The sequence below is a fragment of the Solanum verrucosum genome, unplaced genomic scaffold (genome assembly GCF_900185275.1).
Source record: "Solanum verrucosum unplaced genomic scaffold, falcon-dt-bn FXZP01000276.1, whole genome shotgun sequence".
Classification (NCBI taxonomy): Eukaryota; Viridiplantae; Streptophyta; class Magnoliopsida; order Solanales; family Solanaceae; genus Solanum; species Solanum verrucosum.
This window is the reverse complement of record NW_026019946.1, coordinates 1,015,125-1,159,303: the sequence shown is the minus strand read 5'-3', so window position 1 is coordinate 1,159,303 and position 144,179 is coordinate 1,015,125. Positions and strand designations below refer to the sequence as shown.

At 33.1% G+C, this 144,179-nt stretch overlaps 7 protein-coding genes and 2 long non-coding RNA genes across 10 annotated transcripts; 4 read left to right on the top strand and 5 right to left on the bottom strand.

Annotated features, from left to right (window-relative positions):
* Positions 1-31,020: 31,020 nt before the first annotated feature.
* LOC125809997 (GDSL esterase/lipase At5g03980-like) lies at positions 31,021-32,400 on the top strand. The gene has a single exon (XM_049489517.1). It carries the CDS (start codon positions 31,035-31,037, stop codon positions 32,142-32,144), a length of 1,110 nt encoding a protein of 369 aa, XP_049345474.1. The 5' UTR covers positions 31,021-31,034; the 3' UTR covers positions 32,145-32,400.
* Positions 32,401-45,492: 13,092 nt separating this feature from the next.
* LOC125809611 (uncharacterized membrane protein At1g16860-like) lies at positions 45,493-50,354 on the bottom strand. 2 transcript variants are annotated; one of them, XM_049489210.1, is made up of 5 exons: positions 50,180-50,354; positions 48,537-49,525; positions 47,597-47,752; positions 46,102-46,313; positions 45,493-45,938 (listed from the first exon to the last, which is right to left on the bottom strand). In XM_049489210.1, exons 2-5 carry the CDS (start codon positions 49,392-49,394, stop codon positions 45,746-45,748), a joined length of 1,419 nt encoding a protein of 472 aa, XP_049345167.1. In that variant the 5' UTR covers positions 49,395-49,525; positions 50,180-50,354; the 3' UTR covers positions 45,493-45,745. The 2 variants fall into 2 exon arrangements, with proteins under 2 accessions (XP_049345167.1, XP_049345174.1); XM_049489217.1 differs by having other exon boundaries at positions 45,657-45,938; positions 50,073-50,184.
* Positions 50,355-51,108: 754 nt separating this feature from the next.
* On the bottom strand, positions 51,109-56,021 carry LOC125809626 (uncharacterized membrane protein At1g16860-like). Its single transcript, XM_049489225.1, has 5 exons — positions 55,900-56,021; positions 54,541-55,484; positions 53,398-53,553; positions 51,860-52,071; positions 51,109-51,636 (listed from the first exon to the last, which is right to left on the bottom strand). Exons 2-5 carry the CDS (start codon positions 55,396-55,398, stop codon positions 51,444-51,446), a joined length of 1,419 nt encoding a protein of 472 aa, XP_049345182.1. The 5' UTR covers positions 55,399-55,484; positions 55,900-56,021; the 3' UTR covers positions 51,109-51,443.
* Positions 56,022-72,547: 16,526 nt separating this feature from the next.
* On the top strand, positions 72,548-76,274 carry LOC125810362 (putative clathrin assembly protein At5g57200). The gene is made up of 15 exons (XM_049489865.1): positions 72,548-72,745; positions 72,864-72,933; positions 73,198-73,295; positions 73,457-73,595; positions 74,000-74,127; positions 74,218-74,310; positions 74,389-74,439; positions 74,540-74,605; positions 74,692-74,757; positions 74,853-74,933; positions 75,008-75,088; positions 75,178-75,360; positions 75,461-75,536; positions 75,621-75,742; positions 75,822-76,274. The coding sequence occupies exons 1-15, from the start codon at positions 72,665-72,667 to the stop codon at positions 76,206-76,208; spliced, it is 1,722 nt and encodes a 573-aa protein (XP_049345822.1). The 5' UTR covers positions 72,548-72,664; the 3' UTR covers positions 76,209-76,274.
* LOC125810379 (uncharacterized) lies at positions 74,061-74,422 on the bottom strand. Its single transcript, XR_007441860.1, has 2 exons — positions 74,202-74,422; positions 74,061-74,107 (listed from the first exon to the last, which is right to left on the bottom strand). It is a non-coding gene; the product is annotated as an uncharacterized LOC125810379 (long non-coding RNA).
* On the bottom strand, positions 74,974-75,415 carry LOC125810373 (uncharacterized). The gene is made up of 3 exons (XR_007441859.1): positions 75,305-75,415; positions 75,136-75,211; positions 74,974-75,100 (listed from the first exon to the last, which is right to left on the bottom strand). It is a non-coding gene; the product is annotated as an uncharacterized LOC125810373 (long non-coding RNA).
* A 197-nt stretch (positions 76,275-76,471) lies between the features above and the next one.
* LOC125809636 (ABC transporter D family member 2, chloroplastic) lies at positions 76,472-86,324 on the bottom strand. Its single transcript, XM_049489233.1, has 10 exons — positions 86,097-86,324; positions 85,820-86,015; positions 85,662-85,729; positions 85,016-85,342; positions 84,732-84,896; positions 83,631-83,859; positions 79,521-79,759; positions 78,474-78,792; positions 77,900-78,171; positions 76,472-76,950 (listed from the first exon to the last, which is right to left on the bottom strand). The coding sequence occupies exons 1-10, from the start codon at positions 86,301-86,303 to the stop codon at positions 76,765-76,767; spliced, it is 2,208 nt and encodes a 735-aa protein (XP_049345190.1). The 5' UTR covers positions 86,304-86,324; the 3' UTR covers positions 76,472-76,764.
* A 9,277-nt stretch (positions 86,325-95,601) lies between these two features.
* On the top strand, positions 95,602-109,070 carry LOC125810262 (zinc finger CCCH domain-containing protein 37-like). The gene is made up of 12 exons (XM_049489776.1): positions 95,602-95,982; positions 97,506-97,753; positions 104,966-105,019; positions 105,092-105,169; positions 105,247-105,315; positions 105,423-105,632; positions 106,379-106,416; positions 106,548-106,594; positions 107,013-107,128; positions 107,211-107,264; positions 108,018-108,155; positions 108,724-109,070. The coding sequence occupies exons 1-12, from the start codon at positions 95,700-95,702 to the stop codon at positions 108,877-108,879; spliced, it is 1,491 nt and encodes a 496-aa protein (XP_049345733.1). The 5' UTR covers positions 95,602-95,699; the 3' UTR covers positions 108,880-109,070.
* A 7,154-nt stretch (positions 109,071-116,224) lies between these two features.
* Positions 116,225-118,843, top strand: LOC125810304 (NAC domain-containing protein 76). The gene is made up of 3 exons (XM_049489814.1): positions 116,225-116,399; positions 117,266-117,537; positions 118,319-118,843. Exons 1-3 carry the CDS (start codon positions 116,225-116,227, stop codon positions 118,841-118,843), a joined length of 972 nt encoding a protein of 323 aa, XP_049345771.1.
* The last annotated feature ends 25,336 nt before the right edge of the window (positions 118,844-144,179 follow it).

Below are 144,179 nucleotides of genomic sequence, written 5' to 3'. Positions count from 1 at the left end.
CCAAGAAGAGGTCACCAATGCTGAAATCTGGGAAGCTATCCGGATGTTGAGTTAAGTTGTGACCAATCAAGTTGGTCAGAGAGACAAACAAAAGGAAGTGATTGATACTTCAAGGATCCGTGAATTCTTAAGGATGAATCTTTCAAGCTTCACTGGTTCAAGTGTCACTGAGGATCCAAAAAACTTTGTTGATGAGCTTCAAAAGGTTTTTGAGATCATGCATGTTGTTGATGCTGAGAGGGTGGAACTACCTGCTTATCAATTGAAGGGTGTCGTTAGAATTTGGTTTGATTAATGGAAAATAAATAAAGTTGAAGGTGCACCACTTGTGAGTTGGGATTTGTTTAAGGAGGCCTTCTTGGGGATTTTCTTTCCACGTGAACTGAGAGAAGCACATGTATGAGAATTCCTTACTCTTAAGCAGGAATCTATGAGTGTTCATGAGTATAGTCTGAAGTTCACCCAACTTTCCTGTTATGCTCCAGAGATGGTTGTTGATATGAGGAGTAGGATGAGTCTGTTTGTTGCTGGGTTGTCTCGTCTGTTAAGTAAGGAAGGTAAGGCCATGTGCAACAAGTTGAGGAGGATAAGCTGAGGGATAGAAAAGAGTTTAGAAACAAGAAGGCTAAGACATCAGGGAATGAGTCTGGACAACAGAAGAGTAATGCCAACCGATCATCTTTCTAGCATAAGCCAAAGGGACCTGTTCCATCATCTGTTAGTGCACATGCACCAAGGAACAAAAGTGAGTTCAATAATCAGAGTTCACAAAATTTCAAAGCTAAACCTACACAGTCTCAAGGTAGTGTGGCACAAGGAGGTAATTGGGCTCCTAGATGTGCTAAGTGTGGTAAGAACTACCCAAGAACGTGTCATGATAGCTCCACTGGTTGTTTCAAGTGTGGTCAAGAGGGCCACTTCATGAAAAAGTATCCTAAGAACAAGCAGGGCAATGGAAATAAGGAAAAAAAGCCCAATCTTCTTCCGTTGCTCCACCAGACAAAGCTGCACCTAGAGGAGCTACTTCAGGGATTGGCGGAGGAGCAAATTGTCTTTATGCTATCACTAATTGCCAAGAATAAGAGAATTCTTCAGATGTTATCACTAGTATGATCAAAGTCTTTACTTTTGATGTTTATGCTTTGCTAGATCCAGGAGCGAGTCTATCTTTTATGAATCCATATGTTGCGATGAATTTTGATGTTCTTCCTGGGAACTTCTTGATCCCTTCAATGTTTATACACTTATTGGGGAGTCTGTTCTAGTTGAGAGAGTCTATCGTGATTGTACCATTTTCGTTAATCACAAGAGTACCATGGTTGATTTAGTTGAGTTACACATGGTAGATTTTGATGTCATTTTAGGTATGGACTGGCTTCATGGCTGTTATGCCTCAGTCGATTGTAGAACACGAGTTGTTAAGTTTTAGTTTCCTAATAAAATAGTTATAGAGTAGAGGAGTAGTTCAGCAGTGCCTAAGGGTTGTTTAATTTCGTACCTTAAGGTGAGAAAGTTAGTTTCCAAGGGTTGTGTCTATCCCTTAGTCCGAGTTAATGACTCCAGTGTAGAGACAACTTCTATTTAGTCGGTTCCAGTAGTAAAAAAGTTTCCATAAGTCTTTCCAGAGTCCCTCCTGAGAGAGAAATAGACTTCGGTATAGATATCCTTCCCAATACTCATTCTATATCTATTTTTCCATATATGATGGCACCAACAGAGTTGAAAGAATTAAAAGAGCAGTTGAAAGATCTCCTTGAGAAAAGTTTTATTCGACCAAGTGTCTCACCTTGGGGCGCTCCGATCTTATTTGTGAGAAAAAATGATGGTTCTCTTAGAATGTGTATAGATTATCGTCAGATGAACGAGGTTACTATCAAGAATAAGTATCCTCTTTCGAGAATTGATGATCTATTCGATCAACTTCAGGGTGCCACTTGTTTTTCTAAGATCGAAATCAGATCTGGCTATCATTAGTTGAGAGAAGAGAAAGTGATATCCCTAAGACAGCTTTCAGGACCCGCTACGGTCATTATGAGTTCATAGTTATGTCATTTGGTTTGACCAATGCTCCTGCAACATTCATGGACCTTATGAATAAAGTATTCAAGTCTTATTTAGATATGTTTGTTATTATATTCATTGATGACATGCTAATTTATTCGAGGAATGAGGAAGATCATGCTAGTCAACTTAGAGTAGTGCTCCAAACTCTAAGGGATAGAGAGTTGTATGCCAAATTCTCTAAATGTGAGTTTTGGCTTGAGTCTGTGGCTTTCTTGGGGCATATTGTTTCTGGTGATGGAATTAGAGTTGATACTCAGAAAATATAGGCAGTGCAGAATTGACCTAGACCCACATCTCCATTTGATATTAGGAGTTTCTTAAGGTTCGTTGGATATTATAGAAGGTTCATCGAGGGGTTCTCATCTATTTCATCTCCTTTGACTAAGTTGACTTTGAAAATAGTGAAGTTTGAAAGGTCTGGAGCTTGTGATAAAAGCTTTTAGAAATTGAAAACTAAGTTGACTACTGCCCCAGTATTGACCTTACTAGAAGGTACGGAAGGTTTTGTTGTGTATTGTGATGCGTCCAGAGTTGGATTGGGTTGTGTGTTAATGCAAAATGGTAAAGTTATAGCTTATGCCTCCAGACAGCTGAAAGTTCACGAGAAGAATTACCCAACCCATGATCTAGAGTTGGCGGCCGTAGTATTTTCTTTGAAATATGATGTAATTATCTTTATGGTGTTCATGTAGATGTGTTCACTAATCATAAGAGTCTTCAATATGTATTAATTCAGAAAAAACTTAATCACAGATAGATGAGGTGGTTAGAGTTACTCAAGGATTATGACATGAGTATTCTATATCACCCATGTAAGGCTAATGTGGTAGTTGATGCTTTAAGCAGGTTGTCTATGGGAAGTACCGCCCATGTTGAAGCAGGAATGAGAGAATTAGCAACAGATGTGCACAAACTTGCACGATTAGGAGTCCGACTAATGGATTCAACCGAAGGAGGAGTAGTGGTGATAAATGGGGTTGAATGATCATTAGTGTTTGAAGTGAAAAAGAAGCAAGACCAAGATCATATTTTGCCTTGAATTGAAGACAAATGTTCATAAGCAAAAAGTGATGGTTTTTGAACAAGGGGAAGATGGTATATTGAGGTATCAAAATAGGTTGTGTGTGCCAAGGGTGGATGAACTCCAAGAGAGGATCGTGGAGGAACCTCATAGCTCCTAATATTCTATCCATCCGGGTTCCACAAATATGTATCGTGACTTGAGAGAAGTATATTGGTGGAATAGTATGAAGAAATGTATTGATGAGTTTGTTGTTAAGTGCTCAAATTGTCAACAAATTAAAGTAGAGCACCAAAGGCCCGGTGGTATGGCTCAGAATATAGAGATTCCAAAATGGAAATGAGAGAAGATCAATATGGATGTTACACCTGGAAAACTAGTAGGTGAAACTAGAGCCTTACGTGAAAGTTTTAGAGTTTGATGTGTGGTTTAGAATGGTAAAATGGCTTCCCGAACTTATAGTGAGGGTTATAGGGGTTAAACGTCAAGGTACGACTCCCCAAGGACCAACCAAGGGTCCTTGAGGAGGACCCTAAAGCCTAACCCCAAAACTGCCCAAAAAGGGCCACCTACGGATGACACCTATGGCCAGTAGGTGGACCCATGCCCCGTGGATGGGTGTCGTGGGTCAAGAGCCAACTTTAGGACCTGCAGGTCATGACCTACGGACCTGCAGTAGGTCCATTCACGGACCGTAGGTCCCAGGCATAGGTCATGCTTTCAATACTGCCAAGTCTCGACCAAGGTAAGGGTAGTTTAGGTAATTTCTAATTAAGTTAGTTAAATATGAAGTCGTTTTATATTGATTTATTAGACCTATACAAGACTTTATAAGCCTTTAACCACCTCATATGCTTCATAAAATCCCAACTACCCCAAATCAAAATCAAACCCTCTCTAAAAACTCCATAGATGAAGAAGAAGAAGAAGATCAAGTTAGGGCTTGAAGAAGGGGGATTTCTTATACGAATTTGTTGGATTTCTAGACCTAAGGTATGGTAGTCTTTGATTCATGGAGTTCTCAAACTCTCAATTTCAAAGTACAAAGTTTCCAAAACCTAGGGTATTCACTCCAAGTCATGGCTCCTTTCTAAAAACGTTTTCAATGATTTAATTATCTTGTATTATGATTGAATTGCTGTTTTATGGTGGTTTTAATATAAAATCTCCCATGAATCCATGAATCCCCCATAACCCTAATTTATGAATTGTGAATTGGGTGAATTGTAGTAAGGTGAATACTATGAAATTGTTCTTGTAGTAGTTTAGCTATTTGAATTATGTTATTATCCATGCCTAATTGTAGTAATTCTAGGTGTGTTGGTGAATTATGATTCATGATCCTTGAATGGCCAATTATGAGATTTTTTATAATCATGATGTTTGTATACATGCTTTATGAATACTTTGAAAGTAATATGATCACGACTATAATGCAATTGTGGTGTTGTTGAAAGATTATTCTCAATTATACACTTGTGAATGATGATGACATGTTGTGAAAGGTTTTCTCAATGTATATTATACCTTGAATTGGTAGGCTTAGGGCATCCTCTTCATGTGTAATTAAAAGTGATATTTATTGATATACCTTGAATTAGTAGGCTTAGGAAATCCTTTTCATGTGTAATTAAAGGTTATCTTGATTTAATGAACCTTGAATCGATAGTCCAATGGCATTCCTTTCATAAATGACTAATGAAGTATTCTAAGGCTTTGTATTGAATCAATAGACTAATGGCATTCCTTTCATGATGAGTCAATGAACTATTGTAATGATGAATCTTTAATTGATAGGCTAATGACATTCCTTTCATGATGAGTCAATAAACTATTGTAATGATGAATCTTGAATCGATAGGCTAATAACATTCCTTTCATGATGAGTCAATGAATTATCGTAATGATAAATTTTTAATCGATAGGCTAATGGCATTCGTTTCAAGATGAGTCAATGAACTATTGTAATGATGAATCTTGAATCGATAGGCTAATGGCATTCTTTTCATGATGGGTCAATGAACTATTGTAATGATGAACCTTGAATCAGAAGGCTTAAGACATTCCTTTCATGAGTGACTAATAATGAACCTTGAATCGATAGGCCAATGGTACCCCTTTCATGAGAATTCAATGAGCTATCCTAATAATGCACCTTGAATCGACAGGCCAATGGCATTCCTTTCATGTGTATTAATATTAAAAGAAAATTAACTACTCCATGGGAATTTAATGCTTAGCACCGAGTGGATATTGTGAGGTGGAAACTCTTCCCATGTTAGGCCAGGCTTCTAGTAACAAACTCCATATCCCATAACTATGTGCCCACATAGGTTATTAGCTAGTGGATCCACCTAAGCTAAATTACCGGTTTGACCTTAGGCAAGTAGACCAACTCTTTTCGGTGCGGGACATGACACCGGATTCCATGATTTGCTCACATGGTCAATGTCGGTTAGGGCTTATTCCCATCATGTGAGTTATGTACTATGGTTACTCAAGAAGTTCTATGAAGTGTGGGTGGGGGTATGAGACTTCATCCATGCATTACACGAGTAGGCATTGAGAGTGGTTATGGTGTGTTCCTCAAATGTTATAATGTCTAATGAAATGAATATGCTCATAATGATGTTATTGAGAATATTGACTTAAAGGCTAATTGTAATGATGAATGCTTAACTTGGATTGTTACTATGAGTTGCTTTCCTTGACATGACTTATTAAATGTGAATGTTCCTTATCTATGAGTATTAACTAAATATAGGATCAAAGAATGGTAAACATGACTATGGTGGCCTAAAAGGGATACTTAGTATGAGTGGTATTATGGGATGTCATTCATGCATCACACAAGTATAACTTAGGGTTACCTAAGAGATGGTTCTATTATGTTATAATTATTTATATGGTGAACATGTTTGTGACTTGTGTTTTACACTAAAAGTGCATAATGATTCTCAAACTTGGTAAATGCATGCTTTTCAACCAAAATGTCCCTTTTAGCATGTTTTAAAGGATTTTATGCATGGCTATCATACTTAGTGCATTTTTGTACTAACCCATATTTCTTTTACATTTTTCACAAAGTGTAGGGTTCGGCGATATTGACTTCCATCCTCGTGGATAGGTTCATAATAAATCAAGAAGAGAATTTATAGTGAGTCCTTATAGTATTTGAGGGATTGATGACCATATCCTTTACATTTCATCTTTATGTTTAGAGCTTTTGTGTGGGGTGTGTCACAAAGTTTTATTCTTAATGGCTATAGATGGTTTGAGACAAAGTATAGACTTCCGCTTATGTTTTTATAAAAGACTTCAATTGTAAAAGAAAAGTTTTGAATTCCGCACCATTTTCTATTATCTTATGTTATGATATGCTTTGAGGCTTGTATGAGGCTTTTCAGAGTCTTGTACATCGTGTCACATCTAGGGGGTACTCCTGGGTCGTGATAATGGATTTCATTACTGGCTTGCCACAGTTTCGATGTCAACATGATTCCATTTGGGTGATCGTAGATCGAATGACTAAATCAACCCACTTTTTACCGGTAAAGACTACCCATTCAGCAGAGGATTATGCCAAATTGTATCTTCAAGAGGTAGTAAGACTTCATGGAGTTCTAGTTTTGATTATATCAGATAGAGGTGCACAATTTACTGCACAGTTCTGGAAGTCTTTCAAGAAAGGTTTGGGTTCGAAGGTGAACTTAAGTACTGCTTTTCATCCTCAGACTGATGGTCAAGCAGAGCGCACAATTCAGACTTTAAAAGATATGTTGAGGGCTTGTGTTATTCATTTTAAGGGTAATTGAGATGATCACCTACCTCTCATAGAGTTTGCTTATAACAATAATTATCATTCCAAAATCTAGATAACTCTTTGTGAGGCTGTTATGGGAGAAGATATAGATCTCATATTGGATGGTTTGAGGTTGGTGAAATGGGTTAATAGGACCAGACTTAGTTCATCAAGCTATGAAGAAAGTGAGAGTTATTCAAGAAAGGTTGAAAATAACGCAGAGTCGTCAGAAATCCTACACTGATATTAGGAGAAGGGACTTAGAGTTTGAAGTAGATGATTGGGTATACTTGAAGGTTTCACCCATGAAGGGTGTTATGAGATTTGGTAAGAAGGGAAAACTTAGTCCCCGGTATATTGGTCCCTACAAAATATCCAAAAGGATTGACAATGTAGCTTATGAGTTAGAGCTACCCCAAGAGTTAGTAGCGGTTCATTCGGTATTTCACATTTCCATGTTGAAGAAATGTACGGGAGATCCTTCACTTATCATACCTACTACTTATCATACTATCACACCCCGAGCCTACACACTGGGCGGGACTGGCACTCGAGAACCATTGTTGGCCCAAAGCGAACCCTTGGTCTAGCTTACTTACTCAGCGGAAGACTTAAACACAAGAAACATAGCTCATGCAATAACTTAAGAGATAATAACTTAGCCAAACTGGCAACTCAAGTATTAAACGTATACTACTAAAATGAATAAGACTAAACAATTATATTATCCGTCTATGAAGCCTCTAAAACAAAGAGGAATGTCGGGAAAAGACCCCCAATCATCCTAACAACTGAAAACTGGAAAACAATGTAAAAAGAAGCCCTCTGGAAAGCAAGGAGGTACACCAACTGACTCTGAGTGCTCAACTAGATCAATGAGGCGCTGGATGTTGATCCTGGTTACCTGTGTCTGCATTATGAAATGATGCAGGCCAACTGGTATCAGTACATTGAATGTATGAGTATGCGAGTGGAATGCTAAACATAACATAAGCTTGAAAAAAGTCTGAAAGAAACACTTACCTTGGCTTTACTCAACTCATGAATAACCCAACTCAAAATAAATCAATAAAACACATGCAATATACAAAAAGCTTTTAAAACAGTAGAAAACAACTTAGTTCGTTAAAGAAATGCAATAACAAACTCAATTGTGCTTGTATAATAAAGTAATATAGTTTCTGTGAGAGTTTCTCTAATCGACAACCACCACTATGAGCTTAAGTGATGATACATCGTCTTGCCTATGCTGCCAGAACTGTCATATACTTTGACGTCAGATAGAACGCCTTAACTAATTGGATCCACTAGTCTATGCTTAAAAGCACTTAAGGAATCATCTAAAAAGTATGATCATTTACTACCCATTATGGCTACATGGTTTATGGAGACTTGAGTTATTATGAACTAGCATCCCCATATCGGTGCTCAATACTACTCCCAAAATGTACTTAGCTCATATGTTTTTATAATAACTTGATGAGTCCATAATTTGGACTCATTTAGGGCTATATTTTTATAGAATTAGTGTACAAATGCATATTTTGTCTCAATATCTGATGAAAATCCTTAAGTTTTAGGTATTTGGAGTTTGAGGCAAAACATGGATACTACTTGGCAAGAAGGAAAAAAGCGGCTAAAAAGAACGAAGAAATGAAGGCCTGAAGATTGTCGAGCCCAGTTGGCGAGTCGCCGATCGGTCGGGAGATCACCTTTTGTTCTAGTGTGCTGAGCCTTGAAGGAAAAGGTCAAGTTGGTGGTGAAATGGAACAGTCGACGCATCACCGAGCAGTTCCGTGAAGCAGTACCATATCGCCCAATGACTCAAAACGTGGAGAGGCTGAAGGGTAAAACAGGAAGGCGATGAAATCGACCATACGACGAATCGTTGAGTGTATCGGTGATCCCGACTAACTTCGCCGAAGGGTCCTCTGCAGAACAAATTTTCAAACACTATAAATACTTGTTTAAGTTTCTAGCTTAGTATCATATCACTATTATTATTTGAACTTTTTATAGTTTTTAGAGAGTTTAAGTTTTAGAGGGTTTTGGAGACTTTGTTCTAAGACCTTCAAGAGGTTTCAACTCCAAGAAATTGGATGTGGGTCTAGAAGATTCTTCACTCTTGACATGTTTTAAGACTTAATCCTTCATACCCAGTTGATGGAAACTGATATTGGTATAAGTTCTTATCTCTTTTACATGTCTAGCTAAAACCCTAATTCTTGGAGTGTGATTTTGTGAATATGGGTTAGATTATCTGTTGGATCTTGCTTGTTGATGGTTTATTAGTTGTTTAGATGTGATTTTGTTTAGTAGTTGTGTATAAACTTAATGGAATTGTAGTTGCAAATACGATTTCATCTTAGTATTTTTTGCTTGCTCGAAAGAGAGGTCGTAAAACTAAGACTACTAAATTGATAGCCGGTGGTATTGGGTCGACATGGGTTCAGCTCGAGAGAGTGAATCCTAGTCCTTCTCCTACACATTCAGCTGGAGAAAGTGAATAAGCTCGAGAGAGAATTTACCCCCACTATAGTCTAGCCTAGTCACAAATACTCGACAATTTACTATCAAAAGCATGTACTTGATAATTTAGTCTATCCCGTATTCCTATCACATCCCAAGAATCCCGTCTTTTTATCTCGTTTTCATATATCTTGCGTCACCCCTTTAGATTTAGTATGTTTATATTCGATAATGTTTATAGCTATGACTAATTAGAACTTAATTTTATTTTTCTATTAATTCTCAAAACCACTCCATTGGGACTCGATCCCAACCCTTGGTTGGGTTACTTTACTATTGTACGCTCATATACACTTGAATTGGAAGTTGTGTCTTGATTACGCAAACATCAAAATGGTGCCGCTGTCGGAGAGTGGTGTTATTTGAAGAATTTTTGGTTTACTAAAATTCTTGTTCTTCTTAGTTGTACTTTACTAACTTTAATTTTAGTTTTGTTTTACTTGTTGGTACTTTAAAGCAGTGGAGGTGAGTATATCGAACAGTACTTGTGAGCTAATGGAGTTTCCTCCATTATAAGTAATGATGTTCCGGGATTGCATCCTAACCTTCAAGCAATTGGAAGGTGAACGGATCCATAAATCATGGGCAAGGTTTAAAGAACTGATAACCCAATGCCCAACTCATGACATTACCGACATAGCCCTTCTTGATTGTTTCTATAGAAGTCTTGGTCCTGAAAACAAGGTATTGGTCGACCAACTCATTCCGAGAGGAATTGCAAAACAACCATATGTGATAGCAGCCAAACAGCTTGATCAAATGGATGAAACGAACCAAGAAGTAGAAAAAGACTTCATGTTGGCTGCACTAATGACTCAAATCGATAAGTTGGCCAAAAAAATGGTGGAGATCGAAGTCCAATGCAAAAGGAAGGATAAATACATCTCTCCTCATGAGCGAAGAAGGCCAAAGGACAATGCGGTTAAACGCAATAGGGAATTGCTCTCAATCATTCTCCACAAGGTGACTAAGCAGGATAGAGAGCTGGAAGAAATGAAAGAAAGCATCAAAGTGATGAAGCAAATGATTGGTTCGCATTCCAGATCTGTCCAGCTGCTTGAGAACCTTATGGGTCATGCGTTGACCCATCTCAACTCGCAACAAAATAGGGGGTTGCCTAGTGATACTTTGGCTAACCCCAAAAATGTGGTTTGAGTGTTGACTTACATTGTGTCACGACGTTAACTAAGGCACTGTTTAGGAGGCAACCCAAAACCCTTAAATGCTTTAATTTTGTTTTTGTAAATAATGGTGTGTTGGTTGTGCATGTTTAAATGCGGAAAGTGTTTAGAGAATGTAGATTGTCGAGCAAATGGTCCAGTCGGCGCATCACCGAAGAGGTCGGCGTGCCCGACTTGATCCGCCGTTTGGCTCAACATAATTTCAACTCAGAGCCTGTAAAACTCGACGAGCTCAAGAGCAGTTTGGCGAGTCGGCGACCACGATTAAGACCACCATCTTAACCCCCAAGAAAATGCAGGTCCGACAGAAATCAACGAGGGTAAGTGACCATTTGGTGCTTTACCGAGTGTATCGGCGAACACCACTAACATCGTCGAATGGATGGATGCGAGGACCCCTATTGAGAAGAGGGACTTGAGCATCGCTTCTAGGTTCTGGTTTGGCTTTATCAGCAGCACCATAATTCCATCCCAGAACGAGTCCATTTAACGCCATTTGAAAGCAACTTGCCTTGGTTCTATCATGTCTAGGAGACACATTGACTTGGGACTGCTGATTTCATAGGATATGGCCATGAGAGCCAAACAGAAACAAACTTCTCTGCCATTCCCAGTCCTGATCACTGAGCTGTGCCTGTGTGCTGGAGTACCCCGGGACACTGCGAGAGATATTGAGGTCACCCATTCATCCTCCATTAACGTCCAGCGTATTGAGGTCGAGTACATACAAGAGGAGGCTGACAGAAGGAGAGCAGTTCCGACAGACATTTCTCCTGCTGTTGACGTTGACTTGTTACCTACAGAGGCATCTTCGCATACTCTAGCCTCTGAGCCTTCAGGTACATCCGTTTTTCTCTCTTCTTCGCATCCCCCAGGTGCTTCCTCTTCCTCCCAGCCTGGCAGGATTACTCAGGCCATGATCCTGAAGATGAGAAATTTGGCCCAATCAACTAATATGCGGGAAACCCAACTCGAGAGATCCATCTCTGGGACGATTGTGAGAGCCATAATTTCTGAACTCACCCCCCTCCAAACTTCTATTGATAAGTTGACCGTGAGAGTCACAACTTGTGAGAGCAGACAGAGGGAGGCCTTTGTGGTGACGGCTTTGAAAGCCAAGGTAGCAAAATTGAGAAAGGAAGCGGACTATCTAAAGTTTACTGATTTCAATTCATTAATAGAGGTTGTTGATGATGAAGATGCCCTAGAGACATCAAAGATTCCTCCGGCCACCACCGGAGAGGTACATAAGGATGGCGCATCAAAAAAGGAGTCGGATGCTGAGACTGATGATGAGATGATTGAGCACCGAGAGAAGAGCATATTTAGAGATTTTCCAGATCTTGTAGAGACGGTTATGTATTCGGTGATCCAGACATCGCTGACTGAGACGTCCACATCAGCCCCTATTGGATCTGGCACTGTTATTCCTTCTGAGGTTACTCCGGACACTGATGCCCAAGTACAGACTACTGCACCGGGAACTGAGGCCCAAATAGATGGAGAAACTACCTAGACAGGATCCTTTCTTTACCTCCATCTATGTCTTACTTTTGCTCACTTTTTGGATACTTTAATTCATTTGCATTTGAGGACAAATGATCTTTGTTTGTGATAGGGGTGAGGCCCACCTTTGTGCATATTTGTTTTGTTTATATATTTGGGTTGGAATTTATAATTGGGTTAATACTGCATTTTTGTGGATGTTTGAGGTTGTGGCTTCATACTTTAAATTGCAAAATGATTTTGACCCTTCCAAAAAAAATTTGCCACCTCTTGTATGTGTTGAATGTGGTTGTTCTCTTGAAAATTTGAGTATCAATTTTGATCAATATCGATGACTCAAATAGTGCTCATAATCGAACAAACATGAATGTGCGGCTACGATGAGACCAAGTGTAGTTGCATAGACAATATGTGAACTCTTTGCATCTCGTTGTGACTAGCCAATTATTAAATCGAGTCTCTTGTGATGATCGTTGCACACTAGCGAAAATGTGAAGTCTTGTTTAACTTTAGTGTCGATGCCTTGTGTGATGAACTTACTGTGAACCATGCATGATAACACCTAGAATTTGCCCGCCGTTGGTCCGGTCGACTAAGTAAGGCTATCTCTTGATATGATCTTAGGCAACTTCGAAGAGTGTGAACCAATTTGGCATATACCTCTTTTGTGGCTACCTTGTGGGTGTGTGAACATCTTTTGAACACCACTTAAGTCTTACCTTTCTTTGGATGAAACTTGATGAAAACAATACCTTTCTTAATCCACTACCTATAATCCTCTTGATTTGTGGTTGATTGAATAGCCAACTTAGGCCAAAAGCCTAAGTTACGGTTGTGTGGTGAAAAGATAAGGGCAAGTCAAGAAGTGCGGTGTTGAGAAAAATAAAATCCCACCATACAAAAAAAAAAGAATAAAGGAATGAAAAAGATAAAAAAAAAAGTTATGGAATAAAGTTATGAATATGCAAAAAGGAATTCAGAAATTTGGGAAAAAGGTGGTGGAGCGGTATGGTTGGGAATGGTTTGAGTGTCAGCGCGAACCGAAGTATATGGGCGACAAGTTCGTCCAAGAGGTAAGGTTGCAGTCTCAATTTCCTGTTATTTATCAGATTGTGCTTGAGTTGGGGCTGAGATTTATTTTTGATCATCCGGGAGATTGTAATTTGTCTTTAGTTCGTGTGTTTATGCAAATTGGCTCACCGAAACTAAGTATAAAATTGTTCCTATTAGAGGTAAGGATGTGAAATTCAATGCTACGATACTAAATGAATTTTTGGGGACCCCGAATTGTGATTCTGCTGACTTTAATAAATTGAAGGATAAACCTCCTTATAGGAATATCTGACATACTTTATGTGGGGTAGAGTCCATGGCTAGGTGGGAGCGTAGCAAAGATACTAGGAGGCATAATACCCTCTATTTTGCTAATTTCAATTAGAATGCTAGGGTGTGGATGAAAATTGTGTGTAGTGTATTGCTTCCCGCAAAGCATCTGACAGAGGTAACAAGGGATAGGGTGGTGTTGGTTTATATACTGATGAAGGGGATGCCCATTAATGTAGGAGTTATTCTTAGATAGAACATGATGAAATTTTGGAATAATATGAGGTGGCATTTTTGCTATGGGGGTTTCATCACCCGATTTCATAGGGCCCGAGGTATTGAGGAAGAGGCTATGGACATGACTATTGCTTTTCACCCAGATCTGATGGGTAAGTTAGTTGATGTGACTCGAACAAAGCACTAGACACGTCGCATGGACCTGTCTTCTCTGCCCAAGAAAGGTAAGTCCGTGATGACAGTGTCATGGCAAGAATGTTCGGTATGGCAGAACTACAGCTACGGATAAGAGGACGCCCGGTTACAGATGAGGATATGGAAAACCTGGTGGATCGCTACCCTTTGACCGAGAGTGTAGCGTCCTTATGCAGGATTGATCCCGCATTTCTGGAGCCTCTGGATGATGATAAGGCTACTGCTGATGAGGAAGATGATGATGATGATGAGGAGGAGGCGAATGCCTTGATGGTGTTCGATGGCGGTGACGATGAGGCCTAGAGGCCCGAGGAAGTATTCCTAACTCTATACTTTGCTTTAACTGTGCACTGAGGACATTGCTTATTTTTAAAGTATGGGGTGCGGTAATATGTCTCTGTTGTATATAGTTGTCTACTGCTTTATCGAGTCTAGTGTTAGTTTTAGTTAAATTTTTAAAAAAATTCTTATTTTCGGTTCCTCAACGTTTGTTTTCGGTACTTTTACTGAGGATTGTCCCTTTGAACCGATTAGGACTAGTTTACTGCTTTATTGAGTCTTAGAGTCATCATAGGAGTGGCAGTTCCCAATGATGGATGGATGACGACCGTCTTAAAGAAAAATTAGTCACAAAGAAGAGTAGGATTGAGAAACCAACCTTGGCCTTTTGAAACTATGTCCGAAAAAGCTAGCCAAACGTCATGGGTAGTCACAAGTGGAAAAGTGCAATAGAATGTTAACCTTGTAACAAACATGTGTTCTTAGTTTTGACTCAAAATAAAAACAAAAAGGCTTAATTACGTAATGATACCGTAATGCAAGTTGTAGGAGCATGTTAGTTGATATATCCTTATATGTGTCATGGTGTCATGATGCCATGTGTGGTGAGTGTTGATTGGTTCTTGCTTAACTTGATATCTAGAACTTGCCTTGTGTGTGTTAAATTAATAGTTTGTATGACTTAGGGAACGTGATGGAGGCGTTTCTTTGTAATAGCCAATTCTTGACTCTACTTGTATGCCTACCATTGAATTTATCCCTAGTGAAGCCCCATTAAGCCTTTAGCATTGTTTATTGATAAACCACATGATAAGACGAAATCCGTTGTTTGATACCAAGTCTTTTGATCCTATGAAAATCCTTAATGCACTATGTTAAGATGAAGGGTTGGAAAATGTTGGTTGATATAGCTAAGGGTGAATCGCTACATTGTGTGGAAAAGAAAATTCTATGTTGGCCCTGTTCCTTAGTGACAATGTGCACATCGACTAAAATTGAGAGTGACTAATTTAGAACTATGCTTGAAACATTGGACCTGATCCTATCAAGGATAATGTGCTCCTTACTCGGATGCTAAAATCTAGAGTTTGGATGGCTAGTGCAAAAGCATTTAAAAAAAACAAGGGATGGAAAATAAATAAAGGGTAAATATGGAGCAATAAAAAGGGGTAAATAGTCATGAAGTGTGTACTAGGAGGAAAGAAAAACTATAAAGGAGATTGTTGGCAAAATAATGACATGTGCATTACGGAGGTGTAGTCACTAAAATGATTCCTAAATATTCCCTCCCTTACCTTAAACCAACATTACAACCAAATGAAAGTCCTCTTGATTCCTTGAGAAATATAATGCGAAAGTAATAATGCACTATTGGCAAGCTTATGGTATGTTGATAAAAGTAAGAACTTCTTTTGTGAGGGTGAGTTGATTGTTTGAAAAATAGGCCTTGTTGATATTGCAAATTGCTTGAGTGAAAGGCTTTACTAAACAAGAAAAAAGTGAGGGCATTCATGGCATGTGTAAGATTATCTATTGATGTGTTTGTATAAGTTTGCATTAGCCCGGAATAATATTAAAAGAGTCATTCTTTGAGCATGTGTTGTAACTTGGTGTAAAGGTTGTGAAATGTTGCATCCATTGTGAACTACAAGATCATGATTAAAAATGTTTGGTTGATTTTAAGGTGGGTTGATAAGTCCAAGGGTTGTGAAAAAGAGTTGATAAGCTAAAGATTGTTTGAGGACAAACAAAGTCTAAGTGTGGGGTGGTGATCTAGGCGTATTTATATGCCTAAGTTGTCAATATTTGCCCATGAATTGATTGAAGTAACGAATGATCTTGAGTCTATTAGCTTGATTTCGTTATACTTGCGATATTATGCACTAAAATATGTGATTAGGGGTTTCAGGAACTCTCAAGAAGATTGGAGTCAAATTGAAAGAAAAGATGCAATGATATGCTGAAAAGAAGCTAAGGCTGAAGGCCCCAAGGCCAAGCGCACTGCTAGGCGCGAGGCGCCAAGGGCCAACATTCAGAGAGGCCTCTCAGGCGCTCTGAGAGGCGTGATGCGCCAAGGCCCAACATTCTGGGGCCTTTCTCAGGCGCTCTGAGAAGCGTGACGCGCCAGGGTGGAAACCTCAGAGGTGAAGTTTGGGCGCGATGCTAGGCGCAACATGCTAGTGGGATCCCGACTTTTCCAGTTTAAAAGTGTTAAAAAGGGATTCCTAATTGTAATAGACTTTGGCTCTATTATAAATACAGCTTTAGGGCTCCATAATTGGGGGTCGACATTATTTTGATGTGCAAGAGCAAGATTCGTCTTTTGTAATAGGTTTTGATCTTCTAAACTCTTCTATCTTTTGGAAATCGCATGAACAATTGTATTTTGTGGTTTTCTAATAGCATGAGTGGCTAAACGCCCTAGTTCTGGGGTTGTAGCTATGAATGGATTGTTAATTATTAAAGGCTTTATGAATTAATTCTTGGTTGTCATTATAAGTTACCTCTATATTCTTATTTTAGTATTTTATGCTTGATCACCATAAGATAAATACATTGTCTAATCTTAAAATCGAGCAAGGAGGGGTTAGATAGACCAAAGAATATAGAGAGCTCGATCGACCCATTTGATTGAGGTCATTTGTGTTTAGGAGTGACGCCCGGACGAACAACTTGCTCGGTTACGAAATAGGATGAAATATAAATGCTCGCCAATTAGTCTATTTATCCCCGCTCAACGATGTAGTTAGGTAGTTAACTGGGGTAGGCGACTAGAGGTGTATAACCCGACTTATACAATTAACCTTGTAAATCAGTAACTTGACAAATGAAATTAGTTCTTAGCCAATAATATTGTAACGACCCTAAAAATGAACTAGTCAAACTAGAGCCTCACATATGAGTTTGGAGTTGAGAACTTGATGAAATGATGAGAAATGACTGTGACGTCCGGAAACTAGTCATTTGAACTAGTGAGTTGTAGGGGTCAACTTTAAATGGTCATATCTTTTAGCTCAAAATGAATTAGGTGGACCTTTACAAATCTAATTAAAGGTATTTGAGTCCTCTTTCCAACGACATCGAGTTTGCCCAATTTCGACCTTGGAGTAAAAAGTTATGCCTGAAATATTGAAGCACTGTCAGGCTGAAGAAAAGGGCGAACTAAGACGGGAAGGGGCAGAATTTTTAAGTTAAGACTTTATGGGTCCTTAGTCCTTTTCCAAAATTGACCCTATGTTATTTTATTCTTTTCCTAGCAACTATAAGACCTTTTTATGACTTAATTCCTTTCATTTAAGCCACTCCTCTTAGGATTAAAAAGAAACCCATCTCCTTTCATATATTTCTCTCTAACTCAAGGAAGAAGAGAAGTTGGAGCTAGGATTGAAGATTTCGAGTGCTTCTTCTTCAATTTTCGTGGGTTTTCAACTTAGAGGTATGGGGATCCTTATCCTTGATTATTCTTTCTTTCAAGGAACCCAATCAAAAGGTTTTCAAGGTTTTTCAAATACACACAAAAACCTATTTCGATTCTAGCATGGGTTCTTGCATAAAAAGGTTTTAAATGATGATTTATATGGTTATTAATGATTATTAATGCTTTTTAGAAAGAAATTCCCATGAACCCATGTCTTTTCAAATTCTCTAAATTTGGCCTAAAGTGGGTGTATTGATTTTGTGTAATTGATGGACGATTATTGTGTATATTGTTGTGGACTGTTCATATATGTATTTATCTATGTGGAATTGTTAAGAATTGTTAGTGAATTGAAGGATGTGGGATGTTAGCCTTGAATGGACAAAATTGTGAATTGGTCTTCATGTTGATTATTGGCTTATGCTTAGCTTAGCTTGTATAGTTGAATGTTGTTATTATCATTGTTATTGTATTGTTAATTGTTGGAATATGAGGATGATGAAGATAGCCATGGAAAGAGGGTAAGTTGATCAAACTTGATAAATATTGTATAATTGGCATGGAATTGAGTATTGTGGCTTATGGCCTTTGAAAAGGGTGGTAAGATGGCTTGATCTCTTAGTATTAATATAATTGTTATTGGTTGGTTTGATCCACCTTTGGTGGAGGTGGTTATTTGTTGTATTATTGTGAATTGAGGCCATGAAGGGCATTATGTGAATGTTATTATATTGTTGTATTATTATACACATATGAGGCTATATGTAAAGTCCTATATAAAGCTATATGTAAAGTTTTATGTGAAGCTATATGTGAAGGTATAATGTGAATGAGTTTTATGTGAAGCTATATGTGAAGGTATGATGTGAATGAGTTTTATGTGGAGCTATATGTGAAGGTATGGTGTGAATGAGTTTTTATGTGATCTTGTGATGATCCTATGTAAAGTGGATAGCATTGTGAGTTAAAGTATGATTTCTCATGATGTATATATGAAATGATGTTGGATTATAAAGTATCCTTAAATGAAAATGTTGTGACTTGGTTGGTAGACTAAAGTGTCCCTCCTTGTTACTTAAAGTCTTGAATGCATGAATGTGTGAAATGGGCAGAACTAAGAAATGGTTCCCTTTCTATAAATGCTAAAAGAGGAATTCTAGGCCAAGACTTGAATCGGCAAAGCTAAGAAATGGTGCCCTTTCATAAGTCTAGCTTTCCTAAGTAAATGTAAAACCATGAAATCGGTAGACCTAATGGTGGTAGCCCTTCTCATGTGTGAAATGATGAACCTTGGACCGGTAGGCTTAAGGCACCATTAATGAAAAATCGGTAGGCCTAAGGCACCCTTCCAGGGGGATTTAATGAGCTATCCTTAATGAACCTTGATCGGTAGATCCTTGTGGTGCCCTTCTTGGTATATGTGCTATGGGTCGGTAGACCTAATGATGGTGCCCTCTCTAGCACATACATGTGAATGAAATTACTTCATGGGAACTAAGGCTAAGCACCGAGTGGATATGGTTAAGATGGTAGCTCTCCCGAGTATGAGGCAAGAGTACAATGAACATCTTTGGATATCCCCTAAACCATGTGCCTACATGGGATGTGTCCTAGTTCTACCCTTGGCAAGTAGAACACCTTCCACGGTGTAGGGTTTTATGACACCGGATTCCATGTCTAGCTCGCATGGTCTATGTCGGTTAATGCCTATTCCCATTATATGGGATGTGCACTCTAGTTATTGGATAGGTTCTACAACGGGTAGGTAGTAGTATGGGATGTTATCTACACATGCCACGAGTAGGCTTTGAAGATACTAAAGTGAGTTCCCTAAGTCTAACGACTATTATGTGAAAGTCCCCTTATGTGCTTGAATGTCTCCAAAATGGTTTCTTAAAGAATGTTGGTCTATTGATGTTATGTTGTAAAGGAAATGTTCTTATCTAAGGTAATTTTGGGGAACACTTAAGTGTGCTTGAAGAGGTTGTATGGGCGATCACTTCTTGTCTCACTCAAGTGTGTCTTAAGATTATATTAGGTAGAGGTCCTATGGTAATGAAATGACATGTCTTTTTTAAAGTTAAGCATGGGTTGTATATGGACATATGTTGAGTATATGTATGGTTGGCTATGGTCTTATATGTTAATGTTGACTTGTATTATGTCTCTTATACTTATAAAGGAAAGGTTTTATCAAATGATATGAAAGCATTTACTTCCTTGAAAATGTCCTTTTTGGCATGTTTTTGCATGGTCTCCATACTTAGTACTTAATTGTGCTAACCCCTTTCTTTCCCTTTTTGGACTAAAGTGTAGGGATTTGGAAATGATGACATGTCATGGCTATTTGATAGGTTTCTAAGTGTTGAAGATGAGGACTTGGTGAGTCCTCATATATTCGAGGACAATACCCCATATGTCTTTTTTTTTATGTCTTTCTAGTATTTGCTTAAGTTTTGTATGGGCTAAATCTCAATGTTGTATTCAAAGTATTAGATGGTTTGAGACATAAGTGTGTAAAGTCTAGAAGTCTTCCGCTTACTATTTTAATGAAATGTCTTCCTTGTAAAGAAAGTTTTTAATTCATTATGGTTTTTTTTGTTTTATGCGATGAATGAATGCTAAGAGGCTTGTATTAGACCTCCGAGAGGTCGAGTACGCCGGTTACGACTAGGGGGTGCTCTCGGGTCGTGACAAATATGATACATAATATTCAATATATATTGCAGCCCTGGAATTGTCTTTTACTTGCTTGAAACATCATCTTAAAGTCGTTCACATATAGTTACGTTTATTTAGTCATAATTAGTAGTAGTTAACAATCAATCATCAACTCTTGAAAAGGTTACTTTTACTTTTATTTGTAGAATTAAGTGTTAAATATAAATTGATCATAAGTCCCTTGGAACGATAACTAGTTTCTTAAAGAATCTATATTACTTGCGCGACCACGTACACTTGTGTGTATACTGGCGAGCAACAATATCCTTCCTATTACAAATCATAACCTTGAATTCATAATTCCAATTCAAGGTAGAGTTAAGAGTCAAGTCTTGAGGGTTCTTAGTCATTTTAAGAAGTCTTTTACAAATCTTTTAAACTTGTTTTAAGACTTAAGCATTGAGATTGAGAAAGAGTAGAGTCGGGTTCATTTCTTTAAAATGTTATATGGGGACTATGTATTCCCAAAGAGTAAATGTTTCACATTTAAGATGAGAGGAAACACCGATTTCCAAATGAGTTTTCAGGAGTAGTTTTATGTTCAATCTCTTTTAAGAGATAGATTTTGAGTAATAACCTTAAACTACAGAGAAAGAGTTATGTTTTTAAATATATGAGCTGAGTATATTTTGGGAGTAGTATTGAGCACCAATATAGGGACGAGTTCATAATAACTCAAGTATCCATAAATCATGTAGCCAACGTAGGTAGAAAGGGTCATACTTTTTAGATGATTCATTAATGTTTTTTAACATAGACTAGTGGATCCACGTAGTTGAGGCGTTCGATAACCCGACAAGTTATCGGACAGTTCTGGCAGCGTGGGCGAGACATTGTATCATCACATAGCTCATAGTGATGGTTGTCGGTTAGAGAATCTCCCAAACAAAGTTTATTTTGTATTCTTACATACAACTGAGATATTATTATATTTTCCTATACTTTGAGATGTTATCTACTGTTTTAAATGCTTTATATAAACTGCATCTTTATTGTTGTTTATTTATGCATTGTGTTGAATAAGGCTAAGGTAAGTGTTACTTTCAGATTTTAGTTCTAGCTTATATCATGTTTAGTTTTCCCTCGCATGCTCGTACATTCCATGTATTGACGTTATTTGGCTTGCATCTTTTATGATGAAGATACATGTTACCAGGATCAACATTCAGCACTTCGTTGATTCAGTTGAGCATTTCAGAGTCATTTGGTGAGCCTCCTTGCTTTCCGGATGATCTTTTTTCATAATGTTTTAGTATTTCAGTTGTTAGGATGATCGAGGGTCTTGTACCGACATCCCTCATAGTATTAGAGGTTTCATAGATAGATAGCTATAGTCCTTTAGTCTTTGCATTTCAGTTGTTTTGTATTAAGATTTGAATTGCCACTTTGGCTAGTTGGAAGTTTAATTCTAAAACATTCTAAGTTATTTTGTGAAATTTGAGTAAAGGTGCATTTTGTTTTCTTTTATTAATGCTTAAAGTCTTCCGCTGAGAGTCTAGCCAGGCTAAGGGTTCGCTTGGGGCTAGAAATGGTTCTCGAGTGACAGTCCCACCAAGGGTGTAGGCTCGGAGTGTGACACCAATAGCAATAACCAGATTCTAAGGCTTAATAATCAATGCATAAGGTTGGGGATTTGAATTCTTACCTTTATCAATGATTTTTGTGGAAAAACATGTGCTAATTGTCCAAAATCGCCTCTCCCAAGTCCAAGAACTCAAAATGCAGGAAACATAGATTTCGGGGTTGTTTCTACACTAAAACCCAATTTGGCTCGCTATAGCGGGATCGATTAAAGTTTAGAAACTTAAACTCTAGAAAAAGGTAATTTTTACAAAACAAATATTTCCTTGATGTCCCGATATATACCTTTCACGCCAAGTTCAATTTCGAGAGTTCTACTAACCTAAATTCAATTTTGAAAGGCATTATCGATTCCATAATGTCTTGGATACAAGAATATATCAACCAAACCCCCAAATCACACCCCACCCATTCCTGGATGACCCTAGACCTCACATAGTCCAGATTTTGTGTGAGGCTGACCTAGCTGGAAAAAAATTAAGTCACTACCCAAAAAGTTTTCTGGTCCAAATTCATTCACTATTAGCTTACTCATAACGATCGGATCAGGTTATAACAGTAAAACAATGCAAAAATAAAGTAGGAGTGAAATAAAGGTATTTAAAGGTCAGGCTTCATAAACATAAAACAAAGAACATTAAATAAGTCACATTTTTGTTCATCCAAGCAAAGTACAAAATTATATAATCTTCTAACCAAATGTACAAATAATAATGCATAAATAGACATATTAATTGACTAATTTATCCTCTTAACAGACAGACAAACATGTTTCACCTTATTAATTCTTATATACTCCCTTTGTTTTATATTATATGGGCACTTTTTATTTTACATGGTTAATAAGAAATCATTTACAGATTGATCAATTTTACTATTTTTCCCTTTGTTCATATTAAATGGCCTCTTGAAAAAAAATGGATCTTCAAAAAAAAAAAATTAACTTCCAAAGACATTAATTATAGAGGTATTGTAACTCCCCTAAAATTTCTAAACTAAGACTCAAACCATTCTTCATATGCGTATAACGTCCTACCAGGTGATTGTTAAATTGTGCTTAGGTGTTAAGGTCAATTCCTTAGGGTCTGTTTGGAAAGCCATCGGGTAATTGGAATTGGTGTGATTACTAGGGTAGTAATTACCAGCCTAGTAATTACACAGTCTAGTAATTTGGTTGCCACAGTGTAATTACACTGTAATTACACATGTCCTGTTTGGATGCCACAGTGTAATTACACATGTTCTGTTTGGATGCACAATTGCAAACATAAAATTATAATAAATTTTAAAAATACAAATTAATCATTTTAAATTTATACTAGACAAATAAGAAATTTTATAAATGACATTAAATTAAATATTTAAGATATATATTCTTTTTTGAAAATATATTAATTAATAAACATATTTACTGTAACTAATATTATGAAAAAATAATTGATTTATATTTTTTCAAATTAATATATTTCAATTGAATTGATCGTAACAACTAATAGTATGAAGTTCCTACGAACATTGTGAAATGCATGTTTGATAAAAAGAATAGTAATATATAAATAAAATATCATAAATTATTAAATGTTTGATAAAAATATAATCTATCAAGTCTAATTAAAAAATGACGTGCAATGTAAATTCAATATTACTAAAACAAATGAAACTAAAAATATAACATAAGTAATAAATTCAAAACAAAAAAGTTAACATAATACTCTTATAACAAATTTCAACATAGCAATAAATATGATTTATTTTTATTTCTTCATAATAAAGAAAACGTAAGTCTATAACCTTACTTAACAATAAATTCTATTTTAATTTAAAAATTAGAATACTAATAAAATTATGCTAATGAAAAAATAAACATGGCATACAGAAATAGATAATACGAGAAAATTACATAGAATCACGTAAAGTAAGGTTGAGAACAAGAATAAAATGAAATATAATAATATAAAATAAAAAATAGACTTTTACAATTTTTTAGAATAATAAAAATAAAAATAAAAAGAAATTAAAATAATAGAAGTAAAAAAAATTAAAACAAAAAAAAATAAAAATAGAATTGTGGAGTGTAATTACCCCCTGCCAATTACACCAATTACCTGTCCTTCCAAACAGGACAAGACAGTGTAATTACACCAATTACACCAAATCCAATTACCAGGGTGTCCTTCCAAACAGGCCCTTAGTGTGAGAATAGATTTAGAGATTGATTAAGGTTATAAGAATCCTCTAACACAAAGTTGAGTTGAAAGCTTCCTTACCAATTGAGTGTCAATGTAATATTTTACTTGGATCAACTTCAAATAATCATATCTCTTAGAATATGAAGAGTTACGTGGGCACTAACCCATCAAATTAAAGGTATACGAGTCTTCTTTCTAACGCCACCAAGTTTACATTAATTAGAGTTTGGAGTAAACTTTATACTCATTTAAGTGAAGCCCTGTCATACATTCACTATTTCACAGCATATACTACGGACGGTGGAATGTTCCACGGACCGTGGAGCCTTCTATGAAGGCTTGCTGCGATTTTTTTCTAAAAACTTAATGCATGTTTCAGGGTTACCTTGGTCCTGTCCCAAGATTTTTATCCCTATGAGTCATTTTGGGTGTTTTAAAGGAGTATATCATTCAACTAACTAGTTATCCTCTCATAATCATCAATCTAAACATTCAAGTTTCCAAAAAAATTCTCAGAATTCACTCATGGTTCCTCTTTTCCATCAAGAACCCTAAAACTTCTATGTCAAAAATTTAAAATACAAAGAGAAGTCTTCAATCCAAGGTTTTCTTAAGTTTTTCCACTCTAAGAACTAGATAAAATATTTATTTTTTCTCAAGATCAAGCACCAAGATTTCAAGATCAAAGTTTCCAAGAAAGCTAGTGTTCTTCCTCAGGATCAAGAAAAATGAAGTCTCCACCAAATTTTTCTATCCAATAGCTTCATAATCAGGTATGTAAAACTATTCATAGTGTTGGACTAAGTTCTTCATCACGCCCTATATCTAAATTCAGTTAGTAAAGAGATAAATTTAGGTTTCTACCCTAAGTTTCATGAATTTTGAGTTTGATTTGTTTTCTGTATTTGGAGTTCCCATTTCCGAACTATTGAGATGAGATTTGATACTCTATGCATTTTAATTCTTGAGTTGTTGTTCATGCTTATATTTACCACATGAACCCTAGTAATTGAGATTTTGTTGAAAGTTTTTGTGTAATTATTTTCAAGCATTGATTTATGAATTTAAAGTGAGTCCAAGTATATTTTAAGCATCATTTGAAAAGAGTTTTAAAGGAACACTAATGGTTCCAAATGTACTATTTTGCATTGAGAAGAGAACTACTATTTAAAGAAGAGTATAAACAGTTTTCAAGTAAAGTAAAGATCAGTCTATCATTTAAAGAGTGCCTTTTGAGTATTAATTCAACTCAATGAGTATTATTATTATAAGCCCATTAATACATATATTTTGGGAGTAGGATTGATCACCGATTTAGGTAAGATTTAAGACAGCTCGAATCTCATAACCTGCACTTTCAGCGTAGATAGGATCTTACCGAAATTCGGGCGACTCCTCACCTGCCTCAAGAAGGCTCTTTAGTGGATCCATAATTGAGTTACGTTTCATACTCTGGCAACGTGGGCGAGACGTTGTATCATCACGAGCCTCATAGTGATGGTTGTTGGTTACAGAACTCCCCAAGAAAAGTAAAATATATTATTATTATTATTATAGTATTTCCTATTATTGCATATCTTACTGTAAAATTTTAATGATGTCATTTCATGTTCATGCTTTACTTTCAGTTCATGTATTATGTTCAGTTATCTATTTCAATTCAATCTTATTACATATAGTACGTTCCATGTACTAATGCTATTTGGTGTTGCATCGTTTTATAATGCAGTTCAATTACTCCTGATAGCAGGCGTTCAACAAGATCTCTTTCCATCAGTCGTCGATGAGACCTCCTGACTTTCGAAGGGCTCCAATTTAGTTAGTTCAATTTATTTGATTTTTAGTCAGTTAGTTAAATATTCAGATAGTCGTAGGTCTTGTCCTGACACCTATCTTTAGTTAGTAGAGGCTTCATATAAAGACAAAGTTAACGCGCCAATTCAGTCTTGAGCATTCAGAAGTTTTAACATTATTCTTCTTAACATTATTTATATTCAGATTTATTTCTGACTTTTGTATGAGATATCTTTAATTGATTTTAAATGTCTATTTTAATTTATAGGACTTCTTTATGTATGTATAGTGTTTCGCTCAGTAGTCTGTCAGACCAAAGGTTCACTTGGGAACCACCAATGGTTTTGAGTGTCGGCCACCTTCAAGGTGTAGGCTCCGGTGTGACAGGTAAAATGAAAAATATTTAATTAATTCAATCCTAATTTAATAAGTGATCAAGTAATATGGGACAAATACTTTTAGTAAGCTACTCATCTAATATGAAACAGAGGTAGTAGTATCGTATATAAAGATGCTTTCCAGACCCTATTTTTTTCCAAAAGAAATCATTTTATGATCCAATAAAAATATACTACTCCCTCCGTTCTTTTTTAGTTGTCATGTGGCGCATTTCGAAAGTCAATTTGACTAATTTTCAAAGTTAAATTAGATTACATTAATTCAATATTTTGAATTAAAAAATTTAGATATTCAAAATACGAAAAATACTATAAATTACAATTTTCTGCATTCTATATGATGAAAAATACATCATAAAATGTTGGTCAAAGTTGTTATTGTTATAATAAAGGAAACTATGACAACTAAAATATTAGTTGATCATCTTTCTAAAAATAATTGTCCTATATTAGTTGTTTACCTTATTAAGTCAAAAAAATATTAATTCTTCCTATATTACTCTTTCAATTAATTCGTTTTAAAAGTGTTCACATTTATTTGTAAAATTCCAAAACAAAATTTTAAGGAATGAAACAGTTAGAAAAATTACCTTCTTATTTATAATTTTTTAATACATATATAAAAATAAAAATAATCAACTAATATAAGACGGATGCAAATAAGCATTATTTTGCAAATATTGAATTCAAATTCAAAACTTTTCCACCTACCTATCTTGACTCCAACCAAAAGGTGGTAGGTAAGAAAGGCTCTCTTTCTCAAGCAACGTGCTTATGCTGAAATGTGTGCATTTTATCATTAAAGCACAATCTTTGTTGGCAAACAGTTCCTTTTTACTAAAAAATAATAATAATATACTTCTTCCGTTCTAGTAATTTATATGACATATTTTTTTATTTTGAGATTCAAATAAACTTATTTTTTATTATAATTTTTTTATATATCTTTTAAATATATTGGATTGTCAATTATTGTGAGTCATATTACTTTTTACGTAATTTACAAATATATATATTTTATTTTTTAAAAAATGAAAATTTCATGTGCAAATTATCAGTCAAACTCAAACGGTTTTACTTTCGAAAAAGGAAATATGTTCACCGACACCTGCATTTTTTTAAGTAAAAAATAAAGTGGATTCCTGGAATGGTTATCCAACTTGTAAATATATATTTCTAAAATAATTTTTAAATAATATAATTATCATATTATGCACATTATTTCCAATAAGGTGTAAAGTGATGATAAAAACAAAAAAATTTAACCGAAATTTATACATTTTTCTTTTTCAGAACCATTTTTATCTAATATTAACCCATTATAAAAAATTAATTTGACTCACTTCAAATTCAATTCTTTTTCATGAAAAATCACTATCATCTTCTCCTATTATGTTGCATAAACATTAATCTCAAGTTTGCAATTAGAAAGATTTGCTATTTAAGAAATTCCTCTTAAATGAAAATAAAGATCAGCTTAAAGAAAACATCGGAAATGCATTATTGCCTATTATTAGATTGAATTTTAAACAAAAAGGCAAATTAAAAAGATAACTATTTAAGGCTCTGTTAAAAATAAGTGATACATTTATAAGCATTTTAACGAAAGATTGCATCTTCATTTTGCTCTAATTATATGAATATAATTTATTTTATTAAAAATCTATTTGAAATATTGGATCTAAAAATGGATTCTAAAAATATACATGTATAAGCCTCCGATAAAATTTAATTTTTTTCGTTACTTCTCATCACCTTATTGAAAAAATGTGCATAGTTTGATAATTATATTATCTAAAGAAAATCAAAATAACTCTAATGAGATATTTTTACAAATTTAATACTCCCTATGTCTCTAATTAGTTGTCCATTTTTAAATTGTCACACCTATTAAGAAAACAATTAATGACATAATGAGTTTACCATTTTACCCTTATTAATTATGAAGTGGATGAAAAGTTTTACATTTTTCAAAGTAATTAGTCATTTAATTGAGGGTATAATAGTTAAAAAAAATTATTTTTTCTTGATTTGTCAAAATGAATAAGTAATTAGGGACAACTATAAAAAGAAAAGTGGATAGGTAATTAGTAATAAAAAAAAGTAAACATTTAAGACGTATTAGCCTTGAAATATACGTAATTTATTTCTTTTTTAGTTGTTCACTTTCTATTTTAGGCGTTTTAATAATAGAGTTGATGAAGGTTGTGTTGGGCTTCATTTTAGCAATTTGCCCAGATGGGACAAAATGACACCCGTTAGGAAACAAAAGTCTCCTAGAGACAAGTGCAAGTGGTTTTTTCTTGGTCACATAAAATTATTTACTTTTACTTAGAAGAAAATGATTTAGTTTAATTTGATACAAATTTTTAAAAAGTAAAGATTTTTTTTAAATTTTATGATTTTAAATTAAAGTTGTGTCACATGTATCAAAATGTCTTTCAAAGTGTTGCAAGAAAATATCTTTTTTTAAACAGATTAAAAAATGATAACGACATGAATAGCATAAATCATATGAAAATTTTAGAGGAATTTGTTGGATATCAAATAAAGACATATAATGTGTTGAAGATCCATCAAAGTGAAGAAAGTGACCATGTATGCAAATGACGCTCTCATAAATTCAAGAATTTACAAAAAGAAGACAACCAAATAAGGTCCTTATCTCATTAAGAATAAAATTGTCAAAGAAGTATTCTTAATTTTCTTAATATAAATAATAATTTTTATTATTTTGAAAAACTTAGATTACGAAGATTATGATGAATTGAATATTAGAAAGCTTTGAAACTTGTAGTTTCTAGATCAAGCCTAGCATTAGTGTAGTTCATAGTTGGTAATTGTAGTTGTATGGTTAGGGTGGATTCCCAGTACTGTTTGTGTTAACTTCTTCTAGCTTAATCAACCATCGAGCTATCCTTTGGGTAGATTCAATTAGGTTTTTTCGTTTTTTATTGAGTTCGAATTATTATTATTTGATTGGATTCAATTGAAAGGTAAAGTTATAAAGTCCTTTGTTGCGAATAAATTTGATTAGATTTTAATAATTTCACATATATTTTCTTATTTCTTCCGGTTGACCCTTTGATTCTTATAAAAAAAAAATAGATCATTCTTTTAAAATCAAAGGAAATATAACTTCTAATTTTATTTTTAATAAGTATGTTTAGTAGTTTTTCATGTAGGAGTAGTTTCTAAAACGACAGCGTACAAATTCAGTTAATTCTTTTATAAAACAATACTATTTTCTCCTTTTTTTAAAAATGGTCTAATTTGACTTAACATAAAGTTTAAAAAATTAAAAAAGATTTTTCAATTTTATATTCCTAAGCTAAAGTTATGCTAAATATACTAAAAATATATTTTTAATCTTATAATTTTAAATATATTACGTGGAAAACTAAAATTAAAATATCACCAAAAAAATAAATAAATCATTCTTTTTAAAATAGACTAAAAATCCCCATATATCAAATTTGAGACAGAAAATAAAGTGTGATTTGACCCACATGTACTCCTTCACGTAAAAATAATACTACTAGATTCTATTTTTGAAGCCACTTGATGAATGAATTACCAGTCAAAAAGCCAAAAGGTTTAATCATTTTTGTCATTAAATAAAACTAAAACCATAAATGAAGAAAAAAAAACAAATTAAAGTGACAACCAGCCACTCAACAGCTGACACACTACGAAATTATTGACATTGTTTTTATAGTTCAAAATAATTGACTTATTTAAAAAATTAAAAAAGTTGTTGAATTTTGTTTTTACATATTTGCCTTTGATTCAAAGGGGCGATGAAAAATTCACAGAATATGAATACGATGATATAATTACTAATGATATTAATTAAGGCTGTTAAAATCGAATTGATATTGATAACCTAAATCGAAAAATAGTTATTGGTTTATCTTTAATGAGTTATTGGTTTAGGGGTTTTTATAATGGTTTTAGTTATTTTTGTTATCGAGTTATTCATTCTTAACGGTTTATGTTTTTTTCTTAACGGTTTAACCGATAACTCGATAATAAATTAAATAATTATATATATATATATCATTTTGTATATAAAATCCTTCACTTAGAGTTAGTTTTATACTTTATTTTTGGTAATTTTAAACTTTTGGTTATTCTACAATATAAAAGTGTTTGCTTTTGAGAAAAGATGCAATATGTGAACTTATTTGCGTGGTTCATTTGTTTTATCACCTTGTTTCTAAGTGTTTTTCATTATTTTTTTGGTGTCAAATCTTAACTGTAAACCCAATAACAATTAATAACCGATAAATCAATAGTCGATAAGTCAATATTTTAATGATTTAGCATGTCTACAAATCGATAATCAATAAGTAAAACTTATAAAATTCAAACCGAAACGACCAACACATATCCCTAAATTATTGACCATGTTCAATTTTATTAAAGAGTAGCATACTACAACTCATTTTCAAATTACTTTTTTATTGAGCTAAAATTCGATCAATAAATATCATATATTTATTTTAATTTTTTTTTACTATAGTGTATTATATTGTATGAACTTTTGCTTATTCGATAAGACTACATAAAGAAAATTAAGATAATTATGATAATTTTTATAATTTATGAAAAATTTATATTTATAAGTATAAAAATACAACTTACAAATCAATATCGCATATCCAAACAAAAATTTGATATTTAGATATAATTTTATATCATAGTTTCATATCACATTATCAAACAGATTGGGGTCTATCATTCTATAAGTAGCACGTGAATGGATTCCATTTTGCAGCAAAAAACATTCTTCAATGGCGACTCTCTCTCTTACCCAATTTTCCTTATCCCTTTTACTCATCACATTATTCTTCTTTTCTCCTTCATCTGCCCAAACTAAATGCAACGTTAACTCCGTCTACCAACTCGGCGACTCCCTCGCCGACGCCGGAAATGTCATCCGTACTCCCGGCGCTTCCATCATCTTCCGCGCCGACCGTTCCCCTTACGGCGAAACTTTCTTCAGAAGACCCACCGGCCGCTTCTCCAACGGCCGCGTTATCACCGATTTCATTTCTCAGTCATTCAAACTTTCATTCCTCAATGCTTATTTAGACAGAGGCGCATCTTTCACTCAAGGAGTAAATTTCGCCGTCGCCGGAGCTACCGCCCTCGATACATCCTTCTGGACTGCTCGTAACATCCGGTTACCCACATGGAACACTCCGCTTTCGAATCAATTAAATTGGTTCAAAACGCATCTCCAATCGACTTGTGGTTCGAGATGTGCAGAGAATTTGAAAAACTCGATAGTAATAATGGGGGAATGGGGAGGAAACGATTACTACAATTGTTTCTTCCAGAGAAAGCAAATCACAGAAGTTAGAACTTACGTTCCGTTTGTTGTTGCAGGGATTATGAGAGGCATCAAAGAGGTGATTCAGCTCGGAGCAACACGAGTGTTGGTTCCGAGCATTTACCCTCTCGGATGCCTCCCATTATACCTCACATCCTTCCCTGATAACAATACGAGTGGTTACGATCAATTAGGATGCTTGAGGAACTTCAATGATTTCGCTTCGTATCATAATAGATACATGGTTAGGGCTATAGCGAATCTACAACGTGAATTCCCAAATGTTAATATTGTTTATGGTGATTTTTATGGTGCAATTTTGTCACTTATTCGTAACCCGTCTTCGTTTGGGTTTAATCAAAATACATTGCTGAGTGCGTGTTGTGGAACTGGAGGGAGCCATAATTTTAACTTCAGGACTGTGTGTGGAGCAGCTGGGATTAATGCTTGTGCGAATCCGGCACAGTATGTTCATTGGGATGGAATTCATTTAACAGATGAAGCTCATCGTCGTATTACTGAAGTTCTTGTTAGAGATATGTTGGCCAAATTCAACTGTGTCGTTTAATTGGATTATTTTCTTGCCGTGATCTAAGACAGTGATAAAATCTGCGTATTTTATCCTCCTCCAGACTCATTTATTAGGACTTCATTAAGTATGTTGATGTTGTATCTTCCTCGTTGTGATGAAGAGAGAATTATTAAGTTAAATAAGAGGATGATTTGGTGTTTGGACTATATTTAATTAGGTTTGTATTGATAAAAACAGTGTTTTTTTTTTTTTTTTAAAGTTTAAAATAATGTATTTGAAGTTTTTTTTGTTTTGTTTGGGTATAAATTTCATTTTGAAAATAATTGATATTTGGTGGATGACTATACCATTTAAAATCCTCTTTAAATTAATAGAGCCAAATGAGACTACATTTAATTTCATAGAGTTTTTTTTTTTCCACTTAGGTATCCAATATTCACATTGGAGCCCGACTAAATCTGGACTCGCTCCGAGAAGTTCCACATTAAGGGATAAAGCGCTCCCTAACAAAGGCAATTCCGTATTCAAGGGGACTCAAACCCGAGACCTCTTAATTAAGAATGAAGGAGTACTTATCACTCCATTACAATCCTTGTCGGTCATTTCATAGAGTTGGATAGTCAGGAGATGCAAATTTCTTTTTCAAATGGTAATAAAAACAAAATGTTGCGTCTCACTCTCCAACTTCTTAGCCTACACTTTTTTTTATAAATAATACTCCATCCATTTCTGTCTAGTTGTCAATTATTTTAAATTTCACATTTCTTAAGAAATTAAGTAAATTTATTACTCTCTCTATTTTTTTTATATGTCATTCTTACTATAAATAGTTGGTTCATAATACTTCCTCTGTCTCATTTTATATGTCATCCATTTCTATAAATAGTTGGTTCATAATACTTGTCATTTCATAAAATCAATGATAAATTACCATATTGTTCCTTTTTTACCTTTGTGAGTTATTAGCCTTGAAAATATATACATTTGACCAACATAGAAAAACTAAGTGAATAATTATGTTCATTGATCAAATTAATTAATCAAAATAAATTAATTCATATTCATTAATTGAAAATTGACTATAAAAATAAATAAATAAATAAGGGTAGTATAGTAAACTTGCTTAATTTCTTAATACACTTGAAATAAAAAATGGTGTCATATAAATAGGAACGAATGGAGTACTGTATTCTTATTTAGTGTTATCTTAAAGTTAAATTTTCACTAAATAAACATATTGATTAATTAAATTGACTAATGAATATGAATTAATTATGTAGTTTGTTTTTTTATATTGGTCAAATTCATACTTTCAAGACTAATAAGTAACTCTTAGGAGTAAATTAGGAGAAATAATGTCATTTATGTATTGATTTTGTGAAATGACAAGTAGAGTATTAGAAAACATCTATTTTTAATAAGGACGACATATAAGTAAAAACGGAGAGAGTATTTATGTATATAACAAGTTAAGTATTCGTTCGTTTTAATTTGTTTGACTTTGTTTCTTTTTTAATCTTTTTAAAAAAGAATAACTCTTTTTCTCTTTTAGCAATTTTTAAATTTCAACTTTCACAATGACATGTTTAAGATTACAAAATTAAAAGTATTTTGATAAATCTTAGTATTGTTATTTGATAATTTACCTTAAAACTCAATCAAATTAAATTTGTTTTAAAAGAATAATATCTCAAATTAGAACAAAGAGAGTACATATTTAGAGGGTGTTTGGATTGGCCTAAAAGTTGGTCAAACCTATTTTTAAGTCAGTTTTTAACTTCTGAAAGTATTTGACAAATATATAAAAAATTACTTAAAATAAGTTAGGAAGTGTTTGGCAAGATCAAACATGACTTAAAATAAGTCAAAAATCAAAAGTAGATTTCCCCCTATTTTTTATTTTTTGACTTAAAAATCATTTCAATTTGACTTTTTATTTTTGACTTAAAAACTACTTTTTTAAGTCAATCCAAACGGACTCTTAATACTGCTATTTGATAATATACTTGAAACAATCCATCAATCAAATCTATTTTAAAAGAGTAATATTTCAAATTAAAATGGAGAAAGTAATATTTTATACTCTTTCTTTCCATCTTTGCTCATTCATATTTGACTTGACACACACTTAAGAAAAAAAAAATGAATAATTTCACTATATATCACCCTTATTAATTATAAGTCATCTAAATATTGAAAAATAAATAGTATCAAATATAAAGAATAAAATAGACACAAAATAATAAATTATCTCTAAAAAAAATAAACTAAATAAATAAAATAAATAATTATTTTAATATATTAAACAAGTAAAAATAGATGGAGGAAATATCGATGAGAAAATTTCAGAAATAACAAACATAATAGACATAATATAGTTTTATATTATAATTATAGTTTCGATAATTGCGCTTCATAATTGTAGTTTCATTTACTAAGGAAGCTATAGTTTGTATATTTCGCTTGCGAATATACAAATTCTGTATTTATACATTTAGGAATTTTTCAGAACTTCGTTTGTATATTTCGCTTGCCTATATATAAACATTGAAATTTATTGTGATTTTTTTCATAAATCGTATACAAATAGTTAGGGTAAGCATATACAAATTTTAAATTTATATAATTAGGAACCAAATTATACATATTAAACTAATAGCAAGATTTGGAAGAAAACTATAATTGCGAATTACAATTTTTCTAAATAATAGCTATAATACTTAATATCATTTAAATATTTGCTATTTTATACAATTTTCCCGATTTCGAATGTGTGTCGAAAAAACATGAAGCCAAACAAGATGTCTTGGGGCAAAGTGTTGGTTGACATGTTTTCTTATCATAGAGGGATAATGTGTAGGTGTTAATTCCCTATTTATTAATATATGTATAATTGAGCAGCGTTTTCACAACAAATACTTGGCTGGCCATGTGACTCCCACCTTCATCTCTCATTGAAATTACAACCGACACTTTTGACTATTTTCTAATGCTAAGATTCTACCCTCTTCTTTTTTCTTCTTCTTTTTTTTTAAAAAACAATTATTAAATTTTAATTTTGCGACATATTTCCACCGTCCTATATTATATGGATATTTTACTAAATTTTTTTGTCTTATATTACTTAGTCACTTATTAATTTAGGATAAAATTAACTATTATTTTCCTATTTACCGCTACAATTAATATGGTCTTTGGAAGTCTAGGATAAAATTAACTATTATTTTCCTATTTACCGCTACAATTAATATGGTCTTTGGAAGTCTAAATAATTTTGAAGATGTAGAGTTTTTTCAAGAGGTTAACTAATACGTCATCTGCCCCTAATTACTTGTTTACTTTTAAATTGATACACATATTAAAAAAAAAAAAATTGAGATAATGAGTTTACCATTTTACCCCTATTAATTATGAAATAGATAAATTAAAAGCTTAAGAATTCCAAGTAATCTAACTCTCAAGATCTACGAATTAGTATAATCATTTGTGTGTTAATCCACGATAAAATCAATGTTTAAATCGAAATATTAGAATAGGAACTCACCTTAGGTGTTTGAGAGAGGACTTTTGGTGCTTCCTTTCTAAGAAGTAGGCTAAAAAATGTAGTGAAATAAAAATTTTGAGCAAGTTTTTTACTTTTGCACGTTAATTTCACAAAACACTCATAACTTTTTACACAGAACTCCGATTAACAAACGATTGATGCGGTGAACCTCAAATTTGATTTCTCATCATTTTGAGATAGATTTCTAATCTCAAAACTCGATTAAACATAATTTGGATCAAAATCATATGCATTTGATTAGTTCAACATAATTCAAACATTCGAAGTGTTATGTTAAGGCAAATCATAGGTTGAGGTCACAGTGGGGTTCATATCGAGAGTTGGGGTCGGGTTATGGGTTCGATTTGGGGTCCCAGGTCGAGGTTTGATTTAGAGGTTGGGGTTAGATCTTGGATCGAGGTCGGGTATCGAGTCCAGATCGGGAGCTGAAACTCAAGACGAGGTCAGGTCTTTGGTCGGGGTTAGATCCTGATGTCGAGTCTTGGGTTGGCATCAAGGTCGATGTTGGGATCGGATCCCAGATCAGAGTCTAGCTGGAGTAAGTGGTGGTATAAGGGGTGGTAGAGTTGAAAGAGAGCTTTTGAAAATCTTTTTTCTTACTTCATATAGATAAGCCATTTTCCTTAAATTAGAATAAAATAAGTCCATTTGAAAATTATTTTTCAAAATATTTAAGGCAACTAAACGTGAAAAAAATGGATAATATTTTTTTTATTGTTAAAGTTGATTTCAATGAACTCATTTGAAGGTTCTAAATTTTTTGGTTTTAAGGAATTAAAGTGGGTTAGAATCATTTATCTTCGGAAAAAGGTCAAATATATCCTTGTACTATCTGAAATAGTTTAAAGGGAAAAACGACAAATATACCTTCCGAACTTTTAAAAATAATATGTTTATACCCTTCATTATACTTTACGGTTGTATATACCCTTATCGTCATACTTTTTGGCCATATATGCCACTACACCAAACGGAACTACACTTGGCATCATCTCAAACATTTATCCTATTTTATTTTATTTTTACCCTAAAATAAATTTTTTTAATCCCAATTATCCATCCCTTCAAAATTAAGCTTTCCGGCGTTTATGCCATGAAGAAGATGAACAACCCGACAGTATGCCATAAAGAAGATGAAATATGCCTTTACGTGAGCAAATTCGCAATCGATTACATCTTTTGGTAGATTTATTTTGTGTTAATCCCAAGCTCCTCCAGCAACGATAGCTCGCCTTCAAAATTCGGTGAGCCACCGCCACCGATGGTGGTGGACGTGAATTGCAGAGTGAAAGCAACAACAGATCCTACATCGAAGGACATGAAAGGTATCTTAGGATTCTACGACTTCGGTGGTTGAAACGACGCCGTTGGAAGCAGATGTTGCCGTGGATCTGGAGTTTCGCCGGACAGAAAAATTCATTGATGGGACGTTAAATTCCTTCACCATTGACCGGAGATCTAGAAATTATTTATTGTGATGAAATTCGAATCAAATTAAGTGAATATTTTGAACTATTTTTGTTGGTTGCAGATCTAGATACGTAAAATTTAGGGGTTTCTTCGAGAGAACTTGAAATCGGATGGAGCGAACTCGAAGGATATACAAAGGAGCTTGATTTGTTGATCAATGGATATAATTGGAAGCTTTGAGGTCAACAATGGAGAGAATTGGATGTTGAAGCGAACGTCTCTTTGAAGCTAAGGCAGCAAGGGCAGTGAATGGATTAAAATAAATTGATTAAAAATAATTAATTTTGGATAAAATAAATTAAATAGGGCAAATATTTGAGATCATGCCACGTGTCTTTCCGTTTGATCTAAGGATATATATGACCTAAAAGTATGACGGTAAGGATATATACAATCTTAAAGTATAACGGAGGGTATATACACATCATTTTTGAAAATTCGAGGGTATATTTGACCTTTTTCCCTAGTTTAAATATACCATTTTTATACTTTTAATCCAAATATACCTCTCTTGTTATACTTTCGGTCCAAATATATCCCTCTCAGGCTCCCACTTCACTTTGGTACAAATTTATTCTTAATTTTAACAGAGAAGCATGTGTCAAACTTAGAATTAAATAACTCACTCCCAATTTTAAATTTCTGATTTTTTCTTTAGAAAGTTTGTTTATTCCGGAAGAATTTCATACCTTTTATAGAAGAAGATGAATCCAAGGGTTTTTTTTAAATCAAATTTCATTCCTTTTAATTAGGAGTGTATTTGATAGGGTTGGTTCGGATTTTTCAAATATCAAACCAAATCATTTGTGTCAAATTTTTAAAATTATAAATCAAACCAAACCAATAAAACTCGGGTTTATTCATTTTTTTCAACCTCAAAGTTTTTCGGGTTGGTTCGAATTTTCAAATACCAAACCAAACCATTTGTGTCGAATTTTAAAATTTTAAAATCAAACCAAACTATAAACCTTGGATTTTTCCGAGTTCTTGGATTTTCCGATAAAGTATTCATACAAACATATAATTAACTTGTACTCTAAATATTTCTTTCGTCCAACCAAACAACAACTATCTAAGGTGTTTCTTAAAAAAATAACACAAAATATGAGATGAGCGATGACACTAAAATATTCAATAAAAAATAATAATGAAATCGTATAAAATAAATATTGCAAATTGATAAGTCATAATGAAAATGATTATAATATAAAAGTACTAAAGCATGCTAAAATAAGTCTAATAAGTATTATTTACATGATTAAACATTAAAGAAAAATTAAAATTAGGTTATATATTTTAAAGGGAAAAGGGTTAAAAATGCCCTTAACGTATCTCAAATGGTTCAAAAATGCCCTTTTTCCACCTTTTGGTTTAAAAATGCCCTCAACGTTTTTTTAAGTTTCAAAATTGCCCTTTATTAACAGCCCACTAACATAATAAATGATGACTCATTTAATTAGCCAAGTGACTTTATCTTATTGGTCCACCTAATTTTTAAAATCCAGCCCAACGACCCGACCCATCTGTGCTACAAAAACTTAAACCCACCCAAAAACCCATTTTCATATTAACCTATCTTATCTTTGAGCTCCATTTTAGGACGACTCTCAACCTCTTTTGTAGCATCCGACGATGGCGATTGAGGGTTGCAAATCACAACACCTCTAGTTATGTTCTTCAGATAATACTTTTTTGCTTCTTCAATCTTTTACACAGTTGATTCCATTACTCTGCAACTTAGGTAATGTTTTGCTTTTTTAGGAGTTTGATTAGGAGTTTGTAGAGGTGGGTTTACAGCAGAATCTTGATATTGATCAGTTTCAGATTTCTGTTGGAATTATGAGATGTTTTTGCTTGAGAATTGTTGAAATTCAGGTCAATTATTGACTTTTCATGAGCTTTTCTGCTCTGGGTCGGTTTGTTCCTAAGCTTTCAAGGCATTTTCTGAAGATATGTAGGAGGATTCTATTAAAGATGTCTGTAAATTGCAAATTGTTGGGCATGAATTAGAGCTTCTCTTCAAGTTTTCGGCTGAAGAAGGCCAGAGAGTCTTTGCTAGGACCAAATTGTGGGTGGAGATGGGAAATGAAGCTTTTGTTTTTATGGCTCATTTTCTTTGGAATTGGATTTTTTGGTTGGTCATTAGCTTGAATGGTGGTGTTTATAGTTGGAAGCAGGAGGCTTCAGAACCAAATGAAGATAAATCTTATTTTCTTCTTGAACGTTTCAATGTCAGCAATGAACAAATTCAAGATTTAGCTAACCTTATTCTTTGTAGTTTTTCCTTCCTTTTCTTCTTGAAATTAACTGAAGGAGGTAGGAAGAAAGAAGAGAGTTAGAACAAATGGAAACAAAAGATCCAAAATTAATCGGTCATATCGGGTCAGATTTGAAATGGATTTCTAGATTAAGTGGGTCATATATTTTGAAATAGGTAAAGGAAATCCATGTCACAATTGCCATGTCATTGTTCTGTTAATAAAGGGCAATTTTGAACTTTAAAAAAACGTTGAGGGCATTTTTAAACCAAAAGGTGGAAGGAGGACATTTTTGAACCATTTGAGATACGTTAAGGGCATTTTAAACCTTTTTCCCTATTTTAAATGTCTAAACCAATGTAAAACTAAAGAACAAATATTCATTGGTTGGTTTTGGATACCTCGATACTGCCCGAATCAATGGGCAACACAGCTGCTCCAAGGGCACACAACCTAGCGACTACATCACAAGTACCTCCTATGAACCCACTGCCAATACGTCCCACGATTATCAACACCCGAAAATAGAAGAAACACTAGAGCTAATGAGAGACACTCGAACAGAGATTTTAGTACTAAAAGAAATAAGAATAATGATATACAAAGAGAGATTCAACAAAAAATACATCTGTATTTGTCCGCAAAATCTCTTTAAAAGTTTGATAGATATCAAAACCTCCTTCAACCCAGAAGTAGGGAAATATGTGCTAATCATGAACCCTACAATGATAAACAATCTGAATGCCCAGCCACATGCATTAAGGACGACTCCCCTGATAAACCATCGAACTTGAACAGATCAATGAACCTAATAATATGGAATTGTAGAGGTGTCAACGATCCCAAATTCAGAAGAAACTTTAGGGCTCTCCTTGATTGGCACAAACTCCCCTTAGTTGCACTCCTTGAAACCAAAATGCAAAACCATCAAGTCTTGCTTGATAACTTCCCTTCGAAGTTCCTGTAATGGGAAACTCAGGTGACATTGTTGTCCTATGGGATGATAATCTACTCGAACTTGATGAAATCGCCATCACTGGTCAAGAAATACATGACATGATCAAGGTAAGTACATATGATGATTATTGGTTACTTAGTTGTATTTATGCTAGTTGCTACAGGAATTTGAGAAAAGTCTTTTGGGAGAACCTATGATCCATCATGGATAATTTCTCCGGAAAATGGCTAATAGGAGGAGACTTTAACGACCTTCTAAATAGCAAGGATAAATTTGGTGGTAACATGCTAAATCATTCACGCACTAAAGATTTCTGGTCCATAGTCAACAACTGTGAATTTATAGATTTGGGGTTTAAGGGCAATTAATATACTTGGGTAATTAAAAGATTCACTAATAAAGACAACCTAATTTTTGAAAGACTTGACCATTTTTTCGCTAATAATGATTGTCATTTATCCTTTCCTGAGGCCCTAGTACGTCATCTTCCAAAAACACACTTCGACCACTATTCTATTATAGTATCTCTCTTCCGAAAAAGATCCCCCCACTACAAAAATCTTTAGGTTTGAAACAATTTGGTGTTCTCACCCCGACCTCCCTCTTCTAATCGAGAATGCCTGGAATACCTAGAAGCTACTTCTTAGCTTAAAGATGACATTTCCATCTGGAATAGAGAAACTTTCCGCAATATTTTCAAAAGGAAAAAAATCATCCTTAAAAGGATAGAGGGTATCCATAACTCCCCAAACTATCCGAGTAGCTCCTTCCTACTGGATCTAGAGCAAGACCTCGTCAAGGATTACAACAGTATTCTCAAACAAAAAGAGGACTTGTGGAAACTTAAGTCTAGGATTGACTAGCTCAACGAAGGGGATGCTAACACCAAATTCTTCCACTCCACCACCCTTATTAGGAGAAGAAGAAATATGATCCACAACCTTCAAACAGAAAACAATACATGGATCGAAGACCCAACACAAATCCTAAACCATATAGAATCCTACTACTTTTCACTCTTTAAATCGGATCACTCGAAATTCAAGCAATACCAATATTTTCTAGGACTTGTAACCCTCTCCGACTCCGAGAAGGATTTATTAAGTCCACTACCCTCCGAGAAAGAGGTAAGAAGAACAATCCACTCTTTTAAGCCCTCCCGGGCCAGACGAATTTCACCCCTATTCTATCAAAAATGTCGGCATATTGTAGGTCCATCCGTTATCTCTTTCTGCAAGAATGCTTTCGCTAACGAATGCATTCCTGAATATAGCAAAAAAACATATGTTTGCTTAATACCCAAATGCAAGAATGTTATTTCCCTTAAGAACTTTCGCCCTATCAGCCTTTGTAATCTTAGCTATAAAATTGTTACTAAAATAATTTCCTATAGATTGCGAGCTTTAATGACTAAATTCATAGGGCCATGCCAAACTATCTTTCTCCAAAATAGATAGGCCCTGACGATGCCATCATCATACATGAGATAATCAACCACTACAAGCGAATGAAAGGGAAAACTAGAAATATGATAGCCAAAATCGATCTAGAGAAAGCCTTCGACAATATCTAATGGTCCTTCATTAGATACACCATTCAATATGTTATCTTCCCCACCAACATCAGTAACCTCATCATATCGTGTATAATAACAAACCAAAAAACCATTATTTGCAATGAATCTCGTACAATTTCTTTTAATACCTCATGGGGGCTACGCCAAGGTGATCCCCTATCGCCTTATCTATTCATCCTATGTATGGAAGTCCTTTCTCACCAAATTAATAAGGTTGTAATGCAAACAAAATGTACCCCCATAAAAATCTCTCTACATGGCCCTCACCTATCCCATCTCTTTTTTGTTAACGACCTTGTCCTAATAGCTCAAGCAACTAAGGAAAATAGTCGCACCATTTTAAGGATCCTGATATGTTTTTGCTCCTGGTCTGAACAAAGTATTAATAACTCCAAATGAAAAATCCTTTTCTCAAATAATTGCAATGACTTTATTCGTTCCAGGATTTCCAACTCCTTGAAAATCAAAGCCACTCACTCCTTTGGAAAATACTTTGGCTTCCCGATTTTCCATAAAAAAAACCCCTACGCGAACGATTTCCAATTCATCATGGATAATATGCAAAATCAACTAGCTGGATAGAAGACGAAATTTCTTAATATGTCAGGCCTCTCTCCCCTATTAAGTCCACCCTTAGTATTATGGACAATCACGTCATGCAAACTACTAAGCTACATGTAGTTGTTACTAAACGCATTGACCAAATACAACATAATTTTCTTTGGGGTACCACAATGGCCAAAAGAAAGCTCCACCTAGTTAATTGGGACACTACTACTAGAGATAAGAGCATGATGCGACAAAGTGTTCGGATCATTGTGCAATGTCTTAATCAAATGCCTAGTGGCATGATCAAAGCTGATGATCGTAAGCTATGTCCGAGAACTGGGACTCCAACAGTGTGCAACTAAGAACAATGCCCTACTTATCAAATCAGCTTGGCATATGTACAGTCAGAACAGTTCCCTATGGACATCTCTCTCACCAGGAAATTTACTAAAAACTATGGCCTCTAGACTCCTCACAAACATTTAAAGTGCTCCACTCCTATCTGGAAAACCATCATGTACGGGTGGGGCATATGTTTGAAAAATAGTAGATAGGACCTTGGTAAGGGAGACAAAATATCCTTTTGGTTTGACAAATAAATCCCAAATACTGAAGCCCTCCATACCCTAGTAGGAGGCCCTCTAAGTTTTAAAGACCAAAACCTCAATATCAGCGACCTAATCAAAGATAACAAATGGTCTTTCAACGAATTATCTTTTGAACTCCCTACTGATATCCAGAATCTTATTAAGGATGTCCATATCCCCCAAAACTCCTCCCCTCAAGACAGAATAATCTGGGAATATTGTGATAATGGAACCTTCTCCACAAGTTCCACCTATAGAGTCCTTAAGAGTCATAAAAGTGATTTTGATAGGAATATTAAGTACAACTGGCTCTGGAAACTTAGATTCCCCAACAAAATTAAGTTCTTCCTTTGGCTAACCTCCTATAATAGACTCCTACCGGACAATACCTTAACTCCATATGAATTATTCTTAACTCGAAATGCACTATTTGTGGAGAGATTGAAACGGGTAAACATATCTTCTTGGATTGTGACACAGACAATAAGAACTGGACAAGTCTTAATATCTACGACTCAATATCCATGATCATAGCTAATGATAGCCCCAACTGGCTCTATGAGTAAGCCTACATCAACGCTAGTGTCATGAGTATTGAATGGGCTACAACCTTCCCCTTGTTCATCTGGAATATATGGCTAAACAGAAATAATAACCTCTACCAAAATACGTCCAGCGAAATCCCCTTGGTCCCCAAAGTCAGAACCCTAGAGTTTCTCCATCTAGCCCAAGGGTACTCAACCACAAAAACCCCAAGGGATAGAAGACCCCTCGAGGCCTATTGGAACCCCCGCGCGCGCGACAATTTAAGTTTAATATAGATGGCTCTTTTAATACCAATACTGGAGAAGGGGGCATAGGATGCATAATTAGAGATAAGCAAGGAAATTGGGTAGCGGGATACATCTAAAAAATAAACACTAACTCTTCTAGTGGCACCGAAATTACAACACTCTTTCACGGTCTGCATCTAGCCAAGAGAAACAATATCACAGATTTGGAGATATCTACAGACTCAATGGATGTAATTAATATATTAAACTACAGCTCTAATGCTTACTCCAACATTATTTCTGAATGCAGGGAGCTACTCCTACAAAACAGGACAACCGACTTGTTAACAAAGAAGGGCAAGATGATGAACGGGTTTCGTTTTGAAGAATGGTCAGTTCCCCAATGTTTGTTCTTGATAGCCTAGAAGCAGACAATGGTGAAACTCCTTTTGCTAGTAATTCAAATATCTTTTGTAATGCTAATGGATGTATAAATCCAATACTCAACTTAGTATGTAATGCTACAAGTAATGTGGTTGAACCTGTTGTATCGATGCATATTATATAATTAATATTAAATCGTCTTGATTACCAAAAAACAAACAAATATTCAACATTATTGTCATTCTTAGAGTTGAATTAATTTATTTTGTTACTATTAGTATTGATTTGATTTTGAATTGAGCTTTATTAGAGTTACTAATATCTATGGACTATAACTTTTAGTGGACCATTCAAAATTCTAAGTCTCAAAAAACTTGAAAAAATATGGTAAAAGATAAAAATTATGAAAACGTACAAGTAATATTTAGAAATTATATCAAAGTAAATACTTTTATGTATAAAATAAATTTTAAAAATTATATATATAATGTCGGGTTGGTTTGGTCTCGGGTTGACTTTCTTTAGTTAAAACTGAACCAACCTAAGTATAGTCGGATTTTTTTCAATACCAAACCATTTGTCGGGTTTTTTTTTCTGGTTTGATTTAGTTTTTGGTTTGATTTTGTACACCCCTACTTTTAATTATTGAATATACAATTTTAGCTTATCTTCTACTGGTAGCTAGATGAATCCAAGGGGTTTTATCAAATTTCATTCCAAGAGGGGGAAGATTTGGACCAAAAATATAACGAGAGATATATTTAAACTATTTCAAATAGTACATGTATTTGATCTTTTTCCTTTATTTTTTTTTATACATATTTTCATATGAATAAATTGCAACTCGATCAATTTTCAATCCGTCCAAATTCAATCCAATCTGTTCATTTGCTACCGGTTGTAGTATAGAGGGTCACCGAAAGTTTATTGAGGCTTACATCCAAGTTTGTTCAGGAATGGGCAAAACAGAAAGAGAACCTTTTGGTTTAACAATATTACATCAACATCACTTTTAGAAAATTTAGCAAAGCATATTTTTATATAACACATGTATAGAGAAAATTGTTTTTATCTTTTCTTATTGTTCACTTAACACATGTTGATCAATATAATTCAAGATTCCAAACAAGCAAAGAAAGGAGGTTAATTTGCAAGAAGAGACTTGAGAGTGGCTAAGTGGCCACAAAAGAATAACTAATACCAAATAAACATATCTTGTATCCATTGGGGTATCATACTTTTGTAAAAGTCCCCAACCTCAACACAAATATCTGACTTTCTAACCATAACAACTCTCTCAAAAATCATCTGTATCTACACATTTGATGACACCAACACCATTACAACAAGAATAGAAACAAAATATAAAAAAAAAACAAATCAAATCAAATCAAATCGACAAACTATACATATCTGGTTAACTGAGTGAAGATGTCATTCTTGTTGCCACTGACAGAAGAGGGTTTTCCAACATATTTAAAACAAAAACAGCAGAGCCTTCTATAATCATAAAAGTGCTACACAGGAATGACATCAATCTTTGAACTATCCTCACATCTCAAAACGATACCCTCCAGACTGGCTGGAAGAATACATTTAGACCACTGACATCCTGTTGAAAGTGGCTCTGGAGGAGGAACAATCATCAGAACGTTATCGTTCCGTCGGACAACTCCCATTACACTCACAGTGCTACCCTCTTTTATATACCTGAACAAAGATTTGGGAGAGGAAAAACCAAACTGAGGCAACTAGATATATACATTAATCAAAGCAGGCATCTAGATATGATTGAGCATGTTGTCTGTTATTTAATCAAAGAACTCAAGCAGAAGAAATATTCAAGATTCATTGAAGTTGAGTTAAACCATACCCTTCTTTCAATCGCATTATTCGGTCATCACTGGATAGATTTCTCTCTGCCAGCCATCTGACAAATTCAGGTGACATGTTCCTATTTGATTGATCAATATCCACAACAATAGACTCTTCGACATAAGGGGTTACTCTTGCACCATACCCAGTTTTGACCAAAGCCCTTAATCCAGACTGGAAATCAGAGATATAGAAATCAGAGACATGCCGCTGCAAAGACAAAGGAAGACTTCAGTTTTCTTTTTCAATGAATCACACAGCATATATAAACAATTTAAGAGTAAATTATGAGGTAAAAACAAAAGGGAACAAGAAGAGCAGGATGAAAGCAACAAACAAGGAAAGGGAGGTTCAAATAAACGTACAATGACATAGCAGTATCAAACAAACAAAGCATTCAAACTTCTCTTGATATCTGGACATGAACTCACAGATATGACATACTTTGCAACCTTCCAAGTCTTTAGAACACTTCAAGATATCAATAGTTTTCTAGAATACAAATACATATAAGCTTCATTCTGTCCCTCTGCCTAGAACTTTTCCATCGGTTAGTTGGAACAGTGCTTTGAAGCATGCTTTGATTAGTTTACTTCAAAACACAGACAAACTGTTTTCTATAAGCTGGAATTCAAAAAAAAATCCATTATAGCATGGTGATAAGTTATTTGCGGTTAGCTTAAAACACATCTAGTAAAAAGGGCATTAGGATTCCTACTTATCCCTATAAACAAGAATTAGATAGTTCTCTTTAAGTTGGAGCCTTCCTATTAAGTGACATTTACTTTTTAACTTATCTCGTCTGTAAGACTTATTTCAAAGGCGCAGAGATTTTACGACTTTATCTCAAATCTGAGAAAGCGTTGTTGCTTTATTATGTTAGATTTAGAAGATTCCTTGAGCTTACCTTTGTCCCTATTGTTACTCTTTCCTTATTCAGATTATATTTCACACATTCCATATAACTCTTATTACGAACAAGGAACTCTCGATGTTGAAAACTGTTAAAGCAGTGAGACATGCTTACAATTCCAGACAAGCCCAAATCTTTGTCAGTGTTTTTTGTTTTCTCAACTCTATGATATCTGTTATTTTCTTTGACTTAAAGTCTAGCTGTTGATGATTGCGTTAGGTAGGTTGTCTACATTACACAGCCTTGGGGTGCAGCCTTTCCCTCGACCATTCATGAATGCGGGATGGTTCGTGCTGCACAAGTGAGTGAGTGACCCTTTTTCAATTAATGTCTAGCTGCTGAATTTAGAGACCTCGAGATCTCTCCTTAAAGCTTTTCAGTAAAAAAAAAGAGAAGATAAACAGCATAAGAAATATCCTCGAACACATTCCATGAAACACAAAAGAAAGCATTAGAAAATTAAGCAATATTCGTATAGCATTAATTAGTTTCCATCATCATGGGCCACCACTGCAAGGAGGAACGCACAGCAACATTGGTTTCTTTCTAAATGAAGAGGACTTATATAATCTTTCCTTACCTCCAGCGTACGAAGACCCCAAGAAAACCGACGATGTTCTGGGTTGGCAGATTTTGAATCCCACCCTCGGTACTCATATAAGCTTGTGACTGTATATACACATCTAGAAACCTTCTGAAACGATGATTCAAGAGGGACATTTCCACAGGTAACTACCTATAAAAACATTGAAAGATCCAAAATGGAATCAAAATACAACAAGAACAACATACAAAACAAAAAAAAAATATTAAATCTAAGCAAGTTACTGATAACATTAGGTAGAGTATTTTAAGCTCATAAAGCCAAAGTTAGAAGTGCCTACAACAACAACATACCCAGTGTGATCCCACAAATGGGATTTGGGGAGGGTGGGTGTAAGCAGACAATTGTTATATTGGAAGACTATATTGAAATTTCGTAGGTCTTTTCAATTGCAATTCTACATTACACAAAGGACATCTCTTAAGTTTTGATATTTTAAACATTATATCTTTTAGCAAAGCAATTGAAAGAATTGTTTCACCACAAAATAATACACCTAAAGTGAAAAGAGAACTTGAGTTAATCACTAGCAGTCTCATAAACACAATAGAAACCATGATACTCCACTGAGTAGCAATTTTTTAATGGTTTAACACTAATGCATCTATTCAAGACACAAATTAAATCAAGAATTGAGCATAATATTAATGATAACTTCAAATCAAACACTTACCTGAACTAACACTAGTACCCAAGTTCAAGATCAAATTTAAGGAATGAAATCATAATACTCTTACCAAGTTCACATGTCACACCGGTCATTAGTAAAGAGAGCATAACTATGACAAATGAGAGTTGTAGTAACTATTTTCTTATTTGATAGGTGAGAATTGTAGTAGCTATTTATTTTATAGAATGAGATAGGAAGTGCGACAAAGGAATTACACACAAAGGTGTCGCCAAAGACAATACATACCCCAGAAACTTTAACAAATTGGCCATCTTTTGCAGTTCTAAGCTCAGCATCTGGATACCGAGAAATGAAACCAATGATAGCTTTTCTTCCATAACAAGTATTCCAGGTGAACACCACACAGACTATAGCAAATAGTACAACAACAACTACGAGAAGAATGGGATTGTGAACAGCACCAAGGATAAAGCCACCAGCAATAAATCCCATCAAAAATAAAAGAATGATGGACCAAAATATTGTCTTTGGGAAGCTCTTGCGGAAGGAGTATTCGTCACATTGGTTGATGCGAGTAACAGCTTGGTTATTAACTACAGAATAATTTTGCAGCTTGATTGACCCTGTTGAATCCAAGGGACCTGACACTTTACGAGGAGCTCCAGCAGAATTTAGAGGACCAGATGTAATAAGGCCTGTGGTAGGGAGAATTGGTGGGATAGGGCCAGAATTTTGGCGGGATGAAACATTACCTCCTCCAGCTTGAGGACCAGAGGACTTCTTCATAGGCTCCCCATGTTTATTCAAAGGCCCAGAGTTGGTCTTTTTCATAGAAACATATCCAGGAGCACCACCAGAAGTCATACGATTGCCTGAATTAAGTTGACCTGAATGAGAAGTAGCACCACTAAACGATCCTGTTCTCATCGGGGCATTGCTGTTGATCGGTCCAGATTTCCGCGACCTCGAGCCATCCGCTGGGGTAACAAACATTTTTCCAAGTTCTCCAGACTTTTTAATATCCCCTCCGGTATAAGGCATGGCAACTGAGCTCATAGTGGGGGTCTTTTCTTTTGGCTGCTCAGGCCGGCCAGATACATAAAGGCCACTACTCAACTGATGAGATGGGAATCGAGAACCCATAACACCAACTTAACTATCAGCAGATGCCCAATGACAATACACAAAGACAGTCCCTAACACCCTTGAACAGAAACTTGTTAGCAAGCTCTAAAATTCACCTTCCCTCACCGTATCCAGCAGTGTGGTTGTACCTATTTCAATAAAAAATACTGTTCTTTATTAGACAGAAGTAAATAGTACATCATTGTTAAAAAAGCACATCAAACAAACTGATCCACTTTAGAACATCATCTATTCCCACATACTTGACTTTACAGGAAATTCAATCACATCAGTCACAAAAGTATAGCTTCCAATTCATACACCAACAATAACAAAAGAAGACAAATTCCAGATACAAGCAACAAATTTATTCAAGAAAATCACAATTAAATGACTTGAAGGAAGAAGTGGGGCAAATGCACAAAGATTTGATTTTTCATTCAGCAATAACAGTAACAGAAAGAGGGATAACAGTACAGTAGCATGACATACATTGATCATAAATTATAGATCTGGTTACCAGTTTAAAACATAATCTATTCCCACATACTTGACAGATCAATTACAAAAGTATAGCTTCCAATAAGTTGATTCATATATACTAAAATTCACAGTTAAATAATGAGTTGGGGCAAATGTAGAGAGATTTAAGTTGTCAATTAGCAATAAAATGACATATATTATAGATCTGGTTACCAATTTGTTGAAATCCCAGAGAATGAGCAAAGGACATTTTCAGCTAGAGATCACAAACCCTAAACATTTTGCAAGAGAAAAGGTAAGATGAGAGAGTTGTATTTTACCTAAAGTAAGAAAATGAGTTGAAAGTGTGATTGATGGATCAACAGACTGGGTTTGGGCAGTGCTTGTTGGTATTGCTTTCTTTGATGGGGAAATAATAGTGGAAACTGAAAACAGACCCTCCACCTTCCTTTATTTTGCTGCTCTCCTACTCCTCTCCCTCTCTCTCTCTCTAGAGTACGTTTTGTCTCCCCTCATATTTCTCATCTATACCACTCAAAACTTCTAAAAACTCAACAACAATCAATGTTTCTGATCGACCTTCGGCTCAAGATAAAAATATTTTGTAAGTAGGTGATCCTATTTAAATTTTGATAGGTAAAATTATTCATTTAATTCGTTCTTTTAAAGGTATTGTATTAACAATATACTTAATCTAATTTCGTAACTAAAATTTGGAGAAAGGAATGTATATTGGCCTTACTTCTATTCTTGAGAAGATAGAAAAATTATTTTTGACAAAAATAGCGGATCTAATTTCATAAGTGAAATTTGGAATGAGTGATGTGTATTAGCCTTACTTCTTCTATCTTTGAGAAAGATAGAAAGGTTATTTCTCATGAAACCAGCGGATCTACAATATCAAAAAGGGCAGTAACTTTTGTTCGGACTTTTTATTTATAAGCTAACTCTTGAAAATAAATGTCGTCTCTCTCGTAATGTTTCCAGAAGTAAAGATAGATATTTGTGATTATTTTTTTTTCACTTTGATAATTTACAAGATGGAGAACTATTCTAACAACTTCTCTGTGCTATTGTACTACTTTATTATATTAGGTGGCTACATAATAGCTTTATTAGGTAAAATGTATCAACACTAATATGTTGGGCCCGTGCTCAAGCATTCTTATCGTTGAATTTTCAAGATTCTGAACAAGCAAAGTACGCAATGCTGGAGCAGTGGAGGTTCATTTGCAAGAACAGCATTGAGAGTGGCTAAGTGGCCACAAAAGAATAACTAATACCAAATACACATCATCTTGTATCCATTGGGGTATAATGTTTTTGTAAAGCCCCCAACGATAACACAAGTAACTGACTTTCTAGCAATAAGAACTCTCTCAAAAATCTTCAGTATCAACATGTTGCCTCTACACAATTGATGACACCAACACCATTACAGCAAGTATAGACATTACAAAAAAATCAAATCAAATCGACAAACAATACATCTGGTTAACTGAGTGAAGATGCCATTCCTGTTGCCATCGGAAGAAGGTTTTCCAACATAATGAAACAAAAGCACCTTCTTGAATGATAAAAGTGCTACACTGGAATGACATCAATCTTTGAACTGTCCTCACATCTCAAAACGATGCCCTCCAGACTGGCTGGAAGAATGCATTTAGCCCACTGACATCCTGTTGAAAATGGCTCTGGAGGAGGAACAATCATCAGAACGTTATCATTCCGTTGGACAACTCCCATTACACTGACAGTGCTACCTTCTTTTATATACCTGAACAAAGACGCAGGAGAGGAAAAACTAAACTGAGAACAACATGCATGGAAGGGGTTTAAAAAAAAAAACTAAAAAATACATTCACCAATAATTCTACAAGTTATTAAACTGTAGAGGTAGAGACAGCATCTAGATATGATTGAGAATGTAGTCTATTATTAATCAAAGAACTCAAGCAGAAGAAATATTCAAGTTTCATTGAAGTTGAGTTAAATCTTACCCTTCTTTCAATCGCATTATTCGGTCATCACTGGACAGATTTCTCTGTGCCAGCCATCTGACAAATTCAGGTGACATGTCCCTATTTGATTGATCAATATCCACAACGATAGACTCTTCGACATAAGGGGTTACTCTTGCACCATACCCAGTTTTGACCAAAGCCCTTAATCCAGACTGGAAATCAGAGATATAGAAATCAGAGACATGCCGCTGCAAAGACAAAGGAAGACTTCAGTTTGAATTATTTCAATGAATTACACAGCATATATGAACAACTTAAGTGTGAATTATGTGGTAAGAATAAAAGAGAACGAGAAGAGCAGGATGAAAGCAACAAATAAGGAAGGAGGTTCAAATGAACTTACGATGACATCACATAGCAGTGTCTAACAAACAAGGCATTCAAACTAATCTTCATATCTGGACATGAATTCACAGGTATGATATACACTTTGCAATCTTAGAAGTGGTTAGGACACTTCAAGATATCAATAGTTTTCTAGAATACAGATAGATATAAGCTTCATTCTGTCCCTTTGCGTAGAACTTTTCCATCAGTTAGCTGGAGCAGTGCTTTAAAGCATGTTTTGATTATTTTACTTCAAAACACAGACAAACTGATTTCTATAAGCTGGAATTCAAAAAATTCCATCACATCATGGTGATAAGTTATTTGTGGTAAGCTTGAAACACATCCAGTCAAAGGGGATTAGGTTTCCTACTTATCCCTATAAACAAGAATTAGATAGTTCCCTATAAGTTAGAACCTTCCTATTGAGTGACATTTATCATTAAGCTATCTCATCTGTATGACTTATTTCAAAGGCACAGATTTATGACTTTATCTCAAAACTGAGAAGCGTTGTTGCTTTATTATGTTAGATCTAGAAGATTCCTTGAGTTTACTTTTGTGCCTATTGTTATTCTTTCCTTAATTCAGATTGTATGTCACACATTACATATAACACTTATCCCGAACAAGGAACTCCCAATGTTGAAAACTGATAAAGCAGAGAGACATGCTTACAACTCCAGACAAGCCCAAATCTTTGTCGCTGTTTTTTGTTTTCTCAACTCTAAGCTATCTGTTTTTTACTTTGACTTGAAGTCTAGCTGTTGATGCTTGTAGGTTGTCTACATTACACAGCCTTGGGGTTCTGCCCTCCCCTAGACCCTTCATGAACACGGGATGCTTCATGCACCAAGCGAACCTTTTTCAATTAATGTCTAGCTGCTGAATTTAGAGACCTTGAGATCACTCCTCAAAGCTTTCCATGAAAAAAGAAGAGATAAACAGCACAAGAATGATCCTCAAACACATTCTTGTTATCAATATATATTTTGGGGAAAAAACGCCTGCTCCAGCACTTTCTTTGTTTAATGCTAGGACCATGAATCACAAAAGATAGCATTAGAAAAATTAAGCAATATTCATATAGCAATTTGTTTCCATCAGCATGGGCCACCAACGCAAGGAAGAATGCTACATTAGTTTCTTTCTATATGAACAAAAAGACTTATATAATCTTTCCTTACCTCCAGTGTACGAAGACCCCAAGAAAACCGACGATGTTCTGGGTTGGCAGCTTTTGAATCCCACCCTCGGTACTCGTATAAGCTTGTGACTGTATATACACATCTAGGAACCTTCTGAAACGAGGATTCAAGAGGGACATTTCCACAGGTAACTACCTGTAAAAACATTGAAAATCCAAAATGGGATCAAAATACAACAAGAACATGAAAAATAAAAATACAAGCTGAACAATATCTATTAAATCTAAGCATGTTACTCAAGACACTAGGAAGAGTATTTTAAGTTCAAGAAGTCAAAGTAAGAAGTGCCTACAACAACAACATACCCAATGTGATCCCACAAACGAGGTCTGGGGAGGGTGGGATGTATGCAGACCTTACCCCTACCTTGGTTGGAAGAGAGGTTGTTTCCAATAAGACCCTCGGCTCGTGAAAAATATTTTCAAAACAGGTTTGAAAAATATAGGAGTAAAACGCTATGTTGAGAAAACTGAAGAAGACAAAAGTATTTTTACAACAAAATAGTAGATATAACAAAGTAAAAAGTACCAGCAACAGGTAATTAAATTGGAAGACAATATTGAAATTTTTGAAGGTCTTTTCAATTGTGATTCTACGTTACACACAAGACATCTTACAATTTAGATCCCCGATCCCTACTCTAAGCTTTTGATATTTTAAACATTATTTCTTTTTGCAAATCAATTGAAAGAATTTGTTTCACCACAAAATAATAAATCTTAAAGTGAAAAGAGAACTTTTGTTCATCATTAGCAGTCTCATAAACATAATAGAAACCATGATACTCCATTGAAAAACACTTTTTAATAATTTAACACTAATGCATCTATTCAAGACACAAATAAAATCAAGAATTGAGCATACTATTAATGATAACTTCAAATCAAACACTTACCTGAACTTACACTAGTACCCAAGTTCAAGATCAACTTTAAGGAATGAAATCATAATACTCTTACCAAGTTCACATGTCACCGGACATTAGTAAGGAGAGCAGAACTGTGACAAATGAGAATTGTAGTAGCTGTTTTCTTTTTTGATAGGTGAGAATAGTCGTAGCTATATATTTTAGAGAATGAGTAGGAAGTACACACAAAGGTTTCACGCAAAGACAATACATACCCCGGAAACTTTAACAAACTGGCCATCTTTTGCAGTTCTAAGCTCAGCATCTGGGTACCGAGAAATGTAACCAACGATAGCTTTTCTTCCATAACAAGTATTCCATGTGAACACCATACTGACTATAGCAAATAGGACAACAACAACTACGAGAAGAATGGGATTGCGAACAGCACCAAGGATAAAGCCACCAGCAATAAATCCCATCAAAAATAAAAGAATGATGGACCAAAATATTGTCTTTGGGAAGCTCTTACGAAAGGAGTATTCGTCACATTGGTTAATGCGAGTAACAGCTTGGTTATTAACTACAGAATAATTCTGCAGTTTGATTGACCCTGCTGAATCCAAGGGACCTGACACTTTACGAGGAGCTCCAGCAGAATTTAGAGGACCAGATGTAATAAGTCCTGTGGTAGGGAGAATTGGTGGGATAGGGCCAGAATTTTGGCGGGACGAAACATTTCCTCCTCCAGCTTGAGGACCAGAGGACTTCTTCATAGGCTCCCCATGTTTATTCAAAGGCCCAGAGTTGGTCTTTTTCATAGAAACATATCCAGGAGCACCACCAGAAGTCATACGATTGCCTGAATTAAGTTGACCTGAATGGGAAGTAGCACCATTAAACGACCCTGTTCTCAACGGCGCATTGCTGTTTATCGGTCCAGATTTCCGCGACCTCGAGCCATCCGCTGGGGTAACAAACATTTTTCCAAGTTCTCCAGACTTTTTAATATCCCCTCCAGTATAAGGCATGGCAACTGAGCTCATAGTGGGGGTCCTTTCTTTCGGCTGCTCAGGCCGACCAGATACATAAAGTCCACTACTCAACTGATGAGACGGGAATCGAGAACCCATAACGCCAACCTAACTATCAGCAAATTCCCAATGACAATGCACGAAAACAGGCTCTAAAATTCACTTTAGCTCACCGAATCTTGTACCTATTTCAATCGAAATACTGTTTAAGAGTTTAGACAACAGTAAATACTCCATCATTGTTAAAAAAAAAAGCATACATCAAACAAACTGATCCACTTTAGAACATCATCTATTCCCACATACAGATCAACCACAAAAGTATAGCTTCTAATAAGTTAATTCCAGATAAAAGCACCAAATATATACTAGAATTCACAATTAAATGACTAAAATGATGAGCAGGGTCAAATGCAGAGAGATTTAAGTTGTCAATTAGCAATAAAATCATAGATCTGGTTACCAGTTAATTGAATTCCAGTCAAGTCAAAGCAAATTTTGAAATCAGAGAGAATGAGCAAAAAGACATTTACCTAGAGATCACAAACCCTAATCATTTTGCAACAGAAAAGTGTGGATATGAGAGAGTTGCCATTTTACCTAATGAAGAAAATGAGTTGGAAGAATGAAGTAGTAACATGATTGATGGATCAACAGACTGGAAACTGAAAACAGAGACCCTCCACCTTCCTTTCTTTTGCTGCACAGCTACTCCTCTTACACTCTCTCTCTCTCTCTCTCTCTCTATTTTCTACTGCACTCTATCTGTCTAGACTAGCTTTTTTAAACCTTTTTGTCTGCCCTCATGTTTCTCATCTAATATATACACCACTCCAGCTCTAATCCGTATTTGATCGTGAAAATTTTTTATCTTTTTTTTTTAAGTTGAACTTCGAAAACATGTTTAGTCATACAATTTTCGAGTTGAATTTCGTAATTTTCAAAAATTTGAAAAGTAATAAAGATATATTTTCACTTTTTTCATTCCGAATTAGTCACAAAAATACAACTCTAAAAGTTTATATTCATTGATCAAACTGTATAACTTTAATGTTCAAATATCATTTTTTTACTTTGAAAATAAAGTATGTTATTTTTCAAATTTCATAATAAAACACAACTCCTACCAATAAAACACAATTTATGTCTCAATTTTTTGCCAGATCTTGAATGAAGAATTAAAATACTTGCAAAATCATAAAAAAATTTATTATAAGAAAACACTAAATCATGCTCAAGAATGTGGTTTAATACACAATAAAGTGAGCGAAAATTTTGTAAGTTGGTGGTCCTACTTAAATTTTGATAGGTAAAGTTATTGGTGACAGAAAATAACTAGCATTCATTTCATCCTTTCTTTTAAATGTACTACAATAGCAACATAGCTAAAATAATTTCTTAGGTAAGATTTGGTGAGAGTAGTGTGTATCAATTTTATTTCTATTTTGTAAAAATAGAAAGGTTGTTTTTAACGGAAGCAACGGATCTATAGTATCAAAAATTTGTTCCTGCAACTAGTAACTTTTGTTCCGACCTTTTATTTATACTAGATTAGTGTACGCGTTTTGTGTGTGATCAAAGTGCATATCTCATTTGATTACAAACACTATAGGCAAAAAAAAGTTAGACTTGAATACGGACGTCGTCATCAATCAGTCGTTAAATTGCTCATTACTAGAATTTTTTAGAATTCATTATTAGTTCATTGCTAAATAGAACTAATGACAAATTTAAATTTGCTATTTAATTTCATTTAGGATATATTTTATTTTCTACTATTTCATCTTTGTTATTTTTAAATTTACGTTTTACCAATTTAACATTTAAAATCAGACTATAATCAATTTTGCTTTATTTCTAATTTCTTTCACCACTAATAGTTTTTTTATTAGACAAATTTCATATAGAATAGATGAAGAGTTCTTACATTTTACAAATAGGTAAAATTTTAATAACTGTAATTTTAATTAATTTAGAAATTCTAAATATCAGGATAATAATTAAATGACAATAACTACAATAACATACCCAATAAAATTTCACAACTGGGTTAAGGGAGGATAGAGTGTATGCAGAGCTTAGAGCCACAAGTGATCTCAAGCTAACCCTCTGGCATGACGCTAAGACGTAAATAAAAATAACTAAAAATAACTTATGCGGAAGCTAAAATTAAGGTAGGTAAGAAATCTAAATCATAAGAATGTAATACTCCAATAGTGAGTTCATCTAAACAATCGTAAAGTTAGCTTACTAGTTGACTGTTTGAAAGCCTCTACTAAGATGAGTTATTAGGAAAAGCCCTCGGCTAACTCTAACTATCTAAAACTCGAAGATATATATTTGAATCAAATACAAGGATTGTCCTCAAAAGATGAGGACTCACCATACTCTGCAGCTGAACTGATACGAAATTATATGAACCGCGGGATAGATATTGAGCGTCTGAACCTATATTATAAAATAATATAGCACAAGAAGATGTGTCAATACTTTGAATATGCTGAGTATTTGAGACATGCATCACAATCTAGTAAACTGAACATAATAAATATGAGATATTGAACTAAACATGGAACTAAAATACATAAACCGATGTAATGATCAAGTAGTAAACATACAACTGATAAATACTGAAATTGGAATAACTGAATGCAAGGTCAAAGCAATAATTTGAAATTAAATTGTGGAAAGATACTATTAACCGAAATATAACCATGTACGTTAGACACATCGTTCAATGTATAATTTATATAAAAAGAGACTCAATATACGTTGTTAGGATATAGAGGATGATCTCGGCTAATGTGGTACCACTAAGTTGATGTCTATAAAGGACTAAGGTGTCAATTATGATCTGACGCATGACTCTTAAAATTCTATAGTGACACATAGTTCTGGGCTAAGGAATTTCTACTAAAGGTCTCAGTTCTAAACTGACGAGTAAACTTTCATTCTTATGTTCGTTTGGTGCTAAGTAATACTCCCAACGAAACTTTATGATGATAAACTAATAATACTAATATTATGATAACATTGAATTATGTTGATAAAATTGATCTAAATAGCTAATGATTTCTGATAAACTGTAATTAGGGGTGTACAAAACCAAACCGAAAATCGAACCAAACCGCAAACCGAGTCAAACCGAAAAAGACTCGACTAGTGGTTTGGTTTGACTTGGTTTGGTATTGAAAAAAAAAACCCGACTATATTTGGGTTGGTTTGGTTTTAACTAAAAAAAACCAATCCGAAACCAAATCAACCCGACATTACATATATAATTTTAAAATTTTATTTTATACATAAAAATATTTTAAATATTTCTTATGCTTTTTCATAGTTTTTATCTTTTAATATATTATTTCAAGTTTGAAACTTAGAATTCTGAATGGTCCAATAAAGATCATAGTCCACAGATGTTGTAATTATAATAAAGTTTAAATCAAATCAAATTAATACTAATGCAAAAATGAAATCAATTCAACACTAAGAATGACAATATTATTGAATATTTGTTCTTTAGTTTTACATTGGTTTAGACAATTAAAATACATAATCTAATTTTAATTTCCGTTAATATTTAGTCATGTAACTAATACTTATTGAACTTATTTTAGCATGATTTAGTACTTTTAAATGACTTGTTAATTTGCAATATTTGTTTTACGCGATTTCATTATTATTATTTTTGTTGGATATTTTGTGTCATTAATCATATCATATTTTGTGTTATTTTTTTAAGAAACGCTTTAGATAGTTGTATTTTGGTAGGACTAAAGAAAGATTTGAAGTACAAGTAAATTATATGTTTGTATGAATACTTTACCAGAAAAACCCGAAAAACCCAAAAAAATCTGAAAAAACCCGAGTTTTATTGGTTTGGTTTATAAATTCAAAAATCTGACACAAATGATTTGGTTTGATATTTGAAAAACTCGAACCAACCCGGTCATGTACACCCCTAACTGTAATAATTGATAGACACCTTATCTGAAAGAATCCCTAAGCATGAAAACTTATAATTTGAAATATGCAACCTAAAACAATATAGTTTTGAGACATACAATATATAATTATATATCTTGGGTTCATGAAAATATATTACTCTTATTTAGAAGTGAGACTTAGAAGGACCAACACTGCATTAATACTCTTGTACAACATGCATACAATTTTGTACATTAACTTTTGACTGCATTAATTAGTTGTACAACGTGCAAAAAGAATTGTACATTAATAGAAGGACTAACACCAAGGACTAACATTGCAATTATTATTATTACTCATTACTTAGAAGGACTAACATTGCAATTATTATTATTACTCATTACTCCTTATTAGAATTATTATTATTACTCATTTGACTCCTTATTAGAGTTGACACTTTAAAGCACGAACACGGCACTACCATGTTGTACACAAAACATTTCAAATTGTACTATAAAATTAATTGTGCCTCATTAATTGTACACGTGCCTTTCTACATATACAACAACCCACATGAAGAATTAATTTTCTGACAATTTTGGTTATATTTTTCTTTAAAATAATTATTGCCTCGATTTTTATTTTTATTTTTAACATTTATTTTTAATTTTAAAAGATTGGAAATTTTATGTTAAAAATTTAAATAATAGAAAAAATGATTTATTTAACTTTTATCATCATCAATACTACTAATTTATTTGACGTTTTTTCTTAATCTTCATCTCATCATTAATGTTATTTTTATAATTTTCTTAAATCACTTATTTTTTCTTTTTTAACTCTTTTATATTTTATTTTACTCTTATTTAGAAATGGGAGTTTGGAGGACCAACATTGCACTAAAGAGTTGGACTAAAAACTATAGAAATTGTACATTGAGGCCCACCAAAAAGATGAACTAAAGTAACTTCATCTACTTCTACTTTTTCTACACATATTTTTCTTTAATAAAATAATTATTGCCTCCATTTTTATTTTTATTTTTAACATTTATTTTTAATTTTAAAACATTGGAAATTTTATGTTAAAAATTTAAATAAAAGAAAAAATGATTTATTTAACTTTTATCATCATCAATACTACTAATTTATTTGACGTTTTTTCTTAATCTTCATCTCATCATTAATGTTATTTATATAATTTTCTTAAATCACTTATTTTTTCTTTTTTAACTCTTTTATATATATAAAAGTTGGATATGTAAATGATGATGTCACATTTCTTAGAAGCTAAGATTACTATTTATCTAATTTCTCCAAAAATTTTAAAATTTTTTTGGATATCATACGCAAATTTATGGTTAAACTTAAACTATTTGATTCTCGAGAAATAAAAAGTCTCACATAAAATGGGACAGACGAAGGATAACTCTCAATTAAATTTATTTCACTTTTTATTTTCCATTTTTAACATAATTTTTCAAGTTGGATTTCTAGGAATTCTATAGTAGACCCATTTAAATTTTACTTTTTTGTTTTAAATTAGAGAACTTGCCCGCACTTCGCGCGATCATTTAAATTAAATATTTTTGATTAATTTTATATTTACTTTGTTGTTCAATCGTAATATTATTATTTGTCTTAATAATATGAAGATTGTGAAAAAAAATAAAGCTTCACAAATTTTACATCTATTAAATGAGGAAGAATATATTTTTTATCAAATAAGTTAAAATATATTTGCTAATAACAAATTCTTCCATTGCATGAAGTTCATCCTTTAATATATAATATATATTTCGGTCTACCATTCTCCTTAAATGTCTAAGAAATATCTCATAATGTCAAATAAGACTGTAATACTCCCTCTGTCCCTAATTACTTGTCCACTTTTAAATTTACACATTTATTAAGAAATCAATTAATGACATAGTGAGTATATCATTTTACCCCTATTAATTATGAAGTAGATGAAAAGTTCTGCAATTTTCAAAGTAATTAGTCATTTAATTGAGGGTATAATAGGTAAAAAAATATTACTTCTTGATTTGTCAAAATGGACAAGTAATTAGAGACAACTATAAAAGGAAAAGTAAACAAGTAATTAGGGACAGAGGGAGTACTAAACAAATGCATCAACAAATGAAATTTATATTAAAAATATATTGAATAATGACGTAATGATACCTTAATAGAATTTCCTATCCATTTAAAAAAAAAACCTTCACCCTTTCAATTTCGTTATATCTTCTTATTTAGTAGAAGAATCATCATTTATTATATTCTACTCCACCTTAATTTGTACCATCAGAGTTTTAAGAATAAACATTAAATTTTAAATCGAAATAAAAATTCATTGAAAAATGATAGAAAAAATAATAATAGTATATGAAAATTAAAATAAGCTGCAAGAAAAGCCTTTTCACGATAATTTTTTGAAATATATTGACAACAATTAAAATGAAGCTGTTATTTTATCTTTAAAATTAAGTTTGATTGAATTGAATTAGTACAATGAGAAAAAATATTAAACTAATAACTTTTTCATGTTATTAAATGCATTTATTTTTAATTGAGTAGTAGATTAAAAGTTCCGAATTAGGATATTAAAATAATATCTTACTCTCTCCTTAATTATTATGGTATTGCAAACATTTATTTTCCATAAATTGTGATTCATTTTTCATTTACAGTTATATCCAATTAATTTCTAATGTATTGAATGTGGTTATGGGATATTGAAATAATATCTTTATTTTTCCTTAATCATAATAAAATTATAATTTAACATTTATTTTTCTGAAATGATAATTTTGTTTTAATTCCTAGAACATGTTGTTTACTATATTGAATGTAATTATAATAAAACATATTGTATTTAGTATGACAAAAGAACTCAAAAATTGGAGAAATTAGATAAATAGTAATCTTAACTTCTAAGAAATGTCACATCATCATTTACATATCCAACTTTATATATATAAAAGAGTTAAAAAAGAAAAAATAAGTGATTAAACAAAATTATATAAATAACATTAATGATGAGATGAAGATTAAGAAAAAACGTCAAAAAAATTAGTAGTTATTGATGATGATAAAAGTTAAATAAATCATTTTTTCTATTATTAAAATTTTTAACATAAAATTTCCAATCTTTTAAAATTAAAAATAAATGTCAAAAAAAAATCAAGGCAATAATTATTTTAAAGAAAAATATAACCAAAATTGTCAAAAAAAATTAATAAAAATAAATAACTATCTATTAGTAAGAATGGTGTCACTACATTTTCTATTTTAACTTTATTGTTACGTATGGATAGAAACTTTTACAAGAAGAAATGATCCAAAAATTTAAAAATAATGATTCCTTAAATGGTGATTCCTTTTCCATTTACAGCTTTTCAATTAATTTTTAATGTATTATATATGGTTATGGATATTGGAATAATAATTTTATCTTTCCTTAATCATAATAAATTATATTTTAACCTTTGTTTTTGTGAAATGATAATTTTCTTTTCATTCGTACAACATATTGATTAATATATTAAATGTAATTATAATAAAACATGTTGTATTTAGTATGACAAAAGAATTCAAAAAAATTTAAAATTAAATAAATAGTAATCCTAACTTCTAAGAAATGTCACAAATATATATATATATATATATATATATATATATATATATATATCTAAGAAAATGATATAAATTACATTAATGATGAAATGAAGATTAAGAAAAGAAGTAAAACAAATTAATAATAATATTGATGATGATAGGAGTTAAATAAATCATTTTTTATATTTTGTAAATATAAATTTTTCAGTCTTTTAAAATTAGAAAATGCTAAAAAAATAAAACTAAAACTAAAAATCGAGGCAACAATTATTTTAAGGAAAAAATAACAAAAAATGTCAGAAACATTGATCAGAATAAATAAGTATCTATTGTTAAGAAGGTGTCACCCCACATTTTCTATTTTTGCTTTATTATTACATATAGATAGAAACTTTAAGATGAAGAATGATTCAAAAATTTTAAAAATAACAAATCAATTATGTAAAAATACATGTGTAATTCTTATAAAGTTATAATAACTAATTTCTTCAAATAAATAATTAAATGAAAGAAAAAAAAAGTAATTAAGAAAATAATATAAATAACACTAATTATGAGATTAATAGCATTGATGAGGAAAGATACTAAATATGATCATCTTTTTAAATTCTTTTTTAAGAAAATATATATAAACTTTAATTAAAGATAAATAAGAAAAAAAAAACTTTAATTAAAGATACAAAAAATCAAGACAAAATAAAAGAAGAAAGAAATTAGAAGAATAATGAGGTTGAAAGAAATAATATCTAATTTTCTCTCTTTTCAAATCACAAAATAATTTTTTGCTTGTTCTCCTCCTAATTTGATACGAATTTCATAAATAGAATGATTTTTTCTCCAAATAATTTTTCTTACCCTTTGAAACACTAATCAGACTTCTTATAAATTTCTCAACCACAATGAATTTTCTCTACAAGAAGGAGGAATAAACATTTTTTCAAAAAGTCTTTTATTTTGAAAAGATTTTTTTGTTACATAATCTCTTTCTTTACATCAATGTCTTCACAAGAATCATGAGATATTCTCTCTTTCTCTTTTGTTAAAAAAGACACATGACCTAGAAATTTGATGGACATCTTAGCGACAAAAGTTGATACCATATATTGATCATTATCGTCAGAAGAAGAAGAGCCAAAGTGAAGAAATTTGTTCTTATTTGTTACAAATGCTCAACTATTTTATTTTATTTTATAGGCTAAATAATTATAAACAGTTATAAAAAATGAATAGTTTTTATCTTTTCATCTTCCATTTTCATTTACTTAAATCTATATTAGTGTAATGAATGTTATAAAGGGCATAATTAATCGGGTATGACATAAATACTTTTTTTTTAAAATACAAATAAAAAATACAAAACAAAGATAAAATGTCAAAAAAAGGAAAAAAAAGATGAATACAAATACTGGTCATAGAGAGATGCCACATCAAATTGTCAATATTCAGCTTTATATATACATATATAGGTTCATGCCCTTAGATGTTATTTTATTACTTTAGCTGGCATCGACATTTTTGTAAATCTGATATCTACTTTGGAACATTTTATAATGTGGCATAGGCTGACAATTGAGATCATAAATTTAAAATAATAAAATTTAATTTATTATAATACTAATATCAATATCATAAAGATATATATATATATATATATATATATATATATATATATATCATTTAAAAAATATATAAAAAGTATTATAAATTGTAATAATTAACCGCTTTTTAAAAAAAAATCATATAAGTAATTTGATTTACACTCCAAAATTCATAGGTGTCACATAATTTACACATTAATTCTTCATTACTTAATATATGTAATTATATCAATGACATATAAATTGAAATTAAAAAAATACATATTTTATTTGAAAATCACGTAATAGTACTATAAGGTATAATAATTAACAACTTAACATATTTTAAAATTTTAGTTGACTCTCCGAATTCCATATGTCTCATGTAATTGAGACAGAGAAAAACATATATTGGTTTAAAATTAATAAAAATATTATAAATTATAATAATTAACAACTTAAAATTTATAAAAAAAATCCTTTAAAATTTTTTAGTTGGCTCTCCAAATTCAATCGGTATTACAATAATTAAAACATAGAAATTAACATAGATTGGACTCCTGCTGACATTTATGTTTCCTTTTTCTAAATTTTTTCTTTTATACTTTATATAAATAATTTTTTTATGTAAAAAGTATTATAAATCATAATAATTAATAGCTTAAAATATTTCAAAACATATAAAAAGTTTTTGTTAACTTTCAAAATTTCATCTATACCGCATAAATTGGGAAAAATATAGATATATAGATATTTTTAAGTTGCTAATTATTGTGAGTTATAGTACGTTTTATGTAATTTTCATATATATTACTCGGTCTTGATTTATGTGATACAAATGAAATTTCAAAAGTCAATGAATTTTTTATAAGTTTTTTTTTATATTAACTTGTTAATTATTGTGATTTCTAATATATTTACGTAAAACATACTCTAAATACAAATAATTAGCAACTTAAAATATATAAAAACATACTAAAAAATTGATCAACTTCAAATTTCATATGTACCACATAAATTAAAACAGAAACAGTAACATATATTGAGCCTCGTGCTGGCACGGGGTCCCATATCTAGTTATATATTAGAAGAGAGAGTTTCAAAGGCTGCTTATTGGTCATTCAATTGGCAAGTGAGGATATTTTTGTCATTCCAACTTCTCAAAGTGATAAGCATTCCATAGAAAAAATTGTACTATTAGCCTTATTATTTGGACCTTCTTAAAATCTTTAGAAAAAGCCTACACTTTTCTACTAAATTACATATTATGCCTTCTATCATTGAGTATAGTGGGTCCATTTAATTTTACAATTGACACCTATACAATGATAACTTTATTGAGTTTCTATATATTTCCATTTTTATTCTCTACATATTAAATTGTTTAAATTTAATATAGTTAAATAATTTAATAAAATTTTATTATATAGCTTTTATATTTAAAACAAATTATTTTTTAATATTATATATATCATTAAATAACTATATAAGATTATAAAATTATTTTTTATAATAAAGTATAATTAATAAAATTATTTTTAAAAAATTATTAAGAAAAACGTCAAATTAATTTAAATTATTTCTTTTTATTATTAAAAATATAATATAATTTTATTTTTTTTCTTGAATTATTAAATATATTTGACAAGTAAATAGAAACTGAGAAAATATCTATGAAATTTATGCCAAATGGAAGAGGGAAAAAACGGAAGTAGACCAAAGCCCACGTGTTATGATACCTATGGCAAATAGAAAAGTGAGGTTCATCATATTCTTCAATGACAGAGCAGGATTTGTAATTAAGTAAAAAAGATTGAACTTTTCTTAAAAGCTCTTCTTGAGGTGCAAAAAACAAAGCAACAAATACAACGTTTTGAAGCAAGTTTATCTTGCAAAATCTTTTGTTAGACTTTAATAACATTTATGGCAAATAGAAAGTGGGACCCATCATATTCACCAATGGACAGCGCATAGTTTGTAATTAAATAGAAAAAGGAGGATCTTTTTAAGAGCTCTTACTTAGGTTCAAATAACATGCAAAAGTTACAACATTTTTAAGCAAGCTTATCTTGCAATTTTTTTAAAAGACTTTAATACCTCCAAGCTTTAATTTAATGTCAGAAAACTGACATGTTACTTATATAGAAGAGGCAATTTTCAAGTTTTGAGCAGTTTCAACATCACTGTTTTTTGCCATTTTTATAAAAGAATAAGGAATTTATATATATCTATTAGAAGAGACAGTTTCAGGCAGTTTCAACATGCCATTTAATTGGCAAGTGAGGATATTTTTGTCATTCTAACTTTTCAAAGTGAAAAGTATTGTATAGAAAAATTGTACTATCAGCCTTATTATTTGGGCTTTCTTAACATCCTTAGAAAAAAGCCTATATTTTTCTACTAAATTATAGATTATGCCTTCTATCATTGAGTATAGTGGGGTCCATTTAATTTTATCATTGACACGTATACAATGATTACTTTATTGAGTTTCTATATATTTCCATTTTTATTCTCTACATATTAAATTGTTTAAATTTAATATAGTTACATAATTTAATAAAAATTTATTATTTAGCTTTTATATTCAAAACAATTTATTTTTTAATATTATATATATCATTAAATAACTATATAAGATTATTAATAGTCATATTTATATTTTAAAAGTATAATTAATAAAATTATTTTTTTTAAAATAAACTCCTAATATATAATTTATTAAGAAAAACGTCAAATTAATTTAAATCAAGTATATATTTATTAACTCGACATAAGTATTCAAATAATATTTCACCTTTGTGAGATGTAAATACAATTCACCAATATTTAATTATTAGAGTTTATATTCTACTCACAATTTATCAACGTAAAAAGATAAGAAATCATAGCATGTTTTTCTTTGCAAGTAAGTTTTTTTTTTTTACTAAACTTTCAATACTTATGCAAGATCAATAAGAATTTTTTATTTTTGAAAAATATTGAATTGCTTTTTATTATTAAAATGACGTTATGGAAAGAAAGGGCAAAAAAACACATTCTTTCTTTTAAATTATGTGGTATAATTTAACCAAAAATTTACTTCCTTTATTTGATTTTTGTGAAGTAATTTAACTAAATATTGATATACTTTTTTTTTACTCTTTGAAATATTAGGGAATTTTACTTTGGAATAAAAAAACTCTATATCAACATATTTGGGGTTCATAATTATAGGTTCTAATGTACAAGATTTTGATAAATTAAAATCTTTAAAGTTAAAACTATTTTTAAACATAATAATGTTTTAAAAAAATTGAAAAATAATGTCATACAAATAAAATAAAATAAAAAAATTATGATTTCTTCAATGAGGGCTTTGACCCTTACTCCCGAGAGAGAATTAACTATAAGGTTGCAAAAACATCAATGCTTATTATAATCCTAAATGTTCTCTCCGTTACTACTTATATGTCACTATTTTCCTTTCGCTTATGTAAATAAAATATACATACCTATCTTATAAAACTTGGCTCCAACAACTAATATATAATTTTGATATATATATCTATGTGTCACACTTGCAATGTACTACAATCTTTATATATGTGTCACACTCTCCAATTTCACATAAAAATAAACTTAACAAAAAAAAGAAATAATACTTAATAATATTGGGCCCGTGCTAGCACGGGCCATTGCTTTCTAGTATAATTTAGAAGTACTATATTCTAAGTGAAAACACATAATCAACCTAGTCCTAGTGTGACTCTCACTTCAGTTATATACGTTGATTGGACCACGTTGTTCAATGTGTTTCATATATTCAGCTTCCCTTATCTTCAACAAATCCATCCACGAAGAAAAATAGAAAATATAGTGAAAACCATGTTTTTCATACAAATTCTAACTTATGTAGAAATCATTAACTAAAGAACTAGGTTTACTTTGAGATTCAATGGGTGAAATGATACTCATTGATGAATCCCACATACCTAGAAGGAAAACACAAGCTTGAAATCATGCATTGTAGCTTGAAGAATGCAGAAACCTAGTTCTTGCTTAAAGTAAGATGCCAGTTGGAATATTTCGAGTTTCAATACTTCCCTGCTTGTGTCCTTTCCGTAGCAACAATAACAACTAGTGTACCTATTTTAGATATCAATTGAAATATAGAGATATCCATTGGACTCGGCCTATACCACAAGCGTAATAACGTACAAAAGGAGTGAAGAAGTGAGATGATTTCCTAGAATGCTTCAGAGCCTCCTAAAGATTAAATGTGTACGTCAACACATCAATCCTCGTGACTCTTTTTAACATTTGCTCTTGTATTGAGAGATCGATAACCTAGATTCTGATACCAAATTTTTAGAACCCAATTCACCAGACTGTGGATCACCTACTCTAACACCTAGATATGAGAACTCAAACCGATCATGACAGACAGAAAATAAATAACACATAATCTAGCAACCTATAAAGTTATGAAATTACTATTGATTTTAAACCCCAAAGTTATTTACAAAAGGAACAGCCAACACTTCCCAAGTAACTAGTTCAAGCAGGTACAAGAGTGACTAAGAAGATTTAACGAATAAAAGAAAATACGACACAACTCCCACCATAAGAAAAGAAAAGAGGAAGTTGTTGGAGATCATCATCGTCTTCACTTACGGAATATCACTGATCTTGTAACTAGACTATGTCAAGTGGCATAGTAAAAATAGAATTAGTACAAACAATACGTATTGATAGGCATCATCAGTCGATCCGAACCTACCACATAATAAAATTTATTTAATCAAGAAACATGAAACTTAAATATAACTACAACATCACCCCGATGGACTCCTATATTCTATATCAAGTCGCATCACCTTCTTCTGGTGCCAACTCTACCATTAAACATTTGACCTCTTACCACTCTAAGGCTTCCCAAACCTACCTTCTATGCCATTCTAATATCAAATCATAACTCTGTTAGCCAACCTACTAATCTCACTTATGTTCTCATTACACCTTCATGGCTCTTGCCTTATTTTAGTAAACCACATATAAGAATTGTAACACTCCAAAAATCTCTAAGTTAAAACCTGAATCATTCTTCTTTTGCATGTAAGTTCGTACCGGGTGATTCTTAAATTGTGCTTAGGTTTTAAGGCCAATTATTTAGTGTGGGAATAAATTTGGAAACGAATTAAGGTCACAAGAATCCCCTAGCACAAAGTTGAGTTGAAAGCTTCCGTACCAATTAAGTTTTGATATAAGATTCTACTTGGGTCAACTTCAAATGATCGTGTCTTTTGGAATATAGAGTGTTAGGTGGTTCATAACCTATCAAATTAAAGGTATTTGAGTCTTATTTCCAGAGCCACCAAATTTGCGTCATTCAGAATTTGGAGTTGAGAGTTATGATCATTTTACTAATCCAATGCATGCAGTGATGTTTTGGCTGATGGAAAAACACTAAAAAGGATCCTTTTGTATTTTTATCCCGAAGAAAATCCTAAACGAATTTGTTGACTTCTACAAGACCCTAAACAATCAGATGTTCATCTTTTAATTCTACATTCTCTCCTCTCTCAATCCCAAGGCAAAATTCTAAGGAAAATAAAAGCATAAGACTTCCATACAAGATTCTTTCAAAAAAATTTCAAGATTCTTTCAAAAAAATTTCAAGATTCTTCTTCAAGATAAGTTATTCTCCAAAAATTTCATTCTTTCCAACTCAAATTCCTTCGTATAATTATGAATCACTAATAAGAACCCTAATTCTTGTCATAGGGCTTGCTCTTTTAATGTTAAAAATCATGCCTATAGAAATTGTTTGTTAAATCATATCTATCAAAATCTTTGTCATAGATTTAATCTTTAATTATGATTTAAGTGTGATTTTCATTGATTTTTTCTTAACTAAGAGAAAACGGTCTACTGTTAGTTTGTTAATAACTGAACATCGCTTAACTGTCTATTATCAATATATATTAAAAATCAATTATCTAATTTTAACATTATTTTTTATAAAAAAAAATTAACTATTAATATGTATTAAGTAATTTGCAGAACCTTTATATGAAATTTCATGGCTTGTTTAAATATAATCACCAATCATCATGTAATTAAATCAAGGCTATTGAATATGTTTTAACAAGACATTGCTATAGTAGATTTCATGCCTATAAGATAAAATAAGAAATTCATTGTCATTTCATACATCTACTGCACTATTTTCTATATTATCTAGACATCATGTTTATAGGATTACTCAATTAATTTAAAATGATTTTCATATAAGTTTGTCTCCATAAAAAAAATATTTATTAGTATATATATGTTGTCATTTAAAAATTATGTTTATAGAAAATTTAAATTTTAGTAGCAAATATCATCAAATAGACATCATGTCTATAAATTTTAATGTATTATGTAAAGCTAGTGTCCTAATAACTAAAATTGTCATAAATGCATTTTCTTTATTGCAACAAACCTAGTAATATCTAATAATTAAACTTTTTCTCTGTGTTAATTAAAATATCATCATATAGACATCATGCCTATAAATTTATGTATTAAGACCCTTATGCATACACATTAATTGCCATGACCTTCATACTTTGTATTTGTTATCAAACATGTTAATAACTAAATTATTAGACACCCATATGAGACTTTTTTTTCTAACTACTCTCAAGTTCTATTTATTTTGTTTGACGATGTGTCTAATTAAGAACCTTAGGATTTCTTTTAGTCTAGAACATATCCTATTAGTAAGTTCAATGTCTCTTGAATCTAGGAGGGGTAGAGGGTAGATAATCGAAAATGATGGAAGTTGGCCCGAGTAGAAAATGACAAATTTTGAATTTGTCTTCCGTTAATAAATCAGACACTGATCCGAATATGATAAATTTAGTTTTAGTTCAATTCATTTTTTCTTACCTTTTTATTATTGTTGTCTATTAATTATTTGAGGTAATTTTTATTAGTCTTATGTGATTTTTACATACCTTCCGTACTTCTTAGTGTGTGTTTGGTACGAAGGTTTTCCAATTTTTCCATGTTTGGTTGGCTTAAAAGTTTTGGAAAATATTTTCCAAATCAACTCATTTTTCTCAAATTTAAGGAAAATAACTTTTGTTCAAAAATTAAGGAAAACATTTTTCAAAACTATACTTCATCCTTAAATTACAATATTTTTTTCTTACCCTACCCGTACCCCTTACCAGATCCTCCCCCTCCAAAAAAAAAAAAAAAAAAAATTTAAATTTTCTTATTTTTTTAATTTCTAATATTTTTCTAACCCTACCCCCGGACTCAGTCCCCTACCCCCAAATCACCCCTAACCCCCCCCCCCCCCCACACACACACACACTAGCTCCCAACCCAGGGCCATCCACATCATTTTTTTTAAAAAAAGACTATTTTTGAAAAATATTTCATTTTTTTGAAAAAATCATTTTTTATGCCACCTTCTGCCCCCCCCCCCCCCCCTCCCCCTTCTCCAAAAAAATATTTTAAAAAAATATTTAAAATTTTCATTTTTTACGCTACCTCTACCCCCTTACCCACCACCTCCCGTCAATTTTAAAAAAAAAAAAAGTTATTTCCGAAGAATATTTTAAATTTTAAAATTTTCTTTTTTTAGGTCAAATAATTTATCAATGCACAATAATAGATATTCATTATTTGTTATCACATTGTTTAAATGTCGATAGTTAATACACATTCACATAGGCTCATTGTTTGTCTTCACAAATAAAACAGTAGTTACCCAAGGAAGACATTAGGTATAATGAACCCCTTGCTTATTAAGTCTTGTAATTGTTACTCTAACTCTGTTGGTGACATCCTATATGGTATGGTGAAATAGAAATGATCAGGCAAAATAACCTGACTGTCATCAAGTGTTTTAATTATTAATAAAATTAATTAATTGTAAATAAGTAAATTTTATAAAAGAAAAAGACCAAAATGCACTCAATTAGATGATATTCAATATTCACCAAACGATTTTCATTTTACAACCCTCCTTTCATGCAACTTCATTATTGAAAACAGAAACCATGCATATAACCATCATAAGAAATCAGTTTTAAAGGGAGAAAGTATGTGTCATGCAATATGTGATTTCCAGAGAAAACAAAATAATAAATTAGAATTAGAATAAAGAAACCTCCTCCTTTATCTATTTTATCTCTATATATCTTTTGATCCAAAAAGTGATTTTGATTTTCCAAAATAGAAAAAAAAAAATCATTTTGAATGGAGAAAATTAGAAAAGCATATGGGAAGCTTAAAGATTCAACAAAGGTTGGCTTAGCCAAGGTCAAAAGCGAATTCAAGGTTCGCAAATATATACATAAAAAAATATTTTATTTTCAGAACGTGCATAAAGCTATGCTAAATCAATGCCATGTATTTCTAGATGGATGATCTTTTAATTTCTTGTTTTCAATTGAAGGATTTAGATATTGCTATTGTTAAAGCAACAAATCATGTTGAGAGCCCTCCAAAAGAAAGACATATTGCAAGTGAGTTTATTGAAACATTCCTCTCCAAAGTTTTATTTATATATAATTCAAGATCTCTTGTTTATGTTCTTTTAATTTGCCAAATTCATATATTTGTGATCAACTATATATACACATCCAAAATGGGACTTACATTTGTAATATTGTTTGCCTATATAGTAATATTAATCTCTCTTTCTCCTATCATGGGCATATTAATTGTTTCTGGTTTACTATTCTAAATATCGGAGATAACAAAAATATGGTTATTTCTTAACATTTCAGGAATTATTGTGGCAACATCAATTACATGCCCAAGAGCAGATGTTGCCTATTGCATTCATGCACTTTCTAAACGATTGTCAAAGACACGAAATTGGATTGTAAGTTTTCTAAGCTGATTTACTTAACTAGTATTATTTATTGAATCGTAAACAATGATAACTATGCCTCGATCCCAAGCAATATGAGATCAACTTCATGAATATCCTCACTGATCATGTCGTCTCTATATCTAATCTCATTTTCATCCAATATTTTTCAGGTTGTCATAAAGACATTGATTGTTATTCATAGGGTGTTGCGAGAAGGTGATCCTTCATTCAAGGAGGAACTACTGCGTTGCTCTCAGAGAGGGCATATTTTTCAACTATCAAACTTCAAGGATGATTCAAGTCATCTTGGTAATCTTGTTGTCTGTCCTGTTTTCATGTTTATAAGTAGGGTGAAAAGTTGATATATAACCGGCATAAAACATAAATATGTCCTTAACTGCTTGACCTCGTCTGACATCTATATGCGCTCCAACTCTGGGTGTCCACAAGTAGGAACTTAAACTTGTACAGAGTTGAACCAGTAGACACACACGTTCTATATAGCAATTCACATCCTACATGGTGTCCTACATGTTTATGTCATGTAGGACTCATGTGTCTACTTGTTCAACTTTATAGGAGTTTTAAGTGTCTACTTGTACGCAACCAAAGTTGGAGGGCATAGACTCCAGCTGAGGCCAAGTTAAAGGCCTATACAACCACAATTTCAAGCTTACTCATAGTATTGTAATTGTATTGTGTTTTAAACACAGGTTGGGATTGCTCAGCTTGGGTACGTACATATGCGCTCTTTCTGGAGGAAAGACTAGAGTGTTTTAGGACAATGAAAAATGATATTGTTGCAGAAAGATCAACCAAACCTTCAGTTGGAATAAACAAGGTGCATTTTGTCAGTCATTTGCATATATATTCTCTTTTTCATGTAAGATACATAGTGAAAACAATGTACATAACCTGAGTTTCACATCAGGTGCATTGTAGAACTAGGCTTTTGAATGGAGAAGAACTTTTAGAGCAGCTCCCAGCATTACAACAACTTCTTTATCGCTTAACTGGTTGCCAGGTAGTAACAACCTTTGCTGTTATAGCCGCGATAAACTCATTGTTATTCCAATTCTCTGATCTCTGATGAATTTTGCAGCCTGAAGGAGGAGCTTGCTATAACTTTCTCATTCAGTATGCCTTGGCTTTGGTATAGAAATACTACTTTTACCAGCTCAAGAAATGGACCATGTCGGAAACTTGTTATTATGTTCATCAATCTTATGAACCTCTAATTGTTCTTTTTGTAGGTGTTGAAGGAAAATTTCAAGATCTATTGTGCAATCAATGATGGAATAATCAATCTTGTCGACTATGTATGATGTTCCTTGTCTCTTCGATATCTCTACCTCATTAACCATTGCTCTTTCTGAACTTAACTTGCTACTTCATGTTCCTGCAGTTTTTTGAGATGTCAAAGCCTGACGCTATAAAAGCTCTCAGTATATACAAAAGAGCTGGACAACAGGTTGATAAACTTCATTTCTTTTGGATGTTCTTACTTTTTACAGATATGATATAAGATATCTAAGTTTCTTCTTTTTTTTTCTCCACTTAATGTAGGCTGAACATCTCGCTCATTTTTATGACTTCTGCAGAGGCTTGGATGTAGCGCGTACCTTTCAGTTTCCTACATTGAAACAGGTCTTTTTCTCACCTTTTTGGATAATGTACAATCTTCACTTGATCTCTCTTCATTCTTGATCTTTAATTTGCAGCCTCCTGCATCGTTTCTGGTAACCATGGAGGAATACATTAGAGAAGCACCTCACACAGATTCAATGCCAAATAACAGGCTGGTGAGAACTTAGCTTTACCAATTTGGTCACATATATTTGAACTTTACCTTCACCAATTTGGTTATAGTGTTTGCCTTTGTTACCTGCAGGAGTATCGCGAAACCAAGCAGAAACCTGAAAAGCCTGAAGAAATTGTCCCTGAGGCACGTGAAAACAAAGTTCCAGAAGCTAAAATTAGTGAAGTAGAACATACTGAAGCACAAGAGGAAACAGTACCTAAAAAGGAAGAAACACCACCACTGATATCAACAGAAGAACCTGTTGATTTGCTGGTATGCATTTCGAATTCACTGGGGACAGATCAAATCTTTGTTCATGGCTCGTGTCGTGTGTAATAGTCTTGCTCAGAACATTGTTAATCTTTGTGGACAGGGCTTGAATGAAGTAGATCCAAGAGTTGCAGAATTAGAGGAAAGCAATGCATTGGCTCTTGCAATCGTTCCACCTGGTAATACACACAACTTGTCTAAAGCAAGAGGGTGATTCTATTATACAGACAATTTTGAGTTGATGAATTTGAAATATTATACAGGCAAAGAAAATCCATCAGCTAATAATCAAGTGAGTGAAACCGGAAAAACATCAGGATGGGAATTGGCTCTTGTTACAGAACCGAGTAACAATAGAAGCCAAATCACACCAGATAAAGAATTGGTATGTCCTCTTTATTCATAAACTCCCAGAACTATGTGCATTGATTTCATCGTTACTTTACCATGGTGTTTTTTATCAGGCTGGGGGATTCGACAAGCTATTACTTGACAGCTTGTATCAGGATGATGCATCTAGGAGGCAAATACAGTTGCAACAAGCAGGGTATAGTGCAGGATATGGGTATGGGTATGGGTATGAAATGCCTGGACAGAGTTCAGTCAATCACAATGACCCTTTTGCAATGTCAAACCACATAGCCCCTCCAACAAGCGTACAAATGATGCAACAACAATACATGATGCAGCAGCAGCAACGACCACAACAAAACATGTTGATGGTACATCATCAATATCAAGGCCAATATTCTCAACAAACGTGGTACATGGGATCTTCCAACCCATTCGGGGATCCCTTCAGTTATCCACAAAACAACATGCCACCACGGGGAAACCATCCATTGATTTAGAGGTCTTTTTTCAATAAGAATACCATATTCTTTCGTTCTTTTTGGCTACAAGAATTCTCATTCTCCTTCAAAAGTTGTTACATTTAACCAGTCATGTTCTCCTTTTCATTGATTATTACATTCACTTGTGTGGTGAATTTGTTAATGTGTCTATAGTCTGGCAGCTTGAGGCTCTTTCTCATCCACTCTGTTAAATCTTTTTTGGTTTGCTTTTCTATAAGATCTACCTATTTTTTTAACCAGTCATCAATATAATTACATACATATAGAACATGAACTATATAGAAAACAGAAAATGTGTATCATATGATTTCATACGTTTCTTAATTGTATGAAAAAGTTGAAATGACATTTTGGGATACATTCATCAAGTACTTCTCAAAAGTTGTACTGCATTCACTAATAACGTCCATGTCCAGTCCCCAATCCCCATTGACCATACAGTAACAGCATAGTCAAGATTAAATTCTGGGAAACTTCCCCATGAGCAGAGTGGAATCCTATTAGCATCCAAGCATTAGTATCATGTACTAAAGGAAAAAATTATTTGTATGAATTACTGCTTCGAAAAATCGTATATTGGGTCCTCCTCTACATCCTTAAAGCTCCAATTCTGTTGGGTACTTGTACTATCAGCAGTAGATACGTGTAAGACCTTTTTATGGTATTTGTAGAGGGTTCTACGGTGGCCAATACTTATATACGTGATTCCTGCAGCTTGGATTAGCTGATATAGACGTGCCTGCAGAGACAAAGTACAACAAAGGTTTTTCTATCATCTCCAGTTATTTAGAAGCAAACGCAAGGAAACAAGAAATAATAAATAGAGTCAAGAATTGGATATGTCATTTGATTGTCGAAACAAAGTCCAACGTTTTGAGAGGAGAGATAGCAACAGATGTTCATATGGTAAAATTTGAGGTTTCATATGTTACTGCAGAAGATAAAATGATTTTCAAATGTTGACTACAATTGAAGTGCATTTTGAACCTAACATTGCTTCAGATAGTAAATTTCAAAGCTTAACAGACCTAGCAGCATTTCAAAGGACAAGAGGAGGTGGAGTGTTTTACCTATCATGGAGTGGAATATTAGCCTTAAGAACGGAGCGTAAGCCCACAACTTCTTTTTTTTATGTACTAAGAAATAAAACTAAATTTAAAAATAGCATATATATAAAATTCATATTAAGTCACTATTTTACAAACCACTGAGAATTATATTCTTTAGAAAAGATATAAATACAAATATATTATATTAGTCAAATATCTTCTTTCTTTTTAAAAAATTAAGATTAGTGCAGGAAACAGATTAAACAGTCTCCCCAGGGAGCATGCATTTACTAGGCAAATGTCCGACCTATGCTAGCATTAGCCAATTAGACTTTTACTTCCCATAGTTGTCTCGGGCACTTCGAGCTTGCCTCACACCAAGGCAAGCTCGCGAGTTACCAACTCCCCTTTTTAGAACGTTGGAATGAGGTACTTTAAACTTTGTGACTTATTAAGCCTGTACTGACTAGTGACTAGCAAGATTTATTAGTATATGATTCCAGCCTGTATGGACAGAGACCTATACCTGAGAAAAGTGAAGTGTACTAATCTGAAATCTGAATCAATGCAATCCACATGACTAAATGAACTACAAAATAGGACAGCAAACAAAATAGCATCTGCAAATCATTAAATTACCTCATTGGCTTCATCAAGAGCACTAGTAGACTCATCCAACAGAGCCAAAGTTGGTTTTGAAAGCAATAAGCGGCCAAAGGCAAGGCGCTGTTGCTCGCCAAGGGAAAGAACGCTCGACCACTCATGTGTTGAATCTAGGCCGTCAAAACGAGATAACAAGTGTCCAAGGGATACATCATTGAGAACTTGTAGTAGATCCTCTGATGTAGGCTTCTTTGATCTTTCATTCACACACCTTGCATCCCGTGCACGCATCAAGAATGGAACAGAATCTGTATATTGTCAGTTGGAGAAATTTCACCACACAGAATCTTTAAATAGCATTCTTCCAACAGGTAAAACGACATGGGGACACCACATAGAAATCTACATGTAAGTATATTTAGGAATCGGATATAAAGCAGTTCACATTGTATAAGAGCCAAAAGAAGTGAATCAACGCATAACTAAGCAGCAAGTGCCAACAAAGATGAGCCATATGAGGAATGACAACCTGTAATGAGACTGAGAACTTATAAGGCGTAACAATGGCATAAGAAAATGATGTTAAGCTATGGATCATAAGATGTCATACCACTTTGTTTAGCATCATCTGACAAGTTATCTGAATCTTCGGTCCATGTAGGATACAGCAACTGTTGTCGAAGGGTTCCCAAAACCATATATGGTTTTTGAGGAAGAAAAATTACGCCTTCAAAATTTCTACGTCCTGTGGAATCCCCTATGGTCTCATTAGTTGAAGTCACTTGATAAGAAACTACATCTGGAGAGTGCAGCATTTCCAGGTCTCCTCTAGGTCTGACATAAACTGTAATTGCTCCATTCCCGAAACTCCAAAGACCAGCTATCACTCTCAGCAATGAAGTTTTACCACTTCCACTTGGTCCTGTAACCTGTTAAAAGAACCATTAGCAGAAACATTTGAAAGGGAGATTGGTATTCATCTAGGGGCAAGGAAGCTGATAAACACCCCGGCTGTCAAAGGGGGAAACGCCTCTAAAACTGGAGTATTTGTTCCATGCACGTTTTACACCTTGAGCTATTTGCTCAATACACCCCAAGAACGCCTATGCACGCTTTATACCATAGATTGTCCACTTCTTTCCCATAAAACATTTTTTTCAATTTGTCCCATGTATAATATATTGTATTGTTCATATATTATATTGTTAATTAAGAAGTTGGAGACTTTGAATAGTATTATGTGCACATCATATGTCTAGATGGTTAAATCGATCATTGTATCTATAATTTTGTAAAAATAATCTCTTGCTTACCAAATTCCTTTTAGACAGATGAATATGGTGTGTAGCTTGATTAGGTCTTACAATTCTTCTCTTAATGGTAGAACAAAAAATAGCAAAGGATCACTCATTACCTTAAGCAAGTTGCGGAGTCCTAGACTATTGCTTTAAAGACAGGATGGAATATTAACAAACAAATTTGTTGACCTTATACGCCATGCTTCAGGACTTGCATTCTGCCTGTGATGTGTAAATATGCATCACCCTAGGCCTTCCCTCCTCTTAATATATTAATTGCCATTAACAGTACAATTTTTCCTTTCCCTAATAAAGCAACAAATGACATAAAAGCTGAAAGTGGACATGTCAGAACTCACCAGCAAGTGATCCTTCTCAAAAATCTCAAAAGACAAGTCCTTAATTAGAGTTGCTTCACTTGGTGTCTGTACAGTCAAGTGTTCAACATGAAGTAATTTTACACGCTTGGAAAGAGGCATAGATCCATTTGAGTGTAGCCCATTGGAAGAACTTATTAAGCAAAAGTTAAGTTGGATCTTTTCCTTGGAGTCTTGATCACCTTTTTTGCTGTTGCTATCCAAAACATCATCAAATTCACCTGCACATTTTAATGGTGTCAAAACGGTTTGCTGAATGCTTATTACTGCTTTAGGGCAGTGGGTCATGTTAGACGGAAATAGCAAAACTGGGGAAACTAAAAGAAGAAACAAAGTTGAAGAAAATAAAATTTCAGGGAAGAAACAATTGAAAAGTCATTGAACTTAAAACATAATATGACAAGAGACAAGAGAATGAATTTAACATCCTCTCTCAAGCATCTTATAGTGGCAAGCAATTATAGTTTATATATATTAACTACTGAAGACCTTACGAGCTCAGCTTCTTTTATTCAAACATTTTAGTTTTCCTATTCCCATATTATCTTCATAGTACATCATAACCATGCTATGTGCAATCCCAGTAATGATTCAATATTTCTTCTTGGATTCAAGCATAAAGTTTGATTTACTAGGCATTTTCCTCAGCACTAGTCCTCAATTCTTAATACTAGACTTCCCCACCAAATGGTCCTAAATTGCTAATTAAAAGCAGTTAGCCACATTATTAACATCGTTAATGTCATCATTTTGCATTCCCAGAATTGAAGGCATCCACTTTCTGCTTTAGCTCGAAAGCAAGCTGGCAACGCTATCAATTTTCTGTACCTTTGCCTAGTACAGATATAAGGGAAAAGGCTCAAATATGCTATTGAACTTTGAGAAAAGGCTCATCTATGCTATCCGTTAAAAGTTGGGCTCACCAATGCCACAGTCGTTCAACAAAGTGCCCATTCATGCCATTATTTTTTAACGCTCCGGTTTGATGATTTTGCAAAACCATTTTTTCCATGTGGCCTCTTATCAAAGGTCCACGTCACCAAAATTAAACCAGCCAATATTAATTATTCCCACCAGTATCAATACTTCTGCTTGGGTATCTCTTCAGAGATGATGAACTAGGAGGAGATGGTGAATCAGATTCCCCGTTGATGACCAATATCGGCACAAAATCTGCTAGTAGAAGAGACGGAGGATAAGGATTCTGAGGTGGCGGAGCAGTATGAACAACAAGTAGATCCAATGACTTCAACTGTGAATTTTTTGGACTTAAACTCACCAGCAGAGAAATGCTCAGCGATAAAGACCTAACTGGTGAGCCCGAAGCGGAACTGGAAGACGAGTATGAAGAAGATGAGCTCGACCCACCAAAACTCTTCACCTCAATGGAGGTAAAAGCCCTACGTGACGCCGATCCAGTTCCAATCAAACTTTCTCTGCCATTTAAAGATTCTCTTGGAGGGTAAAACTCCTCATCGTCTTCAATTCTACAGGAGACTACATCTGCATTCCATGATTTAGCCTCAAACTCTGTCCATGTAGTGGTGCCAATGAGTGGATCTCCAGCGAATCCATTTTTCTGGAGCCGCGGCAGTACCAACAGTGACTCCATTAATTTGGTGGCGTGAACCTCTAATAAGAGCCCACATGGAAAAATGGTTTAAAACCATCAAACCGGACCGTTAAAAAATAATGAGATGAATATGCACTTTGTTGAACGGTAGTGGCATAAATGAGCCCAACTTTTAACGAATGGCATAGATAAGCCTTTTCTCAAAGTTTGATGGTATATTTGAGTCTTTCCCCTAGATAAAATAATAAAAAGGCAGAAATAAATGGCTTCAATAAGATTATATGTTGCCGTTACAAAACAATAGAACATAAATTCAAACTTGAAGAGCATAACTTGAATACATAGATGTGTTCTTAATTGAAATATCACATTTGAGAAGAATCAATCATCAAATCGCAATGGATATTAAAAAAAATGGACTGTTTGGTAACTTTAACGTCTAAGATTACTTCGTCACTTAATAACACAAAAAAAAAAATAATAACAGAAATGTTTGAGAAAACAAGACAAAATGGAGCAGAAAAGAACTTTGGGCTACAAAGATTACTTTATCACTTAAGACAAACACAAGAAAAAAGAACTAATGACCAATCTAGAAACTACACAGCAAAGGCCAGTTCACAGTCAAGGTCTTGCTACTGGGACCTCAATTCTAACCAGATAGCAACAGACACAGACACAGGGCATTGGAAAGCAATATGGAACGCCAAAAGTCCACCCTAAGTGACTTGTTTTCGTTGGCTAGTATGCAGGAAAGCTGACCTCACCAATGAAGCACTACAAAAAAGAGGATGGCAGATTTTTTCTAAATGTTTTATGTGTGAACAGAAAGCAGAAGTCAACAGTCATTTGTTTCTACATTGCAATACTGCCACAAGCCTATGGAACCGTTTCTTGTGCATATTAGCCATTAGGAGTTAGCAGATTGATGACCAAGACAACCTTGGAGTTGATGAATCACTGGTCAGGAGTAGGCAAAAGAGGGAGACAAAGAAGATTGGTGGAAGACAATACCAGCTTGTATATGGTGGACTCCGTGGAGAGAAAGGAATGATAGGTGTTTTGAAGATCAGAAAATCAACATACAGAAGATTAAGATGAAGTGTATAAGCCTTCTATTTTTTTGGTGTAAACAAGAGTTGGTAGGGAGGACAGTAGATTTAGTTGATTTTAAAGGAAACTTGTAAAAGTACCCAAATGGGGGTGGTGCTCACCACGCTGTGGGATGTAAGTTTCCAATTCATCATTTTTTGGATGATGAATTTTTTGTGTGAAACCAAATTTACCCTTTTCTCAAAAAAAAAGAAAAAGAAATGCCTGAGAAAACAAGACGAATGGAGCAGAAAAGAAACGTTGGGATAGAATTGCAACTAGCATTTTGGGTTGGCTAGAGAGAAATCAAAGATATTTTGAGGTAAAGATGTCCATATTCACACTCATAGAACAAGTACCTATTCTTTCTGGTTTATGGTGAAAAAAATAGATGTATATGAAGTTATCGCTCTATCGCAATCCCTCTCCCTTCATTTATAAAGGGACATTGAGCTTTTGCATCATCAGTACTTAGAACCTTCTTGGTGCTACTTCGGTGGAATAACATATCTTACTTGTGAAAAGAAAAAACACACAAGTACAGATCAAAAAACAACTAGGGAAATTGTGGTGGGAAAACAAGAAGTTCATAATATAAAATGGATATAGTATCACAGTCCTTGCCCAAGCAGGAGTTGCAAAAACATAAAACACATTGATTCAAAATCTGCAACCAACTAGCTTTTAACCCTTGTAACTCCAACTGTTTTGGTTCTACGCAGCTGGGACAGGCTAAAGCCTCATCAACCAGAAAAAAAGAACGCCTTAATCCCAGAAAAAGAAGCTGGGATCAACTATATGAATCATCAATATCCATCCTTCCATTTTTGCCTGTCACATTTCAACCCTTATCGATTAAATCGTCATAAATCATGTGACCCACCCAACCCCAAGGGTAGTTAGAAAAGACCAAGACAAATGTCACATTTCAACAGTCTCATGTAGGATGTATGATAATTTTTTGTGGGTGACAAGAAAGTAAGGAAAGACCTCTCTTATGAGAAGGTCAAGTTTCTCAAGTAACTTAATCCCATGTTATCCGACATCTATAAAAAGCCTACAAGTAATACAAATTTTGGCAATTCCAAAGGTCAGAGTCTAGGTCTAAAACAATCCCTTTTGGCACTAACAGAAAAAACTAGTAACATTAGGCACTTGAGATGCTAATTGGGTTGGTCAGACAATCAACACAGTAAAATAAACTATGCAGAATGTAAACCCTGTGTAATCAAAACAAAGTCACGTCACGTCACATCAGCAAAGAAAAAGTCAAGATCCTCCACATTGCCAGATATTCACGTATATTCCCTCCCTCCAACAAAATGGATCGACAGATGCTCCTCTAAGGGATTACATTTAATAACAGTATATTCAGTAAACCTTTTCCATGTACTTGGAGAAGAATGCACCATCCAGAAATAACATACCTAGTCGGTCAATGACGGCTGAAAAGGCACTTAAAGCCTGAAACTGATAGACAATGAGAGAGAAATCACCAAGAATATGATTGAAAGCGGACACGGATTGATTAATAACCCCAAACTCGATTTTTCCAGAGAAGTACATAGGTGCAACAACTGCGGCAGGAAGAATTTGAATAAGATAGCGGTAGCCACTGGTGAAGAAATCCAGATTTCTAGAAGATATCAACAATTGCTGCCAAATTATCAAAAGCAAGAGAATCAATTTTGAAATTCACTAAGAAAACAAATATATAATTAAAGAACATACAGCACTAAACATTTTCAAAATGCATCAACATGTATGAAAGAAAGTCAATAACGTTCAAAGGGAATACTAAGATAAGGTATATGGAGTTAGTTTTTTTGCTTCTGATTAATTAGAGATGATGAGATTGCAAATCTCATATAAAGACACAACTCAAATAGATCACTCCTTTGCTTGCATCACAGCGCATCCTTTAAAAGATTCTAAACTACCCTTGAAAATGTGATCTACTTAGAAAAAAAATCCTAGCTGGCAAAAGCACAAGGCAATTAAAGGGTCAATATGGTGACAAGAAATCAGAATGCATCCTTTTGCTGAAGAAAAACTTGGAAGCATCCGTGTGCCCAGATAGAGAAGAAACATTACAGAGGATTCATACAACTCCCAATTAGTTCGGGAGTGAAGCATAGTTGATAGATGTAATAATGTTGAGAACAACAGAATAGATGTATTAATAGTTGATAAATGCTGGGTGGGGATTGACTGTGAAGAGTCTCAATTTTTACAAATATGGACGTACTCTCAATTTTTTCATGTTAAACAAAATGGAACTTACTCCCAACAAGGTTATATAAGTTTAGACAAACTGAGATCAAAAAGAAAAGAACTTACAACTTCTTCACCTAATAATAATATTGGTCCTCAGACAACCCATTATTCAGTGTGTGACATAAAACAACTTTTTGCAACAGAAGTAATATAGGAACAACTGTTGAATCACAAATGTGACATGATATGCTTCAATGCAGGCAAAAACTGAGAGAGGTGTAGCACCAAACAAACTGTTAAGGTCTCCGTACATTCAGGTTTTCAAAAGCGCTTCTGAAACGACTTAACAGTAGTTGCATCTCATTCTCTTCCCCTCCATAAAATGCAATTGATTCAGCATTTTCTCGAACGCGCACAAGACCATAGCGGAAATCTGCTTCTTTCTTCTCTTGCAAAAAGTTGAGGCTCACCAATCCCTGAATAAACCACAATTCCCATCATTTGTAGAATTCAGAAACATGTCTTGCAACTTAGAAGTTCTCTAAATGATGTATTAGTTTGAGGTTCAACAGAAATATGAAAACAGAAAAAGCACCTTCCCAAGGAAGACGCTGAGAGCTGTTCCACCAAGTGAATATGCAAGAAGCACCCCAAAAAGTGGTGGGTAGATACCGAACAAGATATTGCTAAAAGATATTAAGTCTATAGCAGCATTGAAGAGTGTCAATGAAAATGACAGAGCTGTTCCTGTAAAGGAACTTAAATCGTCAACAATTCGCTGATCTGGATTATCGATGGTAGACTGAGACTGAATTTTGTAAAATGTCTTATTCTTCAGATACCGTTCCATGTAATAACTCGTCATCCAAGATCTCCACCTTAAAGATAACTTCTCTCGTGCATAATCTCTCAACACGAAAAACTGCAAAATACATAAAGCTCAAAAACTAGAAAATGTACTATAAAAGAAAATAGAAAATTGGTGGCAGGGAAGTAAAGGTCACAAGACCTCATTCCGTTAAGTACACATGCATATATATAGTGTGATAAAAGGTAGTGGTCCTTCTGGAGAAAGTTTCAAGGTATACTTTTTACTGATGACATGATACTCTTTTAATCTATACTATCACCACTGTGTCGTTTACAATGAAACAGAATGCCAAGTATCCAAACTAGGTTGCAAAAAATTTGCAAAAGACTACGAGGAGCTATACCTAAAAAATATGGAGCAATGAGCTCACCGGGATACCACCAGCAAAACCAGCAAGGTAGTATAACAGTTGTTTGGTGAACTGTTCTTGGTCTTTGTCTTCACAAAGTTAGATCAATTAAATAATTAGTACAACAAATTCTAAAACAAAACCAACAAAAAACGAAAAAATGGGGAAAGAATTCGTACTGGCAAGTGCATTATAAAAGTCACGGCCGAGGAAACTGAAGCCAACGCTAATACCAGTGGTTCCTAAAGTAAGGGCAAAAACAGCAGCCAACTGCAATCTCGCCTGAACTTTGTCATCAGAGGACCAATACGGTACAGCAACCTTCCAGAACCTCCGCATAAGTGATTGAAGATCCGGTGGCTTTCTTTGCTCATCCTGATTATTTTTAACAATATATCGATTTAAGGCTCTGGATTATGGATAATTTCAGATCAGGAAAAAGGAAAAAGGATGAACCTGAATGGGTGGTGGTGGTGGTGGTGGTGGTACTTGCGGAGTTGTTGTTGCTGCTGTTGATAATGAAACTCGTCGTCGAGTGGTCAATGTCTGAAACCTTAAGGATGAGCGATGACTGAACTTCGAATTGCTATCCAAAGTGCTAACAATATTAGGAGAGACGTTGAAGAAAGGAGATTCTACAACTAGTTTTGCTTGGGTCCCCATTGATAGAGGAGCTCTGTTCTTCTACTTGCTATTTCTCAAGCGCACGCATTCATTGTATTGCTTTGTCAGTTTTTCTTATCCAAAATAGCCTTTGATTTGCGCGGTCCATATGAAATTTGCAGCTCTTACGCCACTTGTTAAATCACCGCAACATTGAATTCCGATTAAGTTTAATATATCTAATTAAAAATCAAATAGTTTCAATCACTGTATCACGTGTCTTAAGTTTGCTTTTGTTAACTCTACATTTTTTTAGTAATGATTTTCGAGTTATCTATGAGTAGATCTATTTTGGTCCTCTCTAGATATAATAATTGTAAAGTGGAGCACTTTTGATCCAATTAATATAATAAACTTAAAATTAATACTTCCTCCATTTCATTTATGTGGCACCATTTCCTATTTGGTCAGTCTCAAAAAGAATGTCATATTTCCTTAAATGGTAATTATTTAAAGGTACAATTCTTCTTTTATCCTTGTTGGTCCCACTTAATCTTAAAAATAGTATTTTAATATATTTATGAGGAGAGAGAAAAGTGAGTCTACTTTTTAATATGATTACTTTTTGAAAGGGCAATTTAGTAAATATTTTAAAGTCTTCATTTATTTCTTAAACTCCGTGCTCAGTCAAATATTGTCACATAAAATGAGACGGAGGGAGTAGTGATTATCAAAAAAACATTGTAAAAAATAATTGGCTTTTGGATTGATGGAAAAAATTAATTGAGCTAAAAATCGAAAAAGTAAAAGTTGATAGAGCTCAATCGACTTTTTAGAAATTAAAACATAATTTTAATTTTTTTAGGAAAATGATTAAGCTCAATCAATTCATTGATTGGTTTATTGAAAAGTTTGATCAGAATTTTGATCAAGTTTGATGGGTTTCTTGGTTATCTTTAAGTAAAATTCGTCTTGTCTAGTCAATTATATTTAAAATATCGCGAAATATCTAATCGAATCGATCGATTATTTTCATATTTTTTATAGTTACTGTTAATTTTTGCCTTAAAGGCTTTCATTAGGTCTTATTTGACTTCATTCAAAACTGGTTGTGTACCGATCAAGCTTCCTATTTTGTATCCTCAATAAAAAAAAAAATTGTTTTTGAAGGTTTCTCCTTTATCATCTCCGGTAAATATACATCCGCTTCAATAATAAATACAAATCATATAACTATTGTTTGACTCCCTATAAATAATCTTCTTGGCATTATTTAAGAAGACTCTTTTTTCATAAGTGGAAATTTTTTAAAATATGATTTATAACAGATTTAAGGTAAACAAAAAGGCAATAAATCAATTATGAACGGATATTCTTAAGTGAAATCTGAAGTAACTTTTTGGAAACCTACTCTAGCTTGAGGTATTTAGCTCCTCATGGTTCATTTTTTTGATTTCATGTGTCTTAGTCATTCTCATGTTTCCTCATGTATGCATGCACATGATGAAAAGTCTAATTTTTTTGAAGATGTGATTTAGCTCAATTAATTGCTTCATGAATATGTGCATTTGAGTATAAGTTGCATGTATGCCTTATGAAATAATGTTTTGAATATGTTTTAGTTTGGAGTCGATGTTCCTCCTTGGTTATGTGCATTTAGATGAAGTTGTATTCTTGTTAGATTATTAGTCTCTCTCCTACTCTTTTCATGCTAGTTGAGTTCCATTTGTGGATCAATATTCCCAAGGGAGAGATATTGTAACACCTCGAGCTTCAGAAAGGTAAAAGTGAGATAACGAGCAAGTCCACAAGTCTAAAACAGGACAGAGACCCTTCACGAGAACCTAAATAATCTGTTAGGACATCACTGGTTGTTTAAGGCAAGTGGGTTACTTGTTTAGGGTTTTCAGGACCCAAGGTCACCTGGACGGTCCCCTAAACAACTAGTATAGAGGTGGACCGACCATTTAGGGGACCAAGCCCAACCGTTTAGGCGCTGCCAAGAAGGAGGTCTCCTAGACGGTTCCCTATGCTGCTATTGAGGCCTTGTACGAACCGTAATCTTTCTTTTAGTTGACTCCATCAGTTTTTAAGTTAAGGTCATATTAGTCTTTCCTCAAAGTGTTTGGTACCTAAACAACGTCGTTTTAAACACTATTTCAAGGCCTATATAAGTGAATTAAGTCCTAATACTATCAATTCTAAATCATTCACCAAATTCATAAATTGTCCTCTAAGATCACCCCTAAAATCCTCTCAAGAGCTAAGGAAGAAGAAAGCAAGGGTTTCACTTCAAGAACTTCAATTCACCATTGATTGTGGACATTCATCACTAAAGTATGTTAGTATTCAACCATGAAGTCCTTTCCTCCATAGGGTTCCTAAAATCTCGAATTTCACAAATTAGACTCTCAATTCAAAGTTAGGGTTTTATTCAATCTTAGTGGGTTCTTTTTAATTATGAGTCAATTGATTGTTTTCTATATTTTTATACATGAATTGAAGTAATTACATGATTTTAAGTAGAATTCATATGAACCCATGCATGATCCGTGATTTTTAGACTATGAACACATGATGAAGCTTATAAATTATGAAAGAAAAATTTATGAAGATATACATGTTTTTATGAAGTTGATGTAAATGATTTGAGGATGCTTTTAGAGTAAAGCATTTGGGCTGGGCATAAATACCAAAATACCAAACCGAACCGAATTATTTCGGTATTTCGGTTTTGGTATTTCAATTTTTGGTTTGGTTTTCGATTTGATTTTTTATATTTTCGGTATTTTGGTTCGATTTTCGATACGTAGATTTTGTTTTTTTCAGTATTTCGGTTTAACCGAAATATAATATATATTAATATTATATTAATTATTAATTTTAAATAATAAATATTTTATGCAAAATTAGGCTAGTTCTCAAATAATTTGAGGCAAAATTAGGTCAGTTTTTTTCAAACGCCGCACGTCAAGTAGGTCACCTTTCAGTTTTCCCTCGGCACTTTCCCACTTTTGACTCCGACCAGCGACATCAAGGCAGCGACCAGAAGCAGCAGGCCAGCAGGCGACTGGCGACCAATAGCATCCGACCGGCGACTAGCAGCACTGCAAATAATGTATTTGATATTTTGTTTTCAAGATTTCTTATGTAGTTCTTCCCTAATAAAAAACTAAACTAACAAAAGTCGAATCGAAACAATACAACTGAATCGAAATAATGAAAAAATCGAACCGAATCGAATCGGTTTGGTTCGGTGTTTGGTACACTTATTCCAAGAACTAAAAACTAAAAAATCAGGAAAAAAAACTGAAACCGAACCAAATTACCGAAGGCCCAGCCCTATAAATTAAAGCATCAGCGTTGTTGTGTAAGGTTTTCTCATATACAACTAAGAACATGATTGTAAGGATTTCTCACAAAAAGGATTCATAAGGTTGAAAGGTTTTCTCACCTAAGTTAAATCAAGGTAATGATCTATTCTAAATGAACTCTAACTTAAATTGGTTGCTTAATTGGACCTTTTCATGGATGATGATGTGACTATGATTAATGAATACTCTGTGGGAATTTACTTAACATCGAGTGGAATAGCAACAATTACCCATTTCCCGTAAACTATGTGCCACCATGGGATGATTGTCTCAATTAGACATAAGCTAGTGGATCCACTTTAGCTCAGATTCATTGTTCTTACCTTGGCAAGTAAGGATATCCCTTTTCATTGTGGGACAGACACTGCATTCCATGTTATAGCTCACATGGTCTATGTCGGTTACATAGTAAACTTCCCATAATAATGAACTAAGGTTATTTTATGAAAGTATATCACAAGTGTTTTGAAGATGTTGTGTCTGCATTAACCATGATTATGACTTATGTTTTATAACCTCTTATCTTACGATTTAGCTTGGTCATTGCATGTCATGTAAAGTCCTTTTAGCATGATTTCATAACTCTTTTGTGTTGCTATCATACTATGTACATTCCATGTACTAATGCATACTTGCGCGTACATTATTTTACTAATGTAGTGTCCGAGACTCCTATTTCTCACACTCGTGGCTAGTTGATCCATTTGCCACTTGAAGGTTAGTGAGTCCTCATGTTTCAAGGACATCGACACTTTTATTTCTTTCTTTATTTCAGTTTTCAAACTTTGTATGTGATGTATGGGTTACATCATAATCACTTTTTTTGATATAATATATGGCTTATTTAGACTTATGTTAGACTTTTGCTTTTGTCAAACTCTTTTATGATATAAGACTGTTTCTTTGAAATTTTTATTTCTATTATCTTGTATGATGTATGCTAAGTCGATTATGTAGGACTTTCGAGGTTCTATACGTCATGTAACGCCTATGGTATACTTTGGATCATGACAATTTGATAGATAAATATATTTTTTTACCATATGTCTCCACTCTTTACTCTTTATATATGACATTCAAAAGACATATATATGTATAAAATGAGTAAATTGGACCTCTATTAGATAATTACGATATAATTTAAGCTATATATATATATATATATATATATTGTGTGTGCGCGTGCGTGCGTGCGTGTATATATATGTATATATATGTGTGTGTGTATATATATATGTATATATATAAACTAAAGACCTATTAGGACATTTTATTAAAATGAACAAACTATACAAAGAAGTGGCCCAAAGTGTCCATATAACCTAGAGAGAAATCACAAACAATCATCAGAATTGACAATGAAATCAAGTCATCCTCGCCGACATTAAAGGTAATGCTTTCTCCATTTAGCTAAGCAATCACTTAATTTAAGTCAGAAAATTCCCTTATCCTCGATTGTTGCTTGTTCGTTAAAAACTAATAAATGTCATATGAATTCAGAAGCTTCTTGCTCTGCCTAGAAAGTTGAAGGTGAAAGTTCAATGTTAATCGAGCAAAGCACATTGGCGTGATAAGGTAAATCTTCGTGAACTTATACACTTTTCTAATATGGAGCTTCAATAGTGTGTGTGCGTGCGTGTGTGTATATATACGTGTGTATATATAAACTAAAGACCTATTAGGATATTTTATTAAAATGAACAAACTATACAAATAAGTGGCCCAAAGTGTCCATATAACCTAGAGAGAAAACACAAACAATCATCAGAATTGACGATGAAATCAAGTGATCCTCGCCGACATTAAAGGTAAGGCTTTCTCCATTTAGCTAAGCAATCACTCAATTTAAGTCAGAAAATTCATGTATCCTCGATTGTTGCTTGTTCGTCAAAAACTAATAAATGTCATATGAATTCAGAAGCTTCTTCTCTGCCTAGAAAGTTGAAGGTGAAAGTTCAATGTTGATCAGGCAAAGCACATCGGCGTGATAAGGTAAATCTTCGCGAACTTATACACTTTTCTAATATGAAACTTCAATAGTGTGTGCGCGTGCGTGTGTGCGTGCGTGCGTGTATGTATATATATACAAACTAAAGACCTATTAGGACATTTTATTAAAATGAACAAACTATACGAATAAGTGGCCCAAAGTGTCCATATAACCTAGAGAGAAAACATAAACAGTCATCAGAATTGACGATGAAACCAAGTGATCCTTGCTGACATTAAAGGTAAGGCTTTCTCCATTTAGCTAAGCAATCACTCAATTTTAAGTCAGAAAATTCTCTTATCCTCGATTTTTGCTTGTTTGTCAAAAACTAATAAATGTCATATGAATTCAGAAGATTCTTGCTCTGCCTAGAAAGTGGAAGGTGAAAGTTCAATTTTGATTGAGCAAAGCACATCAGCGTGATAAGGTAAATCTTCGTGAACTTATACATTTTTTTGATATGAAGCTTCAATAGTTATCTAGATCTAACTTGGGTTCTTTTTTCAATGCAAGATTGAGCTGATTTTTAATCGATCTCAATTTTAGTGATTTCAAAACTCTCATCAGACGCTACAGAATTGAGATCCAAGACGAGGAAAAACCTAATCAACTCTTCAAAGCGATTTCAAGAAAGATCCAAAGGTATTTGTGGTTATTTCTTTACTTAGCTAAAGGAACATATAATTGTTGGTTCTAATTAACCTTTGTTTAAATAAAAATTTTACAATGAAATGAGCCTAGTACAAGGATGATACCATCATTAGTAGGTCTTTTATTAAAATACTGATCAAAAGTGCTGAACAACTAAAAAAAATTATAACATGTAGATTGATGCTTTGTTGAGATGTTCCTTTGTTTTTGAATGTTGTGTGGATGTTTTCCTACCTCTTTGATGATGTGAAACCCCTAACCTCAATCTGATTTCCTATTAGGGATGTATTGAACCTTAATTGTGGAATTTGTTGTTTGTCTAGATTGAGTAATGTTCTAGCTTGAGATGATAGCTCCTGAAAGTGGTTGTATTTAGCTTCTGTACCTATAAAAAAAAGCTTCATCAATTAAACAATCTGCTAGTGTATTGCCTTCCTTAAGGATGTGAACAAAATGCACTAGCTCTTTCTCCTCCAAAATCTATTTTGAAAGATTGGACAACCTAATATTTGATTGGAAAATTATCTTTAGAGAAACCAAAAACTTGCTCTATTATCCACTAGATTTTCTCCCACTTCAAGGAACATGAAAAAGTTATTTTTCTCCTTTTTAATCTATTGTCCATATACATATTTATACTTTTCGAAGATCTTCATTATTTGCTTAAGAGACTCTTCCTCTGTTGAAGTGAAAATAACAATATCATTTGTATAAGTCAGATGATTAATGTTTTGACTTCATTTGAGCAATTCATATCCCACAAAGGACTAATTTTTCAAACAATAAATTTAAAGCTCTTAAAATAAATTATGAGGATAGAGTAAACAAAGTTGATGACCGAGGGTCCCTTTGTTTCACCCCTCTAATAGAAAAGAATTTTGACGGACCATTAAACAATACATAATACCAATTATTAGCAATCAACACTTATATCGTGTGTGTAAAATAACATGAAAAGCCCATTTTGACTAACACTCTAATAAGGTACTGCCAATATACTTTATCATATATCTTTGTCATGTCTACCTTTATAATAATATTAGCAGGCTTTCCTCCTTTCCTAATGTCTGTGACAATCTCTTGAGTAAGAAATACATTTCAGTTATGCTTATACCTTACACAAATTCTGATTGGTTAGAAGATATCAGTTTAGGCAATATCTTCTCCAATCTCCCATGACTGACTCTAGAAAGAATTTGTTTATAAAATTACTCAGACTTATAGGTCTTATGTCTGGATAAGTTTGAACTAGGTATTTTTTAGGAAAAAGAACTAAATGAGTATGAGTGAATGATCTGAGGAAAGCTTGACCTTGAAAGAAACAACAAACCAATCTAAAGATGTCCACCTCACTATGTCCCAACTCTTATGATAAAACAAACAATGTAAATCCATTAAACCACTAACACTTAATTAAGTTTAAAAACTACTTCATTTACCTTCTCAATAGTAAGCATCTTGCTGAATAAATCATTATCTTGTGGTGTTATTAGACAAGGTATATGCTGGAAATATCTTGATTGGTGCCTTCATCTTCTCTAGAGAATTGATCGTCGTACCATTTTATAGCTTCAGTTATCATAAGTTCTTCATCTTGTATCCAATTATCATTCTTGTCTTTGATTTTTTTGATCTTTAGTCTAATTCTTCTTCCTTTCATTAAATTATGAAAATATCTAGTGTTCCTATTTCATTCCACAAATCAATCAATGCCTACTTTTTGTCCTCAATATTCTTCCACAAAGTGTAGATATTTTTTTTTTATTCTGCTTGATTTTGTTGAAGAATGCAATTGTTGTTACTTGGATCTTCACATCTAGTCGATAGCTTATTGATTAAGCAAAAAGACTTAACATAGCTTATTAATTAAAAAGACTTAAACATCTATTAACTTAGTTCTCTTTTAATTCATTCGAATGTAATTCAATCTAGGAAAAATTACGTGGGTAATTAGTTAATTAGTTAACATAACTATAATATAAATTAATTAAGGTTCACAACTTAATTTTAACTGTAATTACGTGCGCATCTCTCCTCTCTTCCTCACTCTCGCTTCTTTCCTCGTTTATACTGACAAATACAAATCAACATACATATATATAATTATATGACAAATATACAAATGCAACCACCTCTCTCCACTCTCTGTACTCTCTCGGTTGCCTCTCTCCTCCTCTCTCATTCTCGCTTCTCTCTCTCCTCCCTCTCTCAATTTCGCTTGGCACACACACACTCTCGCTTGCCTCTCTCCTCCCTCTTTCAATTTTCGCTTGTCAGACACACACACACATTAGTTACATATATACATATCAACTACAAATCTTGAATAATGCATCTTTTATTCTCACTATATATTAATAATGTGATATTTTTTTAACAGAAATGCTCAATTGTGGTATAGTTAATTTAATTTTTCTAAGAAGCGAATGCTTTGAAACATTTTACAGGAAAATGATCAAAATTACCCCTCAACTTTTGTTTACTAGTTAGGTTTACCCTTCATTATATTATGCCATCATTCATACCCCGTAGTTTAAACTTAATATACATACCCCTATTTGGATGAAAATTCCCAAAAATTAAATGAAATTACCCGATTTGTTTTAAAAACAACTTATTAGTACTCTAATTTAACCCAAACCCAACTCATTTAACCAAAACCTATATGTCCCTGAAACTTTGCTTTCTCAATGCAAAAATATTTTCAATTAAGAATCGAACCACATTCTGTAACAAAATTAACTACAACTTTAAGCTCGTGGACGACTTACTTATTCACAACATAAGCAAAAACTTATGGATACTAATAACCGAGGCTTATGAAAATGTATATTTATTAAGTCTGTACACGGCGGAATATGAATGACACATAGTATAACGAAGAATAAATCTAACTAATAAACGAAAATTGACGAGAATATTTGACCCTTTCCCTGATTTTATACTTCTGGCCGTCATTGCTTCAAATCCTACTCCTCTTTATTTTTTTGTTCCAAATTTTAGGTATGCTAGAGAGAATATTTCCACAATAATGAAATGCATGCATTAATAATTTATAATGATCTTACTAAATATGCAGTAGTATATCAACAAATGTCATTTTAATTTATTTATCTAATTAAAATTCATTTCACATATTTGAGTATATATATCACTTACCATTTATTTTAGATTTTGAGTATAGAAATCACTTTGCCATTTATTTTAGATTATTATTATTATTATTATTATTATTATTATTATTATTATTATGTAATCTATGCTACTAAAATGACCACTTATTAGAAGCTTTTTAACCAAGGGCTTGAATGAACAGTTTAAAAAAGTTTAGGGCCTTATCTGAGTTAAATTTTCTTAGAAACAAACCAAACAATGAAAAACTTTCCCTTCTTCGTGTGCAAATTTGCAGTCGGCTGAGTCCAGTGGAATCTGTACTGAGAGATGGCAAATCAGCTTTACGGCTATAACCCTAGTGGCACCGCCGGAATAGTAGCCGGCAATACGAGATCCATGGAAGATTATCTCTCTACGGAGAAGACATTGCTGAGTTCTTCAACTTATTTTGGTTCTTCTGGCTATTCCAGTTATCAGACTGATACTTACACTCCTACTGCGAGTAGGATTCCAGGTTTTCCTAGTTATGGACCTCCTGGTGTTGATGTTACTCAACCTGCTACTGTTGCTGACTCTTATTTTTCTAGCTTGAAGCGCGCATCCTCTGACGGTAAGAGACATTCTTCCCCTCTCTGTTTACTTCTATTCATTTAGTTTATTGTGCTTGTACTTGTTGATGAACTGACTAGCATTAGCCTTAGGGTTTCGACTTTGAAAATTCTCTGTGTCCCCTGTTGGAAGCTTAATTTTCATTTTAGGAGGAGTTGATTTTGAGGTAGGGGTATCATTATTTATTGTGGTAGTAGGAAAATCATAGGTTTGTTGTTTACGTTGGCTGTGAGCTTGGAACGAGTTCCACTAAGCAATTAACTTAAAACGATCTTGCAATTGACTTCCGTTGGCTGTGAGCTTGGAACGAGGCAGGAATTTCAATTTCAGCTAGGGGATTCAAAATATGAATAAATAACACTTGAATACGGGAATTTCGCGAAGATAAATAGGGCGTAATTGAAGAGATTAATCTTAACTTGCTACAATTTAGCTCGTCTTGTCTCTCGTATTTTACATTTCTTTCTACTTTGGCCATGCTCCATCGGATCATTCTTAATTATTATTTTGTTATTTGTGGTTTCGTTTTATAATATTCTACTTTGAGCTTTTTATTTTTATTTTTGTTTTGAATTAGTGCCCCTTTAATTACATGTGATCTTTGAAAATCGCCAAGATTCTTAAACAATAAAAAGACAAATATAATTTATGAATTACGAATAAGAGAGAAAGAGAAACAAAATATGAAGACTCTAAATGTAATTTTTAACTTTTGGGAAAAGTTAGAGAATATACGAATAAAAGTGATAGTATTTTGTTTAAGTATGCTACATTAATTATAAAAATAATCCAAAAATTATGATATTAACATAAATATAGATTGGTGCACAATGTAAAACTAAGCAATTATGTATACTTGGGCCTTACTTTTACCAATGGAATATGAGGGAATAATGGGCTTAATAGCCTGAAGCTCAAAAAGGGGAAAAAACAGGTGTTACTGTGGTTCAAACCAGCAATCTCAAACAAGAAATGACCCCCCTTAACCATCGAGCCAAGCTTCTCAACTGTGTTGAGGGGGTTCATTAAAGGATATATATACGTAAATTTGGAACCTGTCCTTATATATAAAGTGTAATTTTCCGGCAAAAGGGGTTCGGACTTCGGATGAACCCCCTCCCGCCCCCCCTAGTTCTGCCCCTTGCCTCCAGTACAGTGCCTTTGAGTTGCTCCTCTGATATAGCTTTAAGATATATAATTTTGGTAGAAGTCCAAAAATGTTATGGTGCTCTTTATATGTTAGACATATTTGATGTAATGCCAAAGTTCTGGATGAATCTTACTGGTATATAAGCTTTTGCAAACACCTATAGTTTCTACTTCTTTTTTCATGTCGAGATATCTCTTTTCGCATGCATAATTAGTGCATAAAAACATTATCGTAAGTTGCACTAGATATTTTTTTTTCTTGTTGCCGCACATATTTTTAATACTATGTTACGTAAATATAAATTTTTATACTTGTATGTATAATAACAGCTATATTCGGTGTTTTTGTGTTTATGTATATATTATGTACCATAGCACTGTATCATCAGGCACTTTTGGGTGCACATAATACAATTGGGCAAGCTGAAGCTTGGTTTTCAGCCAATCCTTTAGCCAAGCGCCCTAGATTCGAGAGTGCAAGCAATTTATCTATATATCCCCAGAGGCCTGGAGAGAAGGACTGTGCCCATTATATGCAAACACGATCCTGTAAATTTGGAGATAGCTGCAAGTTTGACCATCCTATTTGGGTTCCGGAGGGTGGAATCCCGAATTGGAAAGAGGTGATCATTTATTGCTATTTATTCTTAATAGAATAAAACACAATAGATTATCAAATAAGTCATTCTTATCTCACTATGTATTATTATGCTTTCCCATGTATATCTATATTTAGTCCTAATAGCTCTTACCGCATAAGCCTTCTTCTTAAATAGTTGTAGCTGGAGCTGGAATAGTTTCTTTATACTTACTCTCCTCCCTGCTCTTTTTCTCTTTCTTTTTCCTTTCTCTATTTTAGCTATTCAACACTATTTTGCATAATATAATGATAATAATAACACCAACACAACAATAATAATAATATAAATTATAGTAATTTACTTATAGTTTTTATTTTAGTTGCTTACTTTATGAATCAATGGTATTCATAGGATCTCATTTCTGTAGAATGCGGGTTGAATTTGAAAGGGTTTGGAACTCCTTAGGATACTATTTGTTCCCTTTCAACATAGAGCTTTTGCTGTTTTGATACTTTCAAATTTCAATTGTTACGTTGGCCTGATTACTCTTTATTTTATTTTAGTTTTCTAGATATCCATTTTTCAACTAAGTTATTTGTGTTTCTTTTCCCATTTACAAGCAATCTAAGAAACCTCTTTCCTTCTATGGGAGATCTTCAAGTAATGAGGAAAAAGTATTGCTGGTATGCTAACGTTGGGTTGAGATAATTTTAATTGGTAGACATTCTTCTTGTGTATTTGCCTTGATGGTCTCTACCTTATTTTTCTGTCTGTTCAAGGCTTCAAGCATTACAACATGAGTTCTACTTATCAGATAAACTATTGCTTGAATGTGAGGGTTAGGATGCTTGGTTGTTCTTATTCTTTCGGATGTGAAGTTTCTGTGGAATTGTCTTAACATGTAGAAATGTTGGCATAAGTTTTCATGTCAATTAAGCAATAGCTTTTATGAAAACTGATGTATTTTTTCTATGGTTAAGTGTTATTAATAAAGTTATCAAGACTTTTGACCACATAGAAATGTTATCAAGACTTTTATAAGGTAAAGTGTTATGATTATAAAGCTCCTATTTCCCTCCAGACTGACATTGTACAGTGAGAAAATTCATCTACTTCCCCGTCATTGAGGCCCCTCCTAATGATCAATCCAACCAGTACTTGAGTAAACACCTGCTATCTTCCCATACTTATCAGTGGAACATCTACATATACCTAATTTTTTTTTTTTTTTTTGAAAATGAACATATACCTAATTTTTTTTGATTTGAGCCTTCCAATTTTCTAGCCATACATTAGACCGTATTGGCTATTATTACCATTTCCCAGCTTCAGCTTTACAAACTGACTATATTCTCTCCATAGGCTACTAATAGTGCTCCAAACTCCTCCCTTAGAAGAGGATTGGACTGCACAGAGAGTCCAATAATCTTTCCTACCGCATTTGACATCTATGAGGTGCTCTTATGACTTGTTGCTTCCATTCCTTTAACTCCACAACCATTTAAATAGTAGGCTTTTGCTATGCAACCTTAAATTCCTTACTCCTAAACCCCCTACCTTTTTCCTTTCATCTTGTCATTTAACTAAATGCAACTTCCTACTGTCAGCATTACCATCCCAAAGGAACTTATTTCTCATACCATTCAATTTTCTTCATTGTTGCTGCATTCTTATTTCTTATTAGAGACATCAAATAAGTGGTGTACCATCTAACACATTGTTAACCAGTATAAGTCTTCCCCCAAATGACAAGTAATGTTTTTCCCATGGAACCAATTTACTGCTGCACCTATCCAAAACTTCTGTCACCCATGGAACCACATCTTCTTATCATTCTTTTAGCTCCTAATGGCTGGGCTAAATAAGTAGTAGGAAGCTGCTCCACCTCACAACTCATAATGCCTGCCAGATCATCACTGCAATGTTCTGCATTAATGCTGAACACTGTACTCTTTGCCAGGTTCACTTTTAATCCAGATACCACTTCACAAGCTAATAAAACTCCTCTGTGATGTAAAAGTTGATCTTTCTCTGCTTCATACAGAATTGGAGTATCATCTGCATAAGTGTGAAGATGTGTAAGCCTGTTAGTTCTTCTTCCTCACTTCTTCTACATTCAGCCCTCTAATCCATCCCATTTTTTCTGCTTTTTGAAGCATTCTGCTTGGAATTTCATAATCAACAACAACAGATAAGGAGACAAGGGATCCCTTGCCTTAATCCCTCATGAGATTTGAAGTATCCTGAGGACATCCATTAATCAATACTGAGAAGAACTGTGGAAATACAATATTTTATCCACTGAATCCATCATCAAAACTCATTTGCTTAATGAGATACAGCAAATATGACCAAATAACATGGTCAAATGACTTTTCCTAATTTAGCTTGCAAGCCACACCTTCATCTTCCTCTTGTTTAGATATTCCAGACATTTATTAGCAACCATAGCAGCATTAATAATTTGCCTGCCTTTTACTAAGGCGTTCTGATTATCTGGTACCAGCTTTGCAAGCATTTTGGTGTATATGGATGGAAAGAAAGAGCAGGTGTTTAGATGGGACTTCAAACTCCTAACTGCTTCTTGAAATCTAAAAGTTTGATGATTCTTTTTAGTTGGACTGTTGGAGCAACTTTTCCCCTGTACTGATGTAATTTCCCTTCTAGATTTCATTACCTCCCTCTCTGTGGCTTTACAACCTTGTGTTTTTGCTTTAGGTTTTAACTCACAGACCCCATCTGTTTTTTGTTGTTCTGGAATTATCACCTGTTTCTCTTTGTTACTTCTTGCAGCTTCTTGATGCTTTTTAATACAACCACTTGATTCATCAATAAATTAGCTTTGCAATTATTTGTAAATACTATCCAATTAACTACAACAACCAACCAACCAAAAAAAAAACAACAACCCAGTGATGTCCCACAAAGTGGGGTCTGGGGAGGGTAGAGTGTACGCAGTCCTTACCACTACCTTATTGAGGTAGAGAGGCTGTTTCTGAAAGACCCTCGACGCTAGTGTATCAATCCCAAATAAAAGAAGAAAAAAACAGTGGAGCAAGCATAACATATAGTAAGAAAAGCAGTATACAGTTTACATGAGAGAGACAATAACAACAACAAAATATTGTGATAATTGAAATACAATAAACAACATATGGCAAGAACTACAAGGGTACGCCTAGTCCTACACCAAACACTAAACCTTCGCAAGACAAGACAACACTTTACCCCTACTACCCTTCTACCCTAATATGCAACCTCCGCTCCTTTCTATCTAAAGTCATGTCCTCGGTAATATGAAGCTGCACCATGACCTGTCTAATCACCTCTCCCAATACTTTTTTGGCCAACCCATTCCCCTCTGCGTACCCCTTACAACCAACCTCTCGCAGCTCACTGAGGCATTGATGCACCTCCTTTGCACATGCCCGAACCATCTCAGTCTCGCTTCCTTCATCTTGTTTGCCACAGAGGCCACTCCCACCTTCTCCTGAATAACCTCATTCCTAATCTTGTCACTCCTATTATGTCCACACATCTATCTCAACATTCTCATCTCTGCAACATGCATGTCATGAACATGAGATTTCTTGATTGACCAACACTCTACCCCATACATCAAGGACGGTCGAACCACTGCTTTGTAGAACTTACCTTTAAGTTTAAGTGGTACCTTCTTATCACATAAGACTCTAGAGGCAAGCTTCCATTTCGTCCATGCCGCCCCAATATGATGTGTGACATTATCATCGATGTCCCTACTACCCTGGATGATGGATCCAAGATATTTAAAATTCTCTCTCTTGGGAATAGTCAGTGTAGCAAGCCTCGCTTCCACGTCTGCTTCATCCATTGCAATACTGAATTTGCACTCCAAATATTCCGTCTTGGTCCTGCTCAAGTTGAACCCATTGGACTCTAGAGTTTGTCTCTAAACCCCCAACCTATCCTTAACTTGTTCCGTGTCTCAACAATCGGTACTATGTCGTCCGCAAAAAAACATACACCATGGAACTTCCTCTTGAATAGACCGCATCAGCTCATCCACCACAAAGGACTATACAATTATCTACATGGCCTTAAATCTTTCGCCTCCACAACTCCTTCCTTCTTAGGAATAGGAGCAATGGGATTTGTATTAAAGCTCTCAATGGAAATGCTTTTTTGGTATAACCAAACTACTGCCCTTCAAACATCCTCCCTAACTATACTCTAATAATTTGTTGAGAAAAAACGAAGAAGATCAAACCGTCTGACCTCTTTCTTGAATTATAGTTTAATAAGCCTTCTTTTTGACAATTAGTACTGTTGTATTCCTCAACATTAAGGAATACTTAATGCTGGCCACCTCCATAAAGTTTGTTACAAGAAAGTTAAGTCAGACTCTAGAGTTACAAAGCACCTCAGAAGTCTACCAGATCATCTATTTCCTCTATACAGTTTTCGTTACACCAAAAAAATAAAGACCCTAAACAGTTCCATTTCACATCATCAATGAACTTAATTTTGTCTTCATGACATATTCCTCTCCTTCCATACTGTCTGTCCACCAGATGCATGGGGGTAATATCCTCCATTTTTTTGGGTCTTACTCCCTCCCTCCTGATCAAGCAACTCATCAAATCAACTGTGTGTCCATGCATTGTTCACTCAGTCTTCCTGAGTCTAAAGGTCATATTCTAGTGCTGGCTTGTGGAATTGCAGTGCAGGAATAGAAAAACATCCGGTCATAAGTGTCATTCCCTTTTCTGTAGGACTTCCATGAGTAAGGCCGGCCTTCCTAACCCTAGCCATGTGAAGCATGTTATACATTCTTCTAGACCCTTGATACCTCTTCTTGCACCATACTGTCCTCCTTGTGTGTCCTATTCATAGAGAGGAGACCATCCCCTTTGTGCCTCCATCTCAGAGAGTCAAGTTTAGAAACTGTGCCAGGAAAAGCCTCCACCACATTTAGCAGACTAGCCACCCTTCTGACTTCCAATCATCCAGGTGTCTTCTGAAATTAAAGTTCCACCCTTGAGAGGACCAACACATTTATAGTGACTTCAGAGTTGCTACTCAAAACCATTAGATTAGGGAAGACTTCCTGTAATGTTGCTTGCCCAATCCAGTAGTTTTTCCGAAACATTGTTCTGTTGCCTTGCCTACCCTAATTCTGGAGTTGTCCTGCAGTTTTGGCCATAGAGATCTGGTTGATATCCACACCCCCACTCAGTAGCGGACACATGATTGTCATTAAGGGGTGTCAATGGTTGTAGTAAAAAAATATAATTATGGGGGCTTGTGGGACTAGAACAGACGACCTCAAGGATTTTTCACAACGCCTTAACCACTAAACTAAACCTTTAACTTGTGTTAAGAGGTGTCAATGCTATATATATATATATATATATATATATATATATATATATATTTATTTATTTATTTATTAAACCAAAATTTGAATACAATGTAATTTTCCGACGATAGTTAAGGGTGGGTCCGCCCCTGCCCCACTCCATAAGTACCATTAACCTCATTGGAGCACCATAAGCTAATCTGACCAAGCCTTGTGAGTGATGACCTCCTTCCACATGGTTGATTCTTCTTTACTGAATCTACATAACCACTTTATCAGAAGGCTATTGTTTTGAATCCTCAGATTTCTGATACCAAGCCCACCCTAAAAGTTCTCTCAATTGTGCCACTTCCCACTTCACTAGATTGTATCCTCCCCTTTCTTGTTGCCTTTCCACAGAAAATCCCTTCTTAGCCTATTTAGCATCTTCACCACACTGACATATATAGGGAACAAAGATATCTCTTAGGTAGGTAAAGAATCTAGAACCAAGTTTATTAGAGTGACCCTTCCCCCCTAATGATAAACATTGAGCTTTCCACTAAACTAACCTCTTCTCAGTTTTCTCCACAATATTGTCCCATTTTCCCACATCCTTGTGTCTACTACTTAAGGGCATACCAAGTATAAATTGAGTAATTTATCTACTGCACACCCTAGAACACACAGATGGTTGGTTGGTAAGTTGAATTATGTCATAGTGACTAGATCCGACATTTCTTTTCTTGTGAGTGTTGTAAGTTAGTTTCTGGATTCTCCCCGTGATAGCCATTGGGATGCAGTTTGCATTTTGCAATACATAAAGTCGGCTCCAGGTAAAGGACTATTCTTTGAGGATCGAGGCCATAAGCAGATTGTTGGATATTCAAATGCTAATTAGTAGGATCACCGTCTGATAGACATTCTACATTTAGATATTGTGTTTCTGTAGGAGTTAATTTGGTGTCCCGAAAGAGTAAGAAACATAGTGTAGTTGCTTGATCTAGTGCAGAAGCAACATATTGAGCAATGTTGTAGCAACTTGTGAGCTAGTTTTGATTAAACGGTTGCTTCGAGAACTAAAATTTGGAGAAATTAGTTGAATGGAACTTGTCTGTGGTAACCTAGTGACCCTTCATATCATGTCAAATCTGGTATTTCTTGAGAGGATTAAGCACATTGAGATTAACTCTTCACTTTGTTCGGGAAAAAAAAGATGCTCTCAGGAGATATTGTTACAAAATTTGTGAAGTCGAGCAATTAGCTTGCAAATATTTTTACCAAGTCCCTTGATCACTAGTCCTCGTATTAGTTAACATCTGTGACAAGCTCATCACTGGTCCTTGATTAGTCAACATCCGTAACAAGCTCAATACATATAACTTGTATGCACCAGCTTGAGGAGAGTTAGAATAGGAATAAGAATAGAGTTCGATATATTGTCCTACTTGGGATATGATTGTAATGTAGTGTCTGTAAGGGCTCAATGAGATAATGTAGAATACACAACTCAATAATATTTTTCTCTATTTCTCACATATTGGAGTCCCACATCGGTGGGACAAAGTCTATTTGGTCTCCTTATATGGTCTTGATCAATCCCCCCATCATGAACTAGTTTTTGGGGTTGAGTTAGGTTCAACATCCATTTCTTTATCATGATATCAGAGTTAGACACATCCCAATTCATTCTTTTCAATGTTGGTGGGTCTTACGTTGCCCACCCTCCAAATGTCCAATCCTGGACGTACGGGGGTGTTGAAGTCCCATATTGGTGGGACAAGGGCTATTTTGGTCTCCTTATAGTCTTGTACAACCCTTCTCTTATGAGCTAACTTTTGGGGTTGAGTTGGCCCAAGATCCATTTCTTTATCATGAAATTTGTGATCACATCGTATGTTTCTAGTTATTATCTTCTACTTCCATTTATGCAGGTTCCAGTTACAACTGAATCTCTTCCTGAAAGACCTGGAGAGCCTGATTGTCCAGTAAGAAAACTTTTTGATGAGTTTGTGACTGTGTGCTGTTAATATCCTAATTTTATGTTGACTTGTTTCCAGTATTTTGTGAAGACTCAAAAATGCAAGTTCGGTAATAGATGCAGATTTAACCATCCCAAAGATAGCACAGCTCATTTGGTAGGTTCACAGGCTCAATTATTATTTACTTCCTATGAAGACAGTTTCATTTATTTCAATTGTTAATTTGGCTTGAGTTTCAGGGTTCTGTACAAAATCCTGGTGTTTCTGACTTGCCTGAGAGACCTTCTGAACAGCAATGCACGGTATGCAAATGTTTTTGCTAATTGGAGCACTACTTGTTACTTAAGCTTGCTCAAGTATGCACATAATGTGTATCTGATTCATAGTTACTCAAATCATACTATGGCAGTTCTACATGAATACGGGAACGTGTAAATTTGGTGCTACCTGCAAATTTCACCATCCAAGAGATATACAATTTCCATCTCCTACGCAAGAAAATGGCTCTGTGGGGAAGCTTGGATCAGCTAATTATGAGATGACTGAGGATGTGAATCTAGTCAAGCCGCTTTCTGTTCCAGCTTTATTGCACAACTCCAAGGGCCTTCCCATTAGACCGGTATTTCATAGATTTTGTCGTTTACCTTTGGTAGAGTATTATATGCTTCTTTTGTGCTTTGTTTGCTTTTTTGGTTTGTCTTTTTCTATTATCCCTTCCTTTTGTTCTGTGATAGGATAGCCGTCAATAGACTGCTGTTTTGGTCTACTTTATTTGACAATTATTAACCTAATTTTAAAAAGAATTAGGATATCATGGTATTTCGATCCCGGTACCATAATTTGTCTGTGAGGATTTATTGTGATGAAGGGCAACTTGTTCTTAAGACATTTTTTCACTCTGCTGGCCTAAGGATCTTAAAGCATCTCATGTCTTTTCATTACCTGCATTATGAGTGCCACTGCCATTGTAGATATGCTAAGCTTCATTGAATCTGATTGTCTTCTTCTGGTATTAGTCTACAGATGTGTTACCTTTTTGTAGATCTGGTACTTCTGGAATACAACAATAACAGACCTAGTGTAATCCTAATGTACTTCCTATGTGGAGAAATTAGCAAGTTGAGATTTTTTTTGAGAGAAAATTAGCAAATAGAGGTTTTAACCCATAGGAAGAGAAAGCAGAAGCATGTTTGATTTTCATCCACAAGTACCATGACTTTTTTTTTCACCGGCTGATAAAGTAAGATTAACCACAACTTTAGCTACTTGAGGCTGCCTTTTTTTGTTAAGCCTAATAAGATGTAAGCAGTGAGTTCCACGGACCCACAGGAAGTAGCTCATTCTTCTGTTTTTTATCTTTTACAGGGTGAAGTTGATTGTCCTTTCTACCTAAAAACTGGCAGGTTAGTCTTTTTTGTGGTGAACATGATGGGTTTTACTTTTTGTTCTTCTGCCAACAGTTTTTAGTACTGAAAAAGTTGGACTGTTCATTGGTTTATAACATGTCATTTTTGTTTTAACAAATATCAAACAGCTGCAAGTATGGAGGCACTTGCCGTTACAGCCATCCTGAAAGAAATGGTAAGGATATTCATAAGCTCTGGTGGAGCATCACTTAAAAACTTTTCCTCGTCACTCTTAATCTTTGTATTGGTCTTCTGTTTGTTGAGTTTTCTAGGTTTGTTCTGATATATGATTGTGTCTGAAACATATTATCTGTTGAGTTTAATCTCATAATTAGCATACTTCTTTCTCATGTGAATTTTGGGATTAGAAAATGTATTATGTTCTCATAAAATAATTTATGAAGCCACTTTGACAATGCAACTTGAAATTTGTCGAAATAAATGGATAAAAGGATTGCTGCAGAAGACCTATAAATGAAAGTTCATCTATAAGCTTATCGTATTACTCAAATAGACAAATACTGAGCATACAAAATACAATGCCTAGTGTCAACTACTGATTCTCTTTCACTTTCTACATTTTCAATCTCCAGCAGCTGGTATTGGCCCTGCCCTTGTAGCCTCTCCTGCAACACATTGGAACATTGGAATGGTTAATCCAGCTGCCTCTCTCTTACAAAATTTTGATCCAAGACTGACTCATACAATGGTATAATCAATTCTCAGTTTGTGTTTTCTCTAAAACGCTTTGAACGTGTTCCTGAAAGTATTGTTTATTTTTGATACTGCAGCTTGGGTTGCTTCCACCTGTCTATCCACAACGACCTGGACAAATTGAATGCGATGTGCGTACCTACTTTTTTCTAAGATATACTTGAAAGATATGTGAATTACTACTCTCAAGCTGGATGCATGTGGCATTATTTTGGGTCCTGCACTATGAACCGTGATTTTGTTGTTTATCAGTCATTGAAGGCACTTTCATATTGTCCCCCAATCAAAAGGTGCCACTTAATTTTAGAGTTGTATATCTCGAGGTTTCGAGGCATACACTCTAGGACCCAAGGAGCATCTTTAGCAGCCCTTTTATCGGGTGCTTGCACTTCTGTGGAAATGATTGCTCTGTTTCCTTGAACCTCTGACTATCTTGACTGTTGTATTACCTACCTTTGCCAAAAGAACAAAAGTACACCGTATCAATCCTAACAAGGATATGACAAACCTTCCAAAACATGAACATATTATTGCTATGCAATACCTATATCAGATCCTCTGGAGTCTAAAAAATGTAGCACTCTTTGTAGTTCTTACCTCTTGTCGACTTGTAAATTTATTCAGTTTACTTCTTAATGAAGTGCATGTTATTGGGCTCGCAGTATGCCGTCGTAAAGTTGACTCGCATCCATTCTTAAGTATACACACACATATTCGATAGTATAGGAGCTACCTGTAGTGCTGAATGGATTCTCGTTCTTGTTGCTATGCTATTATCTAGATCAATCATGAATTACTCTTCAGCTATTCTTAATATGATTGGATCTAGTCATTCACTATCTTTCTTTTGTTCATCTTGCTTGTTCTGTCATGTTTTACATCAGTTCTATATGAAAACCGGGGAATGCAAGTATGGTGAAAAATGCAAGTTTCATCACCCTCTTGATCGTTCAGCATCTGCAGTGTCAGATGTACAGCAGCCAAATGTTAAGCTTACCCTTGCTGGTTTACCAAGGAGGGAGGTACGCTTTATCTTTGCTAGAATTTAGACATGACATGCTCATTTTTCTGGTGGAAGAAGTATTTTGTAGCATTATAAAAATATTCTGATAATTTTATTCTTCTTAGTGTGGTGTTTGACAACCTCTAAACTCTGTTGGTTAGATATTCATTTGCTCCTGCAAATAACACGATAATACTGTAAAGTAGATGTAAAGTAGATACAGCTGTTTATATTCAATTATGGCAGATGTATGACTACCACTAAAAAATACCGACTTCCTCAATTCCTACCAGTGCATTGGTTGCAGGTAGTAGTTGTGTATTGCAGCCATTAGTTATGTATTTGAATATCTTCTGATCACCGAAAACCCCTCACAGAATACCTTAGTACTATACAGATACGTAAACTAGCAAATTGCAATGCCCTTTTTTAAAATCCCCCTCCCAGTTCTCATCTTTAGTTGCTCAAGCATATAACTTCTTTCAATTGTATCGCAACCTTGTCTTCTTTCACTTGGCCTGTTAGAAATGGAAGTCCCTTTAATTCCATGATATTTTCGTAAAATTTTGTTGCAATGATACTGGCAGGGTGCTGTACACTGTCCATACTACATGAAGACCGGTATGTGCAAGTATGGGGCGTCATGCAAGTTTGATCATCCACCACCTGGAGAGGTCTTGGGTATGGCCCAAGGGGCATCGTTGTCTGTTGAGGGAGGCGATAATGTTGATGTGAATGAATAACAGCAGTAAGGTTATAACTGATAACTGAAAGGCCATTTTCGTAGTCTCATCTTTTTCAATTACCATATTCTGCTACCTCTTTGTAGCAAACTTGTAAATCATATTTTTTCTAGATGAGCTTTGGACATTCTTTTAGAGTTGGAACACAGTTTCTCGTCCACACCAAAACGTGATGGAACATATTTTTTTTGCAATGATATGCTTTTAATCGTGCACAAAACCTCTAGAAGATCCTTTGGGGTGGTTTGGGTTTGGGACTTTCATGTTGGAGGTCTCAAGTTTGAAACTCCTTGCTAGCGAAAGCAAGGGGTTTGCTTTCTAGGTTGAGCTCATAGCACCGGGCTTGTCTAGCGTGGGTTACCTATCACCCCGTGTGGTTTGCGAGATTTTGCGGGGGGGGGGGGGGGGGTTGGGTGGGTTATCCAGTGCACACCCAAAAAAAAAAAGGCCTATATCTAGAAGGGAAAAAAGTAAAATGCAACCCCCTCAACCATTTGCATGAGAGAGGGAACACCATTGACATATAGGCTATAGAGAGTACTCCTTCCCTTTCATATTTTTTGACGCTATAAAAAATATATGTCATTTTAGTTGGCCCAATTTTAAAAATCATGAGAGATGCAACATGTTTTTTTTCCTTTTTACTCTTAGTATTAAATAACTATATTAAACTAGTAGTTAAATTTAGAATTCCATGTTATTAACAAGGTAAAATAATTTTTTTAAAGGAATGTATCAAAGTCAAAATGAGCCAAATAAGATAAAACGGAGGGAGTACTGGTAATAATCACTGTTTCTACTTATTTTGACCTGTTCAAATTTAGCCCAAATAATTCATTTGCTACCCTTGCTAAAATGTCAGTGTTTTGGGGCCTATATTTTGTAGCTCAAACACTAGAAAGAGAGTAAGGTGACTTTTCAAGCCACTTGGCATTGCAGGGATTTTAGATAGAAAATGTTTTAGTTTAAGGGTTAATAGTAACATTTCATAATTTTACTTAAACTAACAAAAATTGGATAGTTTTTGACGGTTTTGAGGTATTACTTTTTCCGTCCCTATGTGATGTAGTTTAACTTACACAAGATTTAAAAAATATAAAAAGACTTTGTAATGTCTAGAGTTATCTATTCGGATTCTTTAAAAATGTCAACAGGTGCATGTTAGATTCTCCAAAAATAGTATATTTTTGAAGAATCTGACATGGGTGTAACAATATTTTTGAAAAGTCCAAACAATTTAGTTAAAAAGAGCAACTTAGTTAAAAATAGTACATGAACTTTTTGTCAAATAAATAGGATTCAACATGGGTAAAATATATATAATATCATTAAATATTTACTAAATAAAAAAAATATATTTTTCTTTTTAGTACTGTCTAAAAAAAAGTACCATATAAATTAGGATAAAAAGAGTAAAGTCTTAATATTTTATTAAAAGTTTAATCAAATGTACCTGTCAATTAATATATATTATCAACTCAGATAGATAACCTTGGCGATGAGAATTTAATGATAAAGTTCTTGAGATTACAAAAATATTCTCATGATTCATGAAAGTAGGATATAAAATTGCTGAATTTCAAGTTTCACTAACTTTGATGCAAGATTAATTTTAACGACATTTAAGGGCTCCCATTAGTACGTACATTATGATGATTTTCATTTAGTAATCTAAAAAAATACTATAGTATTTAATTTTATGCAGTGTCCGTGAAGGCGACGGCACCGATTTTAGTGCCTTTGGGATTTGGTTGGGATTTTAAAAGACAGATTATTCATCCTTTTTATCTGTAATTCATGTTCCAGGGGCTCTGTTTGATCTCCGTGTTTGACCAGCTATCACAACACCTACAAAAACAAACTACACCCTACCGTCTCGAGCGGAGCTAGTAATGATTTAGGGGTGAATTTTTATTCGGTGGAAAATTATACTATTTTTTTTTATGTATATATTGTAGATATTAAACCTTCTTCTTGTGTTTACTTCTTTATATTTTGAACCTGACTCTGTGGTTATCTATGGGAGGGGAAGATCGAGGGGAATAAGGATAATTGTGTACTTTTTTTTAATTTCAATTTATATGAGTTTGAATATTGATTGTAATTTTTGAAATTAAATTTATATATTTAAATTAAGTAAAGTATTATATATTATAATGATTTTTAATCAAAAATATTGTAAGACATAAAGTTGGGGTAGTTATTTGACTCTCAAAATTTATAAAAATAATGCATTAGAGACGGAGGAGTACATCCTTATCATTATTTATTGGGTATGTATTATACTCTCCTCCATTTTAACAAAATTACAAGACATGGAATCTGAAAAAAATGGAAAGGAGCTAGTATACAATGAGTACTATACAATTTATAAACTTTTTAAAGTGTAATTTATTCTTTTATATAACGTTGTTCACTCAATGTTGTAAGTTAATTATAAGATTGTAAATTTTATTTTATTTGATTTATGTTGACTGGACACAACTTTTAAAAATGTATTTATTAGAGATTTATTAGATTACTAAATTAGCCTTATTAGTTTTGCTTTAGAAATTAATTTGTAATTGCTATAATTATTTAATTATAAGGTAGTAAAATAACAACATATACAGTAAAATTTTACTAAGTGGGGTTTGAGAATCAAGGTAGAGTGTATACAGACCTTACCACTATCTCGTGGAGGTAGTGAGACTGTTTCCAAAAGACTCTCAGCTCAAGTGCATCAAATCCAAGTAAAGAAAGAAGAAAACAACGAAGAAAGCATAATCGTTAATAAGAAAAAAAAGAAGTGTAAAGTCTACAAGGAGGCAATAACAACATCAAAATAATGTGATAATCGAAACACAATATAACAACATATGACAAGAACTACAAGGGTACGCCTAGTACTAGCTACGACATGCACTAACAAGCATAAGCCTTCACAAGGAAAGACAACACGCCACCCCTACTAACTTTCTATCCTAATACACGACCTTCACTTCTTCCTATCTAGAGTCATGTCCTCGAAAATATGAAGTTGCGTCATATCCTATCTAATCACCTCTCCCCAATACTTTTTTGGCCTACCTCTAACCCTCTGCATACCCCCTACAACTAACCTCTTACCTCCTCAATGGGGCGTCATCACACCTCATCAAACCATCTCAGTCTCTCGCTTCTCTAATCTTGTTCGCCACAAATGCCACTCCCACCTTTTTCTGGATAACCTTATCCCTAATCTTGTCGCTCTTAGTGTGCCCACACACCCATCTCAGCATCCTTATCTCTGCAACATGCATCTTCTAAATATGTGAGTTCTTGACTGACCAACACTTTGATCCGATCCACCCATACAACAAAGAAGGTTAACCATCACCTTATAGAACTTAAACTTAAAGTTTAGTTGACCTCTTCTTATCTAAGACTCCAGAGGTAAGCCTCAATTTTATTCATGACGCCCCAATGCGATGTGTGACTATCGTTGATGTCCCACTATCCTGGATTACAGACCCAAGACACTTAAAACTTTATCTCTTGGAAATTGTTTGTGTGACAAGTCTTACTTCCACATTCGCTACATCTAACAAAGTACTGGATTTTCACTCCAAATATTCTGTTTTGGTCCTGCTCAACCTGAACCCTTTGGGCTCCAGAGTTTTCTCAAAACCTCCAATCTAACATTAACTCTGTCTCATGTATCATTAATCAGTATTATATCATCCACAAATAACACACACCATGAAACCTCCTCCTGAATAGATTACGTCAACTCATCCATCACCAAGGCAACTAGGTAGTGCTCCGAGTCTCCTCCCAGTGTTCTAATTAACCTGAGTCTGGCTCCATCAAACATATCCTTTATTGCCCTAATATAAATCAACATGACACCTTTATCCTCCAAACACCTCTAGAGGACATTCCTCAATACTTTGTCATAGGCCTTTTCAAGGTCAATAAACACCATATGTACGTAGGTCCTTCTTCCTTTCCCTATATTTTTTCACAAGTTTCCGTAAACCGTGGATGATTTTAGTAGTCGATCGCCCCCACATGAATCCAAATTGATTCTTGGGTATGGGCACCCCTCTCCTCACCCTCATCTCCACCACTCTCTCCCATTCATTCATTCATTCATTCATTCATTTTGATCCTTGTAATTGTTACAATTTTGAATAACCCTTTTTCTTGTACAATATAATCGAACCATTGTACTCCACTTCCATTCGTCGAACATTTTTGTTCTCTTAAATATCATTAAACAACTCAGTCAATCACTACATATCGACCTTGTCTGTGCGCTTCCAAAATTCCACGGGAATCTCATAGGGCCAGGTTACTCTATCCCTACCATCCTACTAATAGTTAATTATAAGAATACTATCAGATGAAAATAATAATAATCTCTTAATTTGGTAAAATGAATAAGTGAAAAAATATCTATTTTTATTATAAGGGTCAGCAAAATAAAGTTATAAACTAAACTTATGCATCTAACGACATAAGTTCTAAGGTATTAAACGACTTAATTTATTATGTTTTATATTATATTATGAAAATATAAAATTTTGTGTGGCGATCTTTTCTTTTTCCCAATATTAGAGGTATTTTCAGCCACATTTTTTAAATTTAAAATATTGAAGGTACTTGTTATGACCTATAAATTAGGAAAAATTACCTAAATAGACAATTTATTTTACAATTTTCTCTACCAGTTTACAAAATTACAAAAAATTACTCTCCCTATTCTCGGATACATCACTTTATGCAATGTACTGATCGGATACATCACAATACACTATGTATCGGAACGTAGTACATAATACATCACTTTACGTGATGTATCGGTCGGATATATACATCACTATACGTGATGTATCGGAATGTACGCAATGTATCGGGACATTGAGTGATATATCTGAAACAGTGACACAATGTATCGAGACGTTGAACGATGTATTCAAAATTGGGGCACAATGTATGGGGACGTTTTGAGATGTATTTGAATTTCACCAAATATAAGAGATTTTTGTAATTTAATAAAGAATAGAAATAAGATGATATTAACTCTTAACATTATGAAATTTGTGTAAAATAGTCAATGAATTAGCCAGATAATATAAAACACAAAATTTGGACTCCTTTTAATTTATCTTGACAGAGTGGAAGGCAATAAGCCAAATAGATAGCGTATGAATCCCTTTCTGTCTAAATTAATTGTTGAGATGAGAAAAAAATATAAAAACATCCAGCTCTATAAATTGATTATTTTAATTAAAATGAATACGTTGGTTTGTGTATTTTTTGTTGGATCTGCGGACTTTGAGGATATTGCTTTCTTTTTCATTCAGCGCTCACGTGTATTTCAATGCCTCTAATTAATTAATTAATCAACTAAACATACCTCAAATTAAGTTCCCAACTTTTTGACCCTTAATTTGGCACTAATTATTCTATCAATTTTATTCCCTTTCTTTAGATATTTTATGCATGAACAATCCATTTATTATTACTTAATCTTTTTTAAATTCATGATATCGTAAGTTGGTGAAGTAATTTCACTTGATTAATTGCGCCAATTATTTATCGTGATTTTAAAATATAACTGTCTCAAATTATTTGTTATTTAGAAGTTCAAGACAAAACTAGGTACTTCCCCTGTTCAATAATACTTGTTCAATTAAAGAAAAACAATAATACTTGTCTATTATAGACTTTACACACTTATTAAGAAACTATAAATAGAAGGGTAATTTTATTATAATTCTTTGAATATAATAAATACAATGTCTTGAAAAATATAATAGAGAAATGACTATAATTAATAATAAGGGTAAATTAGGAATTAAGTCATGTAAAATTATCCATTAATTTTATAAAGTGGACAAATATTGTTAGACATCCCAAAAAATATAGTGGACAGTATTATTGGACGGATGGAATACATTTTTTCTCATTTTATCTTTAGTAGTATTGTTCTTTAAAACTACAAATACTTCAATATTATAATATTTAATGAAGAAAAAATTAAATCTTAAGACATAAATAAGAGTAAAATCAATAATAAACATTTCTCCCAAATTACTTGTCAATTAAAAAAATTAATAAAAATTAATTAATTTTTTTCATTTTCCCTTAAATGAACTCTTCTTGAAAGTATATACATTGTAATTTTTAAAAAAGTTCCTCCATTCTTAATTTTGGTATTGATGGATAAGCCAAATAAATAAAGTGTATTAAAAAGAGTTGAATGATAAATTAGTAAAAATAATTTTTTATTTATAAGTTTTTAAGAGGCGTATAAAAAGAAAAGTGGACAAGTAATATGTGACTGAGTGAATAATTCTAGAATTCTCTTTTAACTCTTCGTGAAATGATTTACAATCACACAAATAATATTCAATATTTATTTTATAATATAAATTTCAAGATTCTTCTTTCTTTAATATACTATGTGTCAAATCAAAGTTATCACATAAATTAAGACGAAATGATGAATATAATATATAACCATGCGCAGATGGACCAATTAAGCTAACAACGTATACGATGGATAACCTGTCCATTATTGTGTAATAAAGTTTAGAAGGTTTTCATTCCTAACTCAAATACTTAATGCCAACGTCTGATATGGAAAAAATTCTGTTGGGAGTATCATTCGCGAATAGATTCAGAAGTGCGTGATTTAAATTTAATTGGGGGTTTCAATGTGGACTCTAAACACCAGATGAATTTTATTTTAAAAATAAAATAATGCCAACATCTCAAATAAATTGAGGAAAATGTCAAGTGGGAAAACTAAGGGATATGATTAAAAGAAAAAGGAGAATTGACTGTAATATGTAAAAATAAGTTTTATTGGTGTTTGACTTTGACTGTGTACATGGCTAAAAAAGCTGGATATATATTCAGATAATAATAACACAAATATATATAAATAAATATATTTACATTAGTTGAAGCAGATTTTCATCACTTATATCTGGAATAAGGTTTCCCATTCAACGACATTTTCCAAAGTCTGGTAATAATTTCTTCCTTTTATTTCATTTCCATACCATAATTCACACATAACATAACATCACATCACATTTTTTTGTTGACATTTATAACATAATAATATATATTTTTTTCCCCCTATATCTTGCTTCCTCTTAACATCATAATTTTCACTATCATTTCTCTTTGTTCTTCATCGATCTTTCTTATCGAGTAAATAATGTCCCATTAGGTCACGTTACGCGTATTACAACTGAGAATTATATATCACACAACTACTAGCCAGTCGTTTCTAAGCACAACTTCTTCTTCAATTTTGCTTAATAACTTGTGTTTTAACGATTGCAATATAGAAAAAATATACACGATGATGTCTGGAGCAGCTAACGGGCACCTTTCAGTTCCTCCAGGGTTTCGTTTTCATCCAACGGACGAAGAGCTTCTTTATTATTATCTGAGGAAGAAAGTTTCGTATGAAGCAATAGATTTGGATGTTATTAGAGAAGTGGATCTTAACAAACTTGAACCATGGGATCTTAAAGGTATGATAAAATTGTTTTGTTCATGCATGCAATTAACTTTCTTCTTTCATGACCTAAAAATGCAAAAGAATAAATTAAACTCATTTTATAGGAAACTTATTTATTTAGATGATGTCGATTCCCTAAAAAAGAAGATTCGTGACCTAGATTGTCAGGGTCTTTCCTTACCTTACCTGACTCGGGTAGATCAAGTCAATCAATAAAGAACTTTGGTAGATTTATGAGTAGAAAGTAGATTCGATCATAAATATGAGATTTCTATATCACCAAATTTGGATTTGTACTTCAAAACCATAGAGAATCTCCTTATAATCACAAAAATAATCCAAGGATCTAGATCAATTATTTTTTCTAAAGATTAATAAATTAAAGAACAAAACCATATTATGACATTAGTTAGTATAATTTTATAGGGAAATTATACTAAACCACAATGGATTTAGGGTTATATCCACTTTCTGATGCCTAAATGAATTTTTACACAAGCTATGAAATGTAACCTACCGTGGAGGGTTACATTACTTGCCTTTTTTTTGTTCATTTATTACTCCCCGTCTCAAATTATGTCGCACCTTTTATTTTTTGAGATTTAAACAATTTCTTTTCGACTGTAAATTTTTCGTATTTTTCTTGAATTGTTAATTATTGTGGCTTATAGTACTTTTTACGTAGTTTTCAATTATATGTAAAATTTATTTCAAAAAACTTAAGGATTCCATGCCTAAATTCAGGGTCATTAAATTGTTTGACTCTCGAAATCAGAACGATATCAGAAAATGTATTTGACATTATGAAAGTAAAAAATATAAATATGTAAGTGAACCATATGCTAAAAATATAACTTGTATACACTTGATGAAATGCAGAAATATGTAGAATTGGATCAGGTCCACAGAATGAATGGTATTTTTTCAGTCACAAGGACAAGAAATACCCTACTGGAACTCGAACGAATCGCGCAACGACAGCTGGATTTTGGAAGGCTACAGGGAGAGATAAAGCAATATACCTTAGCAACTCCAAAAGAATTGGGATGAGGAAAACTCTTGTATTTTACACAGGACGTGCCCCTCATGGCCAAAAAACTGATTGGATCATGCATGAATATCGACTTGATGACAACAATGCTGAAGTAGAGGTAATAACTAACTTTCAATTCGAGTTTATGTAACACTATTTCCTTATTAATTCGTTAAAAAAATGGATACATATTTATATTTTAAACGTCATTTCACTTTACTCTCAGTGAGAAACTTCTATAACTATACAAATGTTACGACATGTTTTAACACCATGAGTTTCACAAGTACTTAAGATACATCTAAGAACACAAGATTGAGAAGTCTTTTTTTGTTTATTTAAATTTTGTGTCTACTCAAACTACATCATACTCCCTCTGTTCCTATTTATATGTCACAATTTTAGATTTATGTGCATTAATAAATTAAGTAATTTCACTATACTATCTATCTTTAATGTTTTTTTGAAGTCAAGTTTTCAATCAATGAACATGAATTAATTTATTTTAATTAATTAATTTGATTAATGTACATAAATTATTTACTTAGTTTTCTATATTGATCAAATATATGTTTTCAAGACTAATAACTCATAAGGTAAATAGCAAGAATACTGTCATTCATGATTTTTTCCCCCAAAACCACATATTTGTGGGGGGTTAGGTATAGAACCCAACCTATTGATAACTTCACAATGCATAAAATATTAAAAAACATCAGTTTTTAGTAAGGACGACATATAAATATGAACGGATGGAGTATAAACTGAACATAAAATGAAGTATTAAAGATTTATATATATAGAGTAATAATATTATATGCCAAGTCAAACTACATCATATAAATGGAGAGACAGAAAGAGTATTACTAAATTTCTTTTGATTGTTGATGCCATTGCAGGAAGAAGGTTGGGTTGTTTGTAGGGTATTCAAGAAAAAGAACTACACAAGAGGTTTCCAACACGATATTGGAGATCAAGATCACGAGGAACAATTACCTTTTACAGATCATATGAAAGCAGGAAGTTCAAAACAAAATATTCAAACCGCAGCCTCCTGCTACGACAACTATCAATCATCCTTTGATGGTTCAATGCATCTACCTCAATTGCTTAGTCCTGACTTGACACTTCCATCTCCATCACTCATCTCTCCGTTGATCGAATGTAGTACTACTCATCATCATAATCACAACTTATTGAGACTAACATCAACGTCAAGACCTAATTTTAATTTCTCTCAACAACACGATAAATTTAGTGGTGATTGGTCTTTCTTGGATAAACTTCTTTCTTCTTCAAATCAAGGCGTTGCGCTACAGTCTCACGCACCTACAACAGATTTGGTTAACCCTACAAGCGCACAAAAATATCCAATATTTCATCACCATGCATTTGATCATGATCTTTTAAAATTCTCAAAATAAGAGAATACCAGTCGTCCAACTTAGAAACAACCTGGTTGTGGACCTTTTGATTTATTTTGGAGTTCTTTTAATGTTAATTTAGAGAACTTAATCTCATGTACTTTATTGATCATCTTATTTTATATATCCATATTTGACTTTATTTTCTTATTATATCAATACTAGTAGAGTAATATATATGAAGTAATAATTTACATAAAAGTTCATCTTAGAGAGAAAATATCACAGCAAATTTTTAATGAATTTAAGGACTTGAAGAACTTATAGAAAAATTCAAAGCAAAATATACAAATAGCCCCTTTTAAGTTTTCATTAATGATCATTTGAACACCTTTAGCTTTTTAAATTAATGATTGAAAGTTGTTATTTTTCTCCACATATTCTATAAGATGTGGATTCTTTTAAAGAATGCAAAGAGGATCATGAATTGTTGGATAGTTATTTTTCTAATACCGCTAGGGATGATGACAACTCTCCCAAACTATACAAAGAAGTGGAAAGTGAAAAAATAAATACAAAACTAATCATAGTTGGAACGATAAAGTATCTAAGGAATTTGTCCCAAAATAAATAACTACTCCCTCCGTCCCATTTGATGTAGTGCCATCGTTGTCTTTTTAGTTCGTCCCAAAAAGAATGTCACCTTGCTATAACTAGAAACAATTTAACTTCAAAATTCCTCTTTTATCCTCAATGAAATGGTTTACAATCATACAAATATCTAAGAATTGTTTTAGACCACAAGTTTCAAAAGTCTTTCTTTTTTTCTTATACACCGTGCTAGGCCAAATGGTGCCACATAAAATGGGACGGAAGGAGGAGTATCAATAAGAGTGGGCAAAGCATAAAGTGACAAGGTTTAACAGCTCTAAGAAGAATTGATATATTTTCAAGAACTCTTGAACTTGTTGGAGGAATGAAACAAGGAGAAAAACCAAATTTATATAAGACTAGAGAATTTAAGTCTGTCACAATTACAAAAAAGAGGGGGCTCCCTTCTACTTTCTTTCTTGGTTAATTTATCATTTTATTAGTAGCCACATTTGTAATTTCATCAAAGCGTGTGTTATAAATATCGTGTTGATCATAGAGTACTTGATTAATCCATGACATTACTTCTTACATGCTTGTTTGTACTAGTAGAAGTGTTTGAACTTATTAAGTTTTGTAAGGTAAGACCAACTGTCTTACGTGTATTTATTCTTTTTTAGATTTTTATATTACTAATAATATAAGATTGACTCAAATATGCAGCTCCCTTAGTAGAGGAAGATTTGCACTCTCCCACCACAGTTGCCTTACGTCCAGATGGCTGGGGAATTCGGTCTAGATTCAATGAATCAGGTGTAGTCCAAGTTGGGGAAATGGGTAGAGTAAGATTTCGATTTTTAGTGGGTCCAATTTGGTGACGTGGACCTCTTACAAGAGGCTATGTGGCAAAGTTGTTTCTACAAAATCATTGTTAAAAAATAATGATATAAATGAACATGTTTTATAACGACAACGACATAAATGAGCCAAACTTTTTAATTGATGACATAAATGAGTTATTTTTAATAGTTTGATGACATATTTGAACATTTTACTTATTATTAATAAAAAGTACGCTAAGAGTAAAAAATACTATTATTAAATAGAATTACCTACTTGTATATATGATACACGTCAAGTATAATTAGTCATTATTGTAAATAGGAAATTTATCCGCGCTTCGCGCGGTATAACAACAATTTAAAATGTACTTTTTATAATTAAGTAGAAATAAAAAAGACAAATTATGTTTTGATTAGAGCAAAAATTTGTGTTTTCTCTTAAATAAATAATTAAGAAGAAAATAGTATCTTCACATTAAGTTGACATCAGATAAAATGATTATTTTTTTTTTTAAAAAAATTGACATGATAATGTTATAACATTTTAAAAAGTCGAATTACCAAATTAAGATTTTAATACAATATCATATCCACTCCCAGTTAACTTTAATTCAATTACGATATCATTCATTAATTAAAGTAATTAACTTTTATTTAAAAATCAATCGAAGAATTAAATAGACAATATATAAGTATTCACGAATTTTAATCAATTTCGTGTAGATAAGGAAATTGTGAATACATTATTTATGATAGCTCCCATAATAATTTATTGAAAATTATACTTCTAATAATTTCATATTTATTATTTCATTTTTTAAAAAAATACAAAAATTCTTAACCTAAAGCAGTCTAAGAAGAGAAAATAGATCTTATTTTCCACTTAAAAAAATGAATTCATCTAATCAATTATTTTCTTTAAATTGGGCATAATTCAAAAATTTATTTTATAGAAGTGCAAAATAATACTCAAAGTCAATATACCAATAACTAAAATTTTAAAATAAATAAATAAAAGAAAGTAAAAAAGAACAAAGAAAGGTAAAAAGTGATTTAAGGAAATAATAAAAATAACATTAATGATGAGGTTGAGAAAAAAATAAAAATAATTAATAGCACTAATGATGAAATGATTTATAATTTGAAAAAATGCACAATAGATTAACTTCCAAGACAAATTTTTAAGCAATTATATTTTAAAAATATATATATAAGAGAAAATGTCAATTTTTTTTATGAGATTAAATAAATATCTTAAGTAAGAAGAGTGTCATTATTTTCTATTTTTAACTTTATTATTTGGTATGGGTATAGTTGTATAGATCTTTAGCATAAGAATCTAATTTTTTAATAAAAAATAAAACCAAAACACGTTAATATATATATATATATACAAAGTAATAATAACTAATTTTGAAAAAAAAAAAGTAATTTAAGAAAATGATATAAATGACATTAATTATCAGATTGAGGTAAGGAAGTCAAAACAATTAATATAATTGTTGATGAAAAAATTAAAAAAAATATAGTCACCTTTGATATTTTGTAAAATTTTAAAGTGAGACTTTTGGTCTTTTAAAATAAATAAAAAATGTCAAAAGAATTAATATATATATATATATATATATATATTCTTTATTTTAAGAATATAAAGTATAATTAAAGATAAATAAAAGAAAATAAAACAAACATTAATTAAATGTTGTACATGAGAAAAAAACAGAAAGAATTAAATTAAAAAAAGGAATTAGAAGAGTAAAAAATTTAAAGAAATAATCTTAGCACTAATTTAGGATCCCTTCAAATCACAATAAAGAAAATAAAACGAATATTAATTTATATTTAAAGGTATATAAGGAAAAACGAAATTAAAAAAATTGAAGATTTTTTTTAAAAAAAGAACGGAATTAGAAGAATAAAGAATTGAAGAAATAATGTGAGAACTAATTTAGGATCCTTTCAAATTATAATTCACAATATAGATATCTCCTTATTCTACGCCTAATTTAATATGAATTCAATAAATAAATTGGTTCTTTCTCTAAATATTTTTTCTTGTCTTGTGGACCATTCATCATTTAAGGAAATAATATATATAACATTAATGATGATGTTAAGGAAAAAAATAAAAATAATTAATAGCATAATGATGAAATGGTTTGAAATTTGAATTTTTTATTGCAAAATAGATAAACTTTCAAGACAAATTTTTGAGCAATTATTTTTTTTAAAAAAATATAAGAGAAAACGTCATTTTTAAAAAGAAAATTAAACAAACATTAATTAAATGTTGTACATGAGAAAAAACGGAAAAATATTAAATTAAAAAAACGGAATTAGAAGAGTAAAAAATTAAAAGAAATAATCAAAGCACTAATTTAGGATCCTTTCAAATCATAATAAAGAAAATAAAACAAACATTAATTTATATTTACAGATATATCAGGAAAAATACAATTAAAAAAATTGAAGAAAAAAAATTAAAAAAAGAACGGAATTAGAAGAATAAAGAATTGAAGAAATAATGTGAGTACGAATTTAGGATCCTTTCAAATTATAATTCACAACATAGATATCTCCTTATTCTACGCCTAATTTAATATGCATTCAATAAATAAATTCGTTCTTTCTCTAAATATTTTTTCTTGTCTTGTGGACCATTCATCATTTAAGGAAATAATATAAATAACATTAATGATGAGGCTAAAGAAAAAAATAAAAATAATTAATAGCATAATGATGAAATGATTTGAAATTTGAATTTTTTTTGCAAAATAGATAAACTTTCAAGACAAATTTTTGAGCAATTTTTAATAAAAAAAATATATAGGAGAAGTCATTTTTAAAAAGAAAATTAAACAAACATTAAATAAATGTTGTACATGAGAAAAAACGGAAAAATATTAAATTAAAAAAACGGAATTAGAAGAGTAAAAAATTAAAAGAAATAATCAAAGCACTAATTTAGGATCCTTTCAAATCATAATAAAGAAAATAAAACAAACATTAATTTATATTTACAGATATATCAGGAAAAATACAATTAAAAAAATTGAAGAAAAAAATTAAAAAAAGAACGGAATTAGAAGAATAAAGAATTGAAGAAATAATGTGAGTACGAATTTAGGATCCTTTCAAATTATAATTCACAACATAGATATCTCCTTATTCTACGCCTAATTTAATATGAATTCAATAAATAAATTGATTCTTTCTCTAAATATTTTTTCTTGTCTTGTGGACCATTCATCATTTAAGGAAATAATATAAATAACATTAATGATGAGGTTAAGGAAAAAAATAAAAATAATTAATAGCATTAATGATGAAATGATTTGAAATTTGAAAAGAAATTGCAAAATAGATAAACTTTCAAGACAATTTTTTGAGCAATTAATTTCTTTAAAAAAATATAAGAGAAAACATCATTTTTTTTATAAAATTAAATAAATATTTGAAGTCAGAAGAGTGTCATCATTTTCTATTTTTAACTTTATTATTTGATATGAGTATACTTGTATAGATATTTAGCAGAAGAGATGATCTAATTTCTTAATAAGAAATAAAATCACATTACCTTAATATATATAAATTTATGTTTTACAAAGTTATAGTAACAAATTTCTTGTAATAAATAAATAAAAGAAAGTAAAAAAGTTTTTTAAAAATGATTTAACAAAATGGTATAAATGACATTAATTATCAAATTAAGGCAAGGAAGTAAGAAAATTAATATAATTATTGATGAACAAAATAAAAAAATATGGTCACCTTTGATATTTTGTAAAAAATTGAAGTGAGACTTTTGGTCTTTTAAAATTAAAAAAAATGTCAAAAGAATTAAAATAGTAATATATATATATATATATATATATATATATATATATATATATATATATAAAATTCTTTATTTTTAATAATATAAAGTATAATTAAAGATACATAAAAGAAAATAAAACAAACATTAATTAAAGGGTTTACATGAGGAAAAAATGGAAAAAAATAAATAAAAAAACGGAATTAGAAGAGTAAAAAATTTAAAGAAATATGTAAGCGTCAATTTAGAATCCTTTCAAAGCACAATAAAGAAAATAAAACAAACATTAATTAAAGATATATAAGGAAAAATGAAACAAAAAAATTAAAGATAATTTTTTTTTTTAAAAAGATTGGATTTAGAAGAATAAAGAATTGAAAGAAATAATGTGAGCACTAATTTAGGATCCTTTCAAATTATAATTCTCAATATAGATTTTTCCTTATTCTCCTTTTAATTTAATATGAATTCAATAAATAACTTGATTCTTTCTCAAAATAATTCTTCTTGTCTTGTGGACCACTCATAAATTTTTTCTTTAAGTTTTTCAATCAGAATGATTTTTTTCTCAATACAATTTTTTTTTAGAAAAAATAGAAAAAATTATAGTGCAACAAACCTTTTAAAAAAAAATTCCTTTTGAAGAGAAACATTTGTTACATGGCCTTTCTCTTTATATTAATATCTTGAAGAATCATGAGATACTATCTCATTCTCTTTTCATAAAGAAATCATATTCTATCATCATAGGAATAAGTGACAAAGTTAAGTTGTCCATTTTTGTTGATCTTAACTAATTATTTTTTATTTTTAGGCTAAATGTAAATAATTTTGAGAATTTCTTTTTATATGTATATATATATTTGTAATTGTAGAATGATTTTGAAATATAAGATTCTTAACATATTTTAGATTCCTAATAATTTTATTTTTGCGTTGTTTTAGTCTTGATTATTAATTTTGTATTTCTTTTATCCTCAAGCTTTAAACACACAAGTTAGATTATTAATTTTTTAAAAAGAGGAAAATGTTGTGTTTTCTAGTTACTCACTCATATAAAATATCATACTAAATAGTTATTAGATTAACTCTTGCATAAAATTAATTTCAATTTTTATATATTTAATGCTTACCTTCAATGATTTGACTATTATTTTACGCTAAGTTGACGAAATTTTGTCCATTCTGGGATCTCTTCTCTTCATCTCTAAATTTGCTTCCTTGGAGCTTTGTCGTTTCTGTTTTTCTTTTTCCGTTGCTTGTTAGTTTTCTCTCCTTCATGATTTTTCTTTTATTTATTTGGTACATTGTTGAATTTTTTTCTCTTTTATATGTGCATGTTCAATAAAACTTGTTTGATGTTCTTGAAAATTTAAAAAGTAAAGAAAGGAAGAAAAGCAATTTAAACAAAGAAGATGCTAGAAACACAATCTATATTAGTTGGTGATTAACTTTTACCATATTTTTAAAAATGATTTATGATTATTTACCTTATTTAAAATATTAGAGAAAACTCTTGACATTCTCTCATATAGATTATCAATATCTATTTATTTCTCTTTTAATTTCTAATATTTATGTGCGTCAGTTATAAGTATTAAAAAGAACATAATTGTCACTTATATTTAACATATTTGTTCCTTTATAAAGGAAGAAAAGTTTTAAAAAATGAGAAAAAAAGATAAATAGAATACTGGCCATAGAGAGGTGCCGCATAGGATTGCTTAGATTCAGCTTTATATATATATATAGAGAGAGAGAGATTTGATTTATTATAACTAATTTATTATTGTTTATTATAAAATTATTAAATAAAATTACTTGTAATTATATTTAAATAACTTGCTTGTGTGCAAGATTCATCAAATCAAGTTATAGTAGGAAAGAATGAGAAAAATTAAAAATATGATTAATCATAGTAATCAGTCTTAATTATGTGAAACCAATCTGTATATTAGAAAAATTACCATAGTGTCATTTATCTTCCAAATTTAATACCAAAGCATTCCTATAAATCTCTACCTTTTTTTTTTTTCAACATTGTAAAAATTTATCAAACACATCATGGAAAATCAAGAAGGTCATCACACACTTTGAGGAAGTTACCGGGATAGTGGTGCTGCCATTTGCAATCATTTTTGAACATGTTTTTTCATACCGGAGGAAAGGTATGGTCAAATTTATAACAAAAGGGGAGGGGAACATGCAACATAATTATGGGATTTACCGAAGCGAGCAACCCTAGAAATGATGAAAGCGCTTATGTTGAGATGATGATGCCAAGTGAGGACTATGCACTTGTTTGTGCGGATTTGTTCACAAATCGTGGTGAGCGTTGGTGATAAGATTGAACTCTATTGGGATATTAATTCGTGTAATTTTAAATTCAAGTTAATTAAAAAGGGTCTTGTTAAATTTGATGAAATCTTGTGATGATTGTTGACACCCAATTTTGTACCTCCACAATATAAATTAATCATGTCGAGCTTCTTCAATTTCAAACGATTTAAAATAATTAGTTTTATAAAATTTCAAAAAAAATAATAATATAGTTTGCAAGTTATTTTAAATTGTTTTGTCACTTTTTATAATTTTTAGATAATATTTATGTTTTACATAATTATGTATGTAATTAGTATATTTTATGATTATTCAAAAATCATCTCAAAAATATTTTAGCTTTACTAAGTATTTTGTTAAATTAGCTTAGTTTAAATTATGGTTATAATTTTGAATCATTAGTTTATAATTAATTATTTTGTTTCATTAAGATTAAGAAGTTCATTAATTAATTTATGTTAATTCATCTTATTTAGTTTTTAGCCGATTTCACTAATTAGCTCAAATTGGCTAAATCCTTAATTCAATGGCTATAATTGCAATCCAATGGGCCAAATTTTCATGTCTAATCTAATCTTTTTTTACCTCACATTCCAGACCACAGTTGGGCCCAACTTCTGTCCCATCCTCCATTTTTAAGTCAATTTACCTTTACAATCAGAAAACAACCCCAGCAGCCCACAAAAAACGTTTCCAAAAGACATCTAATACATACAAAAGCAGCAGCGTACAATATACCAAAAATGACCCCACATCATTTCTTCTTCTTTTTCACGCATACCAGACGACACAACAACAGAACCAACAAACCCAGAAATTCAATCGCGCAGCGCGTGTTCTTTTCCCTTCTCCCTTATCTTATCCGTACGAAAATCATCTAGGTGGATCAATCTCCTTGCAAGTTCGTCGTTGATAAAAAATCCTACGGTCCTTATCAATTTCCGGTTAAGAATCCCTTTGTTTTATACAAGTTTGGTACTAATTCTTGGCTGACAGAGTTATCTCTGGTGGAGTTTTTGAAATTCAAATTTTTTTTATCCCACTTCTCATCCGCTTTCCCCCAAAAACAAACCTAATTTCCTCTTATATAAACCCCTTAATTCTTCATTGTTTGGGGGTTGGGAGAAAAAAATTGCGAAAAGGAAAAAATTATTGGCAGAAAATAGTGAGAAAAATACAAAAAGAAAACTAAAATTCATCAAGCATAGGCAAGAAAAGATCAAAGTAGAAATTAGAACGATAGTGTCTATATCACTGAGTTTCCAGATCTTCTGTTTGGAATTCGAGTTTCCCCCGTAGCTCTATTGTTGGTGGTGGTATAGTTCCCTTCTAGCTCGTCATTCTCGTCTCAGTCTCGCTGCCTCGGAAAAAGGTATACAACCTCGCTCTTTTTTATGGTCTTTCTTAATTTGAGTTTTGTTTGTTTGCTTAGTTGACTATATTGTTCTGATAATTCATTTGAAATAGGGATTTCCTTGTGGGATTGAAACTTTGGTAGTTTGTTTGTCGAATATGATCCAAGTACGTGTTTGTGGATAGTGAATGTAGTTCGAACTGTTTTCTAGCTTAAGAGTTGTTGCTTGTTGGTTTGATTTATCCACTGTCCATTCTGGGTTTTTTGTCAAAGTGGTGTGAAAAAAAATGTGATAAAAGCTAGGTTATTTCCCTTTTTGTTTTGATTTACTGCTTCAATATAATAGATGTGGCTTTTTCTCTTCTCGAATGGTTAGATTGTTGTTCGATCCCCCTAATTTGAGATCATAATGCTTCATAGTTTTGCTCTTAATCTAGCTCATAGCTTTATATTCCAGATGTTTCAGATTTTTGTTCATTATTTGCTTCTAAGTGTGTAAGTTTGTAATAGTTCAAAGTTCAATAGATTCATTTTCAACATGCTTCAACCTTATTGCATTTTTGTCTTGTTTCAATTGGATTGCATCTCTCCTTTCCCGTTAGTCTAAGTTTTTTTTTTCTTTTGGTTCATTTTTTCATAGCTTAGATGAGTAATTTGAGAACTGCTGCTAGCAAACTGATTCTGTTTTTTTTTAAATTTTATTTCATGTTTAACTCAATTAAAATAAACTTTCATACATAAGAATGGTGCATTAGTTTGTCATATAATGAATTAGTTCGGTTTAGTGGTAGCAAGTCTCAATATGTGATTTGAAAGATATATTATTTCCCTGTGGTTTGTTTGTTGCTATTAGATGTTTGCAAATGAGATTTGATCACAATCTTGTATCTTACTTCCTTTGTGATTGTTTCTATTGGCATCAGTCCATTCTTTGTATTATTTAAATGTATTTCATTTGCATAAGATTTATTATTATTATGTTTACTTTATCTTATATTTATTTTCTCTTATTTTACCCTACTTTAGTTAGATACAGTGAGATGTCCTATGATTTGGTAATTTAAACTACCATTGTTAGCTTTGAATGAATTAGATTATCATGTGTGTTTTTATTTTCTTCTCTCCATGTGACAACAATCCGAGTTCATTTTAGACTTCCCCTTGCATATCCTTGAGTTGTCTGGAGTCAGCCAACCAAAATCGAAGAATAGGTTCCCTAAAGTTGACGTACAGGTCTCGGAGCGAAAAAAAGAGGCTGGATATGCACGATATACATGAATCGTATACGCTGTATATCACATCGAAAATGGGCTAAAAGAGCCTTAAATTTTCAGCTTTTGTATTTTGTAATTATTGGGCCAAAAGCCCATTTATCTCGATCACTATTGTGTTAGTCTAGGACAGGTACCAAGTGTTGGGCCAAATGTCCCAAAAAGCAGAAATTAGGCCCAAGTGTTGGTTCGGGCGAACATAAAATCAAACTTGGGCCTGAACCTTCTCTCCTTGTTTATTTTATTTGTTTTCATATTTGTCTAATTGTTTATTTGCTAGTTAATTCTAAGGTTTTTCTGTAACTCAATTCCCCAAAAGACGAAATAACCATATCTTTAAAATCAAACAAGTATTTTATTTGGCTTTAACATAGCTAGTACTTTACTAATATTTATATTCCACCACCCTTTCCCTTTAAAAAACAAGTTCAAGTCTTAAGTTGTTATTTCTTCAAACAAAATATACTTTTATTTTCAAATCGTTTAGCCAAATAGTTGATTACTGAATAACCGCAGGTTAGCGGGCATTTCGGGTGCTTTCAAATTCTACCCGAAATGCTAATATGAACTTCGAACCCCCTTTAATTATTTTTTATTAGATTTTTGTTTTAGTCTTTTGAAAAAAAAATAGTTTTCTTAATTTTTCTTTAAAAATTAAGTGGCGACTCTAAAACCAGTCGTTTCTTCTTTTTTAAATAAAACAGAATGACGACTCTGCTGGGGAATTGAATGGGTTTTAACCTTAAAATTAACTTATTTGACTATTTGTTTAATTGCTTACTTGTTTCAATATTTGTAAATTATAAATTGTTGCATTTCATGGCATCCGATTCCGTCAAACGGAAAATAGATTGCATTAGGAAAAAAAAGCGGTTACGTGACTTTCCACGACTGTCCTTCAGAAAAACACCTTCAAGTTCTTTTGAAGTGATAAATGAATAGTTGGCTTGTAGTCATCCAACGTTGTTTATTATACTTCACCCCGTAGTTTGTCCAACTCGGGTAACCAGGTCTTGTCTAAACCAACTCTTAGTCAACTAGCGTAGAGCGAAACCAAATCCTTTTTAGTGCATTTAACTAAGGCGTGTTGGGTCCATTAGAAAGATCACTTTGAGTCCAAAAACAGCCCACGGCCTAAACAGACGATCATACTTATATGTTTAAATTTAAAGGATGTATACATTGTTTGAAAATCATTGTTCCTGGGGGTGGGAGTCTACTAGTTTGTTAGAGTTAAAGAAGGAGTTGTACAAACGACTATTCTAAACAAAAGTGTGGACATCCAGAGACGACAAAAAGCTCAAAAGCGAAGAACTTTTCATGAAAGTTTAGTTTATGATTGTACCCCTGCATGAGACTGATTATTTTGTATTCCTTTTCCTCTATTATGTATCCCCATTTGGTTTATTAGCAAAACTTGTATAAATATGGGTTTTGGGGCAATGAAATGTTTCAAATGACGTATACATCTTTCAAATCGTTAAGCCTACCCTTGGCACAAAAAGGTCACATATCTGTTTAGAACGCGCAATATTCGTTTACGTGTTATAACTGCTTGTGTGAATATGTTGCTTCATTTGGAGATATTCTAGCTCGCTCCTTTTCAAATTTTTTAGACCCCCTATGCATAAATATCAAGTCACTATCAAAAGTACGTCCAAATATTCTTGGAGTCTTTAGTTTCCCAACAAGAATCAAACTTCTCTTTCAAATTTTAAATCTTACTTTCTCGTCTCGGAAAAAGGGTCAATTTGCCATCTCAACTAAAAAAGAGATTCAAGGAAATTGAACTACGTAGGACCTGAATTCTCCTCGTGAGATGCATAGGCAACCTTTCAAGGCTCGGTCCCCATTTTTGAGAAATTCTATCTTTTCAACTCTTACGAAAAAAATAGAGTTACATCTCAATCAAAATCAGAAGTACGATACAATCGACCTTGTCTCAACTCAAGTCAACATTTCTAATTCACTAGGCTAAAAATCAAATGGACAAATTCCTGTCTATTTAGTCATTTTTCTATATTTGTGGACTAGTTTATCTTTAAATGAAGCAACTCTTACGTGTTTACAGTAATGTGTGTGATATTTTGTATTCGACACATACTAACACATTTGCATTTGAGTTGTTTTTCTTTGCAAGAACTCAAAACTGATCTGTATTGAGAAAATGGCAGAACATCCATATTTCACAAGGTCCAAAGACCCCAATGATTCCTTCTCCGACCAATGTTTGTCAAAAGGGAAAAAGAAAATGGTTGAAAATGTTGAGAATAATGATTTGAATGAAATTACTATGAATGACCCTATCATTGCTGAACATAACAAGTTGATTGCACAATTGTTCAACAGATTGCTGAAATAAGGGCTGAAATGGATAAGACCCGAGATTTGACGAATTTGACTATCATTGCCAACACTCCTACTCCAGACAACGAAAGCCTCCACTCAATTTTCCTACTTCAGATCTAACATCTGAACGTTTTCCAAACAATTCAACCACCGCTACAATTCCAAAACCTCCCTTCATCGACTTAACTACTCTTAACCCACATCTTGCTAGCTTATCACACCAAAAGTTACCTTTTCCTCAAAATCCAAATACCAATTTCCAGAATCTTCCTCCGATCCATCAAATCCCTACTCAAATTGTCCAAAACCCATTTACCACTCAACCTATACCTCTAAAAACTGCATTTCATTTTCCAATATCGCCAGAATCATACCCTTTCTCTACTACACATTTTGAATTCGATGATTATGAGAAAAATGAGAAAGAGTGGAAGGTCATAAAAGGAAATGTTGGAGCAAAGCATCAGAGAGGAAGTTATGAATGCAATGAAGGACTTTTAATACACCCTAGACATTGTGGGATTGAATTATGAAGATTTGTGTCGCCATCCACATTTGGAGCTTCCAAAAGGTTTTAAAGTATCGAAATTTGACACTTTTAGTGGAGTTGAAAATCCTCTGACTCATTTGAGGGCTTATTATGATCAACTTATTGGAGTAGGAAAAGATGAAACTTTGTTAATGCGACTCTTTAGTCGAAGTCTGAAAGGAGAAGCTTTGGAATGGTTTATTTCTAAGGAAATCAAGCAGTGGCCAAGTTGGAACGCTTTGGCTAAAGACTTCGTCGAAAGGTTTGGTTACAATGTAGAGTTCATCCATGATCGATACTCTTTAGAGAGAATCAAACAGAATTCTACGAAAAGCTATCGAGAGTATGCCTACCGTTGGAGAATAAAGGCCGCAAGGGTTAGGCCTCCCATGACCGAGAAAGAAATCATTGTAGTCTCTGTGCACATGCAAGAGCCAGAGTACTACAATAGGATGTTACTCATTTTAGGAGGAAAGTTCCGTGAGATAGTCAAAATTGGTGAAGCTATTGAAGACGGTCTCAAGACCGAAAAAATCATCCGAATGACTCTCCAAGATGAATCCTCGGGACCATTGATGAGGAAGAGGGAAGATGTTTCCTCTATCTCATTTGAATTGAGCCAAAAATCAAAGAGGCATGCCAGCCTCAATGGTCAAAAGCCTTTACCATCCAAAACCTACACTTTAGCTCCACAAAATCTTTACCCCATCAAACCAAATTACCAAATTCCACCACCAAATCATCCAAATTGCCAAGCTCCATTGCCAAATTACTTAAATGCTCAATCAAGTTACCAAGCTGCATTGCCAAATTATCCAAATGCCCCTCATAGCTACCAAGCTTCACAATACCAAAATTTCCAAACACCAGCACCTACTCGCCAAAATACTCCCAGTTACCGCCAAGTACCTCCATCTTCACAAAATAATTACAATCTTTCTTGTCAGGAGTTTTTGAAGAAACCTTCTCGAGTCTTTACTCCTTTGGTTGAAAGTCGAACCCAACTCTTTGAGAGATTGAAAGTGGCTGGTCTGATACGAACAATTGATCCAAAAAATGTCAATGTCAATTCTAGACTTTATAGGCCCGATCTTCATTGTGATTACCATTCAGGAGGCGCTGGACATACCACATCAACCTGAAGCATAAAATTCAGGACTTGATTGATAAAATAATTGTCACTCTACAAGATGTCACTTCCAATACCAATGGTAATTCACTGTTGAATCGTGGAGGATTTGTTATTAACATGATTGACCCGAAGTTTCAAGCACCTCCTCGCCAGAATATCCTGAATTATCAGCAAATGCGTTCACCTCAGCAGGGCAGTTATGATCCCCTTCATCCACGTCTTTAGAAGAAACCTACTCGAAAGTTTACTCCTCTTATTGAAAGTCGGACGAAGTTGTTTGAGCGATTGAGTGTGGTAGGTATTATTCATCCAGTCAAGCCTAAGCCAGTCGATATTAGCTAAATATTTTATCGAGCTGATCAAAGATGTGCGTATCATTCCAACGGTGTTGGGCATGATACTGAATATTGTATTAATTTGAAGCACATGATCCAGAACTTGATCGACCGGAAAGTGGTCGAGACCACTGTACCAAACGTCAACAATAATCCTCTACCAAACTATGGGGGCGCCACTATCAATATGATAGAGACAGATGATGAGTGGTGCATGGTAAATGTGATAGTTTCGGCTGGTGCTGACAACCTTGGGAAAGTTGTAGCTTCTCCGAGCATAAGTGAGAAACTCAATTTTACGAGCGTGACACCCCATCAAGCTTTTGCTTCTATGTCAAGAGATGGTCAGAACAAGAAGGGGATTAATCATGTTCCACCAAAGTTTTTGCCTCATTTACACCAGTCCTTTCTGGTAGAGGAATATGCTAATGATGACGGTCTTGGTGAAGGAATTGGGAATCTTTGTGAAGAAGGTGATGTTGCGTCTAAGAAGATGATCGAGACACCAGGCATACGAGACGTCAAGCCAATGGAGCAAGTTCTTAATTGGACCTCCACTCCGCTCTTGATTCCTCGTGCATCTTGATAGATAAAGATGAATCTTATGCTATTTCTAAAATTGGTGGTAATCCGAATGAGGCCCGGAACCCATACTTTTTGTTATTTTACCTAATTATGTTTTAATTTCCCTCGTAATGTTTTGAAAAAGGCAAAATGGCTCATGGTCATAACCAAAGTTCGTATTTCCTTATTTTCAATGAATGCCTTTTCTATTGCAAAAAAATATTTTGCTTGCTTTAATTGTTCTATCTAACAATCTTTGTTTTTGGTCTCAGTAAAAATAATTTTTTTTAAACCTATTGATATCATGTCATGTCACAAGCTGAATGAATAGAATAAGGTCGATGAAGATGAGTTTGAAGAGTATGATGATGAGATCATGATATTCGAGCATCTTGTCAAAAATTTGAAACAGTTCGAGACTCAAAGCAAGTCGAATCTGGATGAGACAAAAACTGTAAAAGGATGATTGCCCCAAAGAAGTTAGAATCAACATCCATTCGAGAGAAGCTTGGAAAAGAGAACTCAACATTTTACTTAAGAAAATACATTGATGCATTTGTTTTCTCACGTGTCGTGGTTGAGCATAGACCTTCATCTCAAGTTGACAATCGACTAAGATGCTATCAAGAGCTGTTATATTTGAAGATTTAGAGTTTCTTTCATTTCTTTCCTTGTAATCGCATCGTTTGTTTGTAATTGTCTTATGTTCTGTAGTTAGAAAAATTATTTCTTGTAATGAACTATGTCTGACCTGAATTCTCAAGAATGAGATACGTAGGCGGCCTGTGTCGGCCTCGGTCATTTCCTTATCAAAATTTCTTTTTCATTAATCCTCGAGAGGGGAACTACGTTTGATCTGATTCCTGTATCAACGGGATTCGTTGGCGCCGCAACGGCTCGGTCATATCTCCCATATGATTTCTATTTTTCTTTACAATAGAAATTGAGACATAATTTTTGAGAGAGACTCAAATTTTTTTGAAAAAGAAGATCTCTACAACAAGTCAAGATTGAAGATACATTGAGAATAACAACTGGGACAAATTTTTTGAAAGGGTCTCAAAAAATTATACAAGTCATATATCAACAGCTTGAGATATCCCAAGACATCTAACTGGGACAGAAATTTTTGAGGATGGCCTCAAAAATTCCTTCAAGCATCACTAGAAGTTTGTAGTAAATTTTGAATATTTCAAGCATATTAGAAGTTTAAAGTTAACTCCAAATATCTCAGGCATCGCTAAAGTTAATAGTCAACTACAACAATCTCCGACACATTTGGATTTTAGAGTCGACTGCAAAACTTTCATTTATAGGAGATTTTGGGAGGACCGTGTCAGAAATTTCCCAAGATTTAAGGGATTTTTGAATTCTTCAGAACAAGCTATCGGATACACCGAAGTTTCGAACCAAGGACGTTCATATAAGTTACGCATGACATGACATTTGTCAGTGATTTTTGAAAATTCCTTTTTAGGCTTTCAATATGTTAAATATTTTGTATATTTTCATCTTATGTCTATCGAGGAGCAAGAAATCAGAATGATAAATCGAAGATAGCAAGACAAGGAGCAAGCGATTGAAAAACTCATCACAGATCAGTTTGTTTTAAAAACTAACAATTTTTCTGTGGATGCAGGTTTATAAGTGCTTCAAGATCATCATGTTCCTCCATTCAATGAATATGGAGAAGTCAAAAGGAAGAGGAGCTCCCAAAAATTGACAATTTTTCTGTGGATGCATGAAAGTCATTGAAGCTCTTTTAAAAAAAAAAAAGTTCAGAATACGAGGAAAAACACCGCATTCAAATTCCAACAAAGCATGAGTCACAATGAGTACAAATGTTCAAATATGAACAAGTGAAAGCATCACTCTCAAACAAGCATCTACAATGACATCAAATTACATTTTTCAGCATCAAGGACGTTTGAAGAATATTCACAAATCACATCGATATCAAACGCGATAATGTGTAAACCCTCCATAGAGGGACATTTCTACAGTATTTTCAGATGAGATAATACCACTGCCCAGAGGGACATATCTGCAGTATTATCAAATGAGATAGTACTGCCATCGAGAAGGACATCATCGTTATTTTATCAATGAAGGATCATCATCTTATCAGTGGAGCATCAAGATCATTCTGTCAATGAATCAACAGCATCCTACCAATGGATAATCAATGAAGAATCATCATCCTATCAATGGAACATCAACATCATAGTACCAATGGATCATCAACGGAGAATTATCATCATATCAATGGAGCATCAACATAATCCTACCAATAGATCATCAACGAAGAATCATTATCCTATCAATGGAGCATCAATATAATCCTACTAATGGATCATCAACGAAGAATCATCACCCTATCAATGGAGCATCAACATAATCCTATCAATGGATTATCAACGAAGAATTATCGTCCTATCAATGGAGCATCATCGTCATCCTATCATGTAGCAGCATTATCCTACCAATGGATCATCATATTTCTATCAATGAAGCATCGTCATCTACATCATATCAAGTCACCATCTATTACGTCAAAATCGATGGAGCCTGACGTCATAATATTTATAGAAAAGAACATGTGCCAAATATGGTAAAACATACCACTTATCTATTTAAATTACAGTTTCTGCTAACAAGTTTATTTCATTCTTTGTCGAGAGCATCCAAAAGGATGAATTCTCAAATCAAACTACAGGTGCAGGCGACATCAGAAAAGAAACAGCACGACGTGAAATTTTTTTCTTAGCGCGAGCTGAGAAACGAATATCATCGAGCCGTCCACCTCGTTACAGTTGGACTATTATCGAGTCATCCATCTCGTTACAGTTGGGTAATCATCGAGCCATCCACCTCGTTACAGTTGGATAATCATTGAGCCATCTAGCTCATTGCAGAGATTATCGGAATTTGCTATGCAGAAAACAAGCAATGACATCTCCAAATCCGCAACAAATCATGAGTTGTAATGGACATACTGTGTTCGAAAGCGGTATCCATTATCTTTTGCTCTCAATACTTCTTTATTTTCTCGTCTAGTTGAAAAAGATGTTTATGCTTATTCATAAATATATACTCATTTGTTATATGCATGATCTCTCTTTATTTTTGACTCAAACCGCTAGCCAGAGCGACACTATGTCTACTAATTATTTACTTTGAGTGTACAGACATAGACTGAACATACTTATGTGACATCTGTCACAACAAGAATAACTGAAAAGCATCGTAAGAGATGATACCACTTTTTCCAATTACAGTTTCTACTAACAAGTTTATTTCAGTCTTTGTCGAGAGCATCCAAGAGTATGAATTCTCAAATCAAACCACAGGTGCGGACGACATCAACATGGATGCAGCATAATGTGAAACTTTTTCTTAGCAGCGAACTGGGACATAGTCCAAAAAGAAATATCAAACTCTTAGGACGCGAGCTGAGGAGAGAATTTCACCACAATAAAACCACACCCTTATCAGAAGGCATGTGGGTTTTTCTTTAGGTTTACCAGTTTCAGTTTCGCATCCGAAAAGTTCTGGTTTTCACCGGAGGCATCATTCCAATCTTAGTGACAATGCACCAAGATCTTTGGAAACTATGTCCGTGTAAGTTCTTACTTATGAATGTGAAGAGCTCCACATTCATGGCTAAGAAGTTGCAAGACCCCTTTTCATACTCGACTTATTTTGTCACTCTTCCCAATTGAAGGTTATCTTAACGTACTAAGTTTCCTTTTCAATCGATCGAGTCGAACTACAAGCAACCTGATTCTCTAAGTTGAGGGATATGTAGGTGGGATCACTATTTGAAAGCTTGGTTGTATTCCAACATTCACTCTTAAATCTTATTCTCAAGCATTCCGATCTCTTCATAATTCGATATCGAGATAGCTTTTGAATTCTTTCAAAATCGTGCGTCAAATCAAGCGTATCGAACTACAAGTGACCTGAATTCTCATATTACCTGAGATATGTAGGAGACCCCTTTTCGGGGTTCGGCCATAATTACTAAAGTCCGTACCATAATTCCTTTCTTAAAGATGAAGAAATGGTCGGTCAAAATTGGATTCGTCAATTTCATTTGCCTCGAATTTCTTTCATCAATCCAAGTCAAACGAGAGACAGTTATTGACACCCAATTTTGGACCTCCACAATATAAATTAATCATGTCGAGCTTCTTCAATTTCAAACGATTTAAAATAGTTAGTTTTATAAAATTTCAAAAAATAATAATATAGTTTGCAAGTTATTTTAAATAGTTGTCGCTTTTTATAATTTTTGGATAATATTTATGTTTTACATAATTATGTATGTTATTAGTATATTTTATGATTATTCAAAAATCATCTCAAAAATATTTTAGCTTTAGTAAGTATTTTGTTAAATTAGCTTAGTTTAAATTATGGTTATAATTTTGAATCATTAGTTTATAATTAATTATTTTGTTTCATTAAGATTAAGAAGTTCATTAATTAATTTATGTTAATTCATCTTATTTAGTTTTTAGCCGATTTCACTAATTAACTCAAATTGGCTAAATCCTTAATTCAATGGCTATAATTGCAATCCAATGGGTCAAATTTTCATGTCTAATCTAACCTTTTTTTACCTCACATTCCAGACCACAGTTGGGCCCAACTTCTGTCCCATCCTCCATTTTTAAGTCCATTTACCTTTACAATCAGAAAACAACCCCAGCAGCCCACAAAAAACATTTCCAAAAGACATCCAATACATACAAAAGCAGTAGCATACAATATACCAAAAACGACCCCACATCATTTCTTCTTCTTTTTCACGCATACCAGACGACACAGCAATAGAACCAACAAACCCAGAAATTCAATCGCGCAGCGCGTGTTCTTTTCCCTTCTCCCTTATCTTATCCGTACGAAAATCATCCAGGTGGATCAATCTCCTTGCAAGTTCGTCGTTGATAAAAAATTCTACGGTCCTTATCAATTTCCCGTTAAGAATCCCTTTGTTTTGTACAAGTTTGGTACTAATTCTTGGCTGACAAAGTAATCTCCGGTGGAGTCTTTGAAATTTAATTTTTTTTTATTCCCACTCCTCATCCGCTTTCCCCCCAAAAACAAACCTAATTTGCTCTTATATAAACCCCTTCCTTCTTCATTGTTTGGGGGTTGGGAGAAAAAAATTGCGAAAAGGTGAAAATTATTGGCAGAAAATAGTGAGAAAAATACAAAAAGAAAACTAAAATTCATCAAGCATAGGCAAGAAAAGATCAAAGTAGAAATTAGAACAATAGTGTCTATATCACTGAGTTTCCAGATCTTCTGTTTGGAATTCGAGTTTCCCCCGTAGCTCTATTGTTGGTGGTGGTATAGTTCCCTTCTAGCTTGTCATTCTCATCTCATTCTCACTGCCTCGGAAAAGGTATACAACCTCGCTCTTTTTTATGGTCTTTCTTAATTTGAGTTTTGTTTGTTTGCTTAGTTGACTATATTGTTCTGATAATTCATTTGGAATAGGGATTTCCTCGTGGGATTGAAACTTTGGTAGTTTGTTTGTCGAATATGATCCAAGTACGTGTTTGTGGATAGTGAATGTAGTTCAAACTGTTTTCTAGCTTAAGAGTTGTTGCTTGTTGGTTTGATTTATCCACTGTCCATTCTCATTTTTTTTGTCAAAGTGGTGTGAAAAAAAATGGGATAAAAGTTAGGCTATTTTTCTTTTTGTTTTGATTTACTGCTTCGATATAATAGATGTGGCTTTTTCTCTTCTCGAATGGTTAGATTGTTGTTCGAGCCCCCTAATTTGAGATCAAAATGCTTCATAGTTTTGCTCTTAATCTAGCTCATAGCTTTATATTCCAGATGTTTCATATTTTTGTTCATTATTTGCTTATAAGTGTGTAAGTTTGTAATAGTTCAAAGTTCAATAGATTCATTTTCAACATGCTTCAACCTTATTGCATATCTTTCTTGTTTCAGTTGTATTGCATCTCTCCCTTCTCGTTAGTCTAGGTTTTTTTTTCTTTTGGTTCATTTTGTCATAGCTTAGATGAGTAATTTGGGAACTGCTGCTAGCAAACTGGTTCTGTTTTTTTTATTTCATGTTTAGCTCAATTAAAATAAACTTTCATACATAAGAATGGTGCATTAGTTTGTCATATAATGAATTAGTTCGGTTTAGTGGTAGCAAGTCTCAATATGTGATTTGAAAGATATATTATTTCGCTGTGGTTTGTTTGCTGCTATCAGATGTTTGCAAATGAGATTTGATCACAATCTTGTATCTTACTTTCTTCGTGATTGTTTCTATTGGCATCAGTCCATTCTTTGTATTATTTAAATGTATTTCATTTGCATAAGATTTTATTATTATTATGTTTACTTTATCTTATATTTATTTTCTCTTATTTTACCCTACTTAAGTTAGATACAGTGGGATGTCCTATGATTTGGTAATTTAAACTACCATTGTTAGCTTTGAATGAATTAGATTATCATGTGTTTTTATTTTCTTCTCTCCATGTGACATCAATCCGAGTTCATGTTGGATTTCCCTTTGCATATCTTTGAGTTGTCTCGAGTCAGCCAACCAAAATCGAAGAATAGGTTCCCTAAAGTTGACGTACAGGTCTCGGAGCGGAAAAAAGAGGCTGGATATGCATGATATACAACGATATACATGAATCGTATACGCTGTATATCGTATCGAAAATGGGCTAAAAGAGCCTTAAATTTTCAGATTTTGTATTTTGTAAATATTTGGCCAAAAGCCCATTTATGTCAATCACTATTGTGTTATTCTAGGACATGTACCAAGTGTTGGGCCAAAGGCCCTAAAAAGCAGAAATTAGGCCCAAGTGTTGGTCTGGGCGAACAGAAAATCAAACTTGGCCCTGAACCTTCTCTCCCTGTTTATTTTATTTGTTTTCATATTTGTCTAATTGTTTATTTGCTAGTTAATTCTAAGGTTTTTTCGTAACTCAATTCCCCAAAAGAAGAAATAACCATATCTTTAAAATCAAACAATTATTTTATTTGGCCTTAAAATATCTAGTACTTTACTAATATTTATATTCCACCACCCTTTCCCTTTAACAAACAAGTTCAAGTCTTAAGTTGTTATTTCTTCAAACAAAATATACTTTTATTTTCAAATCGTTTAGCCAAATAGTTGATTACCGGATAACCGCAGGTTAGCGAGCATTTCGGGTGCTGTCAAATCCTTCCCGAAATGCTAATATGAACCTCGAACCCCTTTTAATTATTTTTCATTAGATTTCTGTTTTAGTCTTTTAAAAAAAAATTGTTTTATTTATTTTTCTTTAAAAATTAAGTGGCGACTCTAAAATCAGTCGTTTCTTCTTTTTTAAATAAAACAATGATTTCTGTGAGGAGATTAAATGGTTGTTACAATTATATCTGAAAGAAAGCAATAATATTAAATTTTTACTGTTTGTTTTTCTTTTTCTTAGAATATGATGTTACTCTATTATTTTATTTTAGGTATTTTAATTTAATCAGACATAACAATTTTAAAAGTAATGAAAATTTTGGTAAAAATGTGTATAATATATCTAGTATCATTGAATTTTATGGTCTTAAATATACCATATAAGTTATTGGAGTTAAAAAAGTTATGAAGAAAATGCTATTGGCACTAATATGTGATAAATTTAAATTGTTAAATCTAGCTTAAACCTTCATAAATAATCAATAGGTCTACTAATCTTAAGCAATGTTTTTCAAGCTCAACAAAATCTTTTGCCCAATTGTGCCTTTCATGCCCTCTTTTATAAATGCAATTAAATAGTACTAATCATCTGATGGAAGAAGGGTGCACAAGGAATGAATGGAAAGATCGAAAATCTATTTGGATAGACACGTGGAATTGATTAAGAATTTTATTTAATAAATATAGAGCCAAAATGGTTGATTTTGTGTCTATTACATGTTTTTTCTCATGAGTTGAGACCGATCATTCAGATAGATGGGAGGAACTAATAAGCTCATATATTAATAAAATCAATAGAATAGTTATCAAACAGAACAATAACCCTTACCGATCCATTAACAACAAGTAGCTTATGCTAGGTGAAATTAGTACAAAAAGTTGAAGATATATTTGTGAATAGTGAAAAATGAAAACAACCAGCGAGAGACAATCATAGTAAAATTTACAAAGTCATTTTCTAATGTAACTGAAATGCTAAATTATATGAAATACATAAACTCTAATTTCTACAAGATATTTGATGTTGATGGTCTAGTAATCCATTGTTCTACCTTAGCTTTGGGAGATATTAGGAAGGATTTGGAATGAGATATTGATTCAAACGGAAAAAAATGATAGTCTATGTTCCATTTTCTTGATACAGGAATAGCATTAGAGGAGGTACTGTTACAAGCATTTGGAGGTGGCTTACTAGTTGCTTTGACATTCAATTTTTTTGGTTTCTATTAGTATTATCTTGATGAACAATTGATTAACCTTAATTTAATCATTCAATTTTCTCTCTTTCCTACTTCATGTCTATACGTAGTTGGTTGATAATGGCTATTCTTGATGATGTCTCCACTCTTTTCTTGTCTTCGCCATCAACATCAACAATATATTCTACCGGGCTTGTAAATATATATGCATTTTGTTGAATTTTAGGTGTTTTGATGATTCTCACAAATGCAGGGACCCGGTCCCTGGTAGAGTGCTCTCGTCAAGATTCAAAATGGTGTACAACTATCTAAAAGCTGTCACATCTGATATGGTTGGTGCACAATTTTTCAAATAAGCAGGCTCTCAGCCAATGACGTCATCCCTATAGTTTTGTGTCCATTTGATATAGTCTCTTCTCACAAGACACAAATCAAGATTTGGCTGAAAATTCATAAGCTTACAAAGAGAAGGCCATCTTCACGGAAGAACACTGCTCATACTCAACAATGGACCTGATAGATTGCTGAAGAGTCTTTGTTGCATTTTAAGCTTTGTGTCTTATGTGCTTACATTGTAAATCTACTCCTAAGTTATAAAGGATAGTAGATCATTTGATTGTCTAAGTTCTTAGTTTGAGTCGTGCTAACTAGAGTTAGTTAGTCGAATCATCTATATTTTAGTCAAGCCTCTTTACATCATTGTTTTGATGTTCTCTTGGGTAGAGTTGCCTAGGAGTGTCAACTAGAGTTAGTTGATGTGTGGTGCAACAAAGGTGCTGCTTGTTTATGCTTTTATCTTTGGGATCTGATAGAGTACTTGATCTCATGTGATAATGGTGCTCTTGTACGAGAAAATGACAACTGGAAAAAGTACTCTGCACACTCCGCTATCTATAGGATGTGGTGCGCGTATGGTGTAGTGTGACAGGGTCGTTGGCTAGTAGTATTGCTTCTAGGGTTTTGTGTCCATTATATATAAGCTTCATATCAATGGACACAACCTTAGTTTTTGGCATCCTGAAAGTTTGAAAAGAGAAAAAGCCATTCTCTCCAAAAATATTCTTCTCAAGAACAACAAGGGACCTGATAGAGTTGTCATTGTTCTTAGTTGTTGTAGGTTTATATTTCTATGCTTATTCTTGTAGATCTATTCCTGTGTTATAAAGGAATCAAATCAGTTTGTGTTTTCAAGATTGATTCGGAGTTGGTGGCTAGAGTTAGCCTTGTTGGGTAGAGTTAGTTGGTTTAGTCGGCAACATAGCCGTTGCTTTGAATCTTGTTCGTAACAGAGCTGTTACAGTGAGGGGGAAGGGATTTAAAGTTATATTCCTAAGTTGCAAGAGTTTGTAATATGAAACTTTGCTTTGTTTAAGTAAAATGGAGTTTGAGTTGAAATCCTATGAGTACAAGTCGTGGTTTTCACCGCTCTTGAGAAAGGGGGTTTCCACGTAAAATCTGTGTGCTTGATTTATTTTGAGTTATTTATTTTCCGCACTTTTATTCTGTCTTGGGACCTGTTCCTGTGATCACTGGTGGACGCATACATTCCAACACATTTGAAGTATAATAGGTGAAATTTATGGGACTTATGCCGCCGTCTTATAATCTTTTCTTCTCTGAAATCTTAATAGGTCTTCTTTCTTTATAGTTAACAAGCATGATATATTTGAGACGCGTGAGAGATGTTTGGATGCCACGTAAGCAAAAAAGGTGTACCAAATTACAAAAAATGGCTCAGGGGAAGGGGGATAATAGGACCTTAGTTTTGTTAAGGTGTTTCTCTAAGATTTCGATCATAGTCTAGGGGGTACTTGTGCCTTATCCCTTTAGTTATTCCTTTCATAGAAGATT

Coding starts and splice junctions, on each gene's coding strand:
- LOC125809997 (XM_049489517.1), top strand. CDS start 31,035: ATGGCGACTCTCTCTCTTACCCAATTTTCCTTATCCCTTTTACTCATC.
- LOC125809611 (XM_049489210.1), bottom strand. CDS start 49,394: ATGGGTTCTCGATTCCCATCTCATCAGTTGAGTAGTGGCCTTTATGTA. Junction 47,753..48,536: donor AATTTGTTAAAGTTTCTGGG/GTATGTATTGTC, acceptor ATGTTTTTATAG/GTAGTTACCTGTGGAAATGT. Junction 45,939..46,101: donor ATAATGCGATTGAAAGAAGG/GTATGGTTTAAC, acceptor ATCTTTGTTCAG/GTATATAAAAGAGGGTAGCA.
- LOC125809626 (XM_049489225.1), bottom strand. CDS start 55,398: ATGGGTTCTCGATTCCCGTCTCATCAGTTGAGTAGTGGACTTTATGTA. Junction 52,072..53,397: donor GGGGTCTTCGTACACTGGAG/GTAAGGAAAGAT, acceptor TTGTCTTTGCAG/CGGCATGTCTCTGATTTCTA. Junction 51,637..51,859: donor ATAATGCGATTGAAAGAAGG/GTAAGATTTAAC, acceptor GTCTTTGTTCAG/GTATATAAAAGAAGGTAGCA.
- LOC125810362 (XM_049489865.1), top strand. CDS start 72,665: ATGGAGAAAATTAGAAAAGCATATGGGAAGCTTAAAGATTCAACAAAG. Junction 74,758..74,852: donor ACAAAAGAGCTGGACAACAG/GTTGATAAACTT, acceptor CACTTAATGTAG/GCTGAACATCTCGCTCATTT. Junction 75,537..75,620: donor TCTTGCAATCGTTCCACCTG/GTAATACACACA, acceptor AATATTATACAG/GCAAAGAAAATCCATCAGCT.
- LOC125809636 (XM_049489233.1), bottom strand. CDS start 86,303: ATGGGGACCCAAGCAAAACTAGTTGTAGAATCTCCTTTCTTCAACGTC. Junction 85,343..85,661: donor GTTTTGCTGGTGGTATCCCG/GTGAGCTCATTG, acceptor TGTATTTTGCAG/TTTTTCGTGTTGAGAGATTA. Junction 76,951..77,899: donor CTCTTGATGAAGCCAATGAG/GTAATTTAATGA, acceptor TTGTCTCTGCAG/GCACGTCTATATCAGCTAAT.
- LOC125810262 (XM_049489776.1), top strand. CDS start 95,700: ATGGCAAATCAGCTTTACGGCTATAACCCTAGTGGCACCGCCGGAATA. Junction 105,633..106,378: donor AGGGCCTTCCCATTAGACCG/GTATTTCATAGA, acceptor TATCTTTTACAG/GGTGAAGTTGATTGTCCTTT. Junction 107,129..107,210: donor CAAGACTGACTCATACAATG/GTATAATCAATT, acceptor TTGATACTGCAG/CTTGGGTTGCTTCCACCTGT.
- LOC125810304 (XM_049489814.1), top strand. CDS start 116,225: ATGATGTCTGGAGCAGCTAACGGGCACCTTTCAGTTCCTCCAGGGTTT. Junction 116,400..117,265: donor TGAACCATGGGATCTTAAAG/GTATGATAAAAT, acceptor GATGAAATGCAG/AAATATGTAGAATTGGATCA. Junction 117,538..118,318: donor ACAACAATGCTGAAGTAGAG/GTAATAACTAAC, acceptor ATGCCATTGCAG/GAAGAAGGTTGGGTTGTTTG.